The 144179-nt window shown below is 36.1% G+C and overlaps 1 protein-coding gene and 2 non-coding genes across 3 annotated transcripts; 1 reads left to right on the forward strand and 2 right to left on the reverse strand.

Annotated features, from left to right (window-relative positions):
- Positions 1–6016: 6016 nt before the first annotated feature.
- Positions 6017–6133, reverse strand: LOC123460333. Its single transcript, XR_006636898.1, has one exon. It is a non-coding gene; the product is annotated as a U5 spliceosomal RNA (small nuclear RNA).
- A 1027-nt stretch (positions 6134–7160) lies between these two features.
- On the reverse strand, positions 7161–94809 carry Fsip2 (fibrous sheath interacting protein 2). Its single transcript, XM_045147853.1, has 23 exons — positions 94711–94809; positions 94403–94528; positions 86221–86382; positions 85437–85526; positions 83333–83478; positions 82468–82609; positions 81669–81779; positions 62509–62632; positions 59940–60026; positions 52848–52960; positions 52011–52056; positions 50929–51035; positions 49550–49613; positions 45198–45255; positions 44071–44104; positions 33802–42688; positions 23140–32450; positions 19144–19641; positions 16979–17076; positions 13970–14004; positions 11208–11251; positions 8753–8822; positions 7161–7307 (listed from the first exon to the last, which is right to left on the reverse strand). The coding sequence occupies exons 1-23, from the start codon at positions 94807–94809 to the stop codon at positions 7171–7173; spliced, it is 20589 nt and encodes a 6862-aa protein (XP_045003788.1). The 3' UTR covers positions 7161–7170.
- LOC123460432 lies at positions 51806–51909 on the forward strand. Its single transcript, XR_006636996.1, has one exon. It is a non-coding gene; the product is annotated as a U6 spliceosomal RNA (small nuclear RNA).
- Positions 94810–144179: the final 49370 nt, after the last annotated feature.

Below are 144179 nucleotides of genomic sequence, written 5' to 3' on the forward strand. Positions count from 1 at the left end.
AATGTCATAGCTGTTGACAAGAGTAACGAGCTTCCTTATTATCCCTTCTATATTGTCATGGAGTTCACAGAGGCCATCTCCCTCACCTTCTCTATCACAGGTGTCTGCCAGTGACTGCCATGAAGTCAGGTCAATAAAGGATGGTATGAGAGAAGTCTCTGCTTTGCTCAGGACCATGTTATAACAACACGCTACACTGGTGCTATTGATCTCACCACTCTGCCACCTCTAGCCACCATCAAACTTCCTCCTCATCACCTGCCCTGAATAAAAACTCATCAACTGCACTATCCAGCTTCTCCCATAAAAACTCATCTGCCCTTATGGTCAACATGGAAAATTAACCTTTGTCTCATCATTAACAAAAGGCTAGAATGTTAGGTCAGGACAAAATGGAGTCACTGAGGATAGAGGGTGACAGACACATAAGGAAATGTGTCATCCACATCCCTCAAGGAACTAACCAGCCATTATCACTTCCTTGTCTAACAATGCCCCAGGTCTAGGTTTCCTGTCCCCTTATCTCCCACCTGTTCACTTCTGGTCTCACACCCTATGGTTAATGTAAAGAGCAAAGAGGTTCCTTCCCTTCCTCACCTTCTCCCAATTAGAGAGCTCTATATAGCTCACTCTCTGTAATCTCAAATTGACTGCTCCACTCTTGAGAGTCAGTCCTGGGCAGCTCATGTTTTGCCTGAAAAAAAGCTTCCATCTTTGCCTCAATTTTTTTTTTAATAAAATAAAATAAATTATGAGAATACTATATTAACTACCAATCAAAATAAGTATAAATAAAATTTAAAATAGTTGTAATCAAATTCCTAAACTAGTGGTAAAGTGAAAACCTTAAAAATAACCAAAGAAGGCTCATGTAATCCTACTACTTGGGATAATGTGGCAGGAGGATCATGAGTTGAAGGGCTAGCCTAAGCAATGCAGTGAGTTCAAGGCCATTCTTATGTGCCTTTGCATTTCTTGTCAAGTTGCCCACTTTCATTGCATTCATTGATATTTATAATTCACTGTGGTTTCTTGTAATCCTCAATGAATAGAATAATTTTTTTTTTTTTTTTTTTTGCTTCATAGGTTTGAACACTGATCACATGCTAACCTTCACAGGTCTTGTCTTATTGGATGTTTGTCTTCTGTGGCTTCTGTTGGCCAGATTGAATAAGGATATGCTACTTACCCATCTCACATCCAACTAGATCCCAGCTTGTTGCAGGTTTGTAAACATAGTAATTTTACTTATTTCCTAAAATTTCATCATAAGAGTGTTTTAATTACAATTTATGAAAGTTTTGAAATTGAAATTATGTAAATTATTGACATTATCATTTGTTTTAAATAAAATTTACATTTTCTTAAAATATTAACATTTTAGTGACTGTAGTGAAATTTAATTAAACTATAAACATGAGTTAATTGTATTAATGTGGTGCTATAATAGATATCAAGACAACAACTTGACTCCCAGCTCACTTAGAACATAACACAGATCAGGGTAAAATGATTTGGTGAAGCTTATCTAGACAACTCTTTTGAACACTTATCAGTATTTATGAGAGTTTTTTTCTCTTTCAGTTTATTTTGTTTGAAGAATTTATAAGTATAAAATTTTGCCTTTAAGTTAGGTGATTTGTTTATAAATACTCTCATGCCCCATGATTAAATGGCATTCTATTTCATGAGAAGCTCAACACTTCTATGGAAAGCAGAAAATCACAAATGAAATTTTTCTTTCAAAATTTACTTCCCCATTACTAAAGTAAATGTGCTTAGCAGATTTCCATTGTTATATAACTTAAAGTACTCTTAAATTTGCAATTATTTGCATACATTTATGGTTTACAAGACTTACACAATTATTGGTGTGTATAGTATGTGTGGAGTTAGCATGTGCATCTGTATAAGCAGATATGCATATCTCTTGCACAGGTGAGTAGGGTTTAGAGGAAGATACTGGTTTCTTCTTCTGTCACTCTTAGGCCCTATTTCCGTGAGAATGTCTGCCACTGAAGCTGAAGCTCCCCATTTATTTCTGACCAGGGAGCCCCATCAACCCTTCTATCTCCACTTGCTCTTTAGCAATGGGATTTTAGACATGCACAACCATCTCTAGTTTCTACCAGGGTGTTGAGGATTAAACTTAAGTCTTGATGCTTGTGCATCAAGCTCTCTTACTAAGTCATTTCCTGAACTCCTATTTGAAAATTTTGTTTGTGAAATATAAGAGGTGATTTAACTTTGAAAATATGTGACAAAAGCAATAAGACAGGAACACTTAAATTCTACTAGTTAATTTTCTAAATTTTAAAATAAAAATATTTTAAAATGATAACTCTTCTGAGCTAACAAAATGGTTGTGCTTCTCCATATTACCCTTAGCTAATTATATAAATATTTATAAAAGTTTCTTTATATTATTTGAGATAAGATTTATAGGTTTTCAGTGTTGATAATCATTTACATTATAATTTAGATTAATATTTCCATGAGAAAACATGAATCTTTATTTTTATTTTATAAATATTTATTTTTATAATTACTATGGAACTTTCAAGTTCAGTATTTAAAATTCATGTGATTTGGTAAATTTAGGCATGCTTTTTGTCTCCCATATTTCGCTTTTATTAGCCATACTATTTATTCCAGTGATTATGATTTAATGTACCACTCCTACATATTATATTGAAGTAAGGGCTGAAAACTGTTTTACTTATTATTGTAAAAACTGACTAAATACAATTGAAACACAGGAGTTCAGTAAATATTCAATAGCATACTCTATCATACACCATAAATAGCATATCATAACCTCAAAATCCTATAGGTGATTTACAGCAGGTTTGGAGTCCACAGGTGCAGCCTGTGTAGTTCTCATTTAACAAGGGGTCAGTCATCACCATGCTTTTGCTTCCTTCCTCTCACGTCTTTCAATTTGCAAATGGTAGAATTTTCTAACAAAGCCATTGTGCCCATTGGGAGTAGTTTATCCCACCAATAAACACTATTAGATGTTTCCTGGTATAAAATCTTGCTTAAGGAAGTATTAACTGAGGTTAATGAAGAATGATATGTGCAGTCCCTAAATCTCTTTATTATTTTTCATCACTAAAATTTTTTGCAAATCCAAAAATTTAAGATTTTTCATGTGAAAAGGTCATAAGATTTGTGCTTGTAGTAGAGGTATAGAGCTCAGTGGTAGAATCTTTAGTTCATTTTCCCACATATACATCTAGAAATATCAAGACTTTTCTTCTGTAAGTCACTTAAGTGTTACTAAACTCTTTTGAAAATAAAGCTATATAGATTCTGACTCTGTTGACCTAAAAAAAGATGTCTTAGATTAACCCTCATCTCTCTTTTAGCATGATGACATAATGAGATATTTTGAGTCCCCAGAAAGGAATTTAGGAATTAGAAGCTGATTGGGTATGAATGTGAATATTTCACTTGAGTACTATAGAAGTTACTGTGAAACAAATTGTCCTGCTTCTCCATGCTATAAACCTTGATCATTTTAACTCTTTTATCTTGCTCAAATCATCTAACACTTTTTTGAAATTGTAGTAAGAATTTTGAAATGAGATTTCTCTCAGCAAATCCAAATACAGGATGGAGGGTACTTCTTAGGTGTGACCAACTTTGAAGTTAGTGAAATTTGATAAAAGCAGATTATTACCCATGCCACGTGGGGGCCTCAATCCAATCAGTTAAGAGGAAAGACTGAGTTCTCCTGAAAGGGAAGGGACTCAGACTTCAGAATGCCCAGAGGTTGAAGCTTCAGTACTAATTGAGGAAATTATTATTAATTTTTATTATTAAATTGTAAAAAAGTAAAATTATTAAATAATAATTAATATTTAAAATTCTGTTGTAATTTCCAGAATACTAGCTGCTCTCCAATTTTTGGCCTTGTTAGCTCTCAAATTATTTTAGCTGATTCTGTGAGCTCCCCTAAAGCAAAAATAAGTATCATGGATTCATTATCCACTCCTTACCCATTCATTTGTTGGTACTAATTATGATGTTTTCATATATTATTTATTGTGACTAATGCTAGGATAAACATGGATATATATATAACTATTTTCAAGAAAACTGTGACAATATATTCAATGATTATAGCAAATATATACATTAAATGAATTATGTCAATGATACAAGATGAGACAGATGAATTAGTAGTAAGTGATCATAATAAGATAATTGTAATACCCATGAAGTGGTATGAGAATGTTAGAAATACAGCTTGTTTAATTGTAAATTTATATTGCTAACTCAAGTGTAGCCTCTTAAAAATTGGGACATAGAAATGTAGTGAATATGTTAAGAGAATTCACTGGTGAATACTACTAAGCACTTAATGAGCAAATCACACCAGTTTTATACAATCTCTTCCAGAAAACAGAAACCAGCTTAGACCCTTATTAATTTATGTCACTATTATTAAGCTAATCTTCTAATTAGAGGCATTACAAGGAAGGAAAATCATGGACTAATGTGATTTGTGATGACTAGAGATGAAAAGTTTCTCAAAAAATTAAAAAAAATCTAGATTCAATAACACATGAGATTATTTTCATATGAGCTAGTAAAACATAGCCCAGATACACAAGACTGTCCAACATTACAAGTTTAATATTATTATAGCTATCATGTTAATACACTAAAGAACAAAAATTATATGATTACATTTTATTATCCTAGGAGATGTGGAAGTAACATGAACTCAGTCGTATAAATACAAATATACCTCAGCATAATGTGAGAACCAGATTGCACAATGCAGTTAAACATTATTCACATTGGTGTTGCCAAATTCTGGAAAGAGAAGAAAAATCTATCTTGGAATGTAAATACCAGTTGGTGTTCCTCTGATGGATAAATAGAATATTTGTGAGGTAAAAAAAAAAAAAAAAAAAAAAAAAAAAGGTGTCAGTCATATCCAGAGGGCTCCTGGAAAGTCATCAGATAATAGGAAAGTGCACAAAACTCACAAAACAGATGCAAGAGGAATGGGAGAGTTAAAAGCACAGTCTCTGCAGAAGACATCATTGCTCACACAGTACACTGTCTCCTGATCTAGTCTGACAGTGATACAGATTAGGTGCATGATAGCTTTATTCTGATGTCATTAATTTTTGTTCCTATTTTTAAGTTCTTGTGTAGGCAGTGTCAGGTATTGTGAGGTCATGGATGAAGGCACCAAAATAGAAGAGACTAATTAAATTGAAAAGAAGAGATTCAATGGAGGGTGGATTTTGGAAGGGGAAATTGCCAGTGATGGGAGATAATTATCATAGTTTTGGAAGTTTTCAATATTTTTTTAAAAACTTTATTCTGGCAGGTAGCCAGCAAGGTACTAGCCCATGGAAATATGTATGCCATCTTGCGTGCCTGATCTGGCAAAAGTAGAACCCCATCTGGGTCTGATCTAGTGTCATGCAAGATGGCTACAAGCTGATCAGCTTCTTTTTTTCTCATCTTAGCACACCTGTAGGTTGGCCCTTCCTGAGTCAGTCTCTTGAATTCACCAACTAATCATGTCCTTCCCTCACACACCCAAGACTGTTGATGAGGGTCAGTCTAAGTGGGTGCTCAATTCATATAAATGGGCCTGGATAATGTGTGTAAATCTCTTGGCTGTTAGCCCTTGACCCCTTTTGTAAGCTCTTGGCTCCGGGAGCCCTATAGCTCCCTTACCTCTCAGCAATCTCCCTCTCTCGATTTTTCTCTCTCTATTCCAATGTGAGGAGGATTGTCTCAGTCTCCCCCAGATTGGAAAGTATGGAGGGGGAGACTATTTTTGCCTAGGCACTTTCCTGTTTTGTTTTCCAACTGAATGTTACTCCCTTCCTTGAGGCTTCTTTAGGAGAAGAGATCTTGCTTATATGAGAGGTATTTTTCTTTTTGGTCTTCTCTCTCCCTTCCAGCCAGGGAGAGGAGAATTTCTTTCGTCTTGGGCTTTCCTCCTTTTACTTTTTTTTCTTTCTTTCTTTTCTTCTTTTTTAGCCTTGCTTTCCCAAGGCCTCAAAAAATTTGGTTTAGACTGAAAGTTCTTGCTGTCCATGGATATCTTTCAGTAAAATGTTAAATATTTATATGGTCTGAAGAGTATAAAGAGTATTATTTTTCTTCTTAACTCTACCTAAAATAAATCATATAATTCATAATTTACCCTTCTCTGAGTCCACATTTTTGGGTTCTTTGATAACTTGGATAAAGACCTGAACTTGGGGTTCATGGGCCTGGGAAATCTTCTGCATCTTTATGGATATCTAATCCTTCCCAAGACTCCAAGCCTGCATCGATAGGACCCTGGAGAGATAAGTTGTCAATGGTGGTTAGTGAACTATAACAGCACATAGACTTTCTCTGACTGATATCATACACTTATAAATTTCAACTGTTCACTATCTAGCCCTTCACTGAAACAAATTTCAACTCCTTTTCAGTATAGCATAAGAGTGAACACTCTAATAAATCATTTCATTATCTTACACATTAAAAACTATTATGAGTCAACAGCTGACAGATTAATTTAATCTCTGAAAGTTTTATCTATAACAGATTTGATTCTGATGAATCAAATTTGCATGGTTTAAAATATCAATCTGGAGCTGGAGTGACAGTTTAGTGGTTTAAGGTGCTTGCCTGCAAAGCCCAAGGACCCAGGTTCAAATTCCTAGAACCCACATGAGACGCATACACATGGTAGCACATGTGTCTGGAGTTTGTTTGTAAGGGCTAAAGACCCTGGTGTACCTTCTCACTGTCTTTCTCTAATAAATAAATAAAATAAAAATCCATCTTGTGATTTTACTGTTGCTGAGTTAATAGAGATTATGGACTATATTTAGTATAACAAATTCCTTATACCATAATATTTCTGAAAGTTTTCCTTGAGTCAAACTTATCAATTATTTTAACCATTTTTTCCAAAAGTTTGAGATGAATTAATTTGGGGGGGAATGGTTGTTTTTCAAGGTAGAAGCTCATTCTAGACCAGACTTTAACTAATTGAAAACTTTGGCACTGTTCATTAACTCAAATATTGTGTTTTATTTTGCTCTTAGGTTTAGAGATATAATAATAGACAAGTATGTTCTACTTTAAAATCATTTTATTTTATAGGGAAGCACAATTTTGTCAGGTATAGGAACTTCAGGGACTTTTCTGATGAGGTGGTGAGGAAGATTTGGGAATATTGCTATTAGATCGGGAAAAGACTTTTGACAGTGTTGAGGATACCTTTGCCAGCATTTTTGAACCTTGTTTGGAAATACTGGTCTTGGGTACTTCTGTGGAGAAAAAAAAAAAGTAGTATGTTAACTAGACATCTTAACTAGAGCAGTTATCAGGGGCAACAATGCTTTAGAAATTAGATTTAAACAGAATATGTGGTATTGAAAGCATATTCACAAAGTGTTTTCACTTGATTTTTTTAAAATGTCCCTATGAAGGAAAAAGAACTAATGATGAAGCATTCACTAATATTGAAATATAACTTGGTTAAGTACCTTGCCTAAGATCATATGAGTTTAAAAGTGACTAAACTTGGAATACAAGTCAAGATTTTTGTCTCAAATGGTGCTATGTCAACTTGAGCTTGAGGCTTCTTCTGTTGGGTGTGACAGTCCATCTTCTTTCTCCACTGAAAACTTTCTAAAAGAGCCTGATGAACTAAATGGGGCAGTCGATTTCAAGTGCTATAGGAAGGTTATATTTAAAATACTCATGTGAAAGCAGAAATATATTAAAATGCTATAATTTCTCACCTATACTTGATGATTTTTTTCTTGAAAATAATCAAGCACTTATCTTTATCATGATATGACTAAAAAAGTTAGGATTCATTTCTGTATCAGTTATGCAGCATGTGAGTCCTTTAGAGAATATCATATAGACAACTCTGTTTATTATAGATAGCTTGTGATAGGACTCAAAAACACATGACATTGAACATTCCAAACACTGGAATAATCATCTAAAACTTTTATGTTCAGTTTTCCTTTTAAAAATGGGATGTTGGGGCTGGAGAGATGGCTCAGTGGTTAAGCGCTTGCCTATGAAGCCTAAGGACCCCGATTTGAGGCTCGGTTCCCCAGGTCCCACGTTAGCCAGATGCACAAGGGGGTGCACGCGTCTGGAGTTCGTTTGCAGTGGCTGGAAGCCCTGGCGCGCCCATTCTCTCTCTCTCCCTCCATCTGTCTTTCTCTCTATGTCTGTTGCTCTCAAATAAATAAATAAAAAATGAACAACAACAACAAAAAAAATTAAAAATGGGATGTCCTGAAATACTAGACCTGGCAAGAATCTAGCATGCCATTGACTGAACTCCCATTTTCAGATGGAGTATGCTAGCTCCAGTGAGCTACAGACCTTGTTAAGCAAGTTGCTCTTTCTTATGTTACCTACCTTGCTCATGAGGTCATGTGAGGATGTGAACATTGATGATTTTGAATGAATTTAGACCCTTAACTCATCCAGATCTATGTTTGAATAATGGCACTGAAGAGAGCAGCTGTTTGATATGTTATAGTCATTTATTTATGAATAAAATATAGATGGATGGGCCTAAAATATTAGTTATATTATTGTCCTGCCTTTGGTATAAAGTTAAAGAAAGATAACTTGCATAGTAAACTGAAAATTGTTATTCATGCAGTGCTCATATATTGACATTGTCAGCATGGTTTTTGGGAGTTGTATTATGTCATTGCTAGAAGGGTCATATGTTCTGTACCTGGAATGTGTTCCTTTGGAGGATGTGGATTGGCACAAGCATTCTTGGATCCTTCAAATATGGTGACAAACTGCAAAGGCAAAGTGACATACTTAGTCTTCCTTTGCAGAGTAACAACTGCAGCTAACTAATGATGCTCAAATGATAGCAAACCATTATAAATCATACACATGCAAAGTCTGTGCTCTGCTAACTCAAAGAATTGCTCTCTGTCACAAGTCCATGGAGTTTTCTAACTGGGAGTCTTATAATTTGTCCTTATAATTTGTCCTGAATGAGGATCTTGGATTCCCCTATATCATATTCAAAGGATCAACTATTTTAACTCATGAATAATATCAGCACTGTTTGCCCTATTTATTAGGATACATGTCAAACCCTTTTCTGACAAAAGATAAAATGATAATGGAGAAGAGAAAGAATGTTCACTTCAGAATTCCCAGTGTCTAGAGTCTCATTCACAGTCACCCTTGTTCTAATCATATGGTGAGAATACTGTTGCTATTTTCCTTATGAGTAATGTTCTACCCAGTCTGAATCCATTGACATGGAAAAGTTATGAGAAAGTGGTGAAAACAGTAACAGGTTCATCCCCTATTCTTTGGTCTACCAGGAGTGTGTTTCCTCTGGTATGAGAAAAGGATGTCCCTACAGAATGGTAGGTAGTATCTGTACAGTCCTTTATTTCTGCCCATTGTACAGCATCATGACAGAAACTTGTCTGTGTAAAACAACAGGGATTTTCCTCACACTCTAACCTGCCAAGGAACTTCCTTTCTCAGGTAAGAAATCAATGCCTTCTATGACAACTTTATTCTATTAATCCTGTCTATGAAATTTCACTGTTGAGATAGTAAATGAATAATGTAACATGTATGAAATTGACATTGCATAGGTTGCTCTTTGGGTTATTTCCTAACCCAAGCTTGTATGATTTTCAGATCCTCAATAGTTACACATTTTTTGATTTTTGAGGTAGGGTCTCACTCCATCTCAGGTTGACCTGGAACACAATCTATAGTCTCAGGATGACCTCAAAGTCAAGGTGATCATCCTACCTCTGCCTCACACGTGCTGAGATTAAAGGTGTGCACCACCATGCCCAGATTTACAAAGTTTATAATTGTAATATGCTCCCGCTCTCTCTCTCTCTCTCTCTCTCTCTCTCTCTTTCTCTCTCTCTTTCTCTCTCTCTCTCTCTCTCTCTCTCTCTCTCTCTCTCTCTCTCTCTCTCTCTCTCTGTGTGTGTGTGTGTGTGTGTGTGTATGTATGTGTGTGTAAAAGGTACTTTGTTCTTCCTTGGTTGGGACTGAACTGGGTAACTTCTTTAGAAATAGTTTTACTATGGAAGAGGCAGCAAACAAAGAAAAAAGTACAAAAAGAGGAAAAGATCCAGATTAGTTAGAAACACAGTATAGTCCACAAAGGTGTGAAAGATTCCCAGGATATAGCCTGAGTGTTTTTCTTTTATTGACATGCAATTTTTGGAAAAATATGGCAAAAGTGAAATATGAATGTTAAAAAAGATGTTTAAGGTCATAATTAGGAAAAGTTAGTATTGAATTAAGCTAGTTTCTTTAGAAGCTTGGCAATTTATTTTTAAGCTATATAATTTTAAGAATTGGCTCTGAAAATTACACTCTACTGTGTACTCATGGAACAGATGGGAATCTATTTGAAAGGGAATAAAATGAACCCAGAAGAAGACAATGTGAAAAAGTGGTAAACAAGATAAATAGGGAACCGAAAAAAGGATGTATTATATACTACAATATCATTGGACATTTTCTAAGGAAGGAAAGGTAGAAAGAGATCCTGGGATATGATCTTTCACTGGATATAGCTGTCTGTGGAGAGTTAGTCCTTGGAAATACTCTGGGGTATGCTGTTCAGAAGCATGGTTTCCGGAAGGTGAACTTCTCCGTGTTTGAACCTACTGTTCCCTTTCCACCTTCCCCATATCCTCACTGGGCTTTTCAGCACTAAGCACAAGGCACTACATAACCCGTCAACCACAGGCTTTTCTCCAGAGTCAGAATAACAGAGCTAACCAGTGTTACATATATTACATACTAGATGAATTAGTGGCTTGTTCTATACACACAAACAATTAATATTTATTTATCTCCAATGGGCAAACTTTAATCAAGAGACTTTCAATTGTTAAGAACATGTCTCAGCCACTTAGAGAGATCTGGGTATAGAAGAATAGTTAAATTTAGGGAATTTTTTCTGATTGGACTTTGAATCAGTGTGGTTCAGGCACTTGCCTGCAAAGACAAAGGACGCAGGTTCAATTCCTCAGGACCCATGTAAGCCAGATACACAATGGGACACACACATTTGGAGTTCATTTGCAGTGGCTGGAGGCCCTGGTGTGCTCATTCTCTCTCTCTCTCTCTCATAAATAAATAAAAATAAAATATTAAAAAACCATATGTATACATATATTTACCTTAACAGTGCTTGCATTATCTACCTTTTCTTCTTGGGAAATTTCTATGGGAGAGAGGAAAAGTAGAATTTTTGTTAAGCATTTGTTGACAATTGTGATCTTAATTATTTTTCACCAAAATAATGTAGGCATGTAGAAGTTATTATGTTTAATTCACAGACAAATAAATATATGCAAACGATTAGAGTCCTAGGATGCTAAAGCTTTTCTTAGTCTTCTACTTAGGAATTATCAAAGATGAATTAAGAGAGGCAGACTCTGTGATTTAGTAGCTAAACATCTGTGCAAACTGTATCATCTCTTGGGACTGTTTATTTATCTATAATGACACAATTACCCTGAAGGTGATTCCTGTGTCTTTCTAGCATTTACACTTTTTGCATGCATATAAATAAAATAAAGTGACTGAAATACAGCAGAAAGTGTTGATATTTTAAGGTACATTGGCTCAGAATCAGGAAAGCTCTTCTGCAATACTCAGGGAAAAATCTGGTTTCCAAACACTACACTATAGAATTGAATGTTGTTTGAGTTTCCAAGGGAGTATATAAATATATAAGAGAAAGGTATTCTCTCAAATAGGTAGAAATAGTCATGAGAGAAGTTTCATGAAGATGCATGCCCATCAAGTAACAGACCTGTAAGCATAGAAGCTATGTTAAGTCTTAACCTACACTGCCCAGTGCTGTATGAGCCCAGAAAATTAGCTCTGACTTCTCTGACTCATTTTCCTCATATGCTAAATGGAAATGAGAACATCTTCTCTGTCTCATAAGAGACACAAGGAATTAGCACTTATTCAAGAACTGTGTACTTTATACATATGTGTGTATCAAAAGCCATGACAAATTATGTCTTTAGGACTAATACAGATACTGAAAATGTCAAGTCAATGTGAGGGAGTAATTGAACTCAAAAAAAAAATGTGTTAATACACCAAAAAGTCTGATCCAGTTCAGCTTTTGCATGGCAGAAAGATAACATTTGGCTTAATATGAATGCCAAAATTCCAAGTGCAAGCTTTTATGTATCTAGGCTACATAAGGTATTTAGGTATTGGCTTCAAGAACCATCCAGGAAGTTGTTCTCATGAAGTGGCACAGAAAAATTCCAAATCTTTAAGAGGACAGGTTTTGGGGATTTTATTAAATATTCTATGAGGCTAGCAATATGTATGTTCAGCTTGACCTCTCCGCTGAAACCTAGACCTAAATTTTCAATTGTTAACATGACATCTCAGCTTAAATATCTGACGGGAAACAGTATTCACATATTCCTGCCAACATCTTACACCCTTCTAGATAACTACAATGGAGAAAAGAAAAATAACAATGTGGGATAAGTACGGCCATGACAGGGAATAAATTGTTTAGAGAGGTTACTTGGAGATGACATCTCTGAGAAAGTGACAAGTAAGGAAGGTCTTTGGGTGAGGAATGAGCAAACGAAGATGATGAAAAAAAAGGCAATACAGGGCATTAGCTAGTGCAAAGGCCCTGCAAAGGGTAAAAAAATACCATGGAGTTAAGAAGGCAAGCTGGAATGGAGTAAGCCACCAGGGAACACAGGGGCTGGCAAGAAGGGTAACAGGAGAGAACATGATGTCCTGGTGAGCTAGGGTTTTGTTAGTCATTGCAATGTCTTGAGATTTTGTTAACATCTGCATTATATTTGACTTCCCACACCAACCAACAATACAAATTCCATGATAGCAAGGAATATACCATCTTGTTCACACACAGACTATTAGAACAAAAAAAAAGAGATGCTCAGTGAATCTTCAAATGAATGAATAAAAGGAACAATAACTAACATAAATTAAAAATCTAATATTTTTAAAGATATATGATGCAAACAAAGTGAAAACAAATTTGGACAAAACAAAAAAAATTGAAGGAAAAAATGAGATCTAGACTGGATTGTATCGGGCATTACTGGCCTCACTCCCAGCTTGTGATTCCTTATTTGTGAAATGAAAGCTATACTAATTAGTTTCTGTCTGGGTCTTACAACCAGTGATCCCAAAATTTAGAAATCATCGTGTTGACTCTTGTGCTGCCTACAGATTATGGTATGTTTATAACATTCAGACAGAATTCCTGTTATTGTACAGATCATCTGGTTAAAAAATGATTTTTACTTAAAAGTTAAGAGCATATGTTTCTTGATTGGGTCGTATTAAGAGAATGCACATGTGTTTTGAATTTCAAGATTATTTTATAGTAACATGACATTCTATCTCTTGTGTCCATTATTATTGGAGTGATATTTCCTTCTTAGAGCTGAATGACAGTGAACTAAAGGGTACTCACAAATATCTTAATCAATCCTTGGAAATGAATATTTGAAAAACAGAGAGGTAGATGCCAGCCAGATTTTAATATGAATAACTAAATTTAGTTTTAGCAAGCTCTCTATACATGTATTAGGGCTAGTTTCTGGAGCAAAGAAGCACAGCTTTTCAAAGTAATAATAAATCCATTTCTCCTAGATTTAACAGTACATGCTCATTTTCTCACAGGAGGAGGTAATTATAAATTCACAACATCAGACAATACATGCCACACTAAATTCAGACAAGGCAAAGTGTGTGGCTCACCTTAAAAGCAGTGTGGTATAACATTAGATCACTTTCTGTAAATAGACATATTCACAAAAAAAAAAAAAAAACCGATATCACATCAAGGTTTAAAGCTAAGAAGTTACTTAATATGTAAATAACAAGATTATAAAAATAGCAAACATTAAGAAAAATAGCCAACCTTGTAATACATCCAGATCAAACTCTTCTCCCTCACTAAAATAAACAAGAAAGGGCATAGTTTTAAATTTTAAGTTGTGTATTCAACAATTGAGTAAATTACTGGTTAAGAATAATGTGTAATTTTTCATGAATAAGCACTTTTGTAATAGTATATTGTTGAAATTCCAAATAGAATGAGAATGATTTCTAAATTATCCTTTTCTCAAATTTTTATATTATAATTAAATATGCATAAATCTCACAACATTATCTAACTCATGAAAATTTCTACTGTTGTATAAATATAACTATCATCCATCACCACAACATTGTGAATAAGGTTGTTTATTAACACAGGTATGCACTATCTGCTCTAGTACGTATGTTTTTTTCAGTTGTGTACATTCTCTAAAGAATTACTGGAGCATAAGTTACTTGTGTGTTTAAATTTTTGGAAAAGCTCAATACAGCTCTCCACAGTGGTTGTTAGTTTATAATACCCCACCATCAGTGTACTAGGGTTTCAGTTTCTGTGTATGCTTACATATTTTTATTTTCTTTCTTATCTTTTTCTGAGTCCTCTCCTTTTCCTTACTTCCAGCTATTGCAATGGATTAAAATGGTATCATCTGTTATTGTGTTTTGCCTTTTTTTTAGTAAGTATTGATCTTTAGCATATTTTTCATATGCATGTATAACTCTTTCAGAAGATATTTTTCTAGTCTTTTGAAATTTCTTTTACTAAGATTGTTTTTGTTGTTTTCTTTATGAGCTGAGGGGAGTTGTTTATATACTTATTATGTACTAATCCCTAATCAGATATATAATTTGCAAATCTATTCTTTTGTCTCTAGTTTTTTTTTAATACATTTTATTTATTTCAGACAGAGAGAAAGAGGGAGCAAGAGAAAGAGAGGAGAGAGAGAGAATGGATATGCCAGGGCCTCCAGTCACTGCAAAGGAACTCCAGACACATGAGACCCTTGTACATCTGACATACGTGGGTCATGGAGAATCAAACCAGGATCCTTTTGCTTTGCAAGCAAATGCCTTACCCACTAGGTCATCCCTCCTGCACTCCTTTTTTTTTTTTTTTTTTTTTTTTTTTAACTGGGTTGATAGTATCCTTTGAAGAGCAAAGCTTTTACTATTAAATGAAATATCTCTGGGTATATTATTTTATTTTCTTGTCTGTACTTTTTGTGTCATATGCAAAGGTTATGTTTCAAGTTCAATTTTTAATGTGGATCTATGTTTCCAAAAGAATTTCTTGAAAATGCTATTTCTTTCTCATTAAGTCCTCTTGACACCAGTGTCAAGATAATAACATACACACCAGTGTATTTTACATGCTGATTTTGTATTCTGCAGTTTTCTTGAATTCATGTATTAATTCTAATGGCAGTTGAGAGATATTCTTTAATGGTTTCTACAGACAAAGGCCTATAACCTGCAAGTGCAGAGTTTTATTCGTAGTCTTTTTTATTTGAATGTCGCTTACTTCTTTTTCTTGCTTAATTTTTCTGGAAAGTACTTCAAGGATTTTGTTAAATTGAAATGGCAAAAATAGGTGTCCACTTTCTTGCTTATGATTTTCTAGGAAAGTTTTCATTCTTTTACTGCTAAGGACAAGGTTTTGTCCTTCTTTCTTTTACTTCTCCCTCTCTTTCCTTTCTTTCCCCTCTCGTCCCTCCTTCCTCCTCACCCTGACTCTTTCTAGTTTCTTTCTTTTTTAAGTGTTTTTGTTGTTGTTGTTGAGATAGGATCTTATGTACTTCAGTTGGCCTCAAACCCACCATGTATCTGGGGCTGGGCCCTTACCGGCTGACCCTCCTGTCTCTACCTTACAAATACTAAGATTATAGAGAAAATTAAAACATAGCTGGCTTACCAATGAGGACAATGTTAGTTGTAGGCTTTTAACATATGGTCTTAAACTATGTGAGATAGTTTCCTTCTATTCCTAGGTTAGATAGGTTACTATCATAAAGAGGTGTAGGATTTTGGCATCTTTTTGCATTGAGGGAAGTGTGTGTGACTGTTCCTTCTTTATTTGGCTAATGGGATATATAATGTAGATTAGTTTTTTAATCTTAAAAACTCTCACATTTCTGATATAAATCCCAATTGGTCATTGACCTAAGGTGCGGCTCAACTGTTTGTTGAAAGTTTTTATCTCCATCAATATTCATTAGAGATTTTAAGAGTCTTTTGAATGGTTTTTAGTATGAATATAATGCTAATACCTTGAGTTTGAAAGTATCCTGTCCTCTTCACTGTTTTATGGAAAAAAATATTAAGGGTTGATATTAAGTCTTTAAAATTTGATAGAATTAACCAGAGAAATTATCTGGTCCTGGCAAGCACTTAACCAACTGACCCATCTCTCCAGCCTATAATAACTTATTTCCAATAGTAAGTCTAATGTGTTCTTTTTAGCTTAAACTTTATATTTTATTAAAGCTCCCAACTGTGTTATGTTCTAAGCACCCTATTACTATCTGCTACCCCATTTCTTCTTACTGGGTCTCTTGTCTGACACCTGCTTTCTGTTATATAAATGCTTTGGAGTAGGTATTTACTAATGTTTTAGTATAGTCTCTATAAACTTTAGATAGAACTACATAGTACACATTGTGATATGCTACCAATGCAAATTAGATTGTCTTACTTTCATACAAGTGTTATCTCCTCTTTAAGGCTGGTATTCAAGCCAATTGTATAATAGAATTCATTTCTGGATAATCTGTTTCCCATCCAGTCTTTGTATGTTAGTTGTAGGCATAGCTACCCACTAGGAAAGTTAATTTACTTAAGGCAGCTGAGAAGGACTGTTGTGTGATAGTATATTTTCTATACTGAGCTTATGGCACTATCACAGTGGGGAGTCAGGAAGGGAAGCATCAACATCTAGGGAAAGTGTAAAACTGAACATTTGCTCACTTACAGATTTACCAGGGTACCCATTATTCAAACAAACCCTATATTCAACTCAAGTTTCTGTATTTACTGCATTAATTTTATTTACCTTACAGATGAAATAAGATCTTCTTGATTGTATGAAGATGAACTCATAATTCTGTGTATGAAATAATGTGTTGGTTCAGGAACAAGACTTTGTTCTCTCTGCAAAATTATAAATCAGTTATTATACAAAGCATACCTTGATACATCATATAGCTATTTTGTAATCTAGTTGATATTCCAAAGAAGAAAATAATTGAAAGATGGCTGAATACATTAACTCTAGTTTCAATGTCTCTTTCATTGTGTTTAAAAATTATTGATATGTATATGTACATGGGAATATGTGTGCCATGGCTCACATATGAAGGCCAGAGTACCACCTCCAGGTGTCTGTGCTCTTCTTTTGTCTCTTTTCTGAGATGGGATCACTTGTTGCTTTCATGAGCACCAGTCTAGCTGGCCCACAAGCAGCTTCAGACTCTCCTGGCTCTCACATTTTCTAGGCTCCTTGGGATCACAGGTGCAAGGGCTACTTTGTTGAAGGCTTTATGTGGGTCCTTTGGAACCAAACAGGCAGGCACACTGTGCAAGCAAGCGCCTGTAACTGATAAGCAATCTCCCCAATCCCACAATATAATTTTGAAAGGCTCAATGAAATTGTGGTAATTGGATAGATTTTCAACATAAACCTGGTATTGCCTTTGAAGAGGGTAATTTTCTCTTTTGAAACTTTAGAATTGTTTTACATATTAACTTTTATAACACATACGGTGTGTTTTAATTATAATCTCCTCCCATTGTCTCCCACTGACCCCCTTTTATTCTCCTTCACTTGAACTACTTCTTCCCAAGTAGTTCCTCTGCATTGATGTCTCTGTTCTTTTTTTCTTGTGTATGGGTGTGATCCACGGAGTGTAAAGAGGGTAGAAAGCCTCACGTCAGCAGCATGAGACTAGTTGGGTAATTATTTACCATAACACATGGCCCACATATCTGACAGTGGCTATATGACTGCAGAAAATGTCTCCCCCACCCACACCACCCTTAACTGTCAATAATATTAAAATATTTTAATAATAGTTTAGTGAACTATATAATAGAACAGAGATACAACTCTAGAAAATTAGGAAATTTGCCTGATCAATCATTTTGATCAGTCAACTGAGATGCCCTATGCTAAAAATTCATTGAAATTATATCTTTTTTTTTTTTTTTCCGCTGTGGGTCATTGGAGCTTTTGTGTTATCTGGGAATTACATCAAATATTTTAGAGAACTGTCTCATGAGAAAACCTAAGTCATATAATTCCCCCCACCAACATGAATAACAGGTTTTGGGACAGTGCCAAACCCAAAGAGTCACTGAGACCTGTATCACGACTTGAAGGTGTGAAACCAGTAACAAGTGCTGCACACCGTGATTGTGACGGTGTGTAATGGCTGAAGCTAAGGGAGATATTTAAAATATGTTAAGTTTAGGCAAGTTGGTTAAGTCATTTCAGAAAAAATGTTAGCTATGTGATTTTCCCAAAGATTCAATAGGTACTAAATGAAGGTCTAGTTTCAGACCCAGACAATCTGCTTTTGTTGGTGGGGTGGGGGTGGGGAAGCAGTGCTGTGGACTGAGCACAGGGCATTGCTCATGAACAGCAACAAGACTCCTCAGGAACCAGTCAATCTCCTTCTGCCTCAGCAGCTCTCTGGTCTCATTTTGCTCCTTGAAACTCTCCAAAATTATCCAGCATAGTTAGGAGCCCAGTTAGAAAAGGACTGCAAGCCGGGCGTGGTGGTGCACGCCTTTAATCCCAGCAACTCGGGAGGCAGAGGAAGGAGGAGGAGGATCGCCGAGAGTTTGAGGCCACCCTGGGACTACAGAGTGAATTCCAGGTCAGCCTGAGCTAGAGTGAGACCCTACCTCGAACCCCCCCCCCAAAATAAAAGGACTGCAAAGCATTGTTTTAAATAATACTCCTGCATTTCTTACACTGGTTTTAATTTTGTTTTCCTTCATTTTGTAGTCCTTCTAAGTTTCTTTTTATAATTTATGTTAGTTGAGTTTCATGGCATCACTGTTATTTAACCTATACTCTAAATATTTAAAGGTTTGTAGAGACAATGAATCTGTTTCAGGATTTTTTTTTTCCTGCCTAATCAAGGTATATTACTGGACAAAATTTGAGAAGTTTTCTACCCTTTTTTGCTGCTGACTAACATGTTTCTTACTTACCTTACTCTGTGACTTGCTCTCTCTAGAAAAATGTGTTTCTGCCATGTTCTTTGTCGAGGGCATGCCAACTTCAGCCACAGCTCTTTTAACCTGTGTGTTGGTTGATTCTATGATCTGGTCTAAGGTTGCTTCAGGACATTCAGCATCTGTACCATTTGTAGCCTGGCAGCATTTGCTTAGTGATAAAAATTTCTTCAGGCTGCTCATGCTTATGTTTGGCTTAGGGGAAACAACTTTGGTTTCTATGGGCTTTGCAACTTCTTTCACACGTATTTCAGATAGTGCCATTATGCTTTCTGGCGCAATGATCTCTCCTAAAACAATTTCTTCTTCATCAGAAACCATACCATCTCTTTCTGTATTGTCTGAAGTTTCTTGAAGAATATCATGAGCTACTAACCGAATGATCAGTTCCTTTTTGTTTTGAATGTCTTTTAAAAGCTCTACCCTGGTGATATCAGGCTTTCTTACATTCTGAAATGAATTTCTGCCAACAGCCTGAAATTTAAAGCACAATAAATATTAAAAACAAATAACTCAAATAACAAATAACTCAATCACACTGCCTATATTATTTTGCGATATAGCTAATTGTATTCTGAAAAACCCTACAAATTCCACTTATTGGTATGCTAGCAACATTTTTAAAGAACAAACAAAATCACATCAATAGAATACATTACAATAATATCATGTTATTATAACATACTCTGTCTTTTTTGCATGTATGTGCATATAATGTGTGCCTGTTTGTATGCATGTGTCTATATGAGTAGGCACATGTACATGCACATGCCAAGGGAGGCTAGAGGTCAATGTTGTGTGTCTTTCTCAATCTATATTCACCCTATTTTTCAAGACAGTGTTTCTACCTGAACTTGGAGCTCACCAATTCTTCTTGACTAGGTATCTAACAATCAGTCAAAATGCCCTGTCTCAACGGTTTCAGTGCTTGGGTCACAAACACAAGCCATCAGTCATATTACTTTTCTTTTATTAAATGAGTGCTATATGCATACTCAGGGAAACATACTTGTGTGGCAAGCATTTTACCAACTAAACCATCTCTGCAATTAATCATAACTTATTTCAAAAAGTATGTCTTTTTAGTGTAAACTTCACAATTAATTACAAAATATTTTTACTACCTTCTATTCTTGCTTTTTCCTGTAAAATGTTGTTACTTAAGTAGATAAATACTATGTTTTTACTATTAAATAGGAAATCATATAGAAACCTAAACACTTATTTTCAAGAAAATGTGAATAACTAATTTTCATTTATAAAATAAAGACTAGTCAAACTTTTACTCTTTGAAATTTTATTTATTTTTATGGTATTTATTTTAGTGATGAGGAGGAGAGAACAGGGCCTCTGCCACTACAATATAACTCTAGACGTTTGCCCCACCTAGTGGGCATGTACAACCTTGCACTTGCTTCACCTTTCTGTGTCTGGGTCATGTGGGATCTGGAAAGTTGCCCATGGGTCCTTAGGCTTCACAGGCAAGCACCTTAACTGCTAATCCATCTATTCAGCCTTCTTTGAAGTTTTTTTTTTTAAATATTTTCTTTACTATTTATTTATGAGTAACAGAAAGACACACACATAAATAGAGAGGGAGAGAGAGAGAGAGAGAGAGAGAGAATGGGCATGCCAGGACCTCTAGCCACTGCAAATGAACGTCAGACACATGTGCTACTTTGTGCATCTGGGTTTATGTGGGTACTAGGGAACTGAACCCAGGTCCTTAGGGTTTGCAAGCAAGCCACTTAACCAGAGCCATCTCTCCAGACCATCTTTGAAGAACTAAAGACTTCTATATTATTGTTCCTTTGAAAAAAGTAGGTAAATCTTTTTATTTTTCTCACATTTTTAGCGAATTTTCAATATTAAAAGTAGATCCAAAAATATATGTAATTCAAGTGACTCACTTTACATCTACACCTTTTGGCCATGTCAAAGATTTTGTACTTTGATTTATTAATTTTGAACTAAATATTCCTTTGAAAAGTTGAAAGCTGTATTTTCAAGTAATAATACCTTGAAGGATTCGTGCTGTGGAAGCCACCTATTAGAAGCAACATTTAAAAAAATCATAACAACTATATCCATTCTAATGGAGAAAAGAGTAGGTTACAAAATTCAACATTATGCAGTATAGCCTCAGATTTGTTATTACATATTTCAAAATGCATATGATGGGTTATGTGAAAATTTATGGAACCTGAAAGCAAAGTACCAAGCTCTGAGGGAGAGCCAAATACATAGAGCACTTAATTTAACCTCTTGTTTTAATTTTTTGTTCTCTGTCCCTTTGATTGGTACATACAATTTTTATGCCCTGTCTATATATGTATATGCATTTATGTATGTATGTATGAATGGATGGATGGGTAGACTTTCCTTCCCTTAGAGTGACAAAGTTATTTGTTTTTGTTTCAGGTGTAGCCACCCTTCACTTTTCATGGTTTTAGGATAATAATGTGGTCTTGCAATGTTCAAAGGCTATATATGCCTCACTGTTAACTTACAGCTTTCTGAAATTTCTAAGTGAAACAAAATAAGGTTGATAATTAAGAATAGGATTTATTATTGGCATTTCTACAAATAATTAGAGAATGAAGTTGAAATCATATTATTCTACAGTCAATTTACAGATGGTTCATTCACACTGAATTACTTATATATAAATGAATACCACAGAGTATATGATGGTATAAATAATGAGGATTCAAGTGGAAAATTTTAACACTGGAAGAAACTTTCATATGTTTGAAAAAAACTAAGGACAAAAGAAATTAAATAAGTATCACTCCATGATAATTGCAGTATTTCAATTTGAAAACAGACCTGGGCCTTTGCAATTACAGCAGTCAGAAGGTTGATTATCTGAAGGTGTTACAGACAAGTCTAGACTATCTAGTGAGCACTAGGGTGGACTAGGCTACATAATGAACCTATCTTAAATTTAAATATATGAACAAATAAGGCATTAATTACATTGATTATTATCATTGAAACTCTCTCTTCATTTCAGAACAGTATTAGCAAGAGCCACACTTGGGTTTATACTGGAGGAAATCATAGTTCTATAGTATATAAACTTAGTGTCAAGGTCTGCCTCTGCATTCCTGAATACAAATAGCCCTCTTACAGATGTACAAGATTGATACAGGGGCTTGGCCCACCAGTCAGACAGTTCTGTAGTCTTCATGAGTGGTTTTCTTATAACAAGGACATATTTTGACTGTTTGAAATATCAGTTTATTATCTGCAGCTCAAGTTAAACATTAGAAGGTAGGATTAGGATGAGTATAGGAAAAGAAGGTAACTGAAACTTCTTGACAGTAGGCAAAAATGGAAAGGGTCAATATAATCAAGATAAAATGGCAGGAGCAAATGTAATCTAACTTTCCAGTGTAATATACAGAGGAAAGAGAAGAAGTACTAATGAAGATTCTTACGTTCGAGAATTAAAGCTATGTTATATGGCCTCATCTTAGAGTCATGGTCTCCCTGTGCTGGTCAGGCTGGCTTCAAACTTGCAATTCTGCTTCACCCTCTCACTCCCAAATAATCACTGGGTTTCTAGGCTTGTTATACCCCACACTGGGATACTTCTTTCTATTAACTGGTCCTTTTGAGTACCTCTATATAGCAATAATGGAGAATGATATGAAGCATGCATTATTTTTTTACTGATAATCTCCAAGTGAAAATTTCATAAAGTCTACTTGGTACTTATAATACCATTCTACAAAGAATGATGCCAGTTAAAATGGATTATGTTATACAATCTAGCCCAAGACCTTCATAGTGAATAATGGATTGGATATAGCAATTCCTTCATAATTGTGACTATATAGATGAACTGGAGGGCTGGCAAAATAGTCAGGCATGCTTTTCCATAACAGAATGAAAGGACACAAATCAAACAACTACAACCATGGTGCACTGTTTAATCCTTTTTTTTGCCACTGTCTTTTGACTTACCTCAAATGGTCTTACATCTAGTCGTCCTGTCTTATCCAATGAAGTACGTCTTTCTTTCTTTCTTTGTTGTAAATCAGAGGTGTCAGCAGAGGAGGGACTTTTCCCACTGATTGATGCTCTTCTCAGCTCTGTTATGCTACATCCAGTTCGTCTAATGCATTCTGTTTTGAGTTTCTCAATAGGCTCCGTTTTTATAGAAAGAACAGCTAAGTGTTTAGAAAGAATATCTGGATCTATTTTGATTGGCTTTTTTCCAATATGTGGAACTATTTTAACTGGTAATTCCTCTTCTAACAGAGTGTCATTTGCCTCATCTCTGCTGAGGCCAGGAATCATTTTTGCAGCATGCTTTTGTGCCTTTTCAATAATTCTATGAGTGTCGAGACTTCCAGATGAATCATCATATGAATTCTTTGTGCTAACTGTATTTGATACAACATGTGACACCCCATCAACAATTAAGCTAGCTACTTTTTTAGGGAAAGCCTTCATTGTATCCTTTATATCATAAAATTCATTACAGTTTCCAGATTTTTGTAATAAATTACTATAAATAGAATCTACTACCTGAGAAACCATTTCCATATTGTCTGGATTTAAAGAATCTTCTTCAGGATTAGATCCTACAAGACTAATATTGCTTCTGGAAATTTCAGCTGTTACAGATTTTGTCAGTTGAGATGCGACTTTATTTAACTCATGTTTCATCATGTTGTCACCATCTTTCCTGGCAACACTGGGAGTCCTGACTAGTTTAGCCAAGAACAAAGCCAAGGCTTCCTCTAAAATTCTGGCATCTAACATTGAACATTTTACAGATGAAGACTTTTCCTTGGACTTCAGATCATCAATAATCTTGACTACTTTTTCCATAATTTTGACAGCTTCTAGAACTAACTCTGTACTTGAAACTTCTTCCTCCAGTTGAGGTTGGAATTCAGAATTGGAAATTTCCTTCACCATTAAGAAACCTATAATGTCAGAAAGGATATTGCTCTTACCCATTAAATCATTAAATACAGACGTATGAGAGCCAGAGTGTTTTAGCACATTGCTATAAACAGAGTTGACAACTTTTTCAATTGTTGCTTTGTCAGCTAAAGGCACAGAAGCTGATTCCTTGGTTGGTTGTACAATTTTAATCTTACTTTTGGATATAAACTCTTGTACTGAGTTTAATATTTTTGAAGTTATATTTTGCATTTCACTTTCTTGAGATTTGGTTCTTTCTGTATGCACTTTTGGAAACATAGCTAAAAGCTTCGACAAAAATTTTACAGTAATTTCCTCTATTATATTATATGATAGTTTACGTGCACATAAAGGCTGGGTTGGGGTAGTATACATAACATTTCTAAGGATATTTTCCACAACATTGTCCACTTCTGCACACTGATAAGGTGTTAACTCACCACAAAAATAGTTCTGCAACTGATTGCCAGCCACTTCTCGGAGAACTAAGTCAACTATGGTTTGTGAAAGGAGTTTGCACTCGCTGATTATACAATTTTGTATGACCTCTTGGGATCCAAACTGTGGCAAGAGATTATTATATATTGTCTGAACCACTATTTGAATGATTTCATCATCATTCGGATGTAAAGATTCTACATAGTGTATAATCATATCTTCATCTTTGGCCATCTCTGCTGCAACAGTACTTACTAACTTCATGTGAAGGAAATTGAGGTCTGTGAACAGGTCTTCTTCACATGTTGGTGCTTTGGAGATGGAGAAAATTTTTGATAAAAGTGCAGACATCACATCTTCTAAAAATTTGTAAGGCAACATTATGGTATATGGAGAGGATGTTTGGCACTCTTTGCTGGCTGTTTGTGCCACTGTTTGGACTCTTTTTACGACATCTCTAGATTCCAAAGGGTAACATGCTGAAGCTGGTACCTCATCACTATAAAATATCATGTTAAGGTGATATTGAAACATTTCATTTATCACTGTGCTAGTTATCCTTCTTGCTAAATCTTTCCCATTACTGCTGATATTCTTGCAAATAGACTCTTGAGATTTATATTCCTTTAAAATATTACAGAGAGAAGAGTGAACAATTTTATTGACCAAGGATCTATCAATTGGCTCCATTTTAGGCAAGAAAGGCAACTCATTAGAAGAACCGTCATCAGTTGTTTTGTGCATATGTGGAATTTTATTTGAAGTTTTGATATTAACACTCTTTAGTGACTCATCAGTAGTTGATTCCTTATACCTAGGAGGTACTGTCATAATTGAAGACTCTTTGCTTTCATGTGAGAAAAAATCATTTCCCTCATCTGGCCTAAACACTTTAATTTCAGCATCTGAAAATTCTTTCAAAAGTGAGCTGATCAGTTTCATAGCTATGTCATAGAGTTCAGCTTGACTTTGATCACCACTAGCACTGGGTCCCCCATCAGAAGTTTCTGATTCTGGCATGGAAGAGAAGATTAATTTATTGACCATTTCAATAATGACATCTTCTAGAAATTTAGCAGGAAAAATCCCAGGCTTCTTTTCTGATAAGTTCTGAGGATGGGCTGTTTTACTAGGTTTATCTTCAATCTCTTTCTCACTTAACTCATCTCTTTTTATATCATGCTCTTTCCTTGTTTTCTTTTTTTCTTCACTGTCTTTCTCTTTTACAGGAATATTTGTGTGACTTGATATTGATATGGCCTTTGGCTGTGTGTAACCTTTACCAACCACTGCAGGTTCAGCCACAGGTGTATTGCTGAGGGAGCTTTTGTTGTATCTTGCTTTTGAAATATCCAATGGCTCTTCAGAGGAAGACATCAGTAAAACATTTTCATAAATATTTTCAATTACATTTTGAACATGTTCATCATATGTGGGTTGTTCTTCCTCCATATTGATTTCAACTGCTTTCTCTGTTTTGGTCACTGTGTCCATTACTCTGTGCTTCAAAGATGAATGAATGGGCTGGACATCTTTTGTCTCTGTACCATTTCTGGTATTATCAATCTTCTTTTTATCTATTTCAAAATTTGTATCAAGAGAAACAACTGATAATCCTGGGTATGGCTCAACATTCTGCTTGGGCTCATCTTTTTGAGCTGAGTTTTCCTTCCCAATTTCACTCAACTTTTGTCTATGCATCTCTTTTAATTTTTCACTGGTAGCTGGAGAAGTCACTTTTGAGATATTCTCATGTTTTTGATTAAAATCTTCTGATTTTCCATTAGTGACAAATGAAGGTGACACTGGCATCATGTTGGTGATATTGCTGTTCGTAATGACACTTATAGAGTTGAGGACTGGACTTTGGATGTCATCTTTTTGAATTGAACTGTTTTTAGTTTTGAAACTTTTATTTCTACTCATTGCATCTCTCTTCAATTCTAAACTATCGATTTTATTTTTCTGATCTGACCTTAGTGGAACATTATGTGATTGCTCTGATAGAGTAAGTTGTTTCTGTTTTAAGCATCTACTTCTTTGCCTAGATGTCTTCTGTGGTAATAATCGAACCCTTTGGGTGATGTTTTCTGTATTTAAAGATGAGAAGAAGGTTGAACACCAGTCTCCTGAAAACAGTGTTTGAATCTTGAATGCAGAGATTGCTTGCTGGGTCATTGCAGCAATCATTTCTAAAGCAATGCTGCGTTTCTCATCTTTCTCAATGTCACTAGTTTCAAATTTCCCTATGAACTGATCATATACAAAATTAGATATTTCATTAACTGTCTCCTTACCAACTGAAGGCAAAGAAAATATTTCTTCAGCACGAGGCAAAACTTTAATTTTATTTTTCCTAAATTCTCCTATGAGAGAGTTTGCAAATTTGATAGATAAGCTTGCAATGTCTGGCTCTGTTATTTCTTTTTTGCTAGAATCTTCAGCAGTTGTTGGGGAAGAACAGAATTTATGAGCAAGGTCAACAATTACATCTTCCAAAAATGTAGCTGAATATAAAGAAGATTGTGTCTTTTCTTTCCCAGATTTAGGAATGACTGAAGCCTGTTTTTTACCAGGTAAGGCTTTGGGAGATAACTCTTCGCCAAATAAAAATGGTCGCAAATGGTGATCCATGATCTCCTTCATGATGAAGCCAGCCATTTTAGTAAGTAAGGAACCACTTTTCTTGTGTGCATCTTTCTGGACTTCAGCTTGGAAATCAGATTTTTTCAAAATATTGCTACATATTGAGTCAATAACATTCTCAGTAGCTTCTAACTGCACACTTTCTACATTGTCCTCTGCGGTGGCAAGTCGGATCTCATGTTCAGAAATTTCTCTTATAATTTCCTCAGTTAGCTTTGAAGCTGCAGCCATAAACTCATCATCATCCTCTGATGCAATCCCTTTCTCCTTTTGTTCATTTGAAGTATCTTTTGAAGGGAAAATATGCACCAGGAGCTTGTAAATCATATTTTCTAGAAGAGAACAAGGGAACACAGTAATGCACGATGGCAAGGCATTGCTTTCCTTCAAGATGCTGCTGAGTACGTTCTGGATGATAGTATCAGCTCGGGGGGAAGAATAGGAAGAAGACATTAATTCTCCTGCAACTAATGACTGCACCTGATAATCATAAATTTCTTCCAGTAGAAAATGATATATTTGCCTTCCTAAACAGGTAGTATCATTTTGTACCACCCTATATACTTGACTCAATGATTTGTATTCATATAAAATGTTTTCATAAGTTGAGCTCACTGTTTTTTGAACCATTTCTTTATATGTGCTTGAATACAACAAATTTTCATCTAAGTTATCTGCAACTAAAATCTCTGATGTGGTGAACTCTAGAATAATTGATTTAACTAATATTGTAACAATGTCAGTTATTTTAACTTTTGCTGTATCCGAGTTTTCAGTAGCTAAGGTATTACATGTAAATTCATAAAGAAGTTTGCATAAAAGCTCAGAAATTACTTCCTCCAAAAAGACAGCTGAGTTCACAATGAAAGACAATTCTCTTTGCTTAAGCTGTATTGCTTTCTGTGTATAAGTTTGACCAATTGAAGCTGAAAGCAGACTTTTATCTCCAGATAAAAATGATTGTAGATGATGATTAAAAATTTCCTTTATTATAAGACTTGCTATTTTTGAAACAGGTATGGTACTTATGCCTTTTTTATCTTTTGTAAGAGACTGATATACATTTGAATTAGAAAGATCAGAATAAATTGCATCAACCATGGACTGGACATCTTTTTCTGAAATTGTACTTTGTTTTTCACCTCCATGCTTAACAATACATATTGCATGTTTGGATATAATTGACATGATTTCATTTATCAGTTTTATGACTGTATTACTTAACTCTGACTGAGAACTCTCTGGATGTTCTAACATGGATTTAAATGGGCTACTTTGAGATAAAAGCTGAGTGACTATTTTTTCCAAGTGAATATGTGACAGCATGGTTGTATATACTGTTGAAGCCTGTCTTCGGAATCTTGACTTGCTAATCTCATAATGAACTTTATTTATCAAAACATTTTCACTAAGTTTAGAATGTGACTCAAAGGGCAGATTTGCTATAATATCTGGGTGAATTTGGTAATCAAAAATTTCAGCCAGAATAAATTTAGTTACTCTTGCTGCCAGTTTCTTTGTGTCATCAAGAAAGTCTTTATCAGGCACAACATCCATTTCATATTCTGCTAAGACTTTGCTGTATACAGTGTCAATAATATTTTTGATTACATCTTTCTTTACTAGAGGCAAACAAAATTGTTCTTCAGCATTATCTATAGTGGTAACATGGGCTTTTGAGAATTCCTCTGTTATGAAATATATGAGTTTTTCAGCTTGATGAAACAAGACATCTTCTGAATTTTTTACTGACTCCACTTGCACAATACCTACTACTCTGTGAAATATTTTGCTTAAAATGCCAGAGACCACATCTTCCAAAAATGTTGCAGAATAAACACTGGCATAGAATACCTGCTGTCTCTCATCATTAGAATATGTGTATGAAGTCAGTAATTTTTTTCTGTCCAAAAATGGCTGGAGATGTTGTTCACAAACATATTTAATAATAAATCCTGCTAGCTTATCAATTAAAACATCATCACTTCTTGTTATATTCTGTTCCATTGATTCTTTTGAACCAGAAATATTTTTGAACACTGAGTCAACAAGATGCTGAACATCATCTTCTGAATAAACAAACTTTGTTTTTTCTTCATCTTTTGAAAATCGGATTTCATGTTGGGAAATTTTCATCCTAATATCACTTATAAGGTTGCAAGCAATTTTATTAAAATTTACTTGTGATTTATCTCTTTTTGTTTCTGGATTAGGAACCACACTATCTGCAGAAGGAAAGAATCTAGAAAATAGTGCTTTGATCATATCTTCTAAAAATGTGTATGGCAGGAAGGTGTTATATGGAGGCAAATTCTGACTTGGCTTATCAGATTTACTGATGCTACCAAGGATGTCATGAACAATATTTTCAGCCATTGATTCAGAGCAGGAAGAAGATGACAGATCACCAGAAAACAATGGGTGAAGAAGGTAGTTTGAAACAGCTTCTATAATTAATTTGGTAATAGCTTCCACAAAAACATCACTGATTTCAGGTTCACTGTCAATATCAGCATCAATCCCATGCTGCTTTAACACATTCCTGTAAACCGAGGTGACAACTTCATCCACAACATCTCTACCAACAAGCAGAAAGGATTGTTGCTTATCACATAACATGTGAAATTTGGCTTTATTTAAATGGCTATTCACTGAGTTTACTATTTTTTGAGTCATGTTTTCCAGCTCAACATTAGTGTAAGGTTTTGGGCTACATATTTTTGATAAAACTCTGGCAACAATTTCCTTAATAAATGTATCAGGGCAAATGCCTGAGAATGATGGCTTCTGGACTTTGGGTGACTCAGTGACTTCACTGAGAACTTGGTTGACCATATCAGACACTGCATCCAATGGTGTTCTTGGACGACATAAAATCTCTCCAGATAAAAATGGTTGAAGGTGATTTTCAATAATCTCTTGGATAATGAAACTGGCAATTTGGTCAACCATAATTGGACTCCGGCTAATTATACTCTTCTGTATTGAAACAAGAGAATCAGACATTTGTAAAATATTACTATAGACAGAATCTACCATCTTCTGGATGTTTTTTCCTGAACACAGATTTTGGTTATCATAGATGGAGAACCAGATTTTATGTTTTGAAATGGCTGATATAACCTTATTTATTATGCGGGTGGACAGTTTATTAAAATCTGAGCTCATGAAATATTCTTTTTCTAAAGATAAAGGCCTAATAGATGGAAGCATGAGCTGAGCTAAAACTCTTCTGATGACATCTTCTAAAAATGAGTGTGGTAACATGGTGCTATAGCCTCTTGAAAACCTAGGTCCAGAAATAATTTTTCTTAAATTATTTTGAAGTTTATGCAGTATAATTTCACCATTCAGAGTGTGGTATGAATGTGGCTTGAGCTTTCTCATAAAGCCTGCTGGGAGCTGGTAGGCCAAAATTTCTAACAATATGCCACTGAAGATTCGTTCTGCTATGGAAGTATTGTTATGTGCCAGATTTCCATAGGTCACTATAAATTCATACTGCTCTAAAACATCATAATATACTGAGAAAACAATCTTACTAGCAGTTTCTCTATGGACTGATGGAAAACACTGCTTTTCTTCTGCATTCCTCAGAACAGTAACTTGTGCTTTGTTAAACTCATTCACTACACTGTAGATAAGTAATGTATTTATCTCATTGAGCCAGGCCTCAGTGATATTTGCATTTTTTCTCCACAATGAAGTAGAGAGATGTAAAAACAATTCAGAAATTATTTCCTCTAAAAGGGTGGATGAATAAACATTTGTATTCATATCTCTTTGGTGGAGCTTTTTATGAAAGGCTATTTTATTCATTTCCATTGTTTCCTCTCTACCAAGAGGTGCTAAAGAAGGCTTTGCTCTACATTCCTTGCCAAACATCGATTGTATTTTGAAACTTTCTGTGTTGGCATTTTTCAAGGATCTGTTCAAAGAATTGTTATCATAATTCATCAACCCTAAAGAGCCCCTAACTTGTTGTGACTCTGTTAATTTTGTATTTTTTGATTTTGGGAAACTAGACTGTATGTCTCTAGATCTGTATTTCAAATATTTGTTTTCAAAAGGAGCTTGGGGAAAACTTTGAGATAGTTTATCCAGCAAGGATTTAACCAAACTGTGGGAAACAATATTAAGTACACAGTCTGATGATAATAAATCTTGATCCATTCCTGCCAGATTTTCCAAAAGATCTGACATATAATCTCCTTGAAATTGTTCACAGCCCATTGATGTCTTGTAATAATCAGAATCTTTATATTCTACACTTTGAAGTATTTTTAACAGTTGACATTCTTCAGTTACTTCATGAGAAAGAGCACCATTCTCAAGGAAGATGGTGCCTGTGTATTTTTCCAGAAGCGTTCGAATGAGTTTCTCACATACAATGTTGAGAAGAAAAACTGATTGAGGAGAGAGCCCTAGGTTGTTAGTAAGCATTTTATTGCTTTGTTGATAATTTTTGCAAGAGACACATGCTCTTGATATTTGACCACAGTCTATGTCCTCATTTGAGAATTCATCAGGCCAAAATAAATCTAAGACAATACCAAAAACTTTGTCAACTACTTCTTTTGATTCACGAGTTTTAAGGCTACCAACAAGATTGTTTAACTTATGAGCCAGGTAATTTAAATTATCCCTGTGAATACATTGTGTAATTTGGTGAGTTGTTTCCCAGTCTCTGGGGCCTATCTGACTTTCTGTGGTAGCAGCTTTGTTGCAAAGGAATACATTTTTATTTTTAAGTGTGCAAAATGATTTTTTTCTCCCATTGTTTTCAAAGTGCTGATTTATTCCTAGTTCTCTGGATAACACAAAGATCACTCCTCTTATGAGATCCTGAAATAAATCATCAAAGTCAGAAGAAGTTACTTCTGGACAGTACGTATATTTTGTGATTTTGGATGCTGTCAACTGTACAGTGTCAGTGCTTATAATGTTACCATTAGAAAGAATTTCAATGATCACTTCAGAAATACTTAGAGCAAGTTCCCCAATAGAAATGGACCTGCTCTTATACGCTTGAAAATTAATTGAAATAACTTTTTTAGCTATTGAATCTTGGCTTTCATATGCTTTGTCTTTTTCACTCCCTTCTTGGGTGCCATCAGACATGTTTGAAACTAAATGCCAAATAACTGATTGAGTGAGATAGTCACATAATTGATAAATTGAAGAATTACTGTATATGCTTCCTAAGGGCTCATTCGTTTCAGAGTTTTTCCTTGACAACTTCTTTTCTGTGGAAACTTAAAAAAAGAAACATATTAGTTTTTAACACAGATTATAGGAAATATGGAACTTTTAGCATACTGGTAATTATTTTCACAGGTATCAGGATCAGGTGAATACAGAAAAGATGAAAGCATTATTACACAACAGTCTGAGAAAGGTTTGGGGAAAAGTACTACCATAATCTGATTTGTAAATTGTTTCTAAGGTAAGAATGAGATCATATTTTACAAAGTGATTTTAGCTAGTAAAAGCTTACAAAACTTAGGCCACTCCCCTGTAAAGAATTTGCATTTACATATTGCTTGTGTAACTTTTGACTTTCTGCCTCTTTTCAGATCTTGATCATTGGCATTTTCTTACAAAGGGAAGTTAGTAACTACATTAAGTTAGGTCACTTTATCAATCACCAAACTATTATACCCTCAAATATGAATTTCTTTGGCTCTTCTGAATGCAGTTATGCCAAGCAACCTGATTCATAGACAAGATCCAACACTTTTTGCTCAGCATGTTTCACTTTGGCTTTTGTGAAATAAACCAGGAGGCCAAAGGTATATTCCAATATTTGTAATCCTTTATTTTTTGTAGGGGGAGGGGTCATTCAAACATTTCAGTTAGAAGCCTTCTTTAGACCTCCGTCAATTATTTCAAGTGTTCTAGACTTAAACATCCTGTTTTTTCTACAAATTTCTGAGATGAACACCTCCACCAACACCAAGATAATGTGCTTTACTAGCCTTTAAAAGCACATGACCCAATGAGGAAAAAAAAAATGGATTTTCCCAAATAGTCTTTTTGTTACAAAATATTAATTTTAGCTAATAAATTGAGAAAATATGTTTCCTAAGTTCAAATTTTTAAGTTATGGGTGGATGTATGCCCTGATGATATAGTTACAGACTCAATAGGGTAGGTTTTCAGGTTTATTAAAATATTAATTCACATTTCCAGTGATATCATGTAATTATTTGAAATATATATTCATTTGAGTTCATACATTTACTTTTAGTATGTTATGGATTTGTGGTACACTATGATCTAGACTAAAACAAAACTACAACCAGACACTAGAAAAGTTAGAAGCAGGATACAGTGGCAGGGTCATGTACAAACTCAAAGTTACCCATTTTTAAATTGTTTCCTTTTATTTGCAGATTTACAAAATGAACAACATGCTCTTTAGAGCTAGAAGACACAATTCTTCACTACTAAACATTAATTTCAATCATCATGAAATTAAAAAATAATAGATATCTCCAAACCTATTTTCAGAAAAAAAGCACATGTTAAACAAATGCTTTAGACATACTTTTTATATGTTTTCCTAAATTATTCCAGGTTAAAAATAAGTTATTGTATGCTTACCTCCAGTTCTGAAGTTCTTCAGGTGTATAACCACGTGTGTAGTCACATGTCTTGCTATCAAGTGAACTTCATTCGGACCCAGCTCATGATCGGCAAAATCCATGACTTCAGTTCCTTCCAAACTTTCTACTTTTATTTTTGGGTCCTTCTTTTTCCATTTTTGCAGTAAAGAAAAGTGTCTCCTGCAGGCCTCAGCACTTCTGCTTTCTTCCTCAGGCATATAGCTATTTTGCCTACACCACATCCTAAGCAAACTTTTCTCTGTATTCATTTCTCCTGCTGCTATTTCAGGCAAAGGATGTTGCTTTGATAGGAAAAATGGGTTCATTGTTTCTTTGCTTTCATTAACATGCGGATGACATGGAAAATCATAGCTTGATAGCACAGTGTTGACGATGCTGTCTGCAGCTAAACATATTCTGAGTGGAGTCACAGTTGTAGGAACTTCTCTGGGCTCAATTGTGTGGGGGCTCTCAAAGTGAAACACTCTTGGGTTTTCACCTTTTCCCATCTCTATGAATGACATGGCTTGTTTCAGTGACTCTTCTGTGGAATCATTTGCTTTCTTAAACAGTTTTTGTAAGACACTGCCCTCAGGGAGAGTGCTAGTTCCTTTTGTAGGTTCATCAAAGTGTTCAAATTTAGGTTTCTGTAGGCTGTAGTTTTGTACATTATTTCTAGGACTTGATGGCATGGTTTTTGAACCAGGTCTTCCTATTGATGCTGAGATTTTCAATGTGTTTTCTACAGGGGAACTGATGTGGGAGGGTGAATTTGATGAGATTCTAAACTTTTCTTTCATTTCTTCCCCTGAATAAGACACCAAGCTAGAGATACTCCTTTGCAGAGGATTATTTTCCACATGGGATTCTGTTACCTTTGATGTGGGCATTTTCATATCAGATGCCATTTCAACCTGGTTAACAATGTAAACATTTTCAGTTCCTTTGAAGAAACTTTTCTGTGGAAAGTTTTTGGTCAAAGACTCATTGAAATGAGAACATTGGTCTATTAGTGTGCCGATGATCTCACTTACTGCAATATTCTCTTTCAGCATGCTAGATGAAGATGGTTCAACTTGGTTTATTTCTTTATCTAACTTATTCTTAATAATATTAAGCATGTCACTAGCAATGTTAACTGCATATGTAAATAATTCTGAATGGAATGAATGAACCTGCAGGAGAGTATTCTGTATGTTTTCTTTGGATATAAAAGAACTTGAATTGGATTCATCAGAAAACTTTTTCAGTGGTTGTAACTTTGGCAACATCTTTTTGCTTAATAGTCTTTGTTGCACTTGACATAGATTTTCTATAGGCATCTTCACAATTTCAGAAAACTCATATTTAGATATATGCTTAAATTTCAAGTCCACAAATGACTCTAACATGTTTAAGACCCTTTCTATAATGTCTTGGACAATTTGGTTGCTGGAGCCCATAGAAATGTGACTTCTGATCTTCACATTACTAACTGGCCTACTACGAGAGAGGTGCTTGACTGGAACTCCGTGTCTACTTTTAGCAGGAGTGTGTTCTTTCCTATCTGCTAGAGTTTCTTTACTGTTTTGAGTAGACATTTGAGACAAAAAACACAGTTGTAATTTTTCAAATAGCATTTCAACAATTTCCCTTGAAAACATATCAATTTGTGCCTTGGTATCCTCAGCTCTAGTACAACCACCTTTAAAGGAACTGTAGAGACTGCTTTCCCTGTCTTCAAGAGGTGGCAAGTTTAAAAGTGAAAGGGAATATTCTAAATCTTTTGCTTTAATTGAAATTTCAGTCAAAACATTTTCAGCAATTGTTAATAGCTTAAATTTTTCATTTTCTGTATCATTTGTTTCAGTTTGCCATTTGTCAAACATTTTTTTAAGTATACCCTCTTTAGGAAAAATCTGTTCTAACTGTGAGGAAACATTTTCCAAGTAAAAACATGCTTGTTCTTCTGTAGGGGAACCAGTACTTAAATTCTCCTTTGAAATAGAAAGACCATCCAGATTTGAAAAGCTTATTGGATAGGGAAAGTTGTGATAATTTGTAACATACAGTTCTTGCAAAACTGAATTTACTATTTTACTTGCTTCCAAGATTTGATCTGATGGTAAAGAATTTATATTTTCCATAGTTCTAGTGTGTAACACCCTTTCAAGCTCTTTCATAATACTTTCCAAAATATCACTTATTATATTCTGGGCATACATTATTAGTTCTGAGGCTGGCAACTTTGTTTTTAGTAAGGTTTTAGCATCACCTATTGACAGAATTTGTGACAGTCCCGTGGAAGTTTTGGACTGGTTCTCTCTTGGTGTCTTCTCTCCTATACTTAACTTGGTCTTGCTTTTGGCCTTAGCACTTGTTCCTAGGGGTGGTTTTGTTTTAAATTTTGACAGAGTGGTCATTTTTGATCTTGCTTTTAAGCTTATTTTGCGACCAGGCCTAGGGCTGTCCTGAGGGCTAACTTTAGAGTTGGGTAATCTCAGTAGGTGCAACTCATCATAGAAACCTTCATGTGACAGGCACTCCTCTAGATTCAGTGACACAAAATTTGTTATCATTTTGAGAACCATTTGGATTAAATCTCTAGCAAACTGCAATGGTAAACACTGCAAAGAAGTGTTTTCTAAAACAGTAGCATTTTGACTGTCTGTGTAAGGATATACCTGTAATAGCTCCCATCTAGGCGGTGTACTTCTTTGCCTTGACTCGTTTGTTTCTCCAAAGCATGACGATTTCACTGGTGAGGAGGAATTATTGTTTTCCAATGTTTCTGCCTCTCCCCTACTTTCATTACTTTTGTATAATGATGTCACAATAACATAGTGCATTTCTCCCAAAACATTTTCCAGTATATCAATTGACACATTGCTAATAGGTGAATGAAAGAAGTTTTTCTGTGTTATATTGGATATTTTAATTTTGGAATTTGATATAAAGTGGGGACTTTCATTAAATGGAGGCAAATGGCCTATGACTTCCCTAATTCTTTCATTCAGCATATTTAAATGTTCTTCCACTGCACTGAGCAACTCAGTTCTTTCTTTTTGTTTTGCTTCTTCTCCATTTCTCATAAATATTTCTTCTAAAACAATTCTTTGGCTTTCCTTTTCCAATGGAATATGGTTTTCTTCTAATGAATCACTTGTAAGCAGTGATATGGTGGTAGTTTCTCCACTTTCCTTTTGTCCAAGCAATGTTTTATTTGCTATCATTAACTGTGAAGAGTTAGGATCCTCTTTTGAGGGAAAAAAGGTTTCCTTTTCCGATCTTTTTTTATATAATATCTTTAAGATACTGTTGACAATTTCACTCACAATGATATGTTTTTGGAAGAAGTTCTTTGGATATGCATGCATCTTTTGGATTTGTAAGTCCAAGTCATTTTTAATAAGCTTCAAAATAATATTAGCAATGAAGTCAGCATAGTCCTTAAGACTAGCTTGTGATAAGTGAATTGAGGTCCCAAGTTTTTCTCTATAACTGTCAAAAGTGGATTCTGTAAACTCTTGGCTGACAATGGCTTCAGTTGTTGATATTTTCAGGGCATTCGCCTCAGGTTCAACTTGGCTTGATTCATGAAAAATACTGTCATCTTCTTTGCAATCTTCCAATCTCAGGTTAACAAGTGATCTTTCTTTAAACTTAAAAGGCAGAGTAATTAATGAATGTATTCTTTCTGTAGCAAAAGACTGTAACCGATTAAAAATAGTTTGAGTAATGGAGTTGGCATTTTCCTCATATGGGTCAGGAGAAGATTTCTTGGTGGACTCTTCTTCCTCTATAGGTATGTAATCATCATTATCATCATAAGCTAGTTTCTTATTTTTGTAACGTGAGAAATACTCTGTCTTTCCTTTACTTTTTGGTGCTATGAAAAGAGATTGTTGACACTGTGTTTGTGGAACTATGCCATAGCAGTTTAGTCTTGGAGAGGCAGTATCCATGCAATTTATACCAGGCATGATGGAAGAACTTAGATGATGAAGAACAATGTCCACAATATCTTTAGAGAGCAAAATGACGTCAGATTTGGGAACTGAAACCTTAGGGGTATTCCCATCCATCATGAATGTTTCAGAACTTGCTTCTGAATATTTGCCATCTATGTTATATTTCAGAGTGGGTGTGGGAAATGAGGCATTATTCTGATATAGGACATTTTCATAAATATTATGTAAGATAGCTTCAATAGTATCTTGTATTTTAAACTCAAGTATTTTTCGATATTCAGTCTTATTGAACAGCTTTTCAATGATAACATCATGCTGATCTGAATCATTCTCTTTGCCAGAGTTGTTTTTGTCATACTTGCTATTGTATGATACAATATCCAGCACTGTGTTAACAATCTGACTTGCAATACTTTCAGAAATTATTATGTTGGGAGTCAAAGAAGGACTATCCCTTTCTTTATCCAACTCATGTTTGATTCCTTGTAAAAGTTTTCTAGCCACTTCCTTTGCATAAATATTTAATTTAGACAAAGATATTTGGCACAGTGAGTCAGTTTTTCCTGACACACTAGGATCCATTAGACTACAGGAAAATTGCTCATCAGAACAGGAGTCTTTGGCTGATGCTTTACTTTTATTCTGCTGGATAGGCAAAGTCACTGGAACTGTGAAGCTGACTTGGGGACAAAAGAGAGATTCTACTTTGGAAGTAGCAAAAGTTTCTAAATTTGTTAATATTGCCTGTATAATATCTTCAACTACATTTACCTTTATCTGTTTGTCAACATTCCAACAAGACTGAAATGTATGTGGATTTCTGCTCAACATAGCTCCAGAGGAGTTCAATCCATAGCTATGTTCACGAAAAGACACATTTGTTGAAAAGATAATAGTTTCACATCTATTTTCACTTCCACTTTTTTCTGTCATGGCAGCTGACAACAGTTTACGAAATACAGTTCGAACGACATCATTTACTACTGTGCTTACATCTGTGTCAGATACTAAAGGACCCGCCAAAGTATCCGTAAATTGAACAGATGTTTGAGCAGATGAGTCATGAGCATTGAGAGGCACACCACCAATGCGGGAGGGGGGAAACACACTTAGGTGACTAATTAGAGCACTTTGAAATATTTCATTCAAAATGTTTCTTATAATAGGAACAATTGGAGATTTATGAGGTTCTTTGAGTTTCACTTCAATTTTGTTTAAGGTTCTTTCTAGAATCCATTGTTCAGGAGAATATGTTTTAGTTTCCTCTCTTGGTGGTGTAACATCTTTAGTGAATTCTTTGCTTCCATCAGCGTCATCATCTGGAAATGTCTCAGCTTCAGCTCCTCCAGGAAGAAAATTTCCATAGGTTGGCCGGTATCCATAATTTTCAATGCTTTTGTTATCAGATTCAGTTTCACTCAGTATATCTGAAGATACTGCATCCAAAATTAAATCAACTATATTCATAAGCATTGTTGTCTCAGGTTTTGAGGTTTTTATACTTGTGCTAAAATCTGATGAGTTCGTATTTAATTCTGTTTGAATGGCTTTCAAAATAGCACCTGATATCTTTTCTGCATGTGTGTACAAAGCAGATTGCAAGGATTCATCATGTGCATCTGTAAAAGTATTGTCCCTTACACATCCCTTATCCATTTGATTGCCTTTTTTGTCTACACCACTAACAACACCTACCCTTTCTAAATTCCCATTGGCAAATCCTTCCAGCTTAGAAAATACTGTATTAAGAATATCAGAAGCAAGAGCTTTCAGCTTGTTTAGGTGCATTTCTTCTGAGTTCTCTGCTTTGCAAGACAATGGAACAATATTTTTTGCCTTGGTTTTATTACCTTCCTTCATTCTAGAAAGTAAGTTGGAGATTATGTTGGTGCATTTGGCCATTTCCTCAATAATTGAATCAAATGATAGGTTGTCAATATCCAGGGAATCTGAGATGACTTTAAATTCAGAGCCTACAAAACTAGTATCTATATCAACATTGCATAATTTTCCAAGGATATATTCCAGGATTGCCTTGGAGATGAAGTGAATATGAGAAGTCAGTGATGCATCACTGTTTGTCTTTTCTGTGTTTGGCTGACTACAAGATGGTTGAGAGTAAGGATGGGTACCCAGGACTTCCCATAGCATTTCATGGAGCATTTCCCCAATGCGATCAAGCACATGCAATTTGCTACTGTCTTCCAAGTTATTTTCATTAATGGCACTATGGAGAAGACAGGGTCTTGCCAAATACTGCTTAAAAGCTACTGTACCCTGTTTACTTGGCAAACTGTTTTGTGTATGAATACTCTCAGGCATTGTTTTATCTGAAGAGACTGAAGTATACCTTTGATCTTCACTTGATAACAACTCACAAATGCATGTCAGCAATGGACTTTCCATGATATCATCATTGACATCTGTGGCAACAGAATCTGATTTTTTATCAGAATAAGAAAAGAACCCCTTGGACTGCTCGGTTTTGCTAAGATTTAGTTTTTGTTTGTTGAGTTGTAGTTCATTCTCGATGGCATGCAAAACAATCTTAACGATTTTGGTTGTATAAATGCTAAGTTGAGACTGAATTGAAGACTTCTTCCCTGGTAAAGAGTTGAAGCACGTTTTCAACTTTGGACAAACAAATGACTTCAGCATCTTAAAAATAGTATCAACAATCTTCTCACTGACATTAGTGACAGGCTGGGGTTCACTTTCTGCACCTAACCAGGAAGGCTCTATATCTAGTGAAGATAAATACTTCATTTTCTTTTCACTGTCAAACCATACTTTGGATGGCACTTTATTTGAGGTTTCTTTGACCTTGTCAGGAGTGTCAGAACAATCTAGGAAAGTTTGATGAACTGATGCAATGGCACTCTTAATGGTATTGGGAATGTACCTTGAAGCTTTATGAAGTATGTTTAATACGGATTCTGTTATTTCTTGTGCTAGTTCACTGATTTCTGACACAGAAAATAAGTGGTCTATCCATTCTTGGTATGACTGTCCTGAAGATTCTTTTGAAGTAAAAACAGAGGAGTCTATGCTAACTTTGCTATCCAGGTGACTTGGAGGAAGAGGAGATACATCTTTGACTATTTCTGCTAAAATATGTTTTACTATGTTTTCTGAAGCCTTTTGAATTTGATTTTTTTGATCGTGGCTGAAAACTGAAGTATCGTTATTTGTGCAGGGCATTTTCTTTAAAATATCATCGTTAGGAGATGGTAACCTAGTTTTTAATCCCCTATTGCAATGGCATGTAACTTTGCTTTGAGAGGCAGTTTTAGTAGGTGGTTTATTTATTTTGTATTCAAAACAAGTATCTCTCTTTGTAGACCATTTTGTTGTTTGTTCTTTTGATTTTGATTTTTCAACATTAAAGGATGAATCAAGCACATTTTGCACTAGGTTATCTATTTCTTCATCATCATCTTCAGAATACAGGACCATCCCTGGGACATTAACAGGTGGAAATGATCGTTTGGTCCTAGAATCATCAGATAAACTAGTATCAGCAAGTCTGTACTTTTCTTTAGCATCAGTATTTCTTGGTCTAGGCTGTCTAGGTGTTTGAACACTTGCTTTCAGTGGCTCTTGGTGGAGCTGAGTTAATGTGTCGTCTAGTAACTGAAGAAGCACTACCGTTTCTTCAGATGCAATAAGTCTCTCATTATTAAGTTCATTTTGTACATAGCCTAGTATGGTGCTGATGGCTTCCTCTATATGACCAACCACTGAGGACTGTGAAAAAATACTGGCTATTAAATTTTGTATTTCTTCTTTGACAATCAGATTAGATGTGTCTGGTATAGTATGAGACTTAAATCTCTCAGGTTTTTGAGAGTCTGCAAACATTTGGTCTGACTTATGCTGATAGAAGGAATGTTTGGTTGTGTTTTCAACAGGAAACTCATTTCTCTTATAACATGTAAGAGTCACCAACTTCTCTAAAATAGCATGTACCATATCCTCTGCAATATCACACATTGGCTCCAAAGTATAAGGCAATGAATCTTCTGAAGATTTTGCATTAAATGATGAGAGATAGCCACCGCTAGTTGTTAAGCTTGCTTTGGTGTCAACTGACAAATCTTCTTGTGAAAATATCTGAGCACATTTTTTCTCAACTGCACACTCAAGTTTCTCGAGCATATTTTCCACTATCTCTGAAGCTACTGAGCATATATCAACACTGGATACCAACTCTTCTTTGTCCGTGTCAGAGTGGTCAACAAAAACTTCAGCAGTAACAGAAGAAAGAGAGGGAATTGCCTGAGTCAAGTCACACATTATTTCTTGAAAAATACTTTCTAAAATCAGTTGAGTTTCCCCTTTCAAGTGACACTTAAAATTTACCAAAACATTCTTTAGATTTCTCATCTCATCCATGGCCTTTGATTTTTTAATATGCAACAGTGCAGTCTCTCCACTATCCGTCTCTGTGGTAGCATCCTTAGATTTTTTTGGACCTGTTTCAGATGATGCAAAAAGCTGACTGTCAGATTTACTACTTTTGAGCTTAGGGTGTGTATATTCAAATGTGGTTTTGTTGTATTTGATTTGAGATGTTATAGATTGGTCTTTCTTTTGATACGCTTTGCCCATAACTGTTTTTTCCACATGTGTAGAAGGAGGTCTCAAAGGTGTGATTGGTCTTCTCACTTGTGAGTCAAAAGCAAATGTACGAGGCTCTGCCTGAAAAGTTTTAGTTGCTCCAGATGTGTAAGTTCTATATGTAAACCCTTCACTGCATGTACTACAGAAACTTGAGCTATCTGAAGAAAGGTCATATTCTTCACACACAGGGTAGGTATTGCTTTGCAATCTTTCTTCATATTTTGTGATAGCTGGATACAATATACTGGTCACTGTAGCTACAACCCAGGTCATGATATTTTGAATTATACTATTCAGTTCTTCAGAAGTTACCTAGAAAGAAAAAAAAGTCAGATAAAAAGAAAATCAGATACTCTATATTTTTCAGACATGAAGATAACATTTAGTTTCAGACATCAAATAGTACATAGCTAGAATATAACCATTTTTGAGAAATTTATAGATAAAATCTACTAATAATTTAGATTGTTTTTGTAGAATTATTCTACAGTACAGATAAATATTTTGTGCATATAATTTCACTTTATTTACATTCCTTCAGAAGTTGGGTTTAAAATTTTCCCAGCATTTATTGCCTGTGACACATGAATTATAAATGAAAGTCACCAAATTGCAAATATTTTGACAAAATGAAATATGTTCATAATTCAGGTAAGCGTTTTAAAGATATATGAACATACTTCTATTTATTTTTCCAAATAGTAAAATATTCTGAGCCTTCAGAATTATTTATTTGGTATTTGATGGTGAAAAACAAAATATCCTCACACCTAGTCCCTGCTATCAGTGTGAGTCTGTGGTCTGTGTATATGGAACACAAAAAGTAATGCATTACCCAAATTGAATGGCTTTTTGCAAACTGTCTTAGGAAAACTGAAGACAGATTATTTACAGAAGGGACAAAATTTAAAATGAAAGTAATATATTTAGAATTGGGTCTCAATGAACTGAGAAGGCTTTAAAAAGAGTAGGGGAGTTAGAATATTGCTGTGTTTAAATAAGAAATAGAGTGTAGAATCCAGATTGTAATGGTCATTCCTTAATGATTAATCTTGCTATCCATTTAATCCATACCATGTTAAAAAACAGTATGTACCTATAGAATTAAATAAGCCTGCAATTGCTTATATTTCAACCAAATAAAAGTACTAGTAGTAAGTAAATGGATTCTGAACCTTTTTTTCCATTTTTATACTAAATAAAAGGCTTTCTTAAATCAAACTTTGGAAATTTCCTTCAAATTCTATGTATTGAGCAGGTGTCCATGAGGAAATGCCAAAGCAAGTATTCCTCAAATGCCATTCCCTTTCCTGACAAATTTTACTAGCACTAGAGTTGGATCTTATCAAAACATACCATCATATATTTTTCTGTTTCAAGTCCCAGCCAGCAAAATTTGCAAAGCAATGTTAATTAGATATTGTGTCTGAGGTATCTGATGACGCTTTCAGGAAAGCTAGGCCTCTTAACTTTGATATACACTTCCCAATGAGACAAAACTATTTTTAATTTAAACTTTAGGCAAAATCAAAATCTTAGAATCAACTGAAAGAAAACATCTTTTAGGACAAAAAGCACATTGGGAAGGCTAGGAGATTATCAATACATAATTATAAATATCTGATTCACAACATTTCTATTGTAGCATAAAGTAATTACTAGGCTGGTTTATCAGTGGGTTTTATGATACATACTTTTTCATGCAAGCAATTTTGCAGGTTCTGTTGTCTGTAAAGTCAAGAAAAGTTGATTTACTTTAGCTAGAACAAAAATGTATGAGAAACATCAAAATTTCTAGTCATTGAATTAGTTTCTTTTTATCTGAGAATGCCTCAACAATGATACAAAGATTAAAATGCATAATTTTGCTCAATGCCCTTCTTTTACTTCCTGCTTAGATATTTCATCTTGATTCTATGTATCTTTCCTAAGTCATTATCCCTCCTGGGCTCACCAGACACAATTCCTTCCCTACACACCTGAGCCTAGTGATGAGGCTCATTCTTACTGGATGCCTGATTCATATAAATGGACTTCCAACAACTGTGTAAGCCCCTTCTCTTTTCCTTCACCAGACAGAGACTTTTCCATATGTGAGAGAGAATTTCCTGATTTTCTATCCTTTCACAGCTACTGGTTTCCTCTCCACCAGCTGGGAATGGGCATAACTTCTTTGGGTTTGGGAGCATTCTTTTTTGCTTTTTCTCTTATCTTAACTCTCCCTAAAACAAATCACATAATTTACCTTTCTCTGAGTAAGCATTTTCAGTTCTCTGCTAACATTGACTAAAACTCAAGACTTGAGAGATGATGGTATGGGAGTTCTATCCCCATTCAGAGCTCTGTCCCACATCACTATGACTTAAAGTGTTAAGTTACAGTGTCAGCTTGACAAGAGATGGACTTCAATATCTCATTGCCAAAGTTTAGAATAACCATGGAAACAAATTTCTGACCATGGCCATGTTTGTGAGGGTGAAAACTGTGGGAACCACCATGGGCTTGGTTCTTGGACTGTGTTAAAAGTAGAAAGCTAGCTGAGCATCTAGTATTTACTGCTTCCTCGTTGTGCTGAGTGCCACCATCTGCCTCCAGCTCTTATTGGTGTGACTTTCCCACAATGATGAACTTTAACTTGGAATTGTACACGGAAAACACTTCCTACCTTAAATTAATTTTTGTTATGTATTTTTTTTCCCAGCAAGGAGAAGTTGACTGACACAAAGTAGAACTACTAAAAAGGAGAACTGCATACAATATTTACTTAAACAACTATCAAAATTTTAATTTATGGCATCTCTTTAATTATTTAGATACTTACAGATTTGAGGAAACTGGAGAAGAAAAGATACCGTGAGCTGCAGCATAAGTCTTAGGTCCTATGCAACAGGAAAACAAAGTGATCATTTGTATTCATCTTTAATAACTTTTCAAATGGTAATACAATTCTCCAACAGCTGATTATTTGCTGTCATTCACTCATTTACAAGCTATTAGGGACATTTCACAGTAAATTCCAAAATCCTTAGCAAATAGCAAAATATTCTACACAAGATGATCCCCATGTCTACCCAGCAATGTCACAGCTGGTTAGTCTGTTATATACATTCCATGACAGAGTGACATTGCCTACTGCATCTTGCTTTCTGTGCCTCTGAGCTTTTGCAGCTTACCTGGAGTTCTGTGGGTTCTTCTGTTTGTTTTCTTGTTAAAGTTTCAATGAGTGTTAACCGTTTTTGAAATCTTTTGTCGAAATTTACTATAAATATCCTTCACCAGCATTCCTAAAACTCTCTGTAGTACTCCTATTAAAAACTCAATAGATGTTTTCTTTTAATTATAGGCTTATTTTGCTATATCTTGCCTATAATGTAATTTCATCACAATACCCTCAGCACAGAACATAGTAATTGCTCAGTAACACTTATTTTTGCAGTATATTGTAAATTACTTGCTATCTCTTCTCAGAATTTAACTCATTAATCTGTTATTTCTTCTCATTGAAACATCTGAATTGCTTTGTATACAAGGTTCTCCACTTGATTTCGGTAAATATTATTATGATGCCAGTGAATAAATATAAGTAAGTGTTAAAGAAATCCTTTCAAAAGAAATAAAGAATAAGTTTTTAGAAGTAATAATGATAATTATACTGTAAAGGTATAAAATTAGAGAATTTTTAAAATGACATAGCATGCCTTCTGATTGGAGGGCTTGATTCTTAACAGATGGAAAGCTTCTTAGAGTTGAGCTACCTTTTAACCCAATTATGATTTCATGGGATTTAGGAAAATATTTTGTGGAACTCCAGAATCTCTTTCTAAAACTTACATAGAAAATCAAAAGACAAACAATACAAAACACTACCTGTACTACTGGACATCAACACTTATTGAAAGGTTTTAATAATTAAGATAATTTGGTATTGGCTTATTAATACTTAAAATATAGGGGAATATAACATCTTATTCGTGTTTACAAATAAATATTAAGTTGATCTTTCATGGTAAATTGGGAAGAAACTTTTAAATGTGTTTTTTTTATTTGTATATGTGCAAAACAGAGAGAAAGAAAAAGAGTGAATGAGTGAGAGAATGAGAAAGAGAATGAAAAGGAAAGAGCATATGCACAAACAAGTGAGCACTCCCCAGGCCCTCTTGCTGCTGCAAATGAACTTGAGGAAAAATGAGTTGTGTAAAAAATCAGCTATCACTGGGTATTGGGAAAGGCTTATAAAACTTATTACTTAATTTATAAAAGTAATTCATGTTTTATTTCAGCTATTGAAAAAATAGCAATAAATAAAAGGCCATTGTTTCAAAACAAAATAGATTTTAAAAAACTAAGTCAACGAAGTTAACTTGTGCTAAATGGCAAAAAAATAAAACCATAGCATGTTAATTCTAATATTTTACAGGTATATTACAAATATTATAACCATAATTTTAGAGCACTGGTAGTAGTAATAAGATGAGATTAGTAAAATAATACAAATATTTAGGAGAAAGAACAAAAATTTTCTTATGAAATATGTATCAAAAACATATATTAAAATGAGGAGTGGTGGTGCATGCCTTTAATCACAGCACTCAGGGGGCAGAGGTAGGAGGATTGCCATGAGTTCGTGGCCACCCTGAGATTCTATAGTGAATCCCAGGTCCACCTGGGCTAGATTGAAGTCCTACCGTGAAAAACATATGTATTTAAAAGTAGTAGAATCATTAAAAATTTTAGTTATATACATACATGATGCATACATACAAACTACCCACACATACATACATATACATTCTGAGATCTTTGGCTGTCTTTCTGGTGGTATTTATTCTTCCTTGTAACTAATAGAAAAACAAGGCTGCCTAAGTTTAATTTGGACCTATCACCAGCCAACCAAATTCAATAGAACACTAAATGTAGTCTTGCTGGCATGGAGTCATTTTGCCTACATACTCTTTGGTATATTTTTTCTTTATTTGAAAAAAAATTGCATGCACAGTATCAGTCTTCAGCATGGAATTTTATTTTATTTTTATCCATTTGTTTATTTGACAGAGAAAAAGAAAGAGAGAATGGGTGCAACAGGGCCTCCCTTCAGCAACTGCAGATGAACTCTGGACACATTTATCCCCTTGTGCATCTGGCTAACATGTGTCCTGGGTAATCAAACCTGGGTCTTTTGGCTTTTCAGGCAAATGCCTTAACTGCCAAGCCATCCTTCCAGCCCTCAGTATTAAATTTTTAAACAAAATTAATTTTGTTGAAACTCTTTAAATTCCCATTTTATTCCTTTTACAGTCAATGGTTTTAAAGAATATTTTTGTGAATTTTCTTGCTTTCTTCATGCAATCGAGTTCTAATCAAATTCAATTTTATTTTGAAAAGAAACTGTATAATGGGGATGAACCTGTGTTACAAGTATTTGCGTGCAAAGTCTATTGACCCAGTTTCAATTTCCCCCACCAACATAAATTTGAATGCAGTGGTACATATGTGTAGTGCATATACATTTTCACACAAAACACACACACACATAATTGGGATGGTTTCAATCTTAAGTCTGCTAAGACTTGTGTTGTTATCTAACATGTTATCTATTAAGAGCACTGTAAGTATATTTGAAAGAATGTGCATTTTTCTGTTCATCGAAATTCCTATGTATGTTTGTTACATTCATTTTGTGTATAATAGTGAAATTATCTCTATGTTATATATATATATACATACACACACACACATATATAATATACATATATATATTATATATATGTGTGTATATATATATATATGTGTGTGTGTGTGTGTGTGTGTGTGTGTGTGTGTGTATGTATGTATAGAATTTCATTAAGCTAAAATAAAATTTCATTAAATCCATTTAGGAATTCAGTAAATTTTCATGGCATTAAATCAATATGAAAAACAATTCAAAAGCCTCACTAATAAGCAAGGAAAAGAAAATATTACAAATAAACTTAACCAAAAATGTGGAAAAACTTATACACTAAAGATACTAAAACATTACTTTAAGAGGACACAACTAATTAGAAAGACATTTCAAGTGAACAGATACTTGGAATTATGTATGTCAATACTACTCAATGTAGACTACAATGCTCCTCAAATGTCTTATGGCATTTTTATAGAAATTGAAAAAGATGATTTTAAAATTCTTATGAAATAGATTAATTGACCTAGACCAAAACAAAAGTAAAGATGCTAACCTACCTTTCTCAAAGTACTACATAAAACTACAGTGATCTAAACTGTATGGTTCAGGCATATAGCATATCACTGTAAAATTAGCTTCAATGTGGCCCTCAGCAGAGGCTAAAGAGATAAGACTGCCTATGCATGAACTTTCAATCTCAAAATCTGTGAGTTATATAATGTTATTTTCATTTTGAAGGAATCAGACCAGGTATTTGGTTATAGAATAAAAGAAACAAGATGCCTGCTAATGGATACCTTGATAAGGAAAATTGCTATAGGCGATCATCCCTTGATATCTATCTACAGGAGAATAATCCTAGGTTCTCTGAAGTTATCTAATGCATGGATGTTTAGATTTTTTATATAAAATAGGATAATATTTTATATAGCCATTGAATATATCCTTGTATACCTTATTCTGTAAGTAATGATGGATATGAACTGGCTGAATGTATTCAATAGTTTGCAATGCTTACATATATCACATTATCCAGTTCTATAACCAACATTTATAAATTTTAATTATAAACTCTAATAACAGGTATAAATATGAGCACTGATCTTTTAACAATTTGGTAATGAATATTAGTACTAACAATAGAAAAGATGGGAAATTCCTTCCATCCTTCAGATTCCATATTATATATTTCTTTGTCAAGCTTTATTCTGTGACCTGCTATTGGCCTATGCATAAACTTCATAGATCTTATGCCTTACACACACCAACTTTATATTATGTTTGAAATATCAGATTGTAGTTTTTGTCATGACTATCATGCCATTACCTACTAAATACTATGAAAAATCAACCATGGCTACTTTTCCTTGTATGTTCAATACCTATCGCCAGCCCTACCATGAATCACTGCATTAATGTACTGATTTGCAAGGAACTTAATCACCTGGTATGTATAATAAATCTAGTTGAAAGAGTGAGTTGCATGGTAAAATGTTACTAATGTTTACCTGTTTCAGTGATGTATCTTGACCTATTGCTTGGCTTTCCATTACAGTCAGCATCTGCCTCCTTCTACATGAACAACAACAAAGATTACCTCAAATTTTACTCTAGAACTCAAACATCAACTACTGCCTATATGTGTGTGTATACATGTATATAATGTGAATAATTAAGACAGAAACTTCAAAACTCACAACTTTTATAATTATTCACCTTTTATTATGCTTATATTACATTTATTATTTATATAATTCAAATTTTTAGAGACAGGGAAGATGACACCATCATTAAAGGCTCTATATTACAAATTCAAAATCTGGGGCTGGAGAGATTGCTTAGTGCTTAGAGAGCATGTATGTGAAGCCTAGGAACCCAGGCCTCAGGTAATGCCTTTGTAACAACTGTGGGCTTTGTACAATATTTTGGAGTCCGTTTATAATATTTGCAGTAGCCATTCTGTTTCTCATTAAAAATTACATATGTATAAACATCTACTAGCCATTTGAGATTAATGTGACAAGCAAAATTAATAAAACATATATTACTGGGAACAAAGTTTTAACAGTTTTGAATGGTTGTTATTTTTTTCAATTAAAGGTAGTCTTTAAAATATAATGGGCAATATGACTATTTCAAATATCAACACTGTTAAGATTTTTTTCTGGTTCTTCGCATATATGCTTATTGACATGGAATAGTGAACTATACTCAGAACACAGTGGAAAATATGTTCATTTATTATAAAACTGTATTATTGAGCAGCATATGGTGGTTAACCATACTACATTTTAGGAATTCTGCGACATTTAATCTGTCAGTTGTTATGCATTATGGAAGAGAGAAAATGGTGGCATTTTCTACTCCAGTCATGAAGAATTGTTTTGGAGATAATTTACTCATCTTGAGCTTATTAAATCATTTTTAAACCATGTGAGTTCCTTATCACCATGAACCATTTAACACTATGCAAATAGTGGAACCCGGGACATAGATTTTATAACTATAATGATAAGTTGACAACTGGCAGAGAACAAACTGTTCCATGTGCAATGTACCCTGCATCTCTGTTGATAAATTTAAATGGAATTAAATAGCAGGTAGCTTATTACTAATCCAGAAGTACTGAGTCAGTGCTAGTAGAAGCTAGATCAAAAAAGCCAGTCTGAATCTGAAGGCTACATTTCCACATCATAAATTATAATCTTTCATCTTATATTTAGGCAGACTGTCTTTGGATTATTAAATTTTCATTATGAATGACTAATTTCTGGGCACAAAGCTGTTCTTTAAGATTAAAGAATGGCATTTTCATATGTTAATGATGACCATAAAATCATACCTTATTCATTTTGTTTGAATCTGAAATGAAGCAAATATCTAATACCTCTTTTTTTGGAGGTCCCAAATGTGACTGGGAAGGTCTGAAAGATTTCCTTGTGGGTGAAGATTGTGTTGAAGTAAGTGAATCCCTGTTTAATGCATTTTCATCACCTAGCGTAATAGACAGTACCATTAAATATGAGAATATATTATTGTTATAACACAGATGAATATTAATTAAAGGCTTACTCTCAGTATTCCCACAATGCTGCCAGTGATTAGTTATCACAGTAAGTAATTCATGAAAGTGAAGGAAGGTTCTCCAAGAACAATATCATTTTCTTGATGTTGACATCTGACAAATTTCACTAGTTCAACATTACCCATAAAGGAAAAACTGAGATCCTTATGTGCTATCACATCATCTTAATCCCCTGAAACTAAACATTTGCTCTGTTTGTATTCTTTGTTGTTTTCAGAAATTGAACAAGGCATTAAAATGCCCAGTATATATTAATTTAGGTGAAATGGGAAACTGGATGTGTTGTCTGTCAGGAACTGATGGTATTAAAGCATGGGGAAATGCTTCAGGGAGCAGTTTGCAGTACGACAACCTCACAAACCACCATAAGTCAGTAACTTACTCAACCCAAAACTACACATAGCTGAAATCAGGACATCGCATTTGAAAAAAAAAAATATTTTTTTAGAGAGAGAGAGAAAGAAAGAATAGGTGTGCCTTGGCCTTCAGCCACTGCAAACAAACTGATGCATGCACCACCTTGTGCATCTGGTTTGTGTGGGTCCTAGGGAAATTGAACCTGGTTCCTTTGACTTTGTGGACAACCCCCTTAACTACTAACCCATCTCTCCAGTCCAGGACATCACATTTTTATACTCTATACAAAATGTGCATGATACATTTATTAAATTATAACTTAGTTCTCACTTCGGTAGCATATATACTAAAATTGGAATGATACAGAGATTAGCATGACCCCTGTGCAAGACTGACATGTAAAATTGTGACAAATTCCATATTTTTAAAGAAAAAATAACTTAGATATATAATTTAATTATGCATATATTCATAAACAATTTTGTATATATATATTTAACATAATATGACTATTTCTATACTCTTACCTTTATTGTCACAAACACCTGGTTTTGTGACTGTTTCTTCATTTCTCTATACAGTGCATTAAAAAGAGAAATATCCATGAGTAACTAGATGTCTGAAATATATTTTGCATTTTATCAGTTAACCATATGAATCTAGATACTTTTCTCCCCATTCATCTCCTTTATCTGTCATAAAAATTATATTAGGGACAATGTATATTATCATCCTCCCAGGATACCATCCATATGATCTCAAGTATAGTTGAAAACTGAGTAAACATATAGAAATGTGCTAATTTATTCCCTTATTTCAATGGGTAATTCTAAAAGAGTAAAGTCTTTGAAGTTGACTCAGACAAAACCAATTCTATACAATTATATCCAATCTAATACAATGTAAAGTTTATCTTAAATACTACGTAACCCCAAATAAAAAAAAAATAATCATTCCAGATTAAGTTGTTACTGCAGCATTATGATAACATTTTTATCCATGTTTAATCACTCCCTGGGACAATGGACTCTCAAGGGGACTGATTCTTTCTTACTTATTTTTTTCATTCACTTTATTAAATTTCTTTATTTCCCATTCTTTTGGTTTAGCACAGTGTGTGGTCAACAACATAAACATAGATTTTTATGTGCCCAGTTAAGTATCCACATCACTGTTGCTGGTAAATACTTGCATGAATTAGATTAAACTAAACTGCATTTAGAACAAGGCTAACTTAAGTTCTCAACATCCTTAACTAAGCAGTGTGGAAATAACTGGGTTACAGAGTAAAGAAAATAGTCCATAGAAGTGAAAGTTGTATATATACACTAACAATAAGTATAAGTTTGAAACATATTTTTAACCTTTTGTTCTGAAGCACAGTTCTGTATTTCTGGATTACAAACAACTGCAGATCCTGATATTTTTGTTAAATTCTTTGAACTTTGAGATTGAGTAATAGGATTTGTTCCATTTCCTGAAAGTAAATCCAAGAGTATACCTGTAGTTTTTAATTTTTCAAGTAAAATAAAATTGTACTTTCATACATTATTTAATGAAATTTATAACATGCACACAACTCAATATTTCAGTCAAGATAATATTTTGATTACCATAGAAGTTCACTTTTGCTGCATACTGGTAATCAATCTAGCTCATTCTCCCCAACTTTCAGCAATACTGATTTGTAATTCTTAATTAAGATTAGCTTGACTTTTTAGAATTTTATATGAATGGGATCATATAGTATTCATACATGTCATCTGTCTACATTTTGTGGGAGGCCTGGCTTATTCTATACAACTTATATCATTGTATATTTTCAGTAAATTGTTCTCTTTTTCAGATAGATGCAGATCCTAAGGAGAGAGCCACCCCATTATACCTCAAAGGGCCTTGGCTGAAACTAAGGAAAATTGGTGAAACAAGCAAGGGTGCTGTTTTTCTGATGAACTGGATACCAGCACAAGGGGGAAGGAGACCAACATAGAGAAAAATCAACTCCTACCAAATCAGAGAGCCAGAGCCTCAGAGGCCCCCAACACCTCAGCACTGAAGCAGACCAAAAATGAACCCAACATATCTCAGGGAAATTTTTCAGAAGAGGGGGCGGAAAGAATGTCAGAGTCACATGTTGGGTCATGATATGCAGAGACATTTATCATACCAATAACGGTGGGCTAACTCCACAATACACAACCCATTTACATTAACAAGGAGGGGCCATTGGGGGGGTCATGGATGAGCCTAAACAATGGTACCAAACTGTCCGTATTTGCTGAAAAGAAAACTAATAAATAAAATAAAATAAAATAAGAATTGCTTCTATACCCATTCAGGAAATTTAAGTTTGGTAAATGGTCAGTACTCTTAATTTTCTATTGACATAGTCATTGTACTGGATTATGTAAGGTCACTTTCATACAACAATATAATTTTGTTTATTTCCCCCACATAGGGTCTTATTCTAGCCAAGGCTGACCTGGAACTCACTCTGAAGTCCAAGGCTGGCCTCAAACTCACAGAGATATCCCTACCTCTGCCTCCTAAGTGCTAGGATTAAAGGTGTGTACCACTATATGCAGCTGCATACAAGAATATGTTATGCCTTAACATATTTCTTGCATTAATCCCTACTTTTTAATATATTATTTATGCCTTAACTTTAATTCTTCTCCTATGCCAATAATTCCTAAATTGGTTTTGTAAAGTTGTCTCCTTCATTTCATGGTATTTCTCATTATTTAGTCTTGGTCAATGTCTCAGTCCCAGTGCTCTAATTCTTGTTTCCAATGCTTCAAGCTTTAACATCCATTTGATTTATTCTGTTGGTGAGGTTTTCTGTGTTTGATTTATTCAGCCCTTCATTTCCAAAATTTCAATTTACTTTTCTTTAATATTTCCTTCTGTTGAGATTCTATTTCATATTCCGTATTTGACTTCCTTATTTAATTCAGCTGTTTGTTTGTATTCTCTTTTAATATGTGGGACTTTCTTAAACATTATTAAAATTGTTCTGTGCAATCATTTTCTGTGATTTCATTTAATTCTCACATTGGACTCTATTGCCATGAAGTTGGCATTATGAGGGTCACACTGCCTTGAATTTTTTTTTATATTTCTTATATTCCTGCATTGATACATACACATTTTGTCAGGTTATTTTTAAATCAGATTTTATTTTTTACTTCAATAACTACTGAGGTATAAAGAAGTAAGAGCACTATGGTGTATATTCATAGTAGTTACTCAGTCTAGAAATGGAAAAGAAATAGGCTGAATAAGGAATAAGATGAGTATCATATCAATTGAGACAGATGAAAGGGAAGGTACTTGTTATGTGCCACTTACTATTTTGTATATTTTTTATTTCTTTGCAAAAAGAGAGAGGGGAGAATGAGAGAGAAACAGAGAAAGAGAGACAGAGAGAAAGAAAGATAATTGGTGTGCCAGAGCATCCAGTCACTGCAAACTAACTGCAGATGCATGAAACACATGGATTTATGTGGGTATTGGTGAACTGAACCATTATTATTAGTATTCTCATGTGAGTACCTTAAACACTCAGCAATCTCTCCAGCCCCAGTTTCCATTTACTTTAAATATTATTAAATTTATTGAATGTTGTAGTTAATAAGAACAGAACCTAGTACAATGGATCCACAAACACACAGACAAATCCTATCTAATCAAGCACTATAAAACTTAAGACCAATAAGAAATGTTTATGAAAGACAAAAAAATATTTTAAAAGACAACATGACATGAAAGTAAAATCTTAGTTACAAATTATAAAAGGAGTCAAGATTTCTTCTCTGGTAGGAGATATTGTAAATGTTCCTCCTCCATCTGATGTTTTCTGCACAATAATTGTGCTGTGACATAGTTCAGTATAAAGCTCCATTTAAAACCTATGAAATAGGGTCTGTAAAAATTTTCTGCATCTCATTGGTGAACAAATTATCTTAGAGGTTGAGTTTCTGGACAGTGGCCAGTGGAATCAACACTTCATTGGCTTCAGAAAAAAAAATAATGTTGCTGCTGAGAAATTTGCAGCTTTTATTATTCTTTCCACATGTGCTGGATGAACACACTAACCCCTCTTGGATTTCTATGATTAATAGCCTTCATGTATCCTTAGTTTCAGACTGACCAGTTTACATGTGATAATATCCAGGCTCTACTGTCCTGACTTCAGCATGCTTCTCAGTATTACCATTACTGCTAAACAAAAATTTTGAAAACTGATACGTGATGGCATATACTGGACATACTCTATTTCTTGGGGTACACATGGGAATTGCAGCTTCAAGCTCTTCAACAGACTGGGCTGATCTTACAGTACATCTGGCCAATGGTCTATGTCTCCTCAGCAGGAAGATGGAAACATTTCCATGGGCAAGTCACATGAAGTTTGGGCAAAAGTTCATTGCTGCTCATTCCTGTTTGTTTGTTTGTTTTTTTTTTTTGAAAGGCTCTTGCCTTATTCTTTGCATTGCTATTATCACTTGTAGGAATAGAGTCTATAATGTATTATTCTGTTTTCTCTGTCATGTTGCTAGGAGGTAGATTGTACATGTTACCACCTTACCCTGGAAGTTTTTCAAAGCTACTACTGTGACAAAAAGATCACTCAAATCCCAAATATCCATAAGCACATATCTCAAGAAAAAAAGCCTCTCTCAATTTTTCCATATAAAAAGATATAAGATTCATCAATTAAAACAAAATCTAATGACATGTAATTATTATGCTTCATGAACTAATAGAGTTTATCTCAGGAAGGATGTACAATTTTACATTTACATTACATTTTTCAAAAATTAACCACATTAACAGAAAATAAGTCTTTATATCATTATCTCAAAGATGTTGGGAAAAATGAAAAAAACAAATATTAATTTTATAAGCTCCTACTGAAGTAGGAATTAAAAGAGATATTTATCTTCTGACAAAAGCTGAGTTACATCAATATATTTAGCATTTTGAGTAACACTGATGGATAGAGAAACCACCATTTTGTACATCTTTTGTACATCTTTGTCCTTTCACTGGAAGCAAAAAAATTGAAATGAAAGGAATCCTAAAAAAAATTACAGTGGGTCCTGGGATAATCAAGTCAAACTATTAAAAGAAAAAAAAAAAAAAAGAAACAGGAAAAGAAAAGAAAGAGAAAAAAAAAACATTAAATAACTCAAGCTTCTAGATTTATAATTACAATAGTGAAGAAATGTGTTTGCTTAAAACTGGAGAGAAAGGAAGGGAGGAAGGGAGAGGTATTTAATAGGATGGTATTATATATCTATGCAAGTAGTAGAATAGATTAATGGGGGTGAAATGGTCCAAGTGAGGTCAGGGGAAGAGATTGAATAAAGGAAAGGTGGAGGGAGGGTTAATCAAAATCTAAGAGGATATAAATAAATAATATGGAAACCTACTTTTTCAGACAATGGAACACTCAGGAGCTATAGATTGTTGCTAGAAAATTTTCATTGCCAGGGATGGGATACCTTCCAGTGAGTTGTTGGCCAGGAAGGCCTCTGATGCCCCCAAAACATTATAGGCCTTTGGTGAGGCCCTTGGTTTCCCACCAGGAATAGATGGTAAGACCCTATTGCTGAAGACTCCACATATTTGGGCTACAAGGCCACTTAGAAATCCTGTTGGAACTGAGCTGATAACCTCCTCCATATAGACCAGCTGACAGAAAGCTGGAAGAAACCACTCTGTATGCAGTTCAATGAGAGAGAGAAATCCCAGTGAAAATACTCAACAGTGGACACTGTAAGCCTTATAATTAGCCAGCCAGGCCAAATGAGACAACGAGTGCAATAGTGGCACAACTGTCATGGTAGAAACCAACTGCCATCTAATTGGACTGGCAGCCCCCTCCATGAAAGGGAATACATCCCTGATACTGGAAACTTAAAACAGGGGTAGTCATGAGCCCTAGGGGTGTAACATCTGCTGATGTCTGGATAAGTGTATATACTATGCTTATCAAACTGCCCAGTAAGCACTTCTCTTAATGTTCATACCCTTATGTTAATGCTCCTCTCACTTTTGGTAGAGAACCTTCTCTTTTCAGATGGCAGTGACCTTGGGATGACACAGAAGGCATCATGGCGCTGGAAAGAAGTGACAGGAGTGCTCAGCACTGCAATATCTCTATCACACCTTCCAAGGCCCAGGGTCTATTGTGGAAGATGTGGCAGAAAGAATGTAAGAGCCAAAGGGAAGGTAGGACTCCTTACAACATGCTCCCCTCAGACACAAAATGGCCTGGATATCCATGACCCTACTAGTGCCTGACACGACCTATACAAGTCCATCATAATTGGAGGAAAAGATCATGACATCAAAATAAAAAAGAGACTGATTGAGAGGGTGAGGGGATATAATGGAGAATGGAGTTTCAAAGGGGAAAGTGGGGAGAGGGAGGGAATTACCATAGGATAGTGTTTACAGTCATGGAAGTGGTTAATAAAAAAATTAAAAAGAAAAAAAAAACAACTGGATCAACATAACAGAAAAGAATATTGAAAATAAGTGAACCTACCAACTTTGTCATTTAAAGTTGCCCTTGTAACTCAACAGTACCAAAGCAACTGGAAATGTACAAATTGTTCCCCTCCCCTCCCCTCCCCTCCCCTCCCCTCCCCTCCCCTCCCCTTCCTTCCAAGATAGCAAGGAAGCTATTAATAATCACTATGTTAAAAAGACTCTTGGGCTGGAGAGATGGCTTAGCCATTAAGCACTTGCCTGTGAAGCCTAAGGACCCTGGTTCGAGGCTCAGTTCTCCAGGTCCCACGTTAGCCAGATGCACAAGGGGGCGCACCCGTCTGGAGTTCGTTTGCAGAGGCTGGAAGCCCTGGCGGGCCCATTCTCTCTCTCTCCCTCTATCTGTCTTTCTCTCTGTGTCTGTCGCTCTCGAATAAATAAATTAATTAATTTAAAAAAATAGAAAAAAGACTCTGAAATTATTTTCATAGGACATTCTCTGGCCAATGCTGTCACAATTTCAACATCAATGAATGAAACAACAATGCTATTGTGTCAATTTCTTGCTCAAACTCAGAGATTTAAACAACTTGATGTATTAAATCTGTGAGTTCATAATAACAGTAAACAAAACCAATAGCACATTTTCAAAATGTTACTTAAACAGTTAATTATTTTAAAAATTTATGAGTGATGATATATACTAAATATATAGTCTGCTTTTCCAAAATATTCTGAACTATAATTTAAGCATGCAGTAGTCAAATTGCTTTCTTCCAGAGAAAGAGGTAAAGAGTTTACTTGTGGTTGGTTCTGGAGAACTATGTATATACCTTAGTCTAGGTAACTCCTATGAAAAGTAAACACAGAACACAGTAAAAACAGTCGTCAAAGAAACCAAGTTACAAAGATATGCACCATTGGGTGTGGTATCACATGCTTGCTTTCTTGGTTTTGCCAGGGATAACTCTTTAAAAACTATTTCATGTTATTGTGTATTTATTTTGTATTCAATGAAATTCCATTTGGGGGGGTTATTTGTAAATCATCTGTTATCCTTTACCTCAACAAATATTAGAGACAAATAAATGAGAACACTATGGTGTACACAAAGACTTTAAATGGAAGAGAAATAGGCTGAATACTCAAAGAATTTTTGTTTGATTTAAATTTATTTAGATTTTAATAGCAAGTTTCAGGGTATTTTATGTGTATATATTAATTATAAATTTGAATCTTCATAGTGGGGGAGTCACATTGTTAAATTTTTAAGATTTTTTTTTTACTTTTAATGTGTACTATTATAGTATATTTTCATTATTAGTTGGGCTCATGGTGTAATGTAGGGAACTGTAATAGAAAACATGAAGACACATAGTATAGGTATTTGTGAAGCTGATAATTCAGCAATGCTCATAGTGGATAAGGAGGTAAACTGTTTTCTGAACTCTTTAAGTTTCCCATAATAATTTTAAGAAGTAAAAGAAATAATAGAGGTTAAAGAGATGGCTCAACAGTTAAAGTGTGTGCCTACAAAACCTAATGACTAGGCTTTGACTCCCCAGCACCCACAAGTGGCACATGCATCTAGGGCTTATTTATAGTGACTAGAGGCCCTAGTGTGCCCATTTTCTCTTTCTCCTCTCCCCTCCTCTCCTCTCCTCTTCTCTCCCTGTCTTCCACCTTCTCTGCTTACAAACAAATAAATAAATATTTTAAATAATAATAATAGCAATAAATCCTTAATTTAATTGTTCTAAAATCATGGTACAATTGGAAGTTGAAACATTAAATCAGTGATCTAGAGGTTAAAATCTGAAACCAGTATATTTTAAGCATCACTTTAGGCCACAATTTTATCAGGAGTGAAGTGAAGGAAGCTATCAACACACTCACACTTCCCCCAAAATGAGTGTACTTCACACTCGGTATTTATTATTAAGGTATTTACTTACCATATCCTCCTTTATATGCTTTCTGGTCATCAGCAGGATAAACTACTTTTATGTCATCAAAACTCTTCTTTCTCTTCTTAATAGAAGCTTAAAGAAATATAATAAAATGCTTATTGTTAATAATTATGACCAATGAATTACCCAAGATAGACTATCCTTTCATGCACAAGAGTAGACAGCGCCCTTTCTAATCTGACTGTGGGATTTGAAAGAGAAATAGGAAAAAAATGAAGAGATGTGAAATAGGAGGAATAAATTATATCTGAAATACTATGCTTTTAACTAAAAAGGCATAGTTGCAGAGATGAAATTTTCTTCTGGAAGAAATGAAAATCTGTACGAAAGTCTAGGAGATCATGTTATTTACTTTCTGTGGGATTGCATGCCAGAACAATGACAGTGATGGAGATCTACCAGCCCACAGTGACACTTCAATTCTTAATATGCCTTATAGCCTGACATGTGAAAATATGTATGTATGTATATATGTATGTATGGATGGATGGATATATCCACATATAGGTATATAATAGTATATAATGTAAGCTGAAATATACTGACAATGTATATATATACCCATGCTTTTTGCTAGAGGTACTTGAAGTTTGCTCTTATACCTATGTAGAGAGGCAATATCATTCCTACATATGTATTCAGTGAGCTATAATTAGCAAGGTACAATCTGAGATTGATGTCACTCCCTAGACACTGATCACCAGAGAAGATTTTCCTGATCTTCTTTCTCTCCCAGTCTTTCTAGTGGCTTTCTACTTGGTACAAGATGGCACTAGTGTGATGGTATATGGGTACTTGTATTTCCTGTCATTTCAATAACACATTATGTTTTCTAAAGAAGGTTTGAAAGAAAAGGTTTGAGGTAGCTGATTAATATTGCTTCTTTATATGCTTTACCTATTGCATGAGATAATGAAAAAAGTTTCTGCAGTGCTTTCTATCCTGAAGCATGTGCCTGCTTTTAGTGTTTTGAATAAGTAGAATGAATGAATGAATCCACTTAGCAAGCAAACATTCAGTAGAGATATTTTGCTTGGATCTCTTAACACATAAACTGGAAATTTAATATTTTGAGTGGCTAAGATATAATGAAGTAGGTAATAATTGTGTTTGGAGTGCTACAAACTTCTAAAAGGGTCTAAATGTGTGATCTTCTGAGTAGGATTATGAGCCAGGGATGGTGGTGCATGCCTTTAATCCCAACACACTGCAGGCAGACATAACAGGATGGCAAAGAGTTCAAGGCCCGTTGGAGAATACATAGTGAATTCCTGTTCAATCTAGGCTACAGTGAGACCCCAACTCAAAAAAACAAAAACCCAATATGATTATCAAGAAAGACCCAGTGCAATATACAGGGTTAGAAAGAGGCAGTGAGCAGATGAATTTTGGTTTAGAAAATTGAATAAAAAATGGTAAATGTGTGGGAAAATATAATCTGTGTTCAAGCAATCCCCAATAGTCTTATTTCACAGAACTATGACATTAATGAAGTCCTTATGAATATTTATTATATTAATATATGAATTTTTGAAATCTTTATAGTAATTATCTATTGTGTTATGATTGGGCTCAGAGAATGAAATATCACTGAGAGTTTCAGTAAATTGCCTAATCCATTTACATGACCTGAAAAATTTAAAGGAGTAGTTGGGCTAAAGTAGCCTGGCTCCAGAACCTGTTTATGACACTGAGGACAACTATCATTTTTAAAGACATATAAATTCAAATTTGGACTGGAATATATGCTGTGGTGAATGTTTGCCTAAGCTGTTAAGGAGAAATGAATAGGTAACAATTTGGGGGCAGCAGGAGAAATCAGAGCAGAGGTAAATGTAATTGTCTACTTAATGTAGTTGTGATAAGTACAGTTAGAAGCCAACCGAGAATGTCTAGTCATCTAATGAAATGACACACAGGGAAGCATAAACCTAAACACGGGACTGAGAAGAAAGCAGATTAAGTATCACGAGGGTTTCCCAATAGTGCATAGTCATGGGCAGTTCAAACAGTGATATATTTACATTCTGACCATCAAATGTAAACATTGAGAAATTTACTATACTCTCATGCAGTTAGATATAAAATGAAGCTGGCATGGGATGTGCATCACAATGTCTTTGGTCTGTGTTAGTCCTCATAAACTTTCTTTATTCTCTCTTTTTCTTCTTTATTTTCCCTTATCTCTACATCCTTTCTTTCCATCTTCCTGACCTTCTTTCCCCTGGTTCTGTCTATTCCTCCTAGTTGGAAACATATCAGAATACCATGTTAACATATAATAGCAATTATCCTCCACATTAATTTTAATTTGTTTAATAGTTAAAAAATATGTATAGAGAAGCTGGTTAAAAATGCAGTGCAGGCAAATTTGTGTCCTTAGCTACTTGATAAAACTGTGTTACTTCATTATTAATATGTATATGCAATTGTCTTATTTAACATTAATATGGAAATGATTATTTCAGAACCTAGTAAAAACTTGGCAGAAAAATACAAATAAACAATAGTAGAAAAACATATTTTTACACAGTTAAACAGTGCATATTCTCACACTCATAATGGACTCCTTCTTGTCCTCTGTGTTCATATCCGTTTTTTACTGTATCTTCTTTAAAGCCAGTATCCTGCATTTTTTGTAAATGATAAGCCATTTTTTTCTCGAGCAATGCTTGTTTCTACAATATTAATGAAAACATCTCCATTTGTGTTAACTTGCCATTTAAAATTCAATATAATTATTTAAAGAATATGGTATATTAGAAATAGAAATTCCTGTCTTATGACTTATAAGTTGGCACAAAGTATAAAAAGGGAGAATAAATAATAAGAGATTTTTTTTTCCTTTTCTCTATTTACTTTCAAGGAGAGGAAAGGAAAAGAAAGCATGAAAGAGAGAATCGTTATATCAGAGCTTCTAGCCATTGTAAATGAACTCCAGATGCATGCACTGCTTTGTACATCTGGTTTTATGTAGAACTTGGAAATTGAGCCTGTGTCGTTAAGCTTTGTAAACAAGTGCCTTAACCATTGAGCAATATCTCCAGTCCAAAATTTTTAGTTTTGACTAGAAAACTGGGAATTTCTTTGACACTTAGGTGTAACTTACCTCACTGTAGACCTTTATGGAATTATTTAGTCATTATTTTGTGAAACTATTAACTATGGATGCAGCAATAATAAATAAATAAATAAATAAATAAAAGGAGGTAGCTGTGCAGAGAAAGGACCCTAAATGTTTCTCGGAGTATCTCATTAGAAAATGGATTGATATGTCTCAGGACACTGCTGAAAAACTCAGAAAGGGCCATCCTAAAAGATAGGAGGTAAGTGACTATTATGACAAAATGCTAATACATCAAGGAAATTATATGTTACATATAAGTCATATTGAAGAAAAAACACAAAAAGTATATAGGAGGTAAAGAAATGAAATTATAATATTTCAATATTTATACTATGTATAGAATTATATAATAAAGTCAACCTTAACATCTGGTTGAATAAGATTTAAAAAAAAATTCATACATAACCATAACTTGTACTACAAGTCCTAAAAAACACCACTATATTACAGAGGCAAAATTAGTGATCCAAAAAGATGAACATGGAAACAAACAAACAAAAGAATTCTCAAGAATAAGGCAGACAATTAGGAAGAAGAGAATAAAGAAAATGTGAAACAAATAACATACAAATTCTGGAGCTGCTGTTGCACAATTGGTTAGCACGTGGTACTTATAAAATACAAATTCTGAGATGGTAGATAAAACTAACCATACTAATAATCACATAAAATATAGTTTTTCTAAGCACCTCGATTTTAAAGGAAAAAAATAACATTAAATTAAAAAGCAAATATTTCTCTAGAAACAAACTACAAACAAGAAAGAGAAAATAGTTATCCTCTAGTGTTTTGAAAAGAAAACCTGATGTTCTAATAATAGCTTAAAATGATAGCCTACACAGTGTAATATTATATTAATTACTAATACAAGAAGGAAAATGGGTACTGTCCTACAGCAAAGACAAAAATGATCAGAAGTTATTATCTGAGGATAGATTAATCTAACCACTTGTAAAATGCATAAGTAAAATTCAAAGAAATAAAACAAAAAATAATAAAGCCAACAGAATAAATCTACTAAGCACGTTGTTTTTATTTATGGATGAATGTATGTATTTATTTATATACATGGGGGGCACATTCCAGAGTTGCTGTCACTGCAAACAAACGCCAGATGCTTGTGCCACTTTTTGGGTCTGCTTTATGGGTGGCTGGAGAACTGAACCTGGCTGGCAGGTTTTGCAAGCATATACATTTCACTGCTGAGCCTTTGCTCCTCCAGCTATTAGAATATCCCTCTCACTAAGTGAGAGAATAAGGAAACATCAACTGAAGTAAAACTCAGAAGAAATTAACAGTTCTTTTAATGAAGTTACTATGGGGAATATAAAATTCTCTAAACAATATGGTAGAATTACTTTTTATTCATTTTATTTATTTATTTATTTATTTATTTATTTATTTGAGAGCAAGAAAGATAGAGGAGGAGAACGGGGCAGGGGGTGGGGGAAGTGAATAGGCATTCTACGACTTTCAGCCACTGCAAACGAACTCCAGATGCATGTGCCACCTTGTGCATCTGGCTTACGTGGGTACTGGAGAATTGATCTGAGGTCCTTTGGCTTTGTAGGCAAGTGCCTTAACTACTAAGTAATCTCTCAAGCCTAAATTACTCTTTTCAAATGAATACTTTGATTTATCAAGAATGTTCATATTTAGATATTAAATATTTGATAAAATTTTAAAAGTCTGAATACATTTGCAAGGTGGTAAAAAATACAAACTATGATTTTGCACAAAAGAACTAAATTAGAAATAGGAGAAACATCTTAAGAGAGTTCCAAATATTTAGACATTAGACAAAATACATAAAAGAAGAATTAAACATAAAATTCAAGTATTTTTAATTCATGTACATATATATATATATATATATATATATATATATATATATATTGCAAAAATGTTCAGGTTCTGGTTAAATTAGAAGAGCAAAATGTGTACTATTAAATTTATAACTTAGAAAAGCATCTCAAATCAATTACTCCCATTTAAAAATGAAATATATATTAAATAGTAAACTATACCCAATAAATGACATAACAGTGCTGGAGAGGTGTCTTAGCAGTTAAGGAACTTGCCTGCAAAGCCAAAGGACCCGGGTTCAATTCCCCAGGACCCATGTAAGCCAGATGCATAAGGTGAAGCATGAATCTAGTGCTTATTTTCAGTTCCTGAAAGCCGTGGCATGCTCATTCTCTCTCTCTCTCTCTCTCTCTCTCTCTCTCTTGAATAAATAAATAATAAATAAATAAAATGTACCAATGTTTAAAAAAAATAAAAATAAAAGAAAACAAAATTATTAAAACATATAGCTAAATAAGTAAAACAAATGAAAAGAACTTAAGAAAATAAAGTTCTAGCAAGTACCAAACAAAACAGAAGATGAAGTGAGCAAAGCACTGCCCTTAACACACTGGCCTTCATTCAGACAGCCAGAGGACCGAGGACAGGATGGGCAGTGAAGCCCCACATATGAAGAAGTTAAAGTGTAGTAACCAAGATTGGCTGAAGTTTGTGTGAACTATCAAAACACATTTTGTAATCCCCTCCCACAAAGTCTAGTAGAAGGAAATACACCAATACATCTTTGTTTATTATCCTTCAACCACTGCACAACTTAAGGAGGCCACTGTTAGCCAGATAGAAAGATATTTGCATAGTGGAAAAACTCAGCAGAATTCTCAGCAGAAACTTTTAAAGCAAGGAAAGCTATCAATAATACATTTCATATTCAGATATACAACAACTTCCAACCCAGACTTTTATACCCAGGAAAACTGTCATGGTTCAAGGAAAAATAACTTTCAGTAATAGTACAAAAAAACTTCCTGGTGGGCTGGAGAGATGGCTTAGCAGTTAAGCGCTTGCCTGTGAAGCCTAAGGACCCTGGTTCGAGGCTCGGTTTCCCAGGTCCCACGTTAGCCAGATGCACAAGGGGGCGCACGCGTCTAGAGTTCGTTTGCAGAGGCTGGAAGCCCTGGCGCGCCCATTCCCTCTCTCTCCCTCTATCTGTCTTTCTCTCTGTGCCTGTTGCTCTCAAATAAATAAACAAAAAATTAAAAAAAAAAAAAACTTCCTGGTGCTTTCCAGAAAATACCTGAAGGTCATGTCTAACTGAAGAAAAAGACAAAGGTATCCATGTGGCCATCAGAAAGAACCACATTAGAATACAAATTAAGCAAAAGGGTAACAGGAAAAAAAACTGCAAAAGTAAAAATGTTTAGAGGTGCTGACCTGCTGTTTTCAACAGATCTGTGGCAGTCCTATAGGGACTTTGTTACTGACCTCGTGTCTTCAGCACTATTGGTCACCACTTACTGTGCATGTATGTTTGTTCTGGGTCAAGAATTCAACCAGGTCACTGAGGAAATTGGGCAAAGAACATCGCTTAATATCCAAACATTTCTTGTCAATGCTGGTCAACTGTGATTGATATTCAAGCCAAACATACATTAACACAGAGGAAATCTAGTCAAATGGGTTTAAGCCAGTGGTTATACAATTAATTTCAGTGCAAGCTATAAGTCAGGGGCTTAAAAAGCATCTCATATCAATGTTCTCAAAAATATTATTTGTAACTTTCATAAATATTCCCACAGTTCATTCTCTTAGTTAATTTCCATATTTCATTTTTATAGTTCATTCCCTCATTGCATTGTTTACATATGTAACAGTTCACTTATTCACCTGTTGAAGTTTATTTAGAGTGTATCAGTTGAAGGTGATTACAAATAAAGCTGATAATGAATTTTTATTAAAAATTTTATTCACCATGATCAAGCTGTCTTTATTTCAGGCATGCCAGGATAATACAATATATTCAAATCAATAATAAATGCATTACTTCTACGGATGCAAAGGCAAAAAACACATGTTCATCTCAAGAGATACAGAAAAGGATTTTGACAAAATCTAACATACATTCAAGATGAAAGCCCTGAAAAGTGGGGATGGAAGGAACATAGCTCAACATAATAAAGATGATATATGATAAATCGATAGAAGAATTGTATTAATTGAGGAAAACCTCAAAGCATTTCCACTAAAATCAGGAATAAGCAATGGTGTCTACTTTCTCCACTCCTGTTTAGTGCAGTGCTGTCAGTATTTAGCTATACATAGCTAGGACAACAGAAACAACAGCAACAAAAAATTAGATATAAGTAGGAAAAAAGTTAAAATATTCTTATTTGCAGATGATTCTGTATATTAAACCCTAAAGACTTTATCAGAAAACTTTGAGAACTGATAACACCTTCAAGTAAGTGGCAGAATACAAAACCAGCATAAAAAATTAGTTGCCTTCCTTCATATCAATAGCAACATGCCAAAGAAGAAATCAGGAAAACAATCACATTAACAATTGTCTAAATATTAATAAATGAAATCTTTGTAATAATCTTAAGCAACAAGGTGAAGATCTTCTACTTGTAAAAATTTAAAATCCTCAAGAGAGAAATTAGACACTGGGAATATCTATTTCCCATTATCATGTGTTGGAAAAATCAACATTGTAAAACTGGTTATATTATCAAAAGCAAGTTACAAATTTAATAAAATTCCTGTGCCATTCTTTCACACATACTAAAAAACAATATTAAAACTCATCTGGATACACAAAAGCCCTTGGATAAACAAAGAAAGACTGAAAAAAGAATAAAAGTTTGATTTCAGACTATATCACAGAATCATAGTAACAAGCACAGCATGACATTGACACAAAATAGACATGTGTGAGAATGAAACAATCTAATGTGCAGATATAAACTATCAGAGCTACCGACACTTACTTTATGACAAATATGACAAAAATACACATTTGTGAATAGATAGCATCTTTTGCAAAAGAGAAATTTTGCCTGTAGAGTGCTTGCACAGCATGCATGAAATCCATACCTGTTATTTAAGCACTAGAGAGATGGAGGCAAGAGTATTAGAAGTTCAAAGTCATCTTTGGGTACATAGTGAATCTGAGGACACCTTTGGTACATGATATCTTGTTCCAAAAACAAACACACAAAACAAATAATCTCTAGAGAGAGATTTTGCAGAGCCCCTGCTTCAAATTGCCTGCAAATTGTTCAGGGAGATCCAGAGATGCAGGTGACATAAGTCATCACCCAGGCTAGAGTGGGTTTTCCAGCCATGGACCTCTGAGTAACCTTCATTATAGAGGGTTAGTTTACATACAGAAAGCCTCATGTTAGTAACCCCAATAAACTAAGTTTAATTTAAAAACTGACATCACTAAAATTGGACATACACATACAAAAGAATGATCAAAATCATTATCATCAAGCAGGGCATTGTGGTGCACACCTTTAATCCCAGCACTCAGGAGGCAGAGGTAGGAGGATCACGATGATTTCAAGGCCACCCTGAGATGACATAGTGAATTCCAGGTCTAGGCTATAGTGAAACCCTATCTCAGAAAAAAAAGAAAGAAAGAACGAGAGAAAGAAAGAAAGAAAGAAAGAAAGAAAGAAAGAAAGAAAGAAAGAAAGAAAGAAAGAAAGAAAGAAGGGAGGGAAGGAGGGAGGGAGGGAGGGAGGGAGGGAGAGAGGGAAGGGAAGGAGGGAGGGAGGGAGGGAGGGAAGGAAGGAAGGACGGACGGAAGGAAGGAAGGAAGGAAGGAAGGAAGGAAGGAAGGAAGGAAAAAAGGAAGGAAGGAAACAATTTAGGCTGGGTGTGGTAGCACATGCCTTTAATCCCAGAATTCAGGAGACAGAGGTAGGAGGACTGCCATAAGTTCAAGGCCACCCTAAGATTACATAGTGAATTTCAGGTCAGCCTGAGTTAGAATGAGACACTACCTAGAAAAAAAAAAAAAATCATGACTTCCGGTTAAGATGGCGGCATAGGTACCACGCCAAAGCAGCCTGGGGGGAAAAAGACCAAAAAAACTCAGCAAAATACACACTTTTACTAAAAAGTGAGGTGTATAGGAAATTGAAGTAGGAGAGATCCAGAGCATCCAGAGCCTGCACAGGCGGGAAAAGCGGCTCTGGCAGCTCGGCCAACCGCTGCGGCCGCAGCGCACCAGAAAGCCGCCAGACTCGGCTCCAGCCGCAGGAAAAGCCAGGTGCGTGAGCTTTCCCTCACACCGCGCTCTCCGCAACTCGGGAAACGTGAGGGGAGAGTGGCAGCGAGCAACGGAGGAGCAGACCGCGAGGTAGAAGAACGCTTGGAGCAGCGATACAACCAGAGCAGCCGCGGCTCCCTCCCCTCCCCAACCGCCGGAGCCAAGCTCCGGCGAACAGAGCAGCGGACCGGGACCCAGCCACGCCAACTTGGGCTGACAGCAGGACCCAAGCAGGAGCAGAGTTCGGCAGCAACATCAGCGGCTCCAGCACCGGTAACAGCGGCCCCAGCAGCAGCAGCAGACCCAGGAGTGGCAGCAGCGGCAGACTCGGCAGCAGCAGCTTCAGGGGGAGCAGCGACAGTGGACACAGCAGCAGCAGCTTCAGCAGCAGTGGTGGCTCCAGCAGTGGCAGCTACAGCAGCAGCAGAGGCAGCAGCAGCAGTGGGTCCAGCAGCAACACCTTCAGCAGCAGTGGCTACACACCCAGGAGGGGCACCTTGAGCAGCAGCAGTTCCAGCAGCAGGGGTGCTGATCTGCAGGGCCACACTTGCCAGGCTCGGTTTGCCCCGCAGGAAAAGCAAGTGCCCAGCTCCAGAAATCAGAACAGCAGCCCAACGACCCAGGCAGCAACTTGACTGAGACCAAAATCATCCAAGGTAACTGGGATTGCACTAGGGAAGGGTCTCACTTGGTCGCAAGCTGACTTGGATCCCTCAACAGACCAGAAATCTTAACCTCTTTATTGATAGAGGATCTGGTTGTTATAATAACTACTCTTGCATACATACTCGGGGCTGTTTTTGATTGAATGTGTACAGTGTTTAGTTAAATTTTAGAATCTACCTTTATTTTATTCCACTCAGCCTGCTTGAATACTCCTATAGCAGGGAAACTCAACCCCTAAGAACATCTTTGTATTAAGAGTCTTAAGAGCCACACCTAACACCTTAAGGTCCTACCCTGAAAAAATATATGACATCAAATCAATTGATACAGCTAAGAATACACAGCTAGCTAGAAAACGCAAGCATTAACTTAATCCAAGATGCAAAAATATATACATTATAACACAAGAAACACTAAAAAGCAAGATGATATAAATCAACCTAAAAGTATTAATGCATCAGAAATGTCCTCCAGTGAGAAAGAGTTAGAGGAAATGCCTGAGAAAGAGTTCAAATGATTGATTATAAATATTTTCAAAGAGGTCAAAGAACACATTGAAACAATCAAAGAAGAAATCAAAGAGGAAATCAAAGGAATCAAAGAAGATGCAGGACACCAATTCCATGAAATAAAGAAGGCAATACAAGACATAAATAAGGAAATAGAAATAATAAAGAAAAACCAGTCAGAATTACTAGCAATGAAGAACACCGTTAATGACATAAAAAAACTCTGTAAAAAATCTCACCAGTAGGATGGATGAGGGAGAAGACCAGGTGACAGACCTAATGCAGTCCAACAAAGAGAAAGACAAACTTATAGAAAAGTATGAGTGGGAATTTCAAGATATTCGGGACACTATGAAAAGATCCAATATAAGAATTCAGGGCATAGTAGAAGGAGAAGAACTCCACTCCAGAGGCATAGTAGGCATCTTTAACAAAATCATAGAGGAAAATTTCCCCCAAATTGGGAAAGAGGTGCCAATACAGATACAGGAAACCTTTAGAACCCCAGCCAGACAAAACCCAGAAAGAACCTCTCCTTGCCATATTATAATCAAACTTCCAAACACACAAACCAAAGAAAAAATATTGAAAGCAGTTAGAGAGAAAAATCAAGTTACCTACAAAAGCAAGCCCATCAGGATTACAGCAGATTATTCAACACAAACTTTTAAAGCCAGAAGGGCTTGGAGTGATATATTGCAAGTTCTGAAAGATAACAACTGTCAACCAAGGTTACTTTATCCTGCAAAGTTATCCATTCAAATAGATGGAGAAATAAAGACATTCCATGACAAAAGCAGGTTAAAGGAGTATTGAAGACAAAACCAGCTCTACAGAAAATACTTGATAGAATCCTCCATGCTGAACAAAAGGAAAAGCACACATATAAGGAACCTAGGAAAAACAAGCAATACTCAAATACTAGTTAACAGAAGAGAGCACAGGTAGAACCAGCAACACACACACACACACACAAATGGCAAACATAAATACAGATCTTTCAATAATATCTCTTAATATCAACGGCCTCAATGCCCCAACGAAAAGACATAGATTTGCAGACTGGGTTAAAAAGCAGGATCCTACAATTTGTTGTCTCCAAGAAACTCACCTTTCTACAAAGGATAGACATTATCTTAGGGTGAAAGGTTGGAAGATGGTGTTTCAAGCAAATGGGCCTAGAAAACAAGCAGGGGTTGCTATCCTAATATCAGACAGGGTAGACTTTAGTCCGATGTTAGTCAAGAAAGATAAGGAAGGTCACTTTATATTGATTAAGGGCACACTTTATATTGATTAAGGGCACACTCCAACAGGAGGACATTACAATCCTAAACATATATGCACCTAACATGGGGGCTCCCAAATTCATCAAACAAACACAATTAGAACTAAGGTCACAGATAACACCAAACACAGTGGTGGTGGGTGACTTTAACACCCCACTCTCATCAATTGACAGGTCATCCAGGGAAATAATAAACAGAGAGGCATCTGGACTAAATAAGGTCATAGAAGGAATGGACTTAACAGATATATACAGGACATTTCATCCAAAGGCTGCAGAATATACATTCTTTTCAGCAGCACATGGAACATTCTCTAAAATAGACCATATATTAGGACACAAAGCAAATCTTAACAAATTCAGGAAAATTGAAATAATTCCTTGCATTCTATCTGACCACAGTGGAATTAAACTACAAATCAGTAGCAAGAAAGACTATAGAGCATACACAAAATCATGGAAACTAAACAATACACTACTAAATGATGAATGGGTCAATGAAGAAATCAAAAAGGAAATCAAAAAATTTATAGAGTCAAATGATAATGAGAACACAACATACCAAAATCTCTGGGACACAAGGAAGGCAGTTATAAGAGGTAAATTTATAGCCTTAAGTGCCTATATTAAGAAATTAGAAAGATCGCAAGTAAATGACCTAATGCTTTGCCTTAAAGCCTTGGAAAAAGAAGAACAAGGCAAACCAAAAATCAGTAGACAGGAAGAAATAATAAAGATAGGGCAGAAATTAATAGAAACAAAAAGAACAATCCAAAGAAGTAATGAAACAAAGAGTTGGTTCTTTGAAAGGATAAACAAGATTGATAAACCCTTAGCAAATCTGACCAAAAGAAAGAGAGAAGAGACACAAATTAATAAAATCAGAGATGAACAAGGTAACATCACAACAGATTCCAGAGAAATTCAAAAAATCATAGGGACATCTATAAAAGCATATACTCCACAAAGTATGAAAATCTGAAAGAAATGGATGATTTCCTTGATCTATATGACCTACCTAAATTAAATCAAAATGAGATTAATCACTTAAATAGACCTATAACAAACATGGAGATCCGAACAGTTATCAATAATCTCCCAACTAAAAAAAGCCCAGGCCCGGATGGATTCACTGCTGAATTTTACCAGACTTTTAAGGAAGAGCTAACACCATTGCTTCTTAAGCTTTTCCAGGAAATAGAAAAAGAAGGAATTCTACCAAACTCCTTCTATGAGGCCAGCATCACCCTTATAACAAAACCAGGCAAAGATAGAACAAAAAAAGAAAATTACAGACCAATCTCCCTCATGAACATAGATGCAAAAATTCTCAACAAAATATTGGCAAACAGAATGCAAGAGTATATCAAAAAGATCATTCACCCTGACCAAGTAGGCTTTATCCCAGAGATGCAGGGATGGTTCAACATACGCAAATCTATAAATATAATACATTAAATAAACGGGTTGAAGGACAAAAATCACATGATTATCTCATTAGAAGCAGAGAAAGCATTTGACAAAATCCAACATCCCTTCATGATAAAAGTCCTACAGAGACTGGGAATAGAAGGAACATATCTCAATATAATAAAGGCTATTTATGACAAGCCTACAGCCAACATATTACTAAATGGGGAAAAACTGGAAGCTTTTCCACTAAACTAAGGAACAAAACAAGGGTGTCCACTGTCCCCCCTTTTATTTAATATAGTTTTGGAAATCTTAGCCATAGCAATAAGGCAAAAGACACACATAAAAGGGATACAAACTGGAAAGGAAGAAATCAAGTTATCATTATTTGCAGATGACATGATTCTATACATAAAGGACCCTAAAGACTCTACTAGCAAGCTGTTAGAGCTGATCAAAACCTACAGCAATGTAGCAGGATACAAAATAAATACACAGAAATCAGTAGCCTTCATATATGCTAACAACAAACACACAGAGGATGAAATCAGAGAATCACTCCCATTCACAATTGCATCAAAAAAAATAAAGTACCTTGGAATAAACCTAACCAAGGAAGTAAAGAATCTATACAATGAGAACTTGTAGAAGACACTAGAAAGTGGAGAAACATCCCTTGTTCCTGGATTGGAAGAATCAATATTGTGAAAATGGCAATCTTACCTAAAGTAATCTACATATTTAATGCAATCCCTATCAAAATTCCAAAGGCTTTCTTCATGGAAACAGTAAAAACAATCCAAAAATTCATTTGGAATCACAAAAAAACCTCGAATATCTAAAATAATACTGAGCAACAAAAAAGAGGCTGGTGGTATCACCATACCTGATTCTAACCTATACTACAGAGCCATAGTAACAAAAACAGCATGGTACTGGCACAAAAACAGAAATGTAGATCAGTGGAACAGAATAGAGGACCCAGATGTAAGCCCAAGTAGCTATAGCCACCTGATATTTGATAAAAATGCCAAAAATACTCATTGGAGAAGAGACAGCCTCTTCAGCAAATGGTGTTTTGAAAACTGGATATATAGCTGCAGAAGGATGAAAATAGATTCTTCTCTCTCGCCATGCACAAGAATTAAGTCCAAATGGATTAAAGACCTTAACATCAGACCGGAAACTCTGAAACTGCTAGAGGAAGAAGTAGGGGAAACCCTTCAACATCTTGGTCTTGGCAAAGACTTTCTGAATACAACCCCAATTGCTCAGGCAATAAAACCACAGATTAACCACTGGGACCTAATGAAATTACAAAGATTTTTCACTGCAAAGGACACAGTGAAAAAAGCAAAGAGGCAACCTACAGAATGGGAAAAAATCTTCGCCAGCTATATATCTGATAGAGGATTAATATCTAGGATATACAAAGAACTCAAAAAGTTAAATAATAAGGAATCAAACAAGCCAATCAAAAAATGGGCTATGGAGCTAAATAGAGAGTTCTCAAAGGAAGAAATACGAATGGCATATAAGCATCTAAAAAAATGTTCTAGTTCACTAGTCATCAGGGAAATGCAGATTAAAACTACATTGAGATTCCATCTCACTCCTGTCAGATTGGCCACCATCATGAAAACAAATGATCATAAATGTTGGCGGGGATGTGGAAAAAAAGGAACCCTTCTTCACTGCTGGTGGGAATGCAATCTGGTCCAGCCATTGTGGAAAACAGTGTGGAGGTTCCTAAAACAGCTAGAGATTGATCTACCGTATGACCCAGCTATAGCACTCCTAGGCATATATCCAAAGGACTCATCTCATTTCCTTAGAAGTACATGCTCAACCATGTTTATTGCTGCTCAATTTATAATAGCTGGGAAATGGAACCAGCTTAGATGTCCCTCAACAGATGAGTGGATAATGAAGATGTGGCACATTTATACAATGGAGTTCTACTCAGCGGTAAAGAAAAATGAAGTTATAAAATTTGCAGAAAAATGGATGGACCTGGAAAGTATTATACTAAGTCAGGTAACCCAGGCCCAGAAAGCCAAGCGCCACATGTTCTCTCTCATATGTGGATCCTAGCTACAGATGACTGGGCTTCTGCGTGAGAATGAAAATACTTAGTAGCAGAGGCCAGTAAGTTGAAAAGGAGACATAAAGGGTGGAGAAAGGAAGGGAGGAGGATACTTAATAGGTTGATATTGTATATATGTAATTACAATGATTGTAATGGGGAGGTAATATGATGGAGAATGGAATTTCAAATGGGAAAGTGTGGGGGTGGGGAGGGAGGGAATTACCATGGGATATATTTTATAATCATGTAAAATGTTAATAAAAATTTAAAAAAAAATCATTACTTTCACCCCACATAAAAATCAAGTCCAAATGTACCAAAGAACTTAATTTAATTTAATTCTTAATTTAATATGCAAAACCCTGAAACTGTTACAAAAAAAAAGTTGAGAAAATACAGATACAAGCATAGGCAAGCCTGACAAAAGCATTATAGGAAAAGAAAGTTACATATTAACATATTTTTTGCAAAATTCTAAACAAAATAAATTTGGGAAAATTTAACTGAAAAAAATATATATATGTACAAATGATTAAAAAATCTAACCAAGTCAAATGATTTAATATCCTTGCATACAAGACTGATTGATCTTTTAAAATTAATTTATATTATTCATTGTACAAGGAGTCAAAAAGAAAAGATGCATGGTCACTGAATAAAACATAGAAGGAAATATTTGATAACTCACAACATTCCTTCCTGATAAAAATTTTGGCAATCTAGGAATCAAATAAAATTTCATAAACCTAATGAAAAATATCTGTTAACATCACACAGCCATTTTTATAGCAATAGCTAAGAGACACAATGCTTTACCTTTCAGAGAATAACATGCAAAGATTTCCACTATGTCAGGTTCTGTTTAACATTATACAAGAGTTTCCCTATCCTGGAAAGAAATATAATTTAAAATATGCTGACATATTACATGACAGTATGTGTCCAATATCAGCTGGGAATTAAAAAAAATACTTGTAACTAATAATTTTAACAATGCAGGATACCTGGTATGGTAGTTTGAATGTATTGCCCTCCCCCACCCTCCCAAACACACATTGGCTCAGGTGTTACAATAAAACTTATAACTGTCTGGCTGGAGGAGGTGCCATTTGGCAGATCCTGGGGTCTGTGTGTTTGGTGGTGCATCTGATTTCAAGCCAAAGGTGTGCAGAGGGGCTTGAGCTCTGACTGTGTCCCTGTTTGCTGCCATTTTTGTGTTTGTTGCTTTTGTTTTTTTCTGGCTATCTTACAAACCGAATTCAACAACACATCAAAACTATTATCCACCTTAATCAAGTAGGCTTCAACCCTGGAACACAGGGTTGGTTCAACATATGGAAATTTGTCAATGTAATATACCACATAGATAAGCTTAAATACCAAAAACACATGATCATTTCGAGAGATACAGGAAAGGCTTTTCACAAAATACAGCAATCACTTCATGATCAAAACATTGGAGAGAATGGGCATGGACGGTCTATATCTCAACATAATAAAGGCTATATATAAAGATCCCAAACCCCAAATAATACTTAATGTGGAGAGACTGAAGGAATTCCCAATGAGATCAGGAACAAGACAGAGGTGTCCACTCTCACCTCTGTTCTTCAACATAGTACTGGAAATACTAGTTCAAGCAATAAGACAGGATAAAGAAATAAAAGGGATACAAATTGGAAAGAAGTTAAGTTAGTCCTATTTGCAGATGACACGATTCTATATATAAGTGACCCAAGAACCTCCATCACAAAGCTCTTAAAAGTGATTAACTCCTTCAGTAAAGTAGGATACAAAATCAATGCCCAAAATCAGTAGCCTTTCTATATGCAAAAGACAAAGATATAGAGAAAGAAATAAGTGACCGTGTCCCATTTTCAACTGCATCAAAAAATAAATAAATAAAATACTTCATAATAACATTAACAAAAGAGGTGAAAGAGCTATACAATCAAATCATAAAAACATTCAAGAAAGAAATTGAGGAGGCCTTGAGAATATGGAAAGACCTCCCATGCTCCTTGATAGGCAGAATTAACACTGTGAAAATGGCAATCTTACCAAAAGCAATATATAGTTTTAATTTAAAACCAATAACAATCCTGACATCTTTCTTCAAAGAGATAGAAAAATTATCTCAAAATTCATATGGAATGGTAGAAGTCCTCAGAAATCCAAACATATCCTTAGCAAAAGAAACACCTCTGGAGGCATCACCATACCTGATCTAAAGCTATAATACAAAGCCATAGTAATAAAAACAATGGTACTGGCATATAAACAGGAATATGGACCAATGGAACACAATTGAGGACCTAGACTTTATACAAGTAATGACAGCTACTTGATGGTTGACAAAGGCCTTAACAATGTAGACTAATAAAAAGACAACGTCTTCAATAAATAGTGCTATACAGACTGGGTAACCATATGCAGAAAATGAAACTCAATCCACACATTTTGCCATGCACAAAAATCAAATCCAAATGGATCAATAACCTCAATATAAGACTGAAAACTGCTACTACTGAAAAAAATATATATATAGGAGGAACTTTCCATTATATAGGAATTGGAAAACACTTCCTGGAAAAAAAACAAACAAACCAGTAGATCAGGAAATTAAAAAATCACTCAACCAATGGAACCTCAAGAAGCTGAAAAGCTTTTTCACAGACAAACATATAATAAGCAGAGCCAATAGATTACTCACAGAATGGGAGAAAACTTTTGCCAGCTACACATCAGACAGAGGCCTAATTTCTAGAATCTACAAATAACTCAACAACCTAGAAACAATAAAAAGTCAAACAATTCACTCACAAAATGGGGCAGAGAACTACACAGTGAGTTCTCAGAGGAAGAAATACAAATGGCAAACACACACTTAAGAAAGTGTTCAACACCCATAATCATCAGGGAAATGCAAGTTAAAACAACTAAGAGATTCCACCTTACCCCAGTAAGAATAGCAAACATTAGGGCTGGATAGATGGTGTAGTGGTTAAGCGCTTGCCTGTGAAGCCTAAGGACCCTGGTTCGAGGCTCAGTTTCCTAGGTCCCACGTTAGCCAGATGCACAAGGGGGCGCACGTGTCTGGAGTTCGTTTGCAGAGGCTGGAAGCCCTGGCACGCCCATTCTCTCTCTCTCCCTCTACCTGTCTTTCTCTGTGTCTGTCGCTCTCAAATAAATAAATAAATAATTTAAAAAAATTAAAGAATAGCAAACAAAAAAAATCAAATGACAACAAATTCTGTCGAGGTTGTGGAGAAATAGGAACTCTCATGCTAGTGGGAATGTAAACTGGTAGAACCACCATGGAAAGCAATATGGAGACTCCTAAAAAGGATTACTATAGAGGTACCAACAGACACCTAATCTGGGCATTTACCCTAAAATTTCCAAACCTTAGCTCAGAGGTATTTTATCATGTTTATAGCTATTCAATTCATAATAATCATCTCAGATGTCCATCATTAGATGAATGGATAACTAAGATGTGGCATATCTACACAATGGAATTCTACACAGCAGTAAGTAAAAATGACACAAAATGACACAATGAAGTCTGAAGAAAAATGGTCAAACTGGGAACAGATCATTCTCGTCGAACTCACCCAGTCACAGAAAGATAATCGTCACATGGTCTCACTTATCTGGGACTCCTAACCTGAATCTGCCCATGATCCTAACATACCTAATAAACATCTCAAGGAGTAGGCAATAGGAATGGTGGGGCAGGCAGGGAGGGTAAGTGAAGGGGGGACTGGACCCAAATGGAAATGGGACCATAAAATCCTACATCCTAAAAGGCATATTAAAAAGTCCAACCTTCATCAGGTGCTTAGGAAAAATACCTGAATCACAGGGTCCTGGAGAGGGTATAATAAAGTCTATTCTTAATCTTCTCCTCTCTCTGTCTCTCTGTTTCCCTCCCCTCCCCCCTCTCCTCTCTCTCTCTCTCCTCTCTTTCTCTTCTATATTACCTAGATTTTCATTCCTTCTTTTCTTTGGCACTGACCTATAACTCCCAGTACCAGCATGTGAGTAACATTCACAATGATCAGAGACCTGCAAGTTTTCCCAAAAGAAGACAAAATTCTGTCAGAGTACTTCTTGACCCACCAAAGGTAAATGATAAGACCATACTGCCGAAGGCTTCATATGTTGTTGGCATGGAACATGGAGCAACTTGGCTGGAAACTGGAAGACAGTCAATCCCCACACAGTTAGCTTGTCTAGTGCCAGAAGGTGTTACAAGAGCGACTGGGGGAAAATGATCAACATCTGTCTAAGCAACTTATGGTCTAAGCTACTCAGCAGCAATCAACCTGAAGTGATGCTCACACAAGTGCAATAGGAGGCACACGGCCATGGTGGGTTACCAACTGCTCTTGATTTGGCTAACAGATCTGCTCAGTAGAATGGAACCCATACCTGGAATGGGGAAGCAAGTCATAACCATACCCAAAAATGAGCTTGTTCTCCTATACCAAGCTCCCACCAATAGTGGGCTACAAGAGTGCCTACATCCATTAAATTCTCTCTAAAATAATAATGAGTATCTATGTATCTTGCACTGACCTCACTCTCCATTGGAGAATTTGCTTCTCTTTTTCAGATGGATACAGAATCTGAGGACAGAATCAGCCCATTGCACCTCACCAGGGCACCAGCTGAAGCTATAGAGTTAGTGGGGTAAGAAGCAAGAGCTGCTTTCTCAGTGAACCTGGTATCAGCACAAGGGTGAAGGAGATAGACACAGAGAACACTCAACTCCTATCAAATCATATATCCAGAGGCTCACAAGACCTCATCACTGAAACAGACCTAAAATGAACCCAACATTGCTCAGGGAAATTTGTGAAGTGAGGGCAGAAAGATTGTTAGAGCTGTAGTTGGGTCATTATGCACAGAAACATTGCTTCTCCCCCATAACTGATGGCCACCCCCACAATGCAGCACCCACAATCCTCATGAGGGGATGACAGGGAGCTAGCTAACTATGGTACCATCACAGCTGTAAACACACTATGTAAATAACTAATAAAAGAGAAAACTCTAGAATAACTCTGATGATTTGGATGTATGCCCCCCATAGACTCAGGCTTGAAAGAGTGAGTGGATCCTTGCTGGGGAAGAGGTATTTCACTGGGGTTGGATCTTGGAGACAGCTCTAAGGTGTGTTTGGGGGCATATCTTTAGATCAGCTCTAACAGGTGAGAGCAATTTGAGCTCTGGCATTGTGTGGTGCTGGTTGGTCATAGCATCTCTGTGCTTGGATCTACGAAATTAATGCAGCTTTTTCCACCATTGATGGTGTTACCCTAAACTTTCCAAGCCTTAAATAAACCCCTTTTCTCAAGATAGATGCTTCTATTCTGATGTTTATCCCAGTAATGTGTAACTGCCACAAGCTCCATTGGACATAAGAATACTTCAAATATCTGGGTCATTTTTTTTCAGAAAATGATATTCTCAGAGGTTTCTGAGAGTATCAAAAATAGGCCAATTTAAGTGATTTCTTCAGTTAGAAAAATTATGAGCTGAGCATTAGAAAATAATAATTACAGTAAGTTCAATGAAGCCAAGTCTTCATACTTACATGTACAGGGATTCTCAGCCAGTACTAACAGATATGTGTAAGAAATAGAATTGGAGATCAAAATATATTTTTCTAATGTTATAAAATCTAAATATAATGGTTTATGGCAATACAAACCAAACTGTGAATCTGATACATAGTTTTGTCAAGAACAAGTTAATAAAACTTGAAACTCAGAATTTTTGAAGCACATTAATTGACATGCAAAGTCACTAAAGGTATTTTATTAAATGAAGAAGCAGTCTACAAAATAATCTATACAATATTAAAATCTGTGTTCAATTATTTACTGAATTAGATATTCATAAGAACATTGTACCCTGTGTGTGTGTGTGTGTGTGTGTGTGTGTGTGTGTGCACTTAAAATCTCATAAGCTTGTAGAGGGATTGCCAATGTCTTTCCTTTATTTGCCTTAATCTGATGTATATTCTAAATCATAAAATGCTCCATGTTATTACACTTAAAATAGAATGAAATTTTTGAGAAAAAAAATTGAGAACTTTTATTCAAAATTTATGGGCTTCAGAAAAACTTAATTGGTGAAAACTCAAGTTTATGGAGAGAAGCTACCCAAGAGTAGTTACATCCAATATTAGAGCAGGTTTTTTTTTTTTTTTTTTTTTTTTTTTTTTTTTTGCAACAGAAAATTTATCACAGACAAAAATGTATAGTGATGTATTGTGTGTACTGTAACTATACTGGAAGGGGTTATGGGACCTATATGGTCCCAGCTTTTTAAGAATTCACAGGAGTTCGTGGCCAGCCTGAACCATATAGCATTACCCAAGATCAAAATAAATATATCAATATACAAACAAATAAAAATTACACTTGCTTTAGTTTTGGATAATGTGTAGAGATGTTTTCTTTGAAACTACTTTAGCCAAGGCTTCTCTTCAAAGAACCCAAACAGAAGTTACATTCACCCTACCTTCCTGTCACTCTCTTCTCGGCTTCTGCGCCGCTGTTCCTCGACCCTCTGCTCTCTTTTCACCTCTTCTCCAATCTTTGTGAGCAGCAGCATCTCCTTCGTCTTCCATTCCTGAAGACCACAACATTAACATTGTTTTGTGTATGTTCCTTTCCCAGTAATACCTTCTGCTTTGCCCTATCATCAACAATGTTTAGACACATCAGGAGCCTATCAGAGATCTAGTTGGGCACCTGGAAGTCACACAGTGGTTTTAGAACAGGCCTTTCTTACAATGCCCCTATGAAGGGAGATGGTATTACTATTAGTTTTCTTTTAACTAAAACTCATTTTCTTTCTCCACAGTGAAGATATAGGGTAATGAGGAGTTTAGTAACTGCTCCATGTTTAGTTCTTAGTGATCTTAATTTAATTTAAGATCTTAATTTAAGAAAAGAAGTTGACTATATATGTATTATCTGGTGTCTGCTTCATCATTTGATGTAGTGATACATATTGTAGTAATAGATAAAGTTTAATTGATTTTAAATTATTTAGAACTAAAATGATTAAGATAGTTAAAACTATTAAGAAATTAAAAAATGGCCAAGCATTGTGGCACATGCCTTTAATCCCAGCACTCAGGAGGCAGAAGTAGGAGGATTGCTGAGACTTAGAGGCCACCCTGAGACTATATAGTGAATTCCAGGTCAGCCTGAGCTATAGCATGACCCTACCTTGGAAAAAATATAAATAAATAATAAAAATTAAAATTAAAAATGTACACATCTTTTCTCAACACTTTAAATTTGTCTCTCACCTCTTCAATTTTCCTACGAAGACTAAGTTTTCTTCTCGTGTATTCCCGCTGTCGCCTCTCATCCCTGTCCATTCGAAGAAGACGCTGTTCTTCTGCTGTGCGCTCTACTTGTTCTAATTCCTTACTTATCATATCCAAATACCTGATTAGATTAGTAAAATATGAGGGTGATGTGGGGGTTTCCTTTTCCATCATGTCATCAGTTACCAAAGGTTAAGTATGGTTTCCTTTATCTTTATCTGTTGGATTTATGTTCTGGGTTCCCAGAAAACCAAGCTCCTGGGGAAGAACTTTCCAAACAGATTTAGTACCAAGATTCCTAGTCCTGGTATCTTGTGATTTCCTTTCCTATCTGTCCACACTGTGGACCTTATTAGAATTAAATATAACAATTACTAAAATAAAGTATTGTATTGGGGCTGGCGAGATGGCTCCACAGGTTAAGGCACTTGCATATAAAGCCTAGACCCAGGTACACTTCCCCAGTGTCCATGTAAATCCAGATACACAATGGCACATGCACCTGGAGTTAATTTGCAGTGACTAGAGGCCCTGGTATGCCCATTCTCTAAGCCCCGCCCCACCATCTCTCTCTTCTATTTCTATAAATGCTTGCAAATAAGTAATTTTCTAAAACAATAAAGTCCTGTCTTAAGCCAGGCTGGTGTCTCACACCATTAATCTCAGCATTCAGGAGGCAGAGATGAGAGGATTGCTGTGAGTTCAAGGCCAGCCTGAGACTATATAATCACTTTCAGGTCAGCCTGAGCTAGAGTGAGACCCCACCTCAAAAAAAAAAAAAAAAAGAGGTCCTGTCTTTAATGTTTAGTATTCTCAGCATAAAATATGCAAATTTCAGTCTTACCTGTGCCTTACTGACCACTCCTGGTCCTTAACAGAATGAGAATGAGCGTTTTCCTGTAATAACCATTTCTGAACCCGTGTAACATCAGAGTAGTCAGGGATGTGACAGTTTTCTTGCAGCTTATGGAGTTGTTTTGTAATTGTTTGCTATTGAAAGAAAGTATGTATCAAAATAATGACTTTTTTATATTTCCCAGAAATGAAACATTAAAATTCCTGTATTTTCTAATTTACTTTGATCTCTACTTTAATCTATTTTCAATCCACTGGAATCATTGATAATTGAAGCAAGATGAAGATTTGTCTCTCTGAAAATAAAAATGAAATAAAATATTTTACTTGACCTCCTATGCTACAGAAATTACATATTAGGAAGCCGAGGAAAATCTGTGTACTTAAACATACACAAAAGCCATTCTCTCTCTCTCAATCTCTTTCCATACATCTCTGGTTTATTTTCTGGGTTTTTATAATTATATGTGTGTTTGGTCTATATATGCATGTGTATAAATACATGTGTGATTTGAGCATGTGTACATATGTGAGTGCAGTCATGTTAAGGCAAGAAGTCATAGTCAGGTCTTCCTCTATTGTTTGTCACCTACTCTTTGAGATAGGGTCTACTGGTGATACAACTAGAATAGTTAGTGAGATCCAGGGATTTCCTATTTCTGCCTTCCCAACACTGTGATCACAGATGCACATCACCACTAATGTTATTTCACATGGATGCAGTGATCTGAACTCAGGTCCTCATGATTGTACAGTAGGCACATTACTCACTGAACCATCTGTCCAGCCAGTTTTTTGTATGTGTATAGTGTATGCATATGTGTAGGATGTCCCATAAGCACACTTGTGGAGATGAGAGGAGGAAATTGGCTTATCATATGCCCTCCTCTATCACTCTTCTTCCATACATCACTAAGACATTGTTACATCTGAACCTGAAGATTCACCTGTTTGGTTTATCAGCCCTAGCTATTCTCCTATCCCTGCCCCCTCTTAGTGCTAAGGTTAGAGGTATTTGGGGTCACATCTTGATTTTTATGTGGGTGCTAGGGATCAAATGCCAGTACTTCATCTTAGGTAGAATGTACTGTTACCTGCTGAACCATCTCCAAAGACTCATATATATTTGAGATACAGTCTCAAGATGCAGGCTTGCCTTGAAATCACACTTTTTGTGCCTCATTTTCTAAGTGTTCACATTACAGATATTCACCACCACACCCACCTTTGCAGTTATTCTCATTTTTACCTGTTTATACGTAGAATATAAAATGTGAAAACATACATTCTTTGTTTTGTCCTCTCTTATTCTTAAGACTTGAATATACTCATGCACATACATATACATACAGATGCATGCTATACACAGCTGTGAGTCAAGCTCAAAGGAAGTCATTATGTATAATGTAAGCATTCTATTTAACTTTTACAAACATTTTCCTTTATAAATGGATATCAATAGATGCATGTGTGTGGGGACCAGCACTTCTAGCCTCTAGTTGGATAATATGGGAATTTCAGAAGGAATTTTCCTATTGCTTAAACTGCTTGAGTCTAGCTTCAAAATTTTATGGACACATCAGATAATTCCCATTAGTTCCAACTACAGTAGAAGTAACACACTTAACAGTTAATTTACTGAGATAATGATTGAATAACTAGCTACTGGACTGGAGAGATTGTTGAGCAGTTAAAACATGTGTCTGCAATGCTTGATAACCTGAGATCAATTTCCCAGTATCCATGTAAAGCCAGATGCACAAAGTGATGCATGCATCTGAGTTTGTTTTCAGAGGCTGGAGGCCCTGAAAACCCATATTCATTATCATTCTTTCTGTCTCCTTACAAATAAATAAAATATTTAAAATGACTAGCTATGAGTAACATATTGATTTATGACCTATAATTATTTCTCTTCTTGGGACAGTATAGAAACTTCTAAATATTGTTTATTTCTATTACAAAATTTAATTTGGAATATCATTTAATGAGTGACTAAATGTGAAAATGTTATACTAAAAACCTTTATTTTAAGATACAAACCTTTATTTTAACCTCCATTTAAACAAAGCATTTTTAAGTCTTCAACTTACTTGTTCTTTTAAATAGTTTCTTTCAAAGTCCAATTTTAAGCTGGTAAGATATTGCCTATACTTATTCAATTCCCTCAAGGAACATATAATCTAAAAAGAGCATATATAAAAACATTTATATTTAACAGAATAAATATTGAAAAGTCACAACAATACTTTCCATATGAAAAATAGTAAACAAATACCAGTTAATGACATTTTATTGTTAAGAGTAAGAAATCATTTATTTAATAGGTGGTATATTTACATTTGTTAACAGGATAGTTCTATCTCCAAATATAACTTTATATATAATCACAACATGGATGCTAATATTCAAAATGTATCTATTAAATTTTCATTCCAATTAATTATTATATAATATTATAATAAAAAGATGATAATATTCAAATCTCCTAAGAATAATCTCTTAGGATCCAAAAGTAAATTTCCCTACATCCCTATTTCATCACAAGTTTTTAAAATGTATATACTCCATATAAAGATGCAATGCCACCAGACCAAAAAAAAAAAAAAAGGCTATGATTCAACTGTGAAAATTAGTATATATTTATTTACCTCAAATCCCTTTTCAGAAACTTTTGACATTACAAAGAAAAAAGATGAAGGAATTGGCTTCATTTAGAAGCACTCATATGTCATCTGATTCCGGAGGATTCTACAGAACTGACCAGTATGAACCTTCTTAGGACCAAGGTAATGGTGATAGTAGCTCTCAAACACGGTAGACAAGGAAACATAATAAATATTAAAGTTGTAGGAAAAAAAGTAATTTTCAACCCACTTTATTATTTCTGGTGATGTAGCCACCTTTCTTTAGTCTCCTCAAGATATCTTTGCGCTTATAATAGGATCTTAAATGTGGATCATGAAGACTTTTATATTGGGTTTCCAAAAGTCGACAATAAGGATCATCTAGGTTAAAACCATATGAAGGTCGGAAAAGCTGCAAACATAGATATTAAATTACTACAAATATAAAACTAAGGTATTTGCACTTGTAATTAACCTATTGACATGACTAGAAAATGAAATGTGCATTAATAATATAAATTTGGGATAAACCAGCAACAGAAGTATTTGCTTGAGGCTAGCTTTCCCTTTCTTGTCTCACAGACATGACATGCTATATACAATCAGCCTTGCTAAATTAGTTTCTCCCTGATCTGCATCAGCCTCTGGTCCTGAGCCAAAGAGACAGGAGAGGAAAAGGAAAGATTTATAATTTTTTTTAAACCAGTGCTAGGATTATTCTTCTACTGCCAGATTAAGGTACAATATTCGAAGGACAATATTAATTATATCATGTTTCAATCATCTGAAAATACAGGCAAATAATGAAAAAAATCTTTCATTATGAGTAAATGGAAATGACTGGCACAGAAAGTCTAAGTAAAATTTATATGTTAAAGATTTACAGTTAAAGAATCATATCATACCATACTTGCAGTTAAAATGGTGGAACTAGACCCAAATCAAAGAAACTTGGGGGAAAAGGAGATAAGATACCACACAACACACTAATTTTTTTTTAAACCAAAAAGTGAAGGTGTGTAAGGAATTACTGACCTAAGGGAAGCAGAAGCCAGTAGAGAAGCAGGAGCAAACCTGAGCCTCCTGCAAACATAGCCAGTGAAGATCAGATCCACCCAGTGGCCATAGGTTAGTGATTCTACACAGCAGACCCCGCCTGAGCCAGCAAAACTGAACTATAGGGAAAGTATTCTCCCACCCACACAGGCCTTGAAAAAAATCTTAAATGGAAAGCATGAGAACAAAAACAAAAACAAAACAGCAAAAAGGAAAAGTGGGGGGGGGGAGACGGAAGGAAAGAAGAAAGAAAGGAAAGGAGGAAAGGAGGAAGGGAGGGAGGGAGGGAGGAAGGCACAAGCTGAAGGCAATGTTTACCCAGCTCTAACTTGTTGGAAGGAACCAAAGTCCCAGGCAATGTCATAGCCTGCAGAAAAGTCCTGGAGCTGATCCCAACCCAAAGAACCAGGAATAGAGTAGCACTGAGCATCCAGACTCATGCAAGCTTCATCCCTAAGCACACCACTGCAATTACAATTGCTAAAATTAGGACAGGCCCCACAAGCCTGAATCTTCTTTCCTACAATGCACCTTTCTTCAACACCACAATTTCAGTAATGGATCCTGACACCAATACCATGGAACTCCCTTCTGGCAGTGTGGTTCTCCCTTCTACAATGTTCCCCTGCCAGGACCCACAATCACTGTGATAGGGACTAGGCCCCCCCTACCATAGATCCTGAAATGGGCACTCTCAACTTTCTAACTGTGATGATCAAGACTGGGTCCCACTATCACCGATCTCCCTTCCCACAGTTGCATGCCTCCAGCTCCACATTCACTGAGACCACTATGGAGCCCCACCACCACTAGTATCTCCATTTCTGCAGTGTGGAATGAAGGGACCAAACAGAAGCCATGACAGCCTTCAGTAAAGTGCCATCCTAACTATGCCTAAGTTTCAGTTTCCTGGAGAGGCAGGAAAGACTTCTGGGAAAGGGCAGGCTGTTAATCAACAGTGACCCTGACATGTGTCAGAGAAGATAGCTGCCTAGGGGCTGAGTCAGCTCCTGTAGACATGTCCAAACATGCCTGGACAATGTCCCTTTTGTGCCTTTCATGCCTTTCACTCCAACCAATCAAAGACATACAACTGTAATTGCTGCTAGTTACCTAGCCAATCATTTTAAAAGATTGCCTAATCCTGCCTGAAATTCCCCTAGTTGTGCTTAAAAGGGGCCTGTATGTTCCTCTCAGGGTCACCATTTTGTTTGAATGGTCACTGGATGGGCTGCTGTCAGCATCATTTTGGTTTCTTTTTCACTTCCCGTGAAATTTATTTCTAAGTCTCTGTGTTTGTCTTGTTTGTCCCTTTTTACTTTCTTTTGGAACACCATGGGGAAGGCAGGGAGTTCCACACCACTAGACCTATTCCAGTCACACTTCAAGGATTTCTGATGCCTGGCAGACAATCTAGGTTTAACAGTATGGCAGGGAAAAGTAACCATCTTTTGCAGGAATGAATGGCTGACTTTCAATGTGGGATGGCCAGAGGGAGGCACCTTCCACCTCCCCACCATTTTGTATGAATAGTTGACCTCCACATGCTGGCTGATTCTGCAGAATAAGCGCTCTTTGTTTTAACATACTATTTGAGTCCAGGGTCTTTCTTCAACAATCTTCAGACTCTCACATGGAACACCCTTCCCACTTGTACCACCAGCCCACCAACTGCTTAGATTAAGGTTCAGCTCCAATAGGGGGAATTCCACCACCATAAAAATTGCTGTGGTTAGGACCTGGCCCCATAAGCACAGCCCCCTCTACACTTCCCACAATCCACAGCAGCCCACAGGAGACTTGAAGAGGTAATGCTACCACAAAAGACCAGGAAGCAAACAGCACTGGAAGAACATAGCCCTGCTAGAACAAGGAGTAGGCCAGGCCCACTTTGAGGCTGCAAACACAGGCCCTTGTTCCAGCTCCAGTCCACACGGCCTGGACCTGCAGATATACCAGCCTCCCCCTTCATGATCCAAGATGACCAGGCCACTCAATGCAGATTCCTCAAGAGCTACTATCATCTCATTCTTTTTTTTTTTTTTTTTTTTTTTTTTAATTTGAGAGCGACAGACACAGAGAAAGACAGGTAGAGGGAGAGAGAGAGAATGGGCGTGCCAGGGCTTCCAGCCTCTGCAAACGAACTCCAGACGCGTGCGCCCCCTTGTGCATCTGGCTAACATGGGACCTGGGAAACTGAGCCTCGAACCGGGTTCCTTAGGCTTCACAGGCAAGCACTTAACCGCTAAGCCATCTCTCCAGCCCCCACCTCATTCTTAATAAAGCAAGATGACTACCCTGAGATGGGCAAGCCTAATGGAGAAAAAAAAAAAAAGGAAGGCAGGAAGGCAGGAAGGAAGGAAGGAAGGTAGGAAGAAAGAAAGATAAAAGGAAATTAAACCAAGAGATCCCCCCAAGAATGCCTAGTCCCATAATGGAAGCCTCAACTGAAAAACAAGAGGAAATTCCAGGCATAAAATCCCAAAATTAAATTACAATAACCATGTTAAACAAAGTTAATGAGATCATGAACAAATGGCAAAATAAAATGGAAACAAATCAACTAAAGGAATTCAATAGAATCCTGAATTAAATGAAAGAGAACTCACAAAAAGTTCTCAATAGATGACTCTACAAAATTGTAGAGAATCAAAACAGAACTTCAGAGAGAAACAAAAGAAGTAGAGGATAATCAACAAAAAGTAAGCTAAATGGTCAGTGTTATAAATTCAATGAGGAAATGAGAAAATGAATAAATTCTAAAAAACCATAAGAAAGTGAAAACAGAAAATAAAATTGGAATTCAACAGAGATGGAGACACGGATGCAGAGATAATAGAACACAAAAATGAAAGAACTCTTTTAAAAGGTGCCCAAGAAACCTTCCCAGTATAATAGATCTTGTGGAGTACAGACTGTCAAAACTCAAGGACAGAGGAAATAGACTGGAATCAAAAGACAATGACAAGTTCAAAAAACATACAAATATGAGGGAAATGTAGAACACTTTTAAAAGACCAAATATTTGTATCACGGGCATACAGAAAGGGAAAGAATTACAGGCCAAAGTCACATATAACATTTTCAACAAAATTATTGAGGAAAATGTCCTTAACCTTACAAAAGAGATACTCCTCCAGTTACAAAAGTTTCTAACACCAAATAGACAGGGCCAGAGACAAAAATCCCCAAAGTCATATTAATAGTTAAACCTGTAAACACTGAAAACCGAGAGAGTAGGAAAAGCTGCAAGTGAAAAAGGGCAATGTCAAGAAGATAATCCCATCAGAATTACCTAGGAGTTTTTGATGGGAACTCTAAAAGCCAGCTTGGGATGAAGTAATTGCAAATTTTAAAGTACCGTGGCTGCCAACCCATACTACTACACTAAGCAAAACCGAGGTAGACAGCAGTGGAAGGAGTACAGGGGTAGGGTGGAGAAAAGACAAAAGGATTTATTTTGACTTACATTGCGTACATATATAAAAATTGTCAGTAAAAAGTTTAATTAAAAAAGAAATAATAGGGCTGGAGAGATGGCTTAGCGGTTAAGCGCTTGCCTGTGAAGCCTAAGGAACCCGGTTCGAGGCTCGGTTCCCCAGGTCCCACGTTAGCCAGATGCACAAGGGGGCGCACACATCTGGAGTTCGTTTGCAGAGGCTGGAAGCCCTGGCGTGCCCATTCTCTCTCTCTCCCTCTATCTGTCTTTCTCTCTGTGTCTGTCGCTCTCAAATAAATAAAAATAAATAAAAAAAAAAAAAGAAATAATAGAGCCAGGCATGGTTGCCCACACCTTTAATCCCAGCACTTGGGAGGCAGAGGTAGGAGGATTGCCGTGAATTTGAGGCCACCCTGAGACTACAGTTAATTCCAGGTCAGCCTGGGCCAGAGTGAGGCCCTATCTAAAAATAAAAAATAACAAGAAAGAGTCTTGGGACCTTTAACAAAACCCATATTCTCTACAGTTATCATTGTCTATTTCATACAATTCTGCATCTTACAGAACGAGTTTTAAAGCATATTCAAAGGAAATAAGTTTCAGTCATATGTGTGAAAACCAAATACAGCCTCATATAATAACAACTTTCATATAAAAGGGAAATATGATAAGCTTATGTTTCCCTATCTGCTACCATAGAAGGAAAACTTAGTTATGTAACCTCAATTATAAGCTAATGAAGAATGGGAGATAAGATTCTCTTGGCTGTTTAGTGTAACAGCATCCCAAAATAAATAGTTTTGTACTTGAATAAATATAGGAAGTGTCGCTGAGCTTACAAGGAGAACCTAGTTGTTTTTTCCCCTTCATATTTGTTTGCTGGAAATATTTCTAGGGAGTTAAGTTTGCACCCTTCCTGGAGAATTAAGGTGTCTTGGAAGACTACCCTATCCCAGCAATCCTGACCCCAGTCATTTGATATCAACTGGACTGACAATCCCAGAAGCCATGAGTAGATGGGCTCATATATAAGTTGCTCCCAAATGTCATTGGGTATGTTTTTCATTTTCTGGGAAATCCTTCTTGGCCCTTTTGTGGTCAAGAACTCTGAATTTATTCCTTCCCTAAGTTCCCCTTCTCTTAATGCTCTAACTCCTAAAGTTCTACACTATAATAAAATCTATTTGAACCTTATCCTCAAGTCTGTGGATTTCATTCATTAAATCTATAAAAGAACCTGGAGGCCTCTAACTCAGTAGAAGTTTTCTGAGACTGTAACAGTCTGGCTACCTAACTCCAGAGTTATTACTTGCCTACCAGCTGAGGTAAGGCCCCATTGCTCTCAAAAGACACCCCAAATTTCTGTATCAAGACATTAGGAAAGTAAGTTTTGGATGTAAGCTCCTTATTTTTCAAAGGTATGATTATGATGCCTTATACAAAGGGAAAAATGATGATGGAAGTTGTATTAATGCTGTCTTTGCATTTTTTTCTCAGTTTTATATTTAGCCACAATCACACAAGTTCTAGTATAAGGTCATATAACATCAGAAACTCCATAAAAGACAACAGATATGAGGGATCTGAAAAACAAAAGCATAAACCTTTTGCACAAGCATCCCATTCAATTCACATTATGACACAGTACTGTGTACCAATCCACAAGGGCTGCAGGTACCAATTTGTGGCCTCTATGTTCAGTGTGTCTACAGCTACAATGGCAGTCTATTTTTTAAATGCTCCACTAGAGTCTAGTTCAGTTGGGATCTACAAAGAGCTCCTGCAAGGCAGGAAGAATGCTTTGCATTGGGCAAAAAGGAATAGCGAGAAGAACAAGACAGTACATAGGTTCTTTCTTTGCATTTTAAAGCTTCTTTGTTAGGTGTCTGACCTCTTAGCACCAAACTTTAATCCCTTTCAAAGCACCTAATCAGAAAAGTATACTGCCTGATTACCAAGTGCTTCTTTGAGAGAACAAAGAGAGAAATCCTATAAAGTCTAATTCAGTGAGACCAGATAAGAAGTTCACATATTTTCCTGGAGGGAAGCAATCAATAATAATATGTCAAGGAGGGAATTGGTTGTCTCTTTTAGATGGTGACATTTAGCTGTCAACTTCTTTTAGATGTTGACTTTTAGCTGTGACAGGCATGTTTTTCAAGATGAAAACTGATCAACTGACCTGTAAACTGAGAATACCTTTTAACAAATGCATTCATTAGAACCTGGGTAACCTTTCTTTTGTCAATTTAAGTAACTGATTTCCTCAAAATTATAAAAACTAATAAAATATTGTTGCATCAAGGGATCTCACAGTCAGTCCTCAGAGAATTACTGGGGTATCTAATTATAAACAAATTGATGTATTTGGAAGAACTAATGTAAAAATATGACAGATGATATTTGTAAGTAATAGAAAAATGAATTCATGGTTGACAGAAAAAAAATGACATTAAAAAACATGTTTGAAAAAGCATATAAAAATGAAATTTCTATACTAAAAAGAGATAGTATCATTGTATAGACTAAGTAGTGGGAAAAGAAAAACACATTTTAGCAGAGCTTATTTGTTTAGATGTGTCTCCAATTTTGTGATGCTGGCTGTGGCAGGTTGAATGGATGTCTACCAATACATTCAGGAGTTTATTAAAACTTGTGTCATAGATTCCAGCTGCCAGCTTGGAGGAGGTATCACTGTGGACAGATCCTGGAGTCCAGCTATAAGGTGTGTTTGGGAATTGCAGCTAAAGATATACAAATTACTGGAGCTTTGCTTGGGGCTTACTAAGTGTGCTTGCTTGTGATGTTAGTGGTGACTTTTCTCTGTCTGAACCTATAAAAGTGGATCAGTTTCTTCCCATCATGATGACACTTCTCCTGAATCTCTGAATCCATAAGCTTCAGTGAATTCCCTTCTTCCCTAGTCTGTAGGTTCATCCCAGAACATGAGGTTTTCTACTACAATGGCTTATTAATCTTTAACAGATACATAAAAATTGTTTATTTATAGGGTAACAAGAGAGGTACTTTGTTTTATTCTTTTTCAAATATGTAACTCTTGCTGACCTGGAATTTGCTATGTACATTAAAATTACATAGAACTTGCAGTGATCTTCTTGCCTTTGCCACCTACATGACGGATTTACAACTATCACTCAACCTAGGTGATGCTTTACTACATGTACAAATTGTGCATTATTTAAATTGGGGTACACCTAGTTATCTTCACAAAAAACTATCCTTTCACTTTATGGTTCAAGCTTGCAAGATCCTTCTGAATGAAAAATACATAGTCTGTTAATTTTTATAGTCACTTTTCTGTGCAATAGTACTCATTGACTAGAGGGAAGAAATGGAAGGAGGGGTACAGTGGCCTGTGGAACAGGTACATATTTTTAGTTAGCTTGTTCTATGCAAATAGAGCAGATTGATTTCTGATAGTATATTATTTCAAGAAACAGAACTCACTTTAAGAAATCAAGTTTATTGAGTATTATAGATAGAATGCAACCCGTTCATACATACATATTTTCCCCTTTTTGTATGTAAAAGCATTCAGGTCAAAAGAAAACTATAGAAGTGTTTTATAAAGAAGATTTTGCTGATTAAAGTCATAACATGATTAAATGACAGCTGATAGTCACAGCCTTTCAATAAAATATGTTTCGAAGCTTGTTACTAAAAAGGTAATATGATTCCATATTTTATAAATTAAAACAGGACTAGTTTCTAAACTTTCAGGGACATGGTTCTGTCTAAACTGTACTAGGCAGCATTGCTTCATACACATTCTGAACAATACCTTGGGGTAGATGTGCACATTTGGTGTAATCCCTCTCATTCCTTTTCTGTAGGCTCTGAGCTTAACATCAATGAAGAAAGGGTAAAGAAAACTAAGAACTGCGTTTCCTTCTAGGACAATTAAGTGTTGCCTTACCTTCTCACTGATATTCGTAGTAAAGAATACAGTATCACTTCCTGGGATCATAGGTAGTTTGACTCCCAGAGGCAGATCCAGTAGCTGGGCTGCTCCCACCCGTGGAAGGGTGGTTTTGTGGGTCCCCTGTGAGAAGGCAATCGTTTTGTGATTTCTTTTAAACAGCATTCATGTAACATTAGACATCAGAGTCCCCTCCCACTCCCAGGAAAAAGTCTCCAGAGCCGCCGCGGCCCCTGACTGCGCGGCCGTGCGGAGCGGAGCCCGAGCTGCAGCGCCCCCAGGCCCGAGGCCGCCGCGCCACTCACGTCTCCGCACTCCTGGTTGCCCACGGCCAGGCTGCAGTTGGCCGCTTTGCGGGCCGCGGCATTGGCGGTCTTCGAGCAGGCCCTGAGGTACAGCTCCATGGTGAGCCTCGCCGGGGCCGTGCGCCCCCCGCCGGCCTCCCCTCACGCCGGGCTCGACCCCATCGCCGTCGTCCCTCAGCCCTCCGGCCGGCCGGGAGTGACCGGTGCGCGGCCGCGCGACGCGGGCGTTGCCCGGCGGTTGACAGGCGCGGGGGCGCGGCCGGGCGCGGGGCGCCACGCGGCCTCGGGGCATCCCCGGCTCCCTGCGTGGCCAGGCCCGCCTCTCCCCGCGCTGGGCCCTCGGATGGATGGGCTGACTCAGCCCCCTGCCTCCTCTTCCAGCTCGCTGCATGTCCCCAGCTCTGCCATGTTTTTTTTTTTAATGTCCCCTCTGCTTTGTTACAATTCCTCCTGGCCTCAACCGCACAGTCAAAAGTTGTACGACCCGCAGCTCCTGTGGATGGTACGTGGAGAGGCAGGCAGAGACACAGCAGCGAGTAAGATAGGACGCCTTCAAACAGCTAACCACACTGGCCATTATGTCCAAGGCAGACACAAGGTGGTTGGTGAAGATTTAGGAGTTAGCTGCACAGGTTCCTTGACCGGTGGCTGTTTCTGTAGTTTCTGGGCTATCTGGAAATAATACCCTTTATTAAGAATTTACTAGCTCCAGATAATAACACCCTCTCATGCACTTTACTCCTTCAAACAACCCTGTGAATAGTTAACCCCATGCCCATTTTTAGTAATTATGGTAATCACTATTGAAAAATATGCCCTCTCTCAGGCTGTTTTCTGAATCATTACAGTATATTCTTGCTCTATTTCAATTCCATTCATGTGCTAAGATTCTCTTTAATTTGAAACGCAGGCTTTAGACACTGCAAAGTCTTCGCATGGTCGTCCATGGTCATTTCAGATTCAGAATACTGAAATCTAAAAGTAGACACACTCTTTGCCTAAACAGAATTAAACAAGTGCTCTTTCTTTTGGAACACCCCATCCCAGTAACCAGAAGATACTTAAGGCAGAAACTGAGGTATATTTCTGGTGCTTCCCTTTTCCCCTATGTCACAGAAATTGATTCCTAAACCCTGATTTAATTGGTCCCCTCCTATCATTACAGTTGCTGTTTTGGGTTTGTCATATTGTCCCAGCCTTATAGCATTTCTCTGCTACCATTTACCTCAATAATCCATCGGTAATCAAACTAATCTTTTTGGGGTTATTTCCACTGTTTTAAAACTCCATGGATTGGAGAGATGGCTCCATGGGTAAGATCCCTGTCTGCAAAGCCCAATGACCTGGGTTCATTCAACTCCCTAGTAAAACCCATGTAAAACCAGATGCAAACAATGGCCCATGTATCTGGTTTGCTAGACGTCATGACTTGTTCATTCTTTTCTCTCTCTCTCTCCCTCTCTCTCTCTCTCTCTCTCAATCTCTCTCTCTCTCTCTCTCTCTCTCTCTCTCTCTCTGTGTGTGTGTGTGTGTGTGTGTGTGTGTGTGTGTGTGTGTGTCTTCTTTCGGTCCCTCAGAGGACTTTTATCTGTGAAAAGTTCTTGTACTTTGCTTAATTTTAGATTTAGGTTTTATTTTTTCTGCCTAACCAAAAAAAAAAAAAAAAAAAAAAAAAAAGATAATAAAAGCACCTTTGAGGTAGTAGTCAAAATTGAGTCTCACTGGACTGAAAACAAACTGTTGGAAAGATCGTGCTCTTTCTGGAGGTTTTGAGGCATAATCCATATCTGTTCCTTCTCTCTTCAAATTTATATGTCAAATTCAATTGAAATCTCTTTTTGACTCAGCCTCGTCCAGTTAACAATCATGATTACATTATGCTCATCTAAGTGGTCCAGAATAATTTATTTACTTTAAGGCAAGCTGGTTAACAATCTTAATTCCCTCAATAGTCTTTATGCCCTTCTTTGTTATGAAACAATGTCTTTAGCATTCTTGGACATTATTAAATAGATAATTCTGAGGTATAGTTACACTGCCTTCTACAGCTCTTATCTTTCTTTCTAGACAGAACTCCTCTCTGCTACCTCTCATTATAGAGCCTCAAATGGTAGAGAGCTGTTTGTGGCTAGTTCCCTACATGGTGCTCACTGACTTATGGCTCTGTCTTTGCTCAGGCTTTCTCCTCTGGCCTGGAGCCCTTTGGATTTCATTGCTCAGTTTATTTCAATTACCTTTTAAGACAGCTCAAATCTTATCACTTTCAGAAAAACTTCCAAGCATTCTAAGTGCTTGACAAAGTCTCTACCTCTGTGTATCCTTCCATCTTAGCCTTTCACAATGCATAGAGGATATTTGCTTTCCTACCAGTTAACCATACCCTCCTGGGAAGCAGTGACTGCCTTATTCAACTGCATATAGCATAGCATCTAGCATGCACTGAGTGAGCTCTAAGTATATTTTTTTCTTATCCTAACCCAGTTAAAAATAAATAAAACCCCTCAAGAGCTCTAAGCAAATTTACATTTAGAAGAACACTCTGGCAGCTATATATACAGTGTAATTTTATAGAGGTGTGACAAAAGCATCAGAGACCCATAGGCACATCCAAGGTATATTTGGATTTGAGAGACATATAAGATGCTAAATTATTAAAACTTTGAGCTCCTCTTTGTTTCACCTACTACATAAAGAACAGAATTGGAGGAAATAATTGTTGTGGGTTGTGGGAAGCTAACAAAGATGGATGGCCAGCATGGAATCTGGAAGGAATAAAATAAGTCAGAAAAGTAAATGAGGCCGGCCTCGTAGCGCAACGGCAGTGCGTCTGACTCCAGAAAAGCAAATGAATTCATTATCATCATCATCATCATCATCAACAACAACAACAACAAAAACCACTACAAAAACCATTTCAAATAAGTGAGTCCAAATTACAAGGATAGCAGTTTGAAAGGAGAGATCAAGAAGCCAGTACTATTTATATGCAACAGAGCTTTGCTGTTTTCCTAAAGATGTTAGAATAGTGTTTCAGATTTTTTTTTTTTTGTGGACTTTGGGGTACACTCAGAAACTGTATTTTATTGATTTCTGCTTTATAACAAACCATTGACACAATGAGTTTATACAATGGTTTGTTATTTTTTGCAATGCTGTAGGCTGGCTGGCAGTTGTTCTGGTTTGGCCTGGCATACCCAAAGCTGGTTCACATTGGATTGTTTCACTCCTATGACTGGGCCTACAGAAAGCTTGCAATGCTTGGGATTATGGGGCCGCTCTTTTTTTGTCTTCCAAGAGGACAGACAAAGGTGCTCTTCATGGTACTCTCAGGGCTCCCATTAGAACAGGAAGTAGCAGTTAATGTGCACCAGTGTGTCATTAGTAGTCAGTTCCATCGCATTCAGTACATCACATTGGCTTCTAATCCAATGGCCAAAGAATATTAAATGCTCAAGAGTCAGCATTAGAAGGCATTGCATATGGGTTTGGTTATAATATGGTATGATTTCCAGAGGGAAATTGCTGCACAAGTCAGCTAATAGTCTGCTAACTATGACTTATGCTACTCTCATGTTTAAAACATATTTTTGGGTGTGGGGAGATGACTCATCAGGTAAGAACACTTCCTGAACAAGCATGAAGACCTGAGTAGATCAACAACCCTTCCACACCCCATAAAAATTCAGGTATGGCATCACATTCATGTAATCCAAATGCTGAGAGGGGCAGAGATAGGAAGCTTACTGGAGCTCTCTGATTAGCCAGGATAATTGAAGTTCCAGTTTTATTAGGAAACTCTGTCTCAGGGAAAGCTAAGGCAGACAGCCATAGAGGAGGACACTAAATACCTTCATTTGGCCTCCCCACTTTATGCACACAAAGCACATGCATCCCCTCCACACATACATACAATACACACACACATACCATATGCTATACCACAAAAAAATAAAGGCCAAACACATTTTACCCCTATTTAGATCACAAAAAGTCCCATTCATTAGTGCTATCCAGCTTAAAATTCAGTTCACAGTTATATCTTTGGAAACTCCTTGGATACATCTTTTTTTTTTTTTATTAGTTTTCTATTCAGCAAATACAGGCAGTTTGGTACATTATTAGGCTCATCCGTGACCTACCCCCCTCGCCACTTGCCCCTCCTTGTTGAGGTATATGGGTCGTACATTGTGGAGTTAGCCCACAGTTATTGGTAAGATAAATGTCTCTGCATATCATGACCCAATATGTGGCTCTGACATTCTTTCCACCCCCTATTCCGCAAAATTTCCCTGAGCCATGTTGGGTTCATTTTTGGTCTGCTTCAGTGATGAGGTGCTGGGGGCCTCTGAGGCTCTGGCTCTCTGATTTGGTAGGAGTTGATTTTTCTCTGTGCAGGAATCAGCTCCTTCTAAAGTGAATAAGAAATAGTCTACTAAAATCAGGTATTACTTTTAAGACCTGTTAGCCAGGACCAGCATAGCCTTTATTAGTCCAGGATAAATTTTTGCTACATTCTGAATGAAGATCCTCTTTTGTACCCAAAGACCCCTCCATCTGGAAATTTTCCAGTTTGGCTTGTACCGGTGGCATTGCTTTCAGCTCCAGGGGAAACCTAGCACTCTTTCATTCTGAGGGGCATCTGGTATGTGCTGTCTCACACTTGGATAGGAGAAACACAAAGCTGATCCTCTGCACATCTTTGGAGTTTTTGCACCATATATAGCATCCATCTCTCATACGTTGGGTGCATTTGTCTCCCTGGGCTCTGGACTCCATCTCCTGGAATAAGTCAAATGGGTTCCATGTAAAGCCTCTTCCATACAAGGTAGTCTAGAGCCTCAGGCTGGTAAACTGAGAAAACAGTGTCCTTCATGTCTGTGTTATTTCATTGCTTGATATCTGGTATGATAGGGCTGAGTGTTTATTTTTTGATGATTTTTACACATTTGGGGTAGGCTATTGGAAGATATCTGGAGAGGTAAGTAGTACAGAGTAAAACTTTGAATTCTTTGGCAAACAGTCACTCTTTGATTTGGAGAAAATATTACATGAATGACTCTTGGTTAGTATTCAACTCTCCTTTCATCTGGAACCAAAGAAGGGACATACCCCTATTTAGCATGCCTTGGCAACATGGTTACAGACATGAGGCTTTGTATTATGAAAAGGAATTGAATTAAAGATTCCTATATAATAAGTGATGGTGAACTCAGAGCACGGTAGAATTTCCTCATCGTAGGATATAGTCATATTTTAATACAACTGCATCTGTGATTGATTGTATTTGTCTTGTAGCTCCCATCCTTATTTTCCCCAATTTGGATGCCAAGACTTTTATATATGTTTTCTCTGAGTAGCTTTCTCAAATCTTCCCTGTAAGTTATTTTCCCCTAGGAGAGCCAGTCTTCTTTTCCTTTTTTAAATTTATTTTTATTGACAACTTCCATTATTGTAAACAATATCCCATGATAATTCCCTCCCACCCCCCCCAATTTGCAACTCCACTCTCCATCATACACCTTCCCCTTCTTAATCAGTCTCTCTTTTATTTATTTATTTATTTTTATTTTAATTTTTAAAAGAGCTAGTTCTTTTATTTATTTATTTATTTGAGAGTGCTAGACAGAGAGAAAAAGAGGCAGATAGAGAGAGAGAATGGTCAAGCCAGAGCCTCCAGCCACTGCAAATGAACTTCAGACACATGCCCCCCCTTGTGCATCTGGCTAACATGGGTTCTATGGAATTGAGTATCTAGCCAGGGTCCATAGGAGTCACAGGCAGGTGCTTAACCACTAAGCAATCTCTTGGGCCCCTCTCATATTTCAGTGTAATCATCTTTTCCTCCTTTTATGATAGTCTTGTGTAGGTAGTGTCAGAAACTACAAGGTCATGGATATCCAGACCATTTTCTGTCTGGAGGAGCACATTATAAGGAGTCCTACCCTTCCTTTGGCTCTTACATTCTTTCCACCACCTCTTCTGCAATGGATCCTGAGCCTTGGAAGGTGTGATCGAGGTATTTCAGTGCTGAGTACTCCTCTGTCACTTCTTCTCAGCACCATGGTGCCTTCTGAGTCATCCTAAGGTCACTGTCATCTGAAAAGAGAAGCTTCCCTAACCAGTAGTGTGAGTAACATTAATATATGGGTATGTACATCCCTATGGCTCATGACTACCCATGTTGTAGGTTTTCAGTATTAGTGTTGCATTCCCTCCCACAGAGTAGGCCTCTAGTCCAATTAGAGAGTGGTGGGTTTCCCATCTGACAAAAATGCCACTACTGCACCTGTTGGCTCATTTGGCCTGGCTGGCCAAATATAAGGCTTTGCAGTATCCACTGTTGAGTATCTTTATTGGTGACTTCTCTGTCTCCCATTGAACTGCATGCAGCGTAGCTTTTATTTATTTATTATTATTATTTTAAAATAGTTTTGTACTCAGTGAATAGAGTCAAGTTGGTACCATTGTTAGCCTTGTCCCTATCCTCCCCACTCCACCTGCCCCCTCCTTATTGGGGTTAGCCATCAGTTTTGGGTAGGAGGAAATGTCAGCTGGTCTATTTGGAGGAGGTTTGCAGCTTAGCTCCAGCAAGAATTCTAAGTGACCTTGCAGCCCAAGTATGCAAAGTCTTCTGCAATAGAGTCTTACCAACTATTCCTGGTGTGAAACCAAGGGTCTCAGCAGTGGCCTGTAATGTTTTAGGGGCATCAGGGACCTCCCTGACCAAAAACTCACTGGAAGGTGTCCCATCCCTGGCACTGAAAATTTTCTAGTAACAATCTGTGGCTCCTGTGTGTTCCATTGTCCAAAAAAGTGGGTTTTCTTATGACTTATTTTTATCCTCTTAGATTTTGATTATTCCTCCCTCCACCTTTAACCTCACCACATTTGGGGCTTTTCACCCCCATTAATCTGTTCTTCTACTTACAATAAGTATAGATATTTAGATGATCAATAGATTAGATTCTAGATATTAAAGATACAATTATTAAACTACTTAGATTATTTCCATAGACCCTATGATACCATTCATCTAGTTATCAAAATCCATTTTTATTTGTATTTATTAATGATTTGCTAAGTTTATTTTAGAAGAATGGAAATAACCACATTGCATAGTAAGCATGAATTACAGATTTCTTTCTTGGCCCTGTGGCCTTGACTACTTCTCACTCTACTGTAAATGTACCCAATCCACATGTCTATGCAACTCATCCATCTGGAAGGGAAAGTTTAAGTTGGAGTTCTGCACTAAGGGCTCTTATTGCAACTAGTGTGCTTCATGAAAAGAAAGAAGGAAAGGGGACTGAAATGATTTTATGACTAACATGCTAACAATATGTCTCCTGGAAAAACAATGCAATAAATGATTTTACTAGCAAGAGTCTTTGTATATAGGAGGTTTCTAGCAGTAATGTGTTTAATTGTCTAGCATTACAATGATAAAGCCTGGGGTATGCAGATTTATAGATAATGACTTCTAGAAAAATGTCATATATATCTATATATGCATACATGCACATATATATGTGTGTGATATAATATATTATATACAGTATGTATCTATCATATATATATATATATATATATGTATATATATATATATATATATATATATATATGCACACACACACACAAAACCTGCCCTACCACCTAATTAACTTCTATGAAAGGGAGGCAACTGCACATTTCACAGCAATCTCATTTGTTCACTTGTGCCAAAATGCTGTGGTTTAATAGGAGGCAAAGCATATGTAACAAAAGTCCCAGACCTCTCTTCACCTCACAATTACACTTACCTTTGAAATTATGAGTGAGGCTTGATATTATAGACAATATCTGAGCTCTTGGAGTCAGAAGCATAAATCTGTTTTATTAAGTCATCTAAAATTCTAAAGTGTACTTAATTTTATAATATCACTTTTCAGAATTCATCTTGTATCAATTCAAACATTTTACCATTCCTTAAAGGTACAGAAGGCATGTTTTTCTACTCTAAGGTAACATATATGTATGAACAAAAATACAATGACTAGATATAAAAATATTTCATCTGTTAATCTGATACCCTCAGACTTTTAGTCCAGGAGCAAACAATACTCCATTGGGTACCATCACAGACATGCAAACTCATTTTAGAATCTCTTTAAGCTCCGAGGTCCTTATGTTACATTTTTCACCAGCTGTGTGTCTGCATGATTATTAAATATGAGCACACTGGGGTTTAATTTAGTTTTAGTCACACATACATGGTACCAAATGCTTTGATTCCCATAGTTTGTTTTACATTTATATTTATGTTGATATTTTATATTACTAAAATTATAAAATATGAATATTTTTTTCTAATATTGCTGAATTAAAGCTTCCATCCATTTCAGTCTTGCTGGGCTCCGCCAGCAGGCAGGTAGTGCTGAGGAGGATCCAGGCCAGCTGGTTGAGGAGAAGGGTGGATGTCATATGACTCAAAAACTCTCCTATTCACCAGAGAAAAACCACACTGAGTCGGGAGTCTTGTGGAAGCAGGAACTCACAGGAACTCGCTTTATTGTTAAAAGGAGTTGCCTGTATCATGTTGGGGATGAAGGTGGGGATTTTATGATGGGGGGAAAGGTAAGGGCCAATAGTAAACTGTCACTATTGAAATGATAATTCCAACTCCTGTGCAGAAGCAGCAGGCCAGAAGCCATTAGGCTTCTTGCTGAGTCCAAGGCAGATCACCAAACTTTTGCTAGGCTCAGGAAGTTCCACTAGGCCTCATGCCTGGGCCTTTCAAGGCCCAACACAGTCTGTGTTTTTTTTTTTTTTTTTTTTTTTTCCTTTTCCTAGATGAGGTCATGCTTCTCTTAAAGCATTTACACTGATTTATCCTTCCACAAATGGAGTGTACAGAGGGTATGTGCACTCTATTAGTCTCTTATTTCCATAAGAATAGGCCTTTTTTTTTATAAGTTGTGGTTTCAGGTATTGGCTAAAAGTACTTATCTCTCTGTCTTGTTATTCTGTGAGCTATTTCTATCCTGCATCGATCTATATCAATATTTAATTAGTTTCAGAAATAGCAGAGATTTCTTTCTTCTTTTACCAATTTTCACTCCTTAATCTTGATGAAACATTTACTCCTGCCAACATTAAACAAAATTGTGAGAAATGTTTTAGTTGTTTTTTAATTTTTATTTTAAAATATTTTTATTTATTTTATTTGCAGTAAGACAGACATAGAGGAGACAGAGAGAGAGAGAGAGAAAGAAAAAAATGGGTGCACCTGGGCCTTGAGTGACTACAAAGAAAACTCCAGATGCATGAATGTACCACTTTGTGCATCTGGCTTTACCCAAATCATTAGGCTTTCAGGTAAGCATCTTAAATAATGAGCCATTTCTCCAGCCCTCAGTTGTTTTTAAGATTACCTAAATTCAATGTAAGTAAAAGGACTAAAGACAAAGAATGGAAAACAACCATGTTATCTGTTATGGACTCAGGTACAAGATTTTATCATTTGCATACCTTTTTCTTTTACAAAAAAGCAAATTTATTAATCAATAAATGTGCCATGTAAAGATAAAAAATATTATAAGATAACCCTTACTTTTTTATAGAGAATTTAATAGGTGTAAGCCCTCTTATAACCCACGATTGATGGTAGCTTGATAATGAAGAGTGGGCTTATGTTTGGATATGGTTCTGACTCATCCTGCATACCACATAGAAATGCTGGCCTTGCCTGCACCCTTGAGTTCAGATTGGAGCTTCTACAACTGTGAAAAAGCAACTTTCTATTGTTTATAGCACCTAGTCTGGGGTAATTTTTTACAGCAGCCCTAGCAAACTAATCTCAACTCTGAGACATTAATGGACTTCCTTTGGGAGGAAGTTTATTTAAAAAGATTTCTTTTATTTATTTCAGAGAGAGAGAGAGAGAGAGAGAGAGAGAGAGAGAGAGAGAGAATGAGTATTCCAGGGCCACTAGGCAATGCAAATGAACTCCAGATGTATGTGTCAGCTTTTATTTTGCTTTACATGGGTACTAGGGTATCAAACCTGGTTCCTTAGGCTTTGCAGGTAAGCACCTTAACTGCTGAGTCATCTCACCAGCCAAGGAGGGAGTTTTATTACACTGTTACTGCTGGGGAAAAGAAATGTGCTTAGTGTGTACTATAATGGATCAAAGGAGACATCAAAAGCCTGTGTGGTGCTATCTCCAGATTCTGCATCTTTCCCCTTGCAAATCTCATTTATAATTTCACTGCAGCAATGCATCTTAGTACTAGAGTACAGCTTTATGCAGAGTTTCAAGGATCCGGATGTCTAATTGGTCTTGGAGGATCCCAAAACTCTGACTCAGTCATTATATCTGGTAAAGACTTTAATGACAAAAGTATTTAATTTGAGTTAAGTCAGTCTTTTTTACTTGGGTGAAATATGAATATGTGAATCTTTGTGGGCAGTTAGCCCTCTTTTAGCTGAAAGTAACATGAGTAAAAATATAGTTGTTTTTGACTGTCTTACTTGTTTTATCATGATAAAAATTTTCTAAGAAATATTTCTGTTTTATTCGATGCATTCTATAAAACCACAATAGTCCCCATGAATTACCAGCAAACAAAAAGACACAATAGTAATGATTTTAAAATTTACACTTCCATAATGAGTAAATGATTTTTCTTTGTCCCCATTAAGGAAATTGTCTGTGTTTATCTCCAGCTTTCTTTCTTTCTTTCTTTCTTTCTTTTTCTTTTTTTTTTTTTTTTTACCTTCTTGCCTTTCACTGTTTTGTATCCATTTTGAGCAATGTTCCTGTCCTATTTGAGATAGGGTCCTATGTTTTTAGCTTCTAAATTACTATGCTATTATTCAATCTTAACAATATAAGCAGCATATAGTTAAAAAGAGTGCATGGCTCCCTATTGCATTTTTTTTCCTCACATTCACTATATATGTATATCATAAATGTGTGTTATATACATTCTGAATACATGTCAATGATAGATTTCATGTCTGATCATTCAGCCTCATTCATTGATGCTTAGAAAACCTGAGTATTCATAAAATAATCAAAATCAAGGACTTATTGATCTACATGAAGATATAGTTATTATGTTAGAAAGATCACAAACGGTTAGTAACTTCTTATATTAACTCAAGTAATAAAGAATAATTTTTTAAAAATTAAAAAGAGAAACCAATAAAATGCAGTCATTTATATTTAGGAAGTATATAGTTATATTAACTATGTTTCTTGTAGCTGTGACAAGTACTTGACAAAATAAACTTTAGAAGGAAAGTTTATTTTGTCTCACAGATCAAAATTACAGACCATTCTTGCAGAGAAGGCAGAATACCAAGAGTTTATAGTAGCTGGTCACATGGTACCTTACATCAGGCTGCGAAAAGAGATGCATGCTGGTATTCAGATACTTCTCCTGTAGTCCAGTATTCTCAACCTATGAAATGATGCTGCTCATGGTAAGGCAGCAGTTTCTACCTCAAATGTTGAATTGAGAAAATTCATCACAGATATACTCAGATTTGTTTCTAAACTGATGCTAACTGCTGTCAAGATGACAGCCCACATTAAACATAACAAGTGTGTTTTTCAAATTTATCTTGTTACAGATTAGTAGTTCATATAGTTTGGTTATGTAGATATATAGAACATGCAATGTGCATATTATGAGTTTAAGAAAGAACAGTTTGGAAGTAGCATAAATCATGAGTATTGAGTATATTGCAATAAAGTGCTCTAAAAAGTGAAAGCTTTTAAAATATGAGAATATAAATTATTATTGAATATAAGTTAATTGAATATTTTTACTTTAAAGTAAGGATGTAGGGATGCAGTAAAATTAGTTATACCTAAACTCAAAAAATGATCTTAAAGTTTTAACTCAAGTCTTCTGTTTAATTTCCAGCAAACCATAGAACTTAGGATAGTATTATGCTATGTGTCCACCTATATAACTTTGGGTATATTCTTATTATACTGAAATGAATTTTTATTCAAGGTTTTTGTTATAAGAAATGTCTCTGCTATAAAAAGTGCCATCACAACAGAAATAAGGCTATTCTTTTCACTTTTTAAAAGAATAAACATTCATGTTAATACATTTAACATAGTATCCCTAATTGTGGTTTTGTAATTTCTTTATTTTTACTCTTCATAATATTGTAGTGAGGGGAATTTATTTTTTCTTAACATAAAATAACTGTCATCTATTTATGCAGTCAGCATTCTAACTATTTTAATATAAGTGTTCAGAACAAGTGCCAATTAAAAACATTACTACATCCTTATCATGTTCAGCCAGCCGGTTGTGCATGTTAACATTGCAGAGGATTGTAGTGCTACTTCAGAAGCTGCTTATCAGTTAGGAGTTGAATTTTTATGAGTTGCTAATCCCCCCTCCCTTAACTAGTAAGCAGTCTGTTAAAAAAAAAAAAAAAGCTTTATCTTTATATGTTTTCATCAGTAATGGAGGTGAGAATTTAAAGAGGAAAGACCTTTGGAGACATTCTGTGAGGAACAAAAACCTCAGATCTTCTCCAGCCTTTTCTCTCATGCTGAGACTTGTCTGTCTGGATTCTCCTTGCATAGTATCAGAAGGTCACTCCTGATGAGTTGTATTTGTATATGCTTGTCAACTTGTTTTCTACTGGAAATTCATCTAAATCATATTCCTTAGATGCATCGGTGCATTTGCTGCATATGTACATAAAACTGTTGAATTTTGCTTCATGGTACAATTGGAAATCACCTTTGTTTCTAAGTGAAATAAATCCACACATTATCACTTGTTAACATAAACACTATGTATGTTCTATTCAAAATATTTAATGCTAATACTATCTTTTCTTCCCTCCCTTTTTTCTTTCTCCTTGATCTGTGTGAGTGTGTGTGTGTGTGTGTGTGTGTGTGTGTGTGTGTGTGTATGTATGTATGGTGTATGCTTGGGCATGGCCCCATATGGTGCCCTATCCACTTGCCTGTGGCAAGATGAACTCACCAGTGGTGGCCAGAGCAAGACGTTAAGTGTTCTGCTCCTTCGCTCTTCAACCTGTTCCTAATTTTTTGAGGTAGAATTTCACTCTAGCCCAGGCTGACCTGCAATTCAATATGTAGTCTCAGACTGGCCTCAAACCCACAGCCATCGTCTTACCTAGATCTCCCAAGTCCTGGAATTAACAATGTGTGCCACCTTCCCTTACTTGAGCTGAAGTCTCCTAATTCTGGAGCTTGCTATATTTTGCTATTGTTGTTGCTGCTGTCGAGTGTTGGTTTGTTTGCTTTCATGACTCTAGTGGTTTATGGTCTCTGCTCTATTAAAGGACTGGGGTTACAGACACTTGTGGCCACACTCAGCTAATTATGTGTGTCCTAGGGATCAAACTTAAATTGCCTCAGGACTCCTCAGGCCCCTATGCTGGCACAGTAAGTGCTCCCAACAGCTGAGCCATCTCCCTAGCCTTTCCCCCTGATTCTTAATTAAATCTTAGTTTCCTTGTTGATACTTCCTCAAAAAGTGTTTTACAGAACTTTACACAGAAAGTTATTACAAAGTGATGTTAAGTAGTAGTGACACAAATGTCTTCAGTTTAAGATAGGCTCTCCATTCACAGTCCAGCCTGGCCTTGGTTCACTGTCTCACTCCACCAGGCTCTGCAGTGCTGCTGACACAAGCTCATGCCCCTATGCTCTCTGAGTGCTTTTAGTATTTTATACGGCCTAAGCGACTCAATACTGAAAGTGTCGTACTCATTCAAACCAAAACTAGAAGATAATCGGAAGCACAATTTTTTGCTGGGATTTTTAAAATACAAAATATAAAGTGTTTCTGTAAATGGGAAAGAAAAGAAAACCCAGAGAAAATCACTCAACGATTAAATATTTCATGTTTCCATGACATACATGTTTGTTTTCCCATGTGATCTTATTACTCTCTTATGAGTCTAAATACACTTCATTGGTTTGTTTCTGAAGTTTATTATGCTCTGCTTTAGATAACCACCATAATCTCTGAAATCATTATTTTTGTAGTACCTATATATAGCACAACTCTGTCTTATAAAATTGTCTTTATAATGAAAAAATTTTATAATACTGGCTAAAAGTTTATTGTTAACTTATTTTCTCATTTTTGTCTTTTGTTGTATAATAGTAGAAAATAAAGCAATCAATTTTCCTAAATTAGTTTCAAATAATCAGATGTTTAAACTACATTTCACCAAAAATTCATAAGTTTATTTTTACAATATAATATAACTCCTTTGCTACAAGGAACATTGGCTTGTAAACACTTCACATTGTGATGTTTTATATTACAAAGAAAGTAGTGATTAGTTTTATAGTTTCTACATAAATAATTCTTTCATACTTTCATATTCATAGGGATGGTAATTTGCAGTTTGCAACTTTCAAAAAATATGCTTCCCAAGAAGATGTTATCCAATAAGTGTATAAACTAAAAATAATTCAAAAATGATAGGAATAATTTTGTGCTTTCAAAAGTCAATGTGTTTGAGGTTTATTTGTATAATTGTCAATTCTCTGTACACTCAATAAAATGGTAAAACTTAAAATGATTACTATTACTAGCATTTTTGAAGCAAAATCTCAAATTTATTCAGACATTCCTTGAACTCACTCTGTGGCCTTGAACTTGTGTGATTATACAATTCAGCTTCCAAAATACCTGAGATTTCAGGTCTGCAATATCAGAGTAGGTTAATGTTTTTAAATAATTTTAAAACTTGGTAGGCACTGAAAATTTTCTAGCAACAATCTACAGCTCCTGAGTGTTCCATTGTCCAAAGCAGTAGGATTCCATATGATTTATTTATATCCTCTTAGATTTTGATTAGCCCTCCCTCCACCTTTCCATTACTCAATCTCTTCCACTGACCTCACTTTGGGCCTTTGTACCCCCATTAATCTACTCTTCTACTTACATATATACAATACCATCCTATTAAGTACCCCCCTTCCTTCCTTTCTCTTTCCTTTATATTTCTTTTCTAGCTAACTGGCCTCTAATACTGAGTTTTTCCTTCTCACACAGAAGCCCAATCATCTGTATCTAGGATCCACATATGAGAAAGAACATGTGATGCTTGGCTTTCTGGGCCTGGGTTACCTCACTTACTATAATCCTTTCCAGATATATCCATTTTCCTACAAATTTCATAACTTCATTTTTGTTTACTGCTGAGTAGAACTCCATTGTATAAATGTGCCATATCTTCATTATCCAAGCATCACAATGATTTCCACAATGGCTAGACCAGATTGCATTCCCACCAACAGTGTAGAAGGGTACCTCTTTTTCCACTTTCTCATCAGCATTTATGGTCATTTGTTTTCATGATATAAGCCAATCTGATAGGAGTGAGATGGAATCTCAACATAGTTTTAATCTGCATTTCCCTGATGACTAGAGATGTAGAACATTTTTTAGATGCTTATATGCCATCCATATTTCTTCTTTTGAGAACTCTCTATTTAGTTCCATAGCCAATTTTTTAATTGGCTTGTTTGATTTCTTATTTAATTTTTGAGTTCTTTGTATATCCTAGATATTAATCCTCTATCAGATAAGTAACTGGCAAAGATTTTTTTCCCATTCTGTAGGTTGCCTCTTTGCTTTATTCACAGTGTCCTTTGCTATACAAAATATTTGTAATTTCCTGAGGTCTCAGAGGTTAATCTGTAATTTTGTTGCCTGAGCAATTGGATTATATTCAGAAAGTCTTTGCCAAGACCAGTATGTTGAAAGGGTTTCCCCTACCTTTTCCTCTAGCAGTTTCAGAGTTTCAGGTCTAATGTTAAATTCTTTCATCCATTTGGTCTTAATTCTTGTTCATTCTACAGATAAATATCCAGTTTTCCCAGTACCATTTGCTAAAGAGGATGTTTTTTCTCCAATGAGTATTTTTGGCATTTTTATTGAATATCAGGTGGCTATAGCTACCTGAACTTACGTCTGGGTCCTCTATTCTGTTCCACTGATCTACATGTCTGTTTTTGTGCCAGTACGATGCTGTTTTTGTTACAATGGCTCTAGGATAGGTTAAAATAAGGTATGGTACTACCACCAGCCTTATTTTTGTTGGTCATTATTATTTTAGATATTCGAGGTTTTTGTGTCCAATGCTTTACTTGAATTATCTCATTGGACTTTTACAAAATAAATAGCCTGCAAGCCAATTTTCTCCCACAGCTGTGTAGAAGCAGAAAGAATTTCTGAAGGAAAAGAAAATGAGGCAAATAATTTTAAAAATCTTATTAGAAAATGCTAATAATGAGCTTTTCCAGAAAAAACACAGTATTTTCCTGTAGGAGGTTCATATGTGTGGTATACTTAGAGCATTTGGAATGGATTTTGGCTAAAATACAGAGTATCATTTCATGGCAAAGTCATACTCCTTGTACAATATTAAGTAGCATGTGCAGTTTCTTGGGTATAGTGTAAGTATAAGGTGTCTTCAAGTGTGTTTTTTTTTTTTCCTGTTATAAAGAGAACTTCTCCTGCTTATTGGCTTAATTCCTGTATGATATCTTTTTCTACTCTTAAGCTTTCAGTTTCTGTGTTTCTGGTGAGATGAATTTTGTGGAGGCAGCACATCCGGCTCTTGTCCTATGGCCACTCAATTATACCATATCTTTTAATTAAAGAATTTAGCATCTTTAAATTAAATCATTATAGTTATGAAGAGACTCCTGTTATTTTATTACATTTCTTTCATTGCTATTGAATATTTTTTGTTTAATTGTTTATCTTTTATCACTCATATTTGTTACTTGATGGCTTATTGAATTGTAAGTTTTAATTCATTTCTATTTTGCTGAGGCATTGATTAGTTAATCTGATTCTAGAAAGAGCTTCATGCATGGGTAGCCCCAGTAGTTGGTGAGTGAGAGACTTGAAGTACTTGTCTTCACACTAGGAAGTGATGTGTGCCTAAATAGAGTACAGGCATAGGTATGAACTGTAGGGCTGTTCTGCGGTGCCTGATCTGAGTGTTCAGACACCTTATGGATGGAAGTGGCTGTGGGAATGGCAGCACTCAGTCTAGACCCCAATGAAAGATGTTTCTAGATACGGAGCTAGGATACAGGGTGGTGGTGAGAACTGAAGAGCTCATCTCTAGCCTTGTCTATGGTGCATTCAGATGTGGCTAAGGGTGAATAGTGTGATATTGCCACTTGTTCATAGCCCCAGTAGTGACAAGTGCCCAATGATGATGATAATGATGGTGTGTGTGTGTGTGTGTGTGTGTGTGTGCGTGCGTGTATGTGTGTGTGTGTACAATATGGAGGGATGGGGTGCATATTCTCAGTTTTAGCACTGGAAAGGACACATACAGTTGCTGGTGGTAGAAAGGCAGGGTCAGAGAACTATGTGGGTTACTGTTTTCCATTCTAGTTTTCACAGAGTCTGTCCATGTTTGGCCCCATCCTAAGTTCCAAAGGTCAAGAACCCTAGTGTTTCAGCTCCTGATGAAGGCACGTCTCTTACCTGCTGTAATGAAATACCTGTCTGCTACCATGCATGACATTGAATAGGTTTTAATGCTTGAATACCAGGAGGCTGCTGAACTAGTTGGATTTATGAGGCTGTATTTCTCAGTGTCAGTTTGCTGTCATTCTTGTGCTTTGGCATAGATGAGGATATTCAGGGGTTTCAGACTCCTAGAGCAATATGATTCCAGATTGTAGGTCCTACTCAAGATGGTGCATGGCTTAGTATGTGGGGGTGACATGAAATAGCAGAGCTCCTGGGATTCACTAGATTGCTCTTGACGTTGGCCACAGGACTGAGATGACAAGGAAACATTCCACTGACAAGATTTGCCAGCATCTTCACTGATGAAGTTTGTTGGGATTCTCTGATTCACCTTTTCTCTTGCAAAGAGAATTTCCTTACCACATTGGCTGAGAGACATAGTTACAGTTGCTTGGAGAGGGATACTATGTTTCTGTTTTTATGCTTCTGACTGCCTGTAGCAGTTACCTTCACCTTACTGAGACAAAACACCTGAGGAAAGCTTATTTTTTCCTTACAGTTTTGAGGGTATTTTCATCAAGGAAAAGACAGAAGGCTGAGTATCACATCTCTACATTAAGTCAGAGGATATAGTCTGAGCAACCTGATCTATGGACACCCAGTGAGATTAGGCTAATAAAAATCAAGGGCTGCCCTCAGTGTCACTACTCTGGTAGCAAAACTCCACCTCTCAATGACTCCAACAACTTCCTCCAATTGCCAGCAGCTAGGGACTAAGTATTTAAATCTCATGAGCCTCTGGGGGACACTTAATTCAAACCACCATGCTGAGCATTCAAGATTCTTCTATAGCTTGCTGAGTTCCAGGACTTTCCTGAAGTTGCTCATTTCACAATGCAAGTGTGGGCTGGTTAGTTATGACCATTCTTTCACGTAAAATAGATGAATGTTCATCACTTCTGATTGATGATCTAGGAACCCACTGAACATATTTGATTTTTAAATTTTTTTTTTTGTTATTTTTATTTATTTATTTGAGAGAGACAAATAGAGAAAGAAAGAGGCAGATAGAGATAGAGAATGGGTGCACCAGGGCCTAGAGCCACTGCAAACGAACTCAAGATGCATATGCCTCTTTGTGCATTTGGCTGATGTGGGTACTGGGGAATTGAGCCTCAAACCAGGGTCCTTAGGTTTCACAGGCAAGTGCTTAACCACTAAGCCATCTCTCCAGCCCAAAGATCTGAATTTTTTAATGACTAGTTTATATCTGATTTCATTATAGTAATTATTCACCTCCTGTGTTTTGTAATGAGTGACATCACTTGGAGCCTATCACTCAGTATGTGCATCACATTTAGGGATTATTATATATATATATTTTTGGGGGGGGGGTTGGTCATTTTTTATTTATTTGAGAGCGACAGACACAGAGAGAAAGACAGATAGAGGGAGAGAGAGAGAATGGGCTCGCCAGGGCTTCCAGCCTCTGCAAACGAACTCTAGACGCGTGCGCCCCCTTGTGCATCTGGCTAACGTGGGACCTGGGGAACCGAGCCTCAAACCAGGGTCCTTAGGCTTCACAGGCAAGCGCTTAACCGCTAAGCCATCTCTCCAGCCCTTTTTTGGGTTTTTTGAGGTAGAGTCTTACTCTAGCCCAGGCTGACCTGGAATTCACTGTGGAGTCTCAGGGTGGCCTCGAACTCATGGCGATTCTCCTACCTCAGCCTCCCAAGTGCTGGGATTAAAGGTGTGCACCACCATGCCCAGCTGGGCTTATAATTTTTTGAGCAGTTAGTTATCAAAGTAATAATTTTTACTTTTTATTTTTATTTATTTATTGACAACTTCAATAATTGTAAACAATATCCCATGGTAATTCCCTTCCTCCCCCCACTTTCCCCTCTGAAATTCCACTCTCCATTATATACCCTCCTCCTCTCAATCAGTCTCTCTTTTATTTTGAGGTCATGATGTTTTCCTTCTATTATAATGGTCTTGTGTAGGTAGTGTCAAGTACTGTGAGGTCATGGATATCCAGGACATTTTGTGTCTGGAGGAGTATGTTGTAAGGAGTTCTACCCTTCCTTTGGCTCTTACATTCTTTCCACCACCTCTTCATCAATGGACCCTGAGCCTTGGAAGGTGTGATAAAGATACATCAGTGCTGAGCACTCCTCTGCCATTTCTTCTCAGCACCATGGTGCCTTCTGAGTTATCCCAAGGTCACTGCCATCTGAAAAGAGAAGTTTTTCTAACCAAAAGTGATAGTACCATTAATATGTGGGTATGAGCATTAAGAGAAGTACTTTCTGGGGAGCTTGGTGAACATGGTGTATACATTTAGCCAGACACCAATAGATGTTACACTGGTAGGGACCATGACTACCCCTGTTGTAGGTTTTCAGTATCAGGGATGTATTCCCTCCTTTGGAGTAGGCCTGTAGTCCAGTTAGAGAGAGGTGGGTTTCCCCTATAACAAAAATGCCACTATTGCAACTGTTGGTTCATTTAGCCTGGCTGGCCAAATATAAGGCTTGCAGTGTCCACTGTTGAGTATCTTCACTGGTGATTTCTCCCTCTCCCACTGAACTGCATGCAGCATGGCTTTTTCCAGCTTTCTGCAAGCTGGTCTACATGGAGGAGGTTTTCAGCTCAGCTCCAGTAGGATTTCTCAGTGACCTCACAGACCAAGTATGTGTAGTCTTCAGCTATTGGGTCTAGCCATATATTCTTGGTGGGAAAACAAGAGCCTTGGCAATGGCCTGTAATGTTTTTGGGTTATAAGTGACTTCCTTGGCCAACAACTCACTGGAAAGCATCCCATCCCTGGGACTGAAAATTTTCTTGTAACAATCTATGGTTCTGAGTGTTCCATTGTCCAAAAAAGCAGGTTTCTATATGACTTATTCATATCATCTTAGATTTTGATTAGCCCTCCTTCCACCTTTCCTTTACTCAGTCTCTTCTTCTGACCTCACTTAGGCCTTTTCATCCCCATTAATCTATTCTTCTACTTACAAATATACAGTGGGGCAGTCATAGAAATCCAAGGATTTTAATGTACCCCTTTCAAATTTAGAAGACTAAAATGTTAAGAGAATAGTGAAGCTATGTCTTAACAATACTTAATAATGGGGTAATTTAGTATCACAGACATCTCTATTTTACAATATCCAAGTTTCAGTTAATATCTATTAGCATGTGTGTATGTTTATAATGTGTGTGAGATAGCAACTGTGTGTGTGTGTGTGTGTGTGTGCGTGTGTGTGTGTGAATATGCATGCAGATGACAAAGGTTGATGTAGAATGCCTTGCTCAACCACTTTCTAACTTATATTTTTGAGACATGGCTTCTCACAGAACCTGGAGCTCATAGATTTGGGTAGAATACTTAGCAAGCAAGCCCCTAGATGTTCTCCTGTCTCCTTTTCCACAGTGCTGGGTGACAGGTGTGTGTGAACACGCTTAGCTCTTATATGGGTGCTTGGGTTCTGAGCTGAGGTTTGCAGGCTTGGATAACAAGAACTTTATCATTATCAACTGAGCCAACTCCCTAACCCATTTTTTAAGACTTACACATAAGCAATCAGTATATACTAAACACTAAATATAAATATAAATGTAATTACTGTTTTACATACATTTTCTTAAAAAAATCAGGCTTTTCTGGGAGTGGAAGAGCAGAGCATATATGCTTCGTAATTATTGCATGTATATATACAACATAAGTTTTAATGGAAGAAATATGAGGGCACATGTTTTATGTAATTTATACATTCTATTATTATTATACATACCATAATTTTCTCAGTCATTGTCATAGGAATTTGATGCCTTGAGATATATTTTACATTACTATTCATGAGATCACAGTAAATTCTAATTTTTAGTGGTCTTAAACAAACATTATGCTTTAATGTAGAAACTACACATCTATCGAAATGTTTAGAAATGAATGATCCTCCTGGAAAAGGTCACACTTAGATTTCTCCATTTATGTTCACTTTTGTCATCTGCCTATGTAGGCTGATTCAGGGGTCTAATTTTGCATGGAATCTTTGTTTTATGGCAGAAAAGCATTTTAAGAAATAAATTCTTTTTATTTTTTTCTCAATTTTTATTAACATTTTCTATGATTATAAAAGACATCCCATGGTAATACCCTCCCTCCCCCAACATTCCCCTTTGAAATTCCATTCTTCATCATCTCCCTTCCAAATTTCAATCAGTCTCTCTTTTATTTTGATGTCATGATATTTTCCTCTTCTTATGATGGTCTTGTGTAGGTAGTGTCAGGTCTTTAACATGATGCTTTTTAGAGAACAAATATATTTATAGTCCTTGGGCTCTTAGCAGATAAAAGCTTCTATATCCAAAGCATCATGCCCTGTTTATTTTGGTTTGAATTTTAATTTTAATTAATTTTTTTGCTTTAGTTCATATTATCCTATGTTAAATCATTATAAGTAAATCCCTATAACAAGCTCAAAAAAAATGAATGTAAGGCTCAATGTATTAAAAAATTCAACAGCTTTATCTGTCTACTAGCTATCTATCATTTCTCCTGCCCCACACCCTCTACCCCCAACAATAGCTTGCTTTGTTGTTTAGGCTGGTATTAAACTCAGAAACCTCCTCTCTCAGAATTTTCCTGTCGTGAATGGTAAGTCGCAGATGTGCATCATCACATTGGGCTTTATTTGTATTAAATATATTTATGTATTTATTTGCAAACAGAGAGAAATGAGACTGACAGAGAGAGAGAGAGAGAGAGAGAGAGAGAGAGAGAGCGAGAGAGAGAGAGAGAGAATGGGTATGTCAAGGCCTCTAAGCCACTGCAAATGAATTCCAGATGTATGCACCACTCTGTGTGTCTCACTTTAGATGGGTACTGGGGACTTGAACCTGGGTCAAGAGCTTTAATTGTTGATCCCTCTCTGGAGCTCAATTTTTATTTATTTATTTATTTATTTATTTATTTGAGAGCGACAGACACAGAGAGAAAGACAGATAGAGGGAGAGAGAGAGAATGGGCGCGCCAGGGCTTCCAGCCTTGTGCATCTGGCTAACGTGGGACCTGGGGAACCGAGCCTCGAACCAGGGTCCTTAGGCTTCACAGGCAAGCGCTTAACCGCTAAGCCATCTCTCCAGCCCCTCAATTTTTTATAAATAAGTAAACATCAGAAGTTATCAAAAAGATTTTAGAAGCCGGGTGTGGTGGCGCACGCCTTTAATCCCAGCACTGGGGAGGCAGAGGTAGGAGGATCGCTGTGAATTCGAGGCCACCCTGAGACTACAGAGTTAATTCCAGGTCAGCCTGGGCTAGAGTGAGACCCTACCTCGAAAAACCAAAAAAAAAAAAAAAAAGATTTTAGAAAAAAATAAAAGACTATCACTTTCCAACTCCTTGATCATGTGTTCCTTAACTATGAAGATGTTTAATTGATATCAGGCTGTGATGTGAATTTCAGATTCATATGATTACAGGGACCCATTATAAATAGTAGGCATATAGCTTCATTCTATCCTGTAAACATAGTGCCTGTCTTACTAACCCATTCAGAAGTAGAATTATGTGATTTGTAATCAGAAGTAATAGTAAATGGTTTATAATCTGTATGACTTTATGTATCTCTTGATGTGAGTCAGCATTAATCCATGTAGCAACTACTGCATTGGAAAAGAAAAAGTCAGTTTGTAAAAAGCTCAAGAGACAAATGCTTTCATATGACTCCATGCTCTATAGTTAACTTGTTTTCAAGGGAAATACTCAGTAGTCATAAACTTTCTCCAATACTTTGGATTGGCTCTGTCATCTACTTGTGAATTGAACATGTTTTGTCTTTACTATCTTTTCTTCAGTAAAGATATTGTCTTCTCTATTTCTTGCTCAATGTGATATCAATTTATTCTTATGCTAAATCATTGCATACCTTACAACCAATTAAATTTTTACATTAACAAAATTTAACTTTGTCTGTCACATTGATTACATTCATGAACAATGTTGAATGGCACTAAAATAAATATTTTATGTTTTTAAACAGATATTTCATTTCAGTATACAGTTAACAAACGACATATGAATATCTGTTGCATAAAATACTAGGTAATTTCCCTGTGACAATTGAGTATATTAATGAAAATGTAAGCATAAGTGCAAGAGATCACAGGGCAGTACATGAGTGATTTCAAGACAATTGATGCCCTGATATCATCAGTAAGGTGATGATATTAAAAAGTTTTATGAAAGCTGACTGGTCTATAGAAAACAATGGACTTTTGTCTAACAAAAAAGTCTTTTTCCATCTATCATTAAGTTTGATATAATTTTCCATATATTAAAATACTAACAGAGTAATTTGAAAGAATAATTATTTTCTTTTTATTCAATCTATTTGAAAATATATAACAAAATTATATACCTATAAAATAGCCACAGAAAGTCTAAGATTCACTTATGGCTTAAGTTAAATAATGTATATACACTTTTATTTAAAAGCAGGAGGTGGGACACTGTTAATTCATAAGATATAAACCCATTTTATGTAAAAAGATGAAAGGAAAGAAAATTAGTTTCAGAAACTGATTTTAATTAGCAGGTTAAACAAAGATTCATAAAATATTAACAGGAGTAAAAATTTAAATCATATTTATTCTTGCTATCATATTATCTATAGTTGAAGAAAATCTTATCTCATAAGTTATTTATGAAGGTGGACTCTATTTTATGTCTCTTTTCCCATTTTGTACCAATATGAGCTCAAATTTCATTATATATATATATATATATATATATATATATATATATATATATGTGTGTGTGTGTGTGTATGTGTGTCTATATCTTTAGTTATATCTTGGCTTATTTTAAGTACTGATTCTTTTTCCCAAAATTTTATTAATAACTTCCATGATTATAAAAAATACCTCATGGTAATACCCTCCCTCCCCCCACTTTTCCCTTTGAAACTCCATTTCCCATCATATCCCCTCCTCATCTCAATCAGTCTCTCTTTTAATTTTGATGTCATGATCTTTTCCTCCTCTTATTATGGCTGGCCTTGTGCAGGTAGTGTCAGGCACTGTGAGGTCATGGATATCCAGGCCATTTTGTGTCTGGAGGGAGCACATTGTAAGGAGTCCTACCCTCCCTTTGGCTCTTACATTCTTTCCACCACCTCTTCCACATTAGACCCTAAGCCTTGGATGGTGTGATAGAGATATTGCAGTATTGAGCACTGCGGTCACTTCTTTCCACCATGATTTTCTAGTCATGAGCCCTAGGGGTGTAATGTCTGCTGTTGTCTGGCTAAACGTATATGTTATGCTTATCAAACTGCCCAATAAGCACTTCTGTTAATGTTCATACCCTTATTATACTTTGTGTGTGTGTGTGTGTGTGTGTGTGTGTGTGTGTGTTTGGTTTTTTGAGGTCTCGCTCTAGCCTAGGCTGACCTAGAATTCACTATGTAGTCTCAGGCTGGCCCTGAACTCATGGCAGTCTTCCTACTTGTGCCTCCCAAGTGCTGGGACTAAATGCATGTGCCACCACACCCAGCTAGTACTAATTCTTTCTAAAAGGCTCTGTTTATTAGAACCTTAGATTTTGTGTGTGCAATATGACTGAAACAGGCATAAGTTAAAAAAAATGAAGAAATATATTCACTATGTGGCTGTCAAATTTAATATATATATAGGCCTGCAAAGATGGCTTAGCAGTTAAGACACTGCCTATGAAGTGTATGGACCCATGTTCAATTCCACAGTACCCACATAAACCAGATGTACAAGGTAGCACAAGTGTTTGGATTTTGTTTGCAGTAGCTAGAAGCCCTTGTGTGCCCATTCTGTCTCTCACATAAATAAATAAAATAAAATTTTAATAAAAAATTCCACAGACATTAAAAAATAATCCAAAGGATTTGCTTTTCTTCCTATATTCTTTTTTTTTTTTTTTTTTTTTTTTTTTTTGAGGTAGGGTCTCACTCTAGCTCAGGCTGATCTGGAATTCACTATGTAGTTAGTCTCAGGGTGGCCTTTGACTCACAGCAATCCTCCTACCTCTGCCTCCCAAGTGCTGGGACTAAAGGCGTGTGCAACCACATCCTGCTTTCTTCCTATATTCTTCAGCAAAATAAACTATTCTATAATACTGGCTTTCCTATTTAGATATTTCTTCAAAAGAAAATAAATCTTTTCACAAACAGAAACATGGATGAATATCCACAGCAACTCTGTGTCATAATGGCCAGAAGAAAATGAACAAATGGAATCAGCTTAGTTATGCTTCCCAGGGAGAACTACTATACAAATGTGATAATTCACACAGAAGAGTAGGCAGTGATAAAGGGTACTAAAGTAGTGAATAGAGTGACATAGAGAAATCTCAGGCATATTTTGTTACATTAAAGGTATATATTATTTTATTCATGTGTTTGTCAAATAGGTAAAACTAACATTTATATAGAAGAATGTTTATTTTCTTTGATGGGTAATGTAAAAATTGAATGGGAGTGGTGAGTACTACTCTTGTAACTAGCCTGAGTACTTCCTCCAAGGAGATTGTGGTAGACATTGAGCAGACTCAAAACTCATCAAAGCAGAAAATCAGAGGCTGCTGAAAGCTCAACAGTACGGGAAGTTTATAACACACCCTACAAGACTCAGAGAACATTGCGGAAAGGTGGGCAGGAAAAATGTAAGAGCTACAAGCCTTTATTCTGTCCTTGTGTTTCAGTTAACATTGTTGGGTGAAATTTTCATATAATGTCTTGTGTATATCATTTTCTATAACCATGCGATACTTTTTTCATGTAACCACCTCATCCTCACCAAGAGTATTTTAAATATATATATATATATATATATATATATATATATATATATATATATATATATATATATATATGCATATATATATGCATATATATGTATATATATTACATATCTTATTTATTTATTTAATTGAGAGACAGAGAGAGGAAGAGGCAGAGAGAAAGACAGAATGGCCACACCATGATCTCCAGCCACTGCAAATTAACTTCAGAGGCATGTGCCCCTTTTGCATCTGGCTTACGTGGGTCCTGGGGAATAGAACAGGGGCCCTTAGGCTTCACAGGCAAACACCTTAACTGCTAAAACATTTCCCCAACCCCTAATTTGTCTCGTTTTGTTGTTTTAATCAGAGTAGTTATCTTCTAGTGGGTACTAAGTGGTATTAAACTGTTATATTTTTTCTTAGTTTATTTCTATATATATATGTGTGTGTAATATATATAAATTATGTATATAGGTAATATATATATATATATATAAATTATATATATATATATTATTGGCAACTTCTATACTTACAGAAAACAAACCATAGTATTTCCCTCCCCTCCCCCACTTTCTCCTTCTCCTTCACAACTGTACTTTCCATCATATCCCCTCCTTCTCTCCATTATTATTTCTTTTAATTTGATGTCATCATCTTTTCTCCTATTATGAGGATCTTGTGTATGTATTGCTAGGCACTGAGAGGTCTTGTATGTCAAGGCCAAATTCTGTCTGGACAGTTGTATATAAGGAGTGGTACCCTTACTTTGAGTCTTACATTCTTTCTTCCACCTCTTCTGCAATGAACCCTGAGCCTTGGAGGGTGTGAGATATTTCAGTGCTGTACACTCCTCTGCCCCTTCTTCTCAGCACTATGTCTTTGTCATCTGAAAAGAGAAGCTTCTGTAACCAGAAGTGAGAGTAGCATTACTATATGAGTACTTCCATCTCCTTATCATTTCCTTCTTTAGAGCCTTCAGATGCATAGAAGCCTTTAGATGCATAGTAGGTTACTGTTAATTGTAGTCACCCTCCTACACAAGAGATTACTGCTCAAACTTTGTTTTTACACATTTTTTAGGCTTACCACCCTATTTCTCTTGATCTCTTAGAATAACTATTCTACTTTACTTGGAGACCAACATTTTTAGTCTCTTAATAGCATAGAGGTCATGTGGTAGTTGTTTCCTGCCTAGCTTATTTTACATAAGAACAAATTGTATTCCACTTATTGGATATTGTAAGATTTTATTCTTTTTCTAGCAAGATGATATTCCATTGTGTGTGGATGTGTTTGCATGTGTGTGATTTTCTTTATTCAACTCATGCATCATTGGGAATGATAGCTAATTCCATATTCAGGCTGTGGCCAATAGTGCTGAAATCAACATGGAGATGTAGGTGTGTTTTTGATATGTCATATTGATGTTTATTTTTTGCATGTAAGCACAGATATGTGACACCTATGGTGTGATGTATCTATCCCTATGTTTTTGAGGAGCTTCCGTACTGTTCTGCACAATAGCTATACTAACTTACATTCCCATCTGTCATTGTAAGAATTTTCATTTACCCACACTATAACCAATGTTTCTGTTCTTCTCTTTTGACAATAGGCATTACTGTCTATTAGGTAATATCCTTTGAGACTGTATATTGTAATAGCTCCCTTTGTGTTCTTTTTAAATGGCTCAATTGTTATAGATATTCTAGTTTTTGTTAAACTAAGAATTATAATACTCCATACAATATCAAAAAGTTGAATGATAGAAAGTATACTGTAATGGGAAACATGATAAGATTAATTACTATTGCCAGGCATGGTGGCGCATACCTTTAATGCCAGCACTCGAGAGGCAGAGGCAGGAGGATTGCTGTGAGTTCGAGGCCACCCTAAGACTCCATAGTGAGTTCCAGGTCAGCCTGGGCTAGAGCAAGACCCTACCTTGAACCCCCCCAAAAAGATTAATTATTGCTTAAATAGATTTAAATTATATTGTTTTCAACAGGAAATGCAACAAAATTTGCATACTTATTTTATATAATAGTAAGGTACTAATAATTTAACTGCATTAACTATATTTGATGAAATGAATTAATTAAATAACACATTGAACAACAATATTTTGTTAGTGACACTGTTCTTGGTGGTATGAGTATTGTAGCGTGCATGCTAATGTGATTGAGAGAGACAGTATGTTTCAGTGGAAAAATGTATACCTTTAAGCCCAGCACTCAGGAGGCTGAGGTGGTAGGATCACTGTGAGTTTGAAGCCAGCATGAGACTACTTAGTGAATTCCAGGTCAGCTTTTGCTAGAGTGAGACCCTACCTTGAATATCCAAACAAACAAACAAACAAACAAAAAGTTTAGAAGTTATGAAGCTCAAGATGTCATTTCACATCCTAACTTCAAATTTAGTGTGTTCCTTACATAACTATTTTTCCTCATGTGTGAAACTTCTCTATAAATTCCATTTTAATCAGCTTCACTTCCTATCTAGTCATGTAGTTTGCATTAATATTTGTATCAATTACCTGTAGCATGTTTTAAATGCATGAGCTTTGCTTCCCTCCATGTGAGAAGGGCTCATTTTCACTTCCATAAATATTTTATACTTCTGTTTTCTTTTCATTTCTGCTTTCTCTGTTCTTCCTGTGCCGACCTGTGGTCTGCATTGGTGTAACTCAGACTCTTTTTGGGTCCAGTGCAGTTCCCTCCTAGCGCCACAGCCAACTCTTGCCTGAGCAACTCTCCTGACTGGAAAGAATGAGGAAAGGCCTGATGATAACCTTGGCACACTCAGACGAATATGCTCTCTTGTGTACTTTTGTTTGTTTAACAAATCATGTACAGACAAATTAAAGCAGCAGGCCAACCGTGCCTCTGCCTTCCCTGGGGTGCTGTCTGCACATTCACACATGGGCGCATGTTCCATTGTGACCCTTTACAGTGTTCCTAATGACTTGTCTCTTTACTTATTCTGTATATCAGATGTGTTCAAAGAATTTATGGCCAAAATTCATATTCTCTTCTGAATCACTAACCTCATATACTTTGAAATAATCTAACTTTTCAGCATTCATTTCCTTCTTAATATAAGAAAGCACAAAAGTACAAATTTTCAGCTCCCAAATTTTATTTTCAAGGTGACTTCATAATCCCATGCACACATAGAAGTATGTATACAGTGCCTGTATTATCCAATCACTTGTCTGTGGAAGACAGTGGATGTGTACTTACTTTAAAGGAACAAACCGTCAAATATCTTAAATACATATAAATCAATTAAATAACAATTTTAATTGATTTAGCATTTTAGCAATTGATAATCAAACTCCTTTCCCTGCCAATGATACCTGTGTCTTAGTAAACAGTCCACAGAGGAAAGGAAAATATTCATGAGAACATTTAAGTCAACTTTCATTATGTACAAGACATATTAATAATATAACAAATACTGCCTTTGATTATATAATATATTTTATTTCAAGTATAAATTGGTAGAAACTGCAATATGTTTTTAAGCATTGCCCTGATTTTGCTACTGTTCCACCAATAAAATGAGTTATTTACATAAAAGAAAAATATTTTTCTAATCAGAACATTATAATATTTTTTGATTATGCACTACCTAATTGCATTCTCATTAACAGTATGCACCTGCCCCAACCTCTGATAACCATTATTTTACTCTTAACTTTTGAGTTCAATTGTTTCCACTCCATATGTAAATGATATCATGTGGTATCCATGAACTCTGATCCTTCTGAGTGGTTATTAACAGTAATGTATTCTTCATTTTCACTTATAAAAGAGAGGATTTTGAGTGTTTTTACTATAAATAATGACATATTTAAAAGTTATAGATATGCTAAACCCCTGATGTGATTGTTATACAATGTATACATGGGTGAAAACATCGTGTGGGATCACCTAAACATGTAGAATTATTGTATATAAAAGACAAAATAAAATAACTGGCTTTACCTTTATGCACATAGAAGTCCCCTGATAAACTTATTTCAGAATTAAATACAAAATACCTTAGAGCTGATAGTAAACCAAGTGGGATAACTTCTCCTTTAGAGTCAGTTTCAGATAGTGTCTGCAGTAGAAACTTTTTCTTTATTTTTCTTTGATTGAAACTCCATGCTAGTACTACATGAATGCGTCTGATTCATCTAGGGATGTTGGTGACTGTTGTGCTCACAGATCTAGGTAGGTCCTTAGAGTCATCGCTAATTCACTGAGTGATGTGGTTACCAGGATGAATGAATAGCGTCTCTCTAGAAACCTCTTCTACTCCTTTCATTTATCTTAATGAAGACAAAGCATCACCTTTCTTTAAATTTATCCTTAAAAGTGAATGAGAACTTTCCATTGTTCCCTGTGTTATCTTTGCATAAAGTTTGAGTTAAGTATAAATTAAGGACTCCAAGTCCAATGTTAGGAAAATATCAGAAAGAGTGATACTATGGAGTTATACACCTAAATGCAGCAAAAATAATGTATCTTTAGGTGAAAATTGATTCAATAAGTATTACTACCTACTACAAAGGAAAATAATTTTTTGTATTCAGAAATGCCATATATATATATTTTTTTCACTAGGAAATATTAAAGGAAGGTCTATAGAATGGCTCAAATAATTGTGAACCAAGATAATTATACTGTCATAGTATAATTATTTATTGAGGCTATTTCAACTGATAAATGAATAGATAAAAATTGTACATATCTATAGGGTTTAGGTTAGATTTTGATATATGTACACATAATGACAGGGCTTCATTGTTTTCATGGATGATTTGTTGTTCATCTTGTATGAACTTTCATCTACCAGTAGACATCCAGGCTGTGCTGATTTTTTAGATGTGGGGAATGGTGATGTCTTAAAATATGCCAGTGCAAGTATTTCTTTCACAGGCTGATTGCTTTTTCCTGACATATACCAGGGAGTGGCATTTCTAGGTTACATGGCTTTTTTAAAATTATTTATATATGTTTGGAGCACTCTCCATCATGTTTTCCAAACTGGCTGGACTGAACTACATTATTCACTAACAGTGCACAATTGCCCTGTCCCACACATTCTCACCAGTAGTTATTTTCAATATTTTTGATAAATGATGTTTTAGCTCTTTGTGGCTTTGATTTTTATTTCTCTAATGATTAGTAATATTAATAATGCTGATGGCTTTTTATTCTCCATATTCCCAGTGCTCCACTCCCCCCCTTTTATTTAGAAATGTCTGGGCCTGTGGTCACATTTTTTAACTTGTTTGCTTTGTCATTATATTATTTTAGTTTCTTATATTTTATGGATATTAATCCTGTGTTCAAATGAGAAGTTGTTAAACTTTTTTTTTTTTTTTTTGATCTTCTCATTCTCTAAATGGCTCCCTTTCCTTTAATTTGATACAATCTCATTTGTCTGGTTTTGCTTTTGTTTCCTGTTAGATACTAGTCAAATAAATACTATTTCATGCTTGTCGCCCATAGCTATCCAAGACAAGTTTAGAAGGAGAGTATTACAAAGGCCCACGTTGCTATTGTTTGTATTAGCCAAGATTGTTGTAAAAAGCCAGAAGAGTTATTTTCCAGAATAAAAGACCCACACCCTGGCATAAAACATCTTTACCTGAAGAGCTGTTCCTGTGACATATGAAAGCAGTCATAAAAATGAAGATCACTGGAATTTGGCCATTGTTGGGTTTATCAGCCTGCTATTTGAATTCAAAGGAAAATCCCAGGGATTAATACCCTGTTTTACCCTAATAGGTTGAATGTGGTCCAGGCTGCCAATGATTCAACTGGTGTTGGTGAAGGCGGTTCCTTAGCCACCAGGGCTGATGTTTACCTGGTTGCCCCTGAGTATCAAGATTGCAGTTGGACTCATGCCACAGTTGATAGCAATTGAGGCCTAAACTGAAGTCAGTCTCCTGGCTTCTAGTGATGCTTTACAGAACCAGTCTATAAACTCTCCCCTCTGGGTATCTATTCTGTAAAGCTATAGGAATGGGTGGTGGGTGCAGTTTCTTGACCACCAAGGCTGTTGCTGAGTAGACCTGAGTCTCCTGGCTTCAAGGCCCTGTGAAAGAGTGGTCCTTCTTCCTCAGGCTCACTAAACATAATCAACAAGCTGAGCATGGTGGTGCATGCCTTTAATCCCAGCACTTGGGAGGCAGAGGTAGGAGGGTTGCTATGAGTTCAAGGCCACCCTGAGACTACAAGTGAATTGCAGGTTAGTCCGGTCTAGAGTGAGACCCTACCTTGAAAAATTAAAAAAAAAAATGAGTAAATAAATAAAAGATTTTCAACAATATAGGGTAAAACTACAGCCTGTCCAACTGTACATAGGTTTTCCCATTGTTGAAGTAGGCCTAAAGTATTTGCCTGTGAGTTCTTCCCTAAATATATTTTGTTCTGTGGCATTGAGTCTTAATTGTAGTCACTTAGACACTGAACCCCATAGCAGCATAATATGCTGCAAAATAGCTTTGATGCCTTCTTCCAGTGAATTGAGTTGGCTACCTGGCTAAAGCAGTTACAATAGCTTAATCCAGGACTACTGGCCAGGGAGTAGGAGTTGGGAGACTCTCTGTGGCCCCAAATTTAACCCTCATCAGCCTGGTAACTCTTTACAGTCAAAGGCCTCGATGTAATTCCTTTTGTTTTCTTTAACCAAGAATTTTTCTGTTTCTCCATGCAGAGTTGCTTGGATTTGGGGTTAGGGTACTATAGGTAATGCTCTCCTTCCTGACTTCTTCCTCTTTTCCTATTACTTCATGAAACCAGACTCTATGGTGGTTTCCCTGGCTTCCTTAGCAATTTTGAAGGCAGTGTGGCTGATGTACAGTTTTTCAAATTGATGTGTGTATGCACAGAAAATGCTTATAAACCCATTCTTGGTTCACATTGTTCAGCTTGCTTGCTACCATTGTTGGTAATGACAAAAGGCAGATATTCATAGGAATGCAACAATCCAGAAAATTTTTATTCTTCCTTCTTAGGAAAGATGCAAATGGTTTTTCATCTAACTGTGAAAGCCTTCAATATCAACATTGTGTATACATGGTAGCAACTATAAGATAAACTATAGGAATGAACTACAAGAATGAAATTTGGGATGAACTATGGGAAAGAACTGTGGGAATATTTCTTATGGACCTTAGCAAATAACTTTTCTGATACTCTTGCCATGAGATGGTCAATCTCTGACTTATAACTTACCCTGAAGAGAGCCTTACAACCAAGTAATCCAGCCACTTAAAGCAAGGTAAGGAGGTATTGCAATTACTTTCTTGTTGCTGGAATAAACCCCTGACCAGAAGCAGTTTATGGGAGGAAATGGGTTGATTTCAGGAGAAGCATCATCATGGTGGATGAATCTGGCTCACTTCCATGTATCCACAGCACATAGTCATTACCAAGCAAACCAAGCTCAAGCTACCTCCCAACAGAAAACTGAATAATAGTGGGTCCTTTCTTCAACATCCTGAAAGATGATACTTGAGTTTACTTTTAAACTTTTTCCAGGGATCCAAACAGCCTCCCTACCTGCTACTATTAGGTAAACCAAATCATATGGCATAGTTGGCAGAGTAGCCTGCATAGCATTCCCAGATTCTTCTCAGTCCCTGCTCCTATCCTTGGCTCTGCAAAAAACTTGGAGCTATAAATAGGATATGGGAATACACCCAGAAATGTCTTACCAGCCATATGGGTATCCCTTAGCTCAAATTGACACCATGAAATTAACCACCATAGTCTTGATCTTTCAAGGTGGTTGGAATAAATGCATTGGTAATAGATAAATTGAATAAAAACTGCCAGAGCCTTTATGTATAGTACACATAAAAACACAGGAAGCTTCTGGAGAAATATACCTCAACAATGTCCATTTCATATTTCTAAAATCTTTTTAAATTTACTATTATTATTAGCAACATATTTCATGTGGCTACATCATACATTTTGCCCTCATTCCTGCCCCTATTCCATTGGGGATGCTCCTCAGTAGAGTTGCAGGTATTCCTCATGGAGTTGTGGTTTCAAGTCATGCCATGTGTATGCTACTTGGATTCTTCTGACTGACATTGATGGCATCACATCTATTCACTCTCTTTCATACATCATACAGTTAATCAATGACCAAAGGATCAAAACCATCAGGATGAATTTCCAATGTAAATTATTTATCTCAAGGCTATCCCTGATACCCCAATTTTAATTTTCTGAACAAATAATGCAAAATAATGAGGTATATTTAGTGAGAAGCTTGTGTTCTAATGTTTAGCATGTTTTATTGACCTTTCCATTTGGATTAAGGTATTAGCCCAAGTAGAACAGTATGTATTAGTCATTTCACATCCTTCATCTTTATTTACAAAGAAATCTGATGAAATACTATCTTATGTAACTACCCTGCCTAGGGAGTTGAAACAGACCTGAATGCATTTCCTGACTTAGAAAGCACCCATGATCACTTCAGCTAAAATCAGGGACACATTTTTGTACTAACTTTCTTAATTGAATGACTCCTGTTATAGTTAAATTTGTTTTGAGCATGCACATAGAAATAAATGTGTGCACAAAAATCTCCTCACTCAAATGAGAGCTGCATAATCTACTTGCAAGTTGCTTATGAGTACTCCTCAGGCAAAAGCCATGGGGTTGCAGAAATCAGGCACATTTATCCTTAGTTTCCACATTAGAAGTATAGTTCTGGGGATATGAACCCATGGAAAACGTGGTGCATGCAATGATTGTTCTGCGCTACAAGTGTGGCCTAAATCAGACAATAAGCACAGTTAGAAAGTGCCTATAAAGTGGTCTTACAGCAGGCTAATAAGCTACAAAGTCATCTGTTCAGTTTAAATAACTGAATCAAGTGCTCACTTTTGGTTGACTTCCTGAAGACAGTTAATCTAATGTGTCCTATTTACCCTGATGCCCACTGGGTGGCTTCAATCCCACACTTTTGAAGACTAAGGGTGGAGGTAGGGGTTGTATATGTTTATATATATATATATATATATATATACACACCACACACACACACATGTATGTATATATGTATATATATATATACACACACATACATACATACATACATATATATAGAAGCTGGTGGCATCCCCCACATTTCTTATCCTACAGAAAGGTCAAAAAGAATGGCAAACAATTCATTGCTACAGCTATTTGCAGAGGAAGCACAGAGACAACAGGCAGTTTAGTTTATGATACTCATAACTGAGAGCTCAGTTAGAAGGAGTATAGCAGACACTTTGTTTTCATGAGGAAGACTGCAGGGTCAATTCTAAAATGTAAGAAATTCTTAATGTTTCTTCCTCATGGATTCTGCTCAGGGTCAGAGATATTCTTTCCTGAATGCCAGATTATTGCTGCTTTTATAAGCACAAAATCTGTGTGCTTGATTACGGTGATTATATCTTTAAATTTAATCCAATTATCTGCTATTGACAGGCCACCTTTTCATACTGAAAAGTCAGATGTAGTAGTATGAAGACACTTACAGAACTTTTTGTAAAAATTGTTTATTTAGTTTATTTATTTGAGAACGACAGAGAGATGGAGACAGAGAGAGAGAGAGAATGGGCGTGCCAGGGCTTCCAGCTACTTCAACTGAACTCTAGATGAGTGCACCCACTTGTGCATCTGGCTAACGTGGGTCCTGGGGAATCGAGCCTCAAACCAGGGTCCTTAGGCTTCACAGGCAAGCGTTTAACCACTAAGTCATCTCTCCAGCCCAGAACTTTCTTTTTTCTTCAATGTGGTAATGAGACAAATCTCCTAAATTACATGTGTAATTTGTTTTTATAAGTCCTGTGTGGCATGACTTCAGGATTTCACTAGGCTTACTGCGCTGTCTCCAGGAATCCCTGTTCCAGTTTCCAGCAGCTAGCTCCCTAGGTTTTCAGGTAGCATTTAAAATTGTCTATTAAGTGCAGTTTAGGCTATCTTACAGTTCCAAACTATTCAGATCCTCTTTACTGCCAAGTTTTGAAGGCAGTAAACTTTTTAAAATGCTTGTTAGGGCACCAATTCTGGTAGTTGGATGTAATGAAGTAACAAAACACTGGGCACTTAGATCAACACAGAACCAGGAATCCGTGTGTGCTCATGTCATTGCTCAGGGACTTAGCAGGCTGAAATTGAGTATGAGGCAGGCCTACAAAGTCATCCTGAACTCAAGGTCATGTTCCAGTCTCACAAGTTAGCAGAACTTGTTTCCTCATAAGTGTATGGTTTCAAGCCAGGGTTTTCTTGCTGATTATTGGCTGAGGACTATTCTTGGTTGGAAATTACCTAGAAAGGGCAGACATAAAGAAACAAAAATAAATTATATGAGAGTATAGTCAAATCCAGAAAAAATGCAGATGCTAAAGAAAAGTTGAAGAACTTATACAGAATACTTACGTAGGAAAAAAATGCAGCAAGGAGGGAAATAGTATGTTAGAAGCACAATAATATCCACAAGGTAAAAACCAAATGTATTCCCTAGGATTTTGTCTTGTCTTGGTATAAATTCTGTGAAAATAAAACAAACATTTATTTTCCTTCAAGAAATATGGTAAATTTTACTGGCTAAATTTTCTTATATCAACATTAATATGATAAAAGTATAATAACAAGTTATATTTTTTCTTTAAAAATTTTAATTCAGGGTTGGAGAGATGGCTTAGTGGTTAAGTGCTTGCCTGTGAAGCCTAAGAACCCCGGTTTGAGGCTCAATTCCCCAGGACCCACGTTAGTCAGATGCACAAGGGGGCACAGGCGTCTGGAGTTTGTTCTCTGTGGCTGGAAGGCCTGGGGCGGGGGGGGGGGGAGACATTCTCTCATTCTCTGCCTGCCTCCCTTCCTCTCTCTCTGTCACTCTCAAATAAAAAAAACAATAAATAAATAAAAATTCTAATTCAATTAACCAAAAGTGAGAGTAGCCAAGGTTTATAGTGTGAAAAAAATTACAGAATGAGAAAAAGGGGAAGAAATGAAGTAACTGCCAGGCAAACAGCTCTTCTCCTGTAACAGGGAGTGGGATGCATCTGGGAAAGACAGGATGCTTACGACTTGTTGTTCTTAGAAATTCAATCATAATTGCTTGGAAAATAAGTTTTGTTTAGTTAATTCTTATTGAGGGAATATTTTAGTGGGGTGCATAGACTGCTTCTTATAAAGACATGAAATTTATAAATTTATACTATCTAGGAAAATGCTCAATGGGCCACATGACTATCAGAATATAGAGCCATTGAGAAATGGCTCCAGCAAGTGGAGTCGGCATAGCTAGTCAGAAACTTTTGTCAGCTACACGTGAAGCTGTACAAGGGAGATGCATTAAAAATCATGGACTCTTCCCTGTTCTACCTGTGCTATGGTTTCCATGAAATTTAGGCTTTTGACAGTGGATGAACAGTCTGATAGGTATAACCTCATGGTCCTTTGTGTAAAATTCCAAGATAAGGAAAGCTTGGGGAACTGCTATTGAGTCATAGCTTTGTTTTAGAAGACTGATAGGATTTTTGCTACATTTGTAATCTGAATGGAAAACATTACAGGATATGGAAGAAAAGCAAAAAAGGACACAATTAGATCAGAAATTACAGGATAAGTTAGAAATAAATTAACATGTCAAATGAGTGAATTTCAAACAAATATGCTGTTTCATAAGAAGAGTGAACTGTCATGGGAGCAGAAAAGGAAGGCAATTTTAACCTCTGTGTCACTATTTTAGTTAAATAAAAGTGTGTTAAAGATTAGATTTGGCTAACCCTTGCATTTCAGCCAAGCAATAGCTGCAACCACAGAGGAATTGGGGAGACAAGCAAGAGTACTGCTTCCATAGTGAACCTGATAATCAGCACTAGGGTGAAGGAGACAGAGCCCAGGAGACTCAACACATACCAAAGCAGAGATCCAGGGGTTCCTAAGAGTGCATCACTGAAGTACACTTAAAACACACCCACCACACCTCAGAGAATTTTGCAGAAGAGGGGCCAGAAAGAATGTAAGGGCCATGGTTTGAGAAAAAGAAGATTTAAGGAAGCTCTGAAGGTTTCAATAATAAAGCAATTGATAAATTGGAATTTTCATGACTAGAATGCAAACATTGAGAAAACCCTTTACTTTTGGATGTGTTGTGTTTGTTGCTCTAATGCAGTCCAGTTGCAACTGTCTAGTAGTGTGTTGGTAAGGGAAATTAGCTTGAACAAGAGGTCTGTTCTAAAGCCGTATAGTGAGATTCTCTTCTCTAGTAGCTCTATTACCCATATGACAGTATAGCGTATTACAACTGCATTAATGCATCACAAAGAGATGGTACCAACTTTGTGCTGTTGTCATTGAGATACTGTTGCACCATGTAGCCCAGGCTGGCTTCCAACTCTCAAACTTTGATCCTCTTTCCTCAGCTTCATAAGTATTAAAGTTCAGGTGTTTATTGCCACAATAAATGGCAACAACTTTTTAATAGAGTATTTCCAAAGAATTGTTAATAAATTACTCCTCTATTAGAATATATATACTATATTAGAATATATAGAATATATAATTTATGTTTTTTCAAGATGATAGTTTTAAAATATAATATTATATATAAAATATATTAATTATAACATATTATTATATTGTTCCAGTCAGGTTCAAATTGCTGGTAGAAATCACCAAACCAACAGCAGCTTGTGGGGAAAAAGGAGGCTTATTTTGGCTTGCAGGAGTGAGTGGGAAGCTCCATGATGACAGGGAAAACGATGACATAAGTAGAGAGTGGGCATCATTCCTGGCCAACATAAGTTGGACCATAGCAACAGGAGAGTGTGCCAAACACTGGTATGGGAAACTGACTATAACACCATAAGTCCACCCCCAACAATACACCACATACAGCAGGTGTTAATTCCCAAATCTCCATCAGCTGGGAACCTAGCATTCAGATCATATAACTTTATGGGGGACACCTGAATCAAACCACCACATAATATATATACCACTCTATTAAAATATTGTCTTCTTGCTATCTTTTGCCCATTTTAGCTTTCCATTCAAATTGTCTTCTCTGGTTTTCAAATGCCACTGTGCTGTATAGTTCCTTCCACTTTCTAAACCTAAATCCCCATCTTCCTGCCTTCTTCAACTAAATCTATTAAGATTTAAAACATTATTCCAGAGCTAGAAACACATGTCAGGTTAGTTGGAAAACACAGGTTTTTGATATACTAGGTGCATATATTAAGGGAAAATGAGCTCAAAAAATTAAAACTCATTTGCATATTCTGTCAATTTTCATTTTAATGAATTCAGTAAAAGTAATTTTTCTGGTGTAAAAATTTTCTCAGTTGAGTAGTTTTAAATGCATTTAAATATAAATTAATGTTAAGAAATATTAACGTATGTCCTATCTGTTCACAGAAAAGATATACAAATCCTTGCAAACTAAATTGTGTTAGAGTGGAAAAACTAACAAGACTTGGGGAATAGTGAAACAAATACCACATGATTTTAAACAGTTATATGTGTTACATGCACATAGATGGTAGCATCTTCTAATGAATTAGGTCCATACTATTAGCTGTTCTTCTGCTTCACCCGACGACCCAGGCAGCAACTTGACTGAGACCAAAATCACCCAAGGTAACTGGGATTGCACCAGGGAAGGGTCTCACTTGGTCAAAAGCTGACTTGGATCCCTCAACAGACCAGAAATCTAAACCTCTTTGTTGATAGAAGATCTGGTCATTATAATAACTACTCTTACATACATACTCGGGGCTGTTTTTGATTGAATGTGTACAGTGTTTAGTTAAATTTTAGAATCTACCTGTATTTTATTCCACTCAGCCTGCTTGAATACTCCTATAGCAGGGAATCTCAACCCCTAAGAACATCTTTGTAGATACTCTGAGAGTCTTAAGAGCCACACCTAATACCTTAAGGTCCTACCCTGAAAATATATTACATCAAATCAATTGATACAACTAAGAATACACAGCTAGCTAGAAAATCCAAGCATTAACTTAATCCAAGATGCAAAAATATATACATTATAACACAAGAAACACTAAAAAGCAAGATGATATAAATCCACCTAAAAGTATTAATGCATCAAAAATGTCCTCCAGAGAGAAAGAGTTAGAGGAAATGTCTGAGAAAGAGTTCAAAAGAATAATTATAAATATGTTCAAAGAGGTCAAAGAACACATGAACACAATCAAGGAAGAAATCAAAGAGGAAATCAAAGGAATCAAAGAAGAGGCAGGACACCAATTTAATGAAATAAAGAAGGCAATACAAGACATAAATAGGGAAATAGAAATAATAAAGAAAAACCAGTCAGAATTACTAGCAATGAAGAACACAGTTAATGAAATAAAAAACTCTGTAGAAAATCTCACCAGTAGGATGGATGAGGGAGAGGACAGAATATCTAAGCTAGAAGACCAGGTGGCAGACCTAATGCAGTCCAACAAAGAGAAAGACAAACTTATAGAAAAGTATGAGTGGGAATTTCAAGATATTCGGGACACTATGAAAAGATCCAATATAAGAATTCAGGGCATAGTAGAAGGAGAAGAACTCCACTCCAGAGGCATAGTAGGCATCTTCAACAAAATCATAGAGGAAAATTTCCCCCAAATTGGGAAAGAGGTGCCAATACAGATACAGGAAGCCTTTAGAACCCCAGCCAGACAAAACCCAGAAAGAACCTCTCCTCGCCATATTATAATCAAACTTCCAAACACACAAACCAAAGAAAAATTATTGAAAGCAGTTAGAGAGAAAAATCAAGTTACCTACAAAAGCAAGCCCATCAGGATTACAGCAGATTATTCAACACAAACTTTTAAAGCCAGAAGGGCTTGGAGTGATATATTCCAAGTTCTGAAAGATAACAACTGTCAACCAAGGTTACTTTATCCTGGAAAGTTATCCATTCAAATAGATGGAGAAATAAAGACATTCCATGACAAAAGCAGGTTAAAGGAGTATTTGAAGATAAAACCAGCTCTACAGAAAATACTTGATAGAATCCTCCATGCTGAACAAAAGGAAAAGCACACATATAAGGAACCTAGAAAAAACAAGCTATACTCAAATACCAGTTAACAGAAGAGAGCACAGATAGAACCAGTAACACACACACACACACACACAAATGGCAAACATAAATACACACCTTTCAATAATATCTCTTAATATCAACGGTCTCAAAGCCCCAACGAAAAGACATAGATTTGCAGACTGGGTTAAAAAGCAGGATCCTACAATTTGTTTTCTCCAAGAAACTCACCTTTCTACAAAGGATAGACATTATCTTAGGGTGAAAGGTTGGAAGACGGTTTTTCAAGCAAATGGGCCTAGAAAACAAGCAGGGGTTACTATGCTAATATCAGACAGGGTAGACTTTAGTCCGACGTTAGTCAAGAAAGATAAGGAAGGTCACTTTATATTGATTAAGGGCACACTCCAACAGGAGGACATTACAATCCTAAACATATATGCACCTAACATAGGGGCTCCCAAATTCGTCAAACAAACACTATTAGAACTAAGGTCACAGATAACACCAAACACAGTGGTGGTGGGTGACTTTAATACCCCACTCTCATCAATTGACAGGTCATCGAGGGAAAGAATAAACAGAGAGGCATCTGGACTAAATGAGGTCATAGAAGGAATGGACCTAACAGATATATACAGGACATTTCATCCAAAGGCTGCAGAATATACATTCTTTTCAGCAGCACATGGAACATTCTCTAAAATAGACCATATATTAGGACACAAAGCAAATCTTAACAAATTCAGGAAAATTGAAATAATTCCTTGCATTCTATCTGACAACAATGGAATTAAACTACAAATCAGTAGAAAGAAAGGCTACAGAGCATACACAAAATCATGGAAACTAAACAATACACTACTAAATGATGAGTGGGTCAATGAAGAAATCAAAAAGGAAATCAAAAAATTTATAGAGTCAAATGATAATGAGAACACAACATACCAAAATCTCTGGGACACAATGAAGGCAGTTCTAAGAGGTAAATTTATAGCCTTAAGTGCCTATATTAAGAAATTAGAAAGGTCGCAAGTATACGACCTAATGCTTCGCCTTAAAGCCTTGGAAAAAGAAGAACAAGGCAAACCAAAAATTAGTAGATGGGAAGAAATAATAAAGATTAGGGCAGAAATTAATGAAATAGAAACAAAAAGAACAATCCAAAGAATTAATGAAACAAAGAGTTGGTTCTTTGAAAGGATAAACAAGATTGATAAACCCTTAGCAAATCTGACCAAAAGAAAGAGAGAAGAGACACAAATTAATAAAATCAGAGATGAACAAGGCAACATCACAACAGATTCCAGAGAAATTCAAAAAATCATAGGGACATACTACAAAAGCATATACTCCACAAAGTATGAAAATCTGAAAGAAATGGATGATTTCCTTGATCTATATGACCTACCTAAATTAAATCAAAATGAGATTAATCACTTAAATAGACCTATAACAAACATGGAGATCCGAACAGTTATCAATAATCTCCCAACTAAAAAAAGCCCAGGCCCAGATGGATTCACTGCTGAATTTTACCAGACTTTTAAGGAAGAGCTAACACCATTGCTTCTTAAGCTTTTCCAGGAAATAGAAAAAGAAGGAATTCTACCAAACTCCTTCTATGAGGCCAGCATCACCCTGATACCAAAACCAGGCAAAGATAGAACAAAAAAAGAAAATTACAGACCAATCTCCCTCATAAACATAGATGCAAAAATTCTCAACAAAATATTGGCAAACAGAATACAAGAGTATATCAAAAAGATCATTCACCCTGATCAAGTAGGCTTTATCCCAGAGATGCAGGGATGGTTCAACATACGCAAATCTATAAATGTAATACATTACATAAATGGGTTGAAGGACAAAAAGCACATGATCATCTCATTAGATGCAGAGAAAGCATTTGACAAAATCCAACATCCCTTCATGATAAAAGTCCTACAGAGACTGGGAATAGAAGGAACACATCTCAATATAATAAAGGCTATTTATGACAAGCCTACAGCCAACATATTACTAAATGGGGAAAAACTGGAAGCTTTTCCACTAAAATCAGGAACAAGACAAGGGTGTCCACTGTCCCCACTTTTATTTAATATAGTTTTGGAAGTCTTAGCCATAGCAATAAGGCAAGAGACACACATAAAAGGGATACAAATTGGAAAGGAAGAAATCAAGTTATCATTATTTGCAGATGACATGATTCTATACATAAAGGACCCTAGAGACTCTACTAGCAAGCTGTTAGAGCTGATCAAAACCTACAGCAATGTAGCAGGATACAAAATAAATACACAGAAATCAGTAGCCTTCATATATGCTAACAACAAACACACAGAGGATGAAATCAGAGAATCACTCCCATTCACAATTGCATCAAAAAAAAATAAAATACCTTGGAATATACCTAACCAAGGAAGTAAAGAATCTATACAATGAGAACTTTAAAACACTCAAGCGAGAAATTGCAGAAGACACTAGAAAGTGGAGAAACATCCCTTGTTCCTGGATTGGAAGAATCAATATTGTGAAAATGGCAATCTTACCTAAAGCAATCTACACATTTAATGCAATCCCTATCAAAATTCCAAAGGCTTTCTTCATGGAAATAGAAAAAACAATCCAAAAATTCATTTGGAATCACAAAAAACCTCGAATACCTAAAATAATACCGAGCAACAAAAAAGAGGCTGGTGGTATCACCATACCTGATTTTAACCTATACTACAGAGCCATAGTAACAAAAACAGCATGGTACTGGCACAAAAACAGACATGTAGATCAGTGGAACAGAATAGAGGACCCAGATGTAAGCCCAAGTAGCTATAGCCACCTGATATTCGATAAAAATGCCAAAAATACTCATTGGAGAAGAGACAGCCTCTTCAGCAAATGGTGTTTTGAAAACTGGATAAATATCTGCAGAAGGATGAAAATAGATTCTTCTCTCTCGCCATGCACAAGAATTAAGTCCAAATGGATTAAAGACCTTAACATCAGACCGGAAACTTTGAAACTGCTAGAGGAAAAAGTAGGGGAAACCCTTCAACATATTGGTCTTGGCAAAGACTTTCTGAATACAACCCCAATTGCTCAGGCAATAAAACCACAGATTAACTACTGGGACCTAATGAAATTACAAAGATTTTGCACCGCAAAGGACACAGTGAAAAAAGCAAAAAGGCAACCTACAGAATGGGAAAAAATCTTCGCCAGCTATATATCTGATAGAGGAGTAATATCTAGGATATACAAAGAACTAAAAAGTTAAATAATAAGGAATCAAACAAGCCAATCAAAAAATGGGCTATGGAGCTAAATAGAGAGTTCTCAAAGGAAGAAATACGAATGGCATATAAGCATCTAAAAAAATGTTCTAGTTCACTAGTCATCAGGGAAATGCAGATTAAAACTACATTGAGATTCCATCTCACTCCTGTCAGATTGGCCACCATCATGAAAACAAATGATCATAAATGTTGGCGGGGATGTGGAAAAAGAGGAACCCTTCTTCACTGCTGGTGGGAATGCAATCTGGTCCAGCCATTGTGGAAAACAGTGTGGAGGTTCCTAAAACAGCTAGAGATTGATTTACCATATGACCCAGCTATAGCGTTCCTAGGCATATATCCAAAGGACTCATCTCATTTCCTTAGAAGTACATGCTCAACCATGTTTATTGCTGCTCAATTTATAATAGCTGGGAAATGGAACCAGCCTAGATGTCCCTCAACAGATGAGTGGATAATGAAGATGTGGTACATTTATACAATGGAGTTCTACTCAGCGTTAAAGAAAAATGAAGTTATGAAATTTGCAGAAAAATGGATGGACCTGGAAAGTATTATACTAAGTCAGGTAACCCAGGCCCAGAAAGCCAAACACCACATGTTCTCTCTCATATGTGGATCCTAGCTACAGATGACTGGGCTTCTGCGTGAGAATGAGAATACTTAGTAGCAGAGGCCAGTAAGTTGAAAAGGAGACATAAAAGGTGGAGAAAGGAAGGGATGATGATACTTAATAGGCTGATATTGTATATATGTAATTACAATGATTGTAATGGGGAGGTAATATGATGGAGAATGGAATTTCAAACAGGAAAGTGTGGGGGTGGGGAGGGAGGGAATTACCATGGGATATATTTTATAATCATGAAAATGTTAATAAAAATTAAAAAAAAAAAACTAGCTCTGTGAGCACTAGAACATAGTACAGTGAAAGCAGAGCAGAAGACGGAAAGATAGAAATTACCTGCAAAGTAATGAAGAGCAATTTAGCTTCACTGTAGTTGTTAAATATGAATACTTCAGCAATCAAATTAGAGGTTTAGTTTCTCTGAGCCAAACATGCTGTAAGTAAGCTCAGTCAGTATAGCTCAACATGGAGAAGTCCTACTGCTACATAGGGAGTAATTCCACCTGAACTATCACTCTTCCAGTTTAAGATGCCCTCTGACTATAGTAGCATGAGAGGGGAGCTATAAAACAGTCCACCCAAAATGTGGGCATGAAGAAATGATCATAAAAATAAAACAATCTGTCAGTAAAATACTTGTTTTCAAGATATTCAGGCATGTAGCAATATTAAACAAGAAGAAACACCCTGAATATGGTTGTTTGAATGGTAAATGCTTCCCATACACTCATGTGTTTAAATATTTGGGCCTAAGTGTCTCTGTTTGGGAGGCTGTAGAACCTTTAGAAGATGCAACTTAGTGAGAGGAAGTGGATCGCTGAGAGGCATATGTTGAGGGTAGAGCCTGATCCTGCTTCCAGTAGAGCTCTCTGATTCTCAGTCTGTCTCCAAGATATGAGCAAGCTGCCTCATGTTTTCATGGACATGCTTGGAGCCACTAATTGCCATATTTTCCTTTTCAAATTTTGAGCTAATATATAAGTTCATCTTTTTAAATTTTTTATTATTTATTTATTTGAGAGTGACAGATATATAGATAGATGATAGATAGATAGATAGATAGATAGATAGATAGATAGATAGATAGATAGATAGATAGATAGATAGAGAGATATAGAGAGAGACAGAGAGAATGAGCACACCAGGGCCTCCAGCCACTGGAAACAAACTCCAGATGCATGCACCACCTTGTGCATCTGGCTAATGTGGGTCCTAGGGAGTCAAGCCTTGAACTGGGATCCTTAGGCTTCACAGGCAAGCACTTAACTTCTAAGCCCTCTCTCCAGTCCTATAAGTTCATCTTTTAAGTTGTGTCATGTATTGGATCACAGTGATGCAAAATGTAACTAATAGAAAATATCTTTCATCAAGAGCAATTTAGCATATCTGCAGGCAGGACCTACCACTACGTCCTCGAATCAATATACCTTTCAACTAGCCAGACACACATGGCACTCTAATTATAGTTCATCTCCTCTCACCCTGAAGAAGGTTATATATATTTTTGTCTGTGTCGTACCTAATACCTATTCTAGACAAAATTTGGTCTTTTCTACCTAGAATACATCATCCAGAATGATTGCCCTCTTCATGAACAAACACAGTCTTCTCCAATGAAGTGTCTGATATCATGGCAAAGATAGAGTCACAATAGATACACGAATAAAAGATTCTGTGTTGAATTACTTAGGCATGGCCAACCACCTGTGGGTGCTGCCTTCTTGAAGCTGGCATATCTAGTACTAGACTAATGTATGTTATATATGGTACTATGCACTCTATATTTAGAATGTACAAGTTTTGAAATCACATTTAGAAATAAGATTGGATTCCTCCCCATCACCTGTAGTCACCAGTCTGAGAAATTTTTCCTGCTATCTATGCATATTTGTGCTACCTCGGATGACATGTTCCTGATAATTAAGAAAAACATGCTTTACTTCTGCAGCTATAAACTGTTAAGACTTCCCTACTCCATCATGACATCTAACTCAAAACATAATCTTAGTAGCTTAGTCTCCTAGGAGTCATCCAGCACAAGACCACAACCTGTAATGAGACCAGCTCAGTTCTACAAACTACATCTCTGTGGTTAGGGATCTTGCCTTCCTACAACAAGCTAATAGATTTCACTTTGATTTCATGTGTTTCCAAAAAAGTATTTATTTATGATGACACTATTATTTTCGAAATTTTTCAATCAAACTTGAAAACCATAAAGAATGCATTATTGTCTAAGTGGTGGCCTGTGGCTCGCTGGGTCACACCATTTGGATGAATAGTATTTTATCCCTAATTAAAAGCACCCTATTATACCCAATGCCAACTTAAATCATGAAATTGAACTCTGGACTAGTTACATGCAAATGTTTTGCTCCTGCTTAATTTTATTAGCACATGACCTTGAAAGGTAATGCTTTTGTAAGTAAAAAAAAAAAAAAAACATTTTAATATAGAATTTAGTGCAAAACCAGCATGCACTACATTTAAACTGAGTGATTGTCATTTTGCTATTTGGAGCCCATTTTCTCTGCCATCTGCCTCACTTGTGGCTGCGTGGCTGATGCTGTATCCCTGGCACAGCTCCTCCACAGAACCTAGGAAAGGAAACTAGCAGTGCAGGCAGCAGTGTCAGCATCCCAGCGGCTTTTTATTTTATTTTTTCATTATTTCATTTTTTGTAAACTAGCTTACAAAGTAATAGGTTTTCTTAGGAATTTTCATGCATATTTCATTGTGGCTGGTCCTTCCCTCTGCTTCCCTCATTATGCTGTACCTTTTCCCCACTGCACCCTGCCCTCCCGTCACCCCAGTATTCCAGCTGCTTTTTTTTTTTTTATAAGGTTTGTTTCAAATTCTCCCTTGTGGCCTAAATAACTAGAATGTTTCATTTTCAAAGGTGACTGGAGTTCTTACAATCCTGCTGAACACAGTAAGTGATTGACTTATTAGACTGTTTCCATAAGGCTTGAAGATGTTGACCCTTACTATGTTAGAGGCACTCCTGGTGAAAGATAAAAATAAACTGTATTTGAGTCATATTCAAACTTCAAGCATTTTGTTTTAAAAGTGCCCATATTTATTATGTAAGATTTCCCAGAAATATAAAAGTCAAGTGGTTGCCTTTCCAATTTTGCATGAAATTATGGAAATCAAATTAATGATGCAAAATGCAATCTCTTTCTTTATGTGTAGTCTAGCTATTCATGGTGGCACACACCTCTAATCTCAGCAAATTTGAGGCCAGCCTGGGTTACATAGGCCATTTTTACAAACCCACAAAATAAATGTTCATATTGGTCTAAATAAGTTAATTTTCATTCATTTAGTCCACACTTATTGATAGAGTTGTACCAAAGTAGAAATTTGCTTATTTTACATTTGCTTATTTTACAGTGTCATTATTATCATTTAGGAAGACTAATCAAGCTTGTGAGGTAAGGTAAGTGTAATTGTAAACTAGGAGAATATTTGATCCAAGTATGTAATTTCTTTTCCATATCATTATTGTAGGCATTTCAAATATTGCAAGAGGTAAAATTAAATTCTAATGAAATGTTCCAAAGACTCATTTAAAATTCTTATTTTGTCTCTAAAACATCTGTCATAATCAAAATGAAACTCAGAGTTCATTTTATCATCCCTCTTATTAGAAAATTACTTTTGTATATCTTAATATGGCAGTTAAAATCCCTATGGGGAATTTAATTTTGATCTTTTATAGCAAGAGTAAAAACAATATATTCTGAGAAAGTTAAATTGTCTGTGACTGCTCAGACAACACATTGATTTCATACCAAATATCATCTCTCCAGGAGTGAAATGTCATGTTAAGATCTGGTACAAGAACAGTGGAGTAAATGGAGTGTATAATAATAAATGTTGATATTTAAAATCTTTTATAAATTTTCTATTATAGTATTAGGATATCACACACAAAACAAAAATTGAATTATTCTTTTTAAAATTTTATTATTGACAACTTCTATAATTAGAGACAATAAACCATGACAATTCCCTCCCACCTCCACTTTTCCTTTCACAACTCCACTTGCTAACATATCTGCTCCCCATCTTCATCAGTCTCTCTTTTATTTTGATGTCATCATCTTTTCCTCCTATTATGATGGCCTTAT

The sequence above is a fragment of the Jaculus jaculus genome, chromosome 4, assembly GCF_020740685.1.
Source record: "Jaculus jaculus isolate mJacJac1 chromosome 4, mJacJac1.mat.Y.cur, whole genome shotgun sequence".
Taxonomy (NCBI): domain Eukaryota; kingdom Metazoa; phylum Chordata; class Mammalia; order Rodentia; family Dipodidae; genus Jaculus; species Jaculus jaculus.

What these genes read in the sequence shown, in the direction of transcription:
- Fsip2 (XM_045147853.1), bottom strand. Translation starts at nt 94,809, where the DNA reads ATGGAGCTGTACCTCAGGGCCTGCTCGAAGACCGCCAATGCCGCGGCC. An exon ending in AGAAGGAGTCCATTATGAGT is followed by an intron (nt 60,027 to 62,508) that starts GTGAGAATATGC and finishes TATTTCTTTAAG; the next exon opens with CTTCTATTAAGAAGAGAAAG. An exon ending in TCTCCAGTTTCCTCAAATCT is followed by an intron (nt 44,105 to 45,197) that starts GTAAGTATCTAA and finishes TTGACTTTACAG; the next exon opens with ACAACAGAACCTGCAAAATT.